Raw genomic sequence first — 144,179 nt, 5'->3', positions numbered from 1 at the left:
CTTGAGCCAAACACTTGAAAAAATACTTACATTAGTACCTGGAATGAGTACCTGGACTTCTTTTGAGATAAGACAATTAAACAAACAAACATAAGACCCTACGAATACGTCTTTGGGTTTGAATGAGTAAATACCGCAATTTCCCACATTACAATTTGCACCCAAACAAACCGGTGGTTGTGTTTGGCGGCCACCGTCAGTGATTATTGTGGGAGAGAAAACCGTACCTGTTGCCGCCGCACAAGTGGCCTTGTGATAAGTGATTAGAATTGAAAGAGGGAGAAAGTAAAAACGAGGGCCTTGTCAGCACACCGCTCTTCACATTTGAGGTCAGTCTCGCTCCCTGATTGCGTGTTTTTGTGAGGGTGGAGGGAGGCGGGTGCAAGAGTTTACTGTCGCCTCATTGAAGCCTCCATCATCACCTGCTGAGGCTTGAGTCCCCTCAGTCTGTTTCATCATTCTCCACATCCCCGTTTCCTCCCCTCCCCTCCCCTCCCCACCCGCTCGGCCGGCCGCCTGCTCCCTCGCTCGCCCCCCGTGTTCGCAAATCACTTCTTCCCGTGTCAGCAGGTAAATTGTTTTGTCCTCCCGCTCCCCGCTTTCATTACCTTGTGTAAATTAAGCGATATGTCGTCCACCGGTGCGCGCCAGAGCACTCGCCGCGCCAACGCCAAAATCATGAGATTTGGCATAATAAATGAAGACAAACTGGCGGTCGCAGTGCTCCTCTCCATGCGGCTTCGCCTTCATTATTCGCTTAACTTGCCGGAGAAAATGACTTAACCCTGACCCGTGTATTACGTCCCATATTCACTCCAGATAAAAGCCTTTTTACAGCGCACAACAATTTATATTCCGGCAAAGAGGCTGCTTTTCTCTGTCAGTTTTCCAATCTCACCTCTTCAACACACGTCATTAAACTTGTCTTGCCTTCCTGTATTTGTCCATCAGTCCTTCTTTTTACATAAAATCTGGCAGCATTATTCTGGGATTTGATGGCACCCGCTCATTTTTTCCCCCTTGGAACGTTTGATTGGAAGAAATATAGCCCGGGCTTGGGCTATCTCCTCTCCTCTGTGGAATCATGCACTTGATGAAATAGTGTTCCCCAGCAAGAATAATAAAAACAGACTTGTGCATTACAGGGGGCTCTCAATCTGCCAGCCGGGCTGAGCCGGGCGAAAAAAACCCCCCACCTTGCCTCATGACAGATTTTTATAGTTATCCCTGCAGATAAATGGAAACGGGTGACCAGGCTGGGAAAGGCCACTCACAAGCGAGGGGAGGCTGCAGGCCTGGATAATATGGCCGGGAGGAGGTGTGCCGCTGTGACCACCTGAGACCTCCCGTCCTTTTCTATCTTTGCTATAAGAAGTCGGAAGTCGGAGCAACATCTTAACACCCGTTTCGCACAGCTGAAAGTTGTAAATTGCCAGGGCGCCGTTTGTAGAAACCAAAGCTGAACTTGCGCATGCCTTAGGGGGTGCAGCTCCGTTGAGGATGAGATAAAAGTAGGGGTGGGAATCTTTGACTGTCCCATGATTTCATTCGATTATGATTCTTGGGTCTACGATTCAATTGGGGAAAAACTTTTCACTTGTACGTATTTTGTTTTCTTTGCATCTCTTCACGCATCACACCAAATTTTAAAGTTCAATTTACCTTTGCATCAGTTCCAAGGTGCAATTTTCCAAGTGTCAGCAGAATCTCTAGTTAAATGAAAATTTAAATAGTTTCCTGAAGTGAATAGTTTTAATTTCTTTTGAACTTCTCTTTTAATTTTTCAGTTTTAACGAGCTTTTAAAACAATACATGGCAGCTGGTGATATTCTATGAAACTTCAACACCCAGAGCAGAGCCATTTGGTTTTGCTACCTAGGAGAGCTGATCAGCAGGATGGATTTGAATGTGCATCTTTAATCAAATAATAACTTCATTATGTGAATAAAGCACACCAAGGGTTGAGCTGAAGTTATCTTTAGCCGTTCCCAGTTGATTTGAGACGGGAGCTAAAATCTCTTCCGCTGATCGGCTCCCCGGTGGTCTTCATAGGTAGAAAAGCAAATGCTGTAAAAATAACCCTTAAGGAAGCATCCTGCATTTTAACTGTTTTTGATTGGATAATTTGGTCCACTTGTATTCAACCTTTTTATTTCAGACCGCATGTAAAATATTTTTACAGTCAAGTACCCGCGAACCAGCAATTACATCTAAATTTTAAGTGGTATCTTATGTCTATTTTAATTCATTATGAGTTTTCTACCAAATGCTTTCATTAATGACAATGCACATCTATGCAGAATTTCGAAACTAAAGGGAGAAAACATTTAGCAAAGGAGGCACTACATTTGGGACTAAGCTGCTTCATATTCCAATTAATATGCTCTTAATTTGAAAAGTATATGAACTGTTCCTGTCACAGCAAAGAAAGCAAATGTTTTGTCATACCTGCAGAAAAGTCTTACATATCCCCTGAAGTGCCTTGATGGATTTAGGGTAATAACGTCTTTCATTAGCAAAATGGCAAAAGCTGTTCATTTTAAGATTTCATCCTTCAAGTCAGCATAATACTTGGTCGAGGCACATGTGTCTAAGACAGTGCTGAACAGCAAAAGTTTGAGACAGAATTTAGTATAACAATTTAAACAACAGAGGTTTCAGCAAGCGTTTGACACTTTTATTTTATAGGCTTTATTCAAGCAAGCTTATACAAGAAGAGTCTAATTAGTGAAGCACAAGAGGGGAAACCAAATTACCCCTCTTGATTAATGACACACCTCATGATTGTACATGAGAAAAATCCAGAACTTCATAGAGAGAAGCAAGAAATCAGTCGGGATGAAATTGTCCGTTCTCAAATTGAGCTGTATGCCTTCTATTGTGGCTTATACAGTACAAGAAGATTTTGTGTATGATGATGATAATCAGCCACAAAAGGTGCTCATTTTGTGCTAACAGGCCCTGAATAATCAGGCAAAATGAGCAGGCTAATCAATTTACTTCGAGTGCCTTCAACGTCAGGCCTGTGGAGATGCGGTAATTTGCCCCCTCCTCCTGCTTCACTTTATTTTTCTGTCCCTTTTGAGGAATTAAAAGACGCACAACATAGTGTATAGGTTGGACATTTTGTCATTTAAATTGTAATCAGTGACACCTACGCCACACTTCCATTTTATTTATTTTTTTTATTTGACTGAAGTAAAAATCAATTTCCCTTCAAAGTTTTAACTAGGCTAAACACAATAAGCCAATTTAGTCATCTCCCCTGATAATTTTGTTAATAGCGATGTGTCACCTGAGAAAAGTTATCAGTCACCTTTGCATCTAATGTGGGACCTCAGGGTGAGTCTTTGCCTCTCATAATTACCAGGTGTTAGTGCATTTTATGATTATGATGTTTTAGTTGCTAATTATTCATGATTTGTTCTGCTAATTGAGCTAGAGGCAGACCAGTAGAACGGAAAATATTCAGGCTTTGCTTTCATATGACTACTCTTCTGACGGACTTCGTTTGTACTGCAACACAAAGTACGAGCCCCCGGCTTAACTTGATTTTGTCATCATGCTGTTTCATAATAGCAGTAATTTAGTAAACTGTATAGCAATAGACACGAAAGCAGAAGAAAATGGATACTCCACACGCAATTCAACACAACAGTCCCAATCTTTCAAGTGCATTCATATTTTTTTCTCTATAGAATACATGGACCTAATTTGCCAATACAGTGGATACAAAAAGTCTACACCTTCACAGATGGGCATTTGTTGGGGGGCCTTCAAGCACCTCTAGATTGATTACCAACACCCCTTTAATTTAAGAGATGTTTTATGCTTATGTCTCTCAAATTAGACTCACCGTAAATGTGAGAAATACATTATGTTAAAATGTATAAAATGGTTACATTTATTTTGCCTGGCCAGGAGTTCAGCACTCCTAAACCTTGGCCACAGAAATGCTCCTGTACACACCCATGTTCAAAAGGAAGGTTTTTGTGATTAACCCTTGTGCACACAAACTATGCACGGAGCATTTTTTCCTAATCTTGTAAATAGTAAATAAATAATTAATTAAATATAATATAACAATTAATGTAAATATTTAAAGTTATTTATGAATGATGGTGATGATTTTTTCTTTCAACATTCAAATTGTTCAGCGGCATAAGTTCTATTCATACATATGTAGGTTAAATTTATTAACACCCACAAATAATTGAAAAATTGTCTGGTCTGTCTTTGTAGTCTGTGACCTGGTGATGATACTTTAAGATATAGCCATTAACTGGTCTCTATCGCCACCTACTGTCTTGATGTCAAACACAAGTCAACAAATAATTTTCACTTTGCTGACATAATTTGACCGCCGCTCTATGGAATGTTGCAAAAATCCCAGGAAAATCAATGTAATAAATCCTATTCAAATGCATCTCGACAATTGCAATTAAAATGGTTTTATATGGTCCAAAATTTGGGCAATCCAGAAGGGTGGAAAAAAAAAAAAAGACGGACATTTTCACCTATGACCTGTACAACTCGATTAAAAAAAAAAAATCTAACGGACAAAAAGTAAAAACAATCAAATAATAAGATAATATATTTCCTTCAAACTACTTTAAAAACATATGCACAACTTGCTGTGTTTGTAAAAACTGCTGATTAGATCCATTTTTTTCTGTACATCAACATTCACTTCATATCTTATGCTTTTGTTGATCTTAACATTTGACGGCAGTCTTGTTCAATTACGCAAATAAACACGCAAGATTTGATATCCCTGCCAGATCACATCATTAGCATGCAAAGGGCTCCAAGATAGAAAGCTGGAGACATGCAGCATGCGCTCAACTTGAGCACCACCTCGACTTTAAAAACGACAGGGAAAGAATGATATAAACAGAAAAAAAACATCAAGAGTCCAACTCATTTTTTTCCCCCGTATGAAAGTTTCCCAAGGTCGTTTGCCGAGTGGCGTTAACACAACAGCAGCATACAAATTTGTTTCCTTGTTCTACAAGTCACGGCGCTTTGAGTCTTTAAGCGATCATTATTACCATACAAATAGACAGATCTATTTAACAAACCCCTTTTTATCTCATAACACTTATTCTTTAGTGTTGCTCCCTGAAAGGCACTGAAATGCCTCCTCCTCTTTTTGGAAAGGGAAATGGTGTGGCAGTTGATAAAGGCTCCAAGCAATAGAAGAAGCAAGGCTGACATCTTCTTAAGAGATGATAGCAGAGCCAAATCAAATAGGATGGAGCAGTCACTCTTCTCACAGATAGGTAGCTCATTTCTGCCGGCTGAGAGTTTGCATCCCAAGTGGCGCTCTGCCCAGGAAAGATAGCTCACTCTCACCACATTCATTATTTCATTCCCTGCCTCCTCTTTTCACGTCTCCGACTAGATGCTTTCGAGGTTTTAATGAGTTGCCAAATTTGCTCCAGTGTTGATGTGGATCTCGGAATTCTGATTTGGAGACAAAACGTTTAATCACAAGGGTTTTTCTGCCATTTGTTGGCGAAGAGGCAAAAATCAATTATTTCTATTAGACAATGGTGATTGCAAATGAATGGCAGCATTTTGAAACAAAGGCTCAGTGGTAGCAAAGATAAGTAACGGTCTTATCCAGACACCCCCCCACCCCCCCTTCCTCAAACATCTCCCTCCACCTCCCTCACTCCGAGGTAACGTATGTGAGGTGGCTTCATAAAATGTTCAAATAGACACCCTTTTTTAAATTGGCCGCATTCTGACATGATAGTGGTGATGATAGTCTCCCAAATCATTGCTTTTTAGGAGACAAGCCTTGTTCAACCATTGGGTCAGTTTGACACCCATTTTTAGATTATTTTCTACAAAACTGTCACAGCTGCACCCAACCAGCTCATTCTTCTTGATAAACCTATTTGACCACATTCCAGTCAATCAGCCCAATCACTACCAGGTGCAAGCTATTGCCTACCCAGCAAAAAAGCCCGTCTCTTCCTTGCAGTCCGGGCCAAATCGTATTGCTTCCCATGTCAAACCATTTTCCTCTGTTCTGGCTCTCCTGATCCTGACCCTACCTTCTCCTGCCTACCCATTCGCCTCCCGTCCTGCTTTGCCTGTCTGTGTTCGGACCTTGCCTGCCCCTGACTACGCTAATCGGTAAGAGAGCTTGCTCTGCCTGTCTGACCACGCTCCTGCCTGCTTCTCATTAGACTATTTTGTTTTTTTTTTCTGTAAAGCAACTTGGAAAGTTGGGTCAAATTGATCAAGATATTAGGTCGCTCTGTTTTTGTCCCATGATTGGATTATTTTTAACCCAACTGTTTTTAGAGGGTAGCAGTGCAGCCTGAAAGAAATAAAACCATTTTCAACGCTTCAGTATGACCACAAGTTTTTGAAAGCATATTAAATTAATCAAAATGTTATTCTTGATCTTTCAACTATTGATTAAATCAGTCCTCAAGTAATTCAAGGACCTTGATTTGAAAAAGAAATAAAATAAAAAGCTCTTGGCACTGATCCCCACTTATAAATCATGATAATCACAGCAACAATTATTAATGATCTGCATGACAGTAAAACACACGAAAAAGTGGTGAGTATGACAACTTCAAAATAAACCATACTTTACCAAATAATACATGGACATGAATGCCTCTGAATATTTTAGGTTGTTCCTGGCAGCATCTCGTGGCAACAACAATTTGCCTGACTTGTTTTTGTCATCAACCTGTCATGAACTGCTGCTGTTCCATCGCAAACAACACATTGTTTGAAATGACCTTCAATTGCCAATTAAGGGCTCTTACAGTAATTACGGAGACGTTGTATTGTTCAGGATATGTTGGCAGCTTTTACCAGTGGCACGGGCTAACCAGAGCAGTTCTATTACTTTTGAAAAGGCGGTTTAACAGACGTAAATGATGCTGACAGTCTGACACTGATGTAGTTCCTACCGATCGCTTTTTTAACAAATCAGGCTGAGTGAAACATGCTGTTTCAGTATATCCACACTTATGTGGAATTTGTCTGACAAAGAAAGAAATGTGCTACTAATCACAATTTAAATTAAAAATATTTTGATGATCAAAAAGTATAAAAGTTGTTTATTCAAGTGGAAATGTGTTATTCGGTCTGAGTTGCTTATAATTGGATTTCACCTGGCCCCCCCAAATTTTTTATTTTCATCAGAACACTTGGAAATTTGAATGTCAAAAATACTCAGCATTCTCTCGGATCATGAACTGGCTAAGTTTTTTCAAACTTTCCCAACTGCCAGGCAGAATGAGGCGAGCCTCGGACCCCACAGTACCGTCATCTGTGCACCTGAGCAGCACTTTGCAACGTCCCTCATACTCCGCGCGGGCCAATTCCAAATGCATGAATAAAAAGTAAGTTCTCTTGCCGAGGGCTCATTGAAAGGAGGAATTACACGAAAGATAAAGCACTTTGTCACCAGTGAAAGACGAGACAATGGACATTGAGGAATTGGGAAGATGGCAGAAACAATGAATATTAAGTGAGCGAGAATCTAAAGCTGCTGACTAAATTGAAACTGTATATCCTGAGGGGGAAAGCTTTCCAAATTGCTAATTAGCGCCTCTGAAAGGACTTTGCTTCTGATATGTTTGCTTGTGAAAGGCGCTGGCTTAATGAAGCAGTGGCTCAAGTTTTTTGATTTTAATACTTCCACTCTCAGGCTTTCAGGGGCTCTCTCCGGACTGCCTCCCAGGCCAGAACAATGGAGGGCCCTTGAGCCCGGCTTCCCCACAGGGCCGAGGAGAGGGGGCCCGCGACTGCGCACTGAGGGAGTAGCTCAGCCCGCTGAAATATGGCGGCGACAGATAAGGTGGCGGCAGCACATCGAGGCTCTCTCCCAGGGGCCCAAGGGGAAATTTGCAGTTATTAAGAGGAAGATGAAAGAGATTAAATGGCTTTTGTACTCATTTTCACACACTTTTCTTTTTAGATTATTTGCCTGCTCGTCGACTCAGAGATGGAAAAAGTGCTAAATTACTTTTTTCCCCCCTGTCTTCTTCCCATTCAGCAAAACTCTGGCTTTCAGAGGCAGTGAGCCATTTCCGAGGGATGTCATACATGAGTCCTGCCATTGTTTTAAAAGGTGCCGGGGTAAGAGAATTACTCTAATCTCATAATCTACAGCTAATGACACATTTTACATGGTTAGAGACTGTGTTTTACATGCATCCAGAATATTGGCCTTCTTGGTGGTGCATGAGCCACTAAAGAGTGGCAATATCCAGTCTTAATTGTGTGCCTGCTTCAGTTTTAATTTACGGTAATGTTAGGCACAACCTCATTCAGTGAAAAACTCATAAAGCTAAAAGCTCCTTATCTTCCAGAACATCTCAAATGGGTAAAATTCTGTCACGAGGCAGTCATGTACAAAAAAGAGAAAACAATCCCAGCAATAGAAGTATACAGACACATGTGGTGTGTGACATAACTTACTTTGGCGTTTGGTGCTCCGTTGAAGTCAATGATACGTTTCTTTATGAATGTTCTTTATGAATATTAGATGTATTTTCTCTTTTAAACGATGAATATGAATACTAAATGACTTGCTCGGGGCATCTGCACAAGAGGTTCTAGTGATTTGCTTGTTGCTTTTCTAAGCTAAACTAGATAAATGCAGGCTTTAGTCATTTGGTTTCAAATTTGTTTGCTCCAAAGTAAGCAAATGTATATCAGTTGTAATAACTGTTAAGTAATATGCTGTCCAACTGTTATAACAGATGATTGTGTGCCAGCCATCTTGAAAGAAGAGCGTTGCTTTATCACAATCTCATGATAGTATATATCCTCAGCACAAAAAAAAAACCTAACTGTCAAGTTGAATGTTGACATTGTTATCTTTAAGGGCAGACGTTTGCAAGCGTGCATGACAAGGACTCTACTGATTTGCTTAGCAATGCAGAATTGCATCTGGTAGTCGTGCTGAAAACACTACAAGACCAGCTGCAGTCTGATGGTGAGTACAGAAAAATATTGTCAGACATTTTACACAAACTTACCATCACATCTGTTACTGTGACTGAAAATACATTTATGAGCTTCTTAGTCAAGCAGTATGGTTGATCTGTATGCATGTTTATTCCTGAACAATTTTGTTGTGCAATATAATTCATATAGCTGCAGTCTGATGGTGAGTACAGAAAAATATTGTCAGACATTTTACACAAACTTACCATCACATCTGTTACTGTGACTGAAAATACATTTATGATCTTCTTAGTCGAGCAGTATGGTTGATCTGTATGCATGTCTATTCCTGAACAATTTTGTTGTGCAATATAATTCATATACTGCACTCTCTTTGTCGTTATTACTATTGTATTGAATAGTTACTGAAATTGCAGAAATAACTCAGTTTAGATGGGTCAACTCTCGATAGAGTCCTGCTGGTTTCAAACTTTTTCTCTTTATGGAGGAAAGTGGATACTGTGGCCATTGGGCCTTTTTTCATGTAATATGAAAGTTTTTATTTTTTTCCCCTTTTTTCTAATATCTTTTGAAAGTACTGTTTCTTAACATCATCATTTTTAATTTTATGTATCACCATTTTTAGGGGAAATCAATTTAATCCATTTTGGATTAAGGCATGTACATCACCAGGTGGTAAATTTATTCAACTATGAGCATTGAATTGTGAAAGAGAGTGAGATATTTCAACACTTTAGATTGGGTGATAATTTTTAAAAATAACGCCCATTCGTGTGGACTGATTAATGGTATAGACTTTTGAAATTATACGTATGAAATTCAGCAAAATATGGGTCTTGACTCTGATCCAAAGTCACTTATGGCTTGTCTCCTATGTGATTTCAGGATCATCATGGATGAGCTCGTGCAAGACCTGGCGTCTGCCCTGGAGCAAACCTCAGAGCAGTTCAAGGAGCTCTGGGAGGAAATGCTTCTGTGTCCACAAAACCGTAGCCGGCAGGTTCGCCAACGCAGAGGCCGCAAGCGCCGCCGTGACTCTTCACATCATCTTACCAAACCAAAACCCCGCTGGATGGAATTGTCAGAATCCAGCTTAGAAGAAGCTCCTCAAAAGTTCTATCAACACACTCGATCCACCTCGACAGTGTCGGTGGTCAACTTCAGTGACTCTGATGACAAGGCTGTCACCAATCGCTCCCTCATTCAATGCCTAAATGGAACCAGACTGCTCTCCTGGTCTGAGCCTGATTCCTTAGCTGAGAATAATCCAGGGCAGCCCCTCAAGAAGAAGAGGAAGGCCAAACACGCGTCCTCAGTCCGATCGCAGAAAAAGTTCAAGGTTCCGGGCACGGAATGGAATCGGCCATCCAGGGTGCAACGTCCGTTCGCAATGAGGAGCAATGTCATCGGGCACACTGATGGAGGCAAGCTGATGGGGAGCCGTTCCTGGAAGAAAAAGATCTTAACAGAGCCCGTGGAACACAGTGATGCTGCAGCTGAGATCGTGTCAGAAGGGTATGGTAAGATTAAAGTCTTCACATTTAAAATATCGAAGAATCATCTCCTTGTTTTGTACTTTTTCTCCTCTAAGACATACGGTTGTGTTTTAATAATGACAAAGGCGGTACCATATGTCAAAGCAGTAGTTATAGCAGTTTGATTCTACTTTATGTACTGTATTTCTAAAGCACATTTTGAAAGAAACAACCGAGTTGAACAGAGTGCTGTACAAAAACGCTCTGTTAAAAACTGTTGGGTAAAAAATAACCCGATTTGGGACAAAAATGAACTGATCCACTCTATGGGTCAACGTCAACTTTATGGATTTGGTTGGTTCAAAACAACCCATGCATTGGATTGGTCCATTTTTCACCCAAATTGTGTTATTTTCTATGTGGTTGTTTTAGATTGTTAAGTCATAGTAGCAGGTCTGTACTATTGGTCCCAAATTGGGCTATTTTTGACCCAACTGTTATTTGAGTGAAGGTTTGTTATTTGACCTACCTTTGTTGATTAAATCTATACATTAACCATAAATTTTGGGTCAGTTCTTTCTTGATCTAATTTGAGTCATTTTTGACCCAGCTGTTGTGACGATCATATTAGTAATATGATCCAGCTATCAAAGGAGATGTAAATTTGAAGCAACAGAAGTGATAAACACAAAGAGTGGGATGAAAGTTACGTAAGAGTTGAGGGGGAGAGTCCAGTCCACATTCTGGGAGCCACTATCCCTCAAAGGGTCCCCAAGCCATCAAAGGAGATGTAGAGTTGCACCAGAAATTCGTATTTTAGCTGGCCACGTCAATATTCACTCCGACCTTATCTAAACCCCTCCCGACCCCTCCGAAAAATGTATCACAATCACGCCGCTCCACTTTAAAGTATCGAGTTGACATTAAAAATGAATGATGGAGCCTCTTCATCCGCCTCTCCTATAGCTGAAATGATCACCAGGGAGGGATCCTTGATACTTGTGCCTCCCGGCATCTGCCAGCTCATTATTTCCTTTCTCCAAATATTGTCAGAAATAAATAAGTGACTTGCTAAGGTATTGATTTGTTTTGAAATGAAGGCCTTTCTCAGGCTTGATAATTAAAGGTGTGCCTGTGCCAATGTCCCAGTCTGGACTCTGTTGCGTGAATTCTATTTAGTCAAGACAAATGACCGTGGAGGTTGACATGGGATAACTTATGCGAAACATTTTCATCACACTTATTTATATTGACTGTTCACTCGAATGAGAATCTACAATCATATACATAAACATTCACTTCTGGTGAATGTGTTTTGGGTTGCTTTATTTTGCCACCTTTGTTTTCTCATAGATTATTTTTTTTCTGCATCCAACGCTGCTCTCTTTTGTTACTGTGTAGTTTTGCTAATGAAGCCTTTCTACTTTGCTCTTTCCATGTCCTGTCTTCATCTGGATCCAAATTTTGATATAAAAGGAAGCTAATCCATCCTTCCAATTTCTATAGCATTATTTCAAATAATTAGTGATTTAAATAAAACATTGACTTGCTCAAACGAGGGATGTTCTTGAATTTAGTTTGGCAAAGAGCAAACCATTCAGGTGTTACCACGGTTTGAAAAATGTGCCATTTTTTGTCTTCTGCATCCGTGGTGCAGCACCTCCTTCTCCCTCACACTTGAAAACCAGTTACTGTAATATACTCCATGTGAGATCGCAAAGCTGCGTGTGTGTCATCTCCTGTCGGCGACGACAAGTTCGTACAGTATATTTTAGTTCCATTTGGACAGACAATGACACAGGTCACTATGCATGCGTACTAAACGTCGTGTAATACTCAAGGATATTAGTTAGCCTCCAATGTGTGCCTTCTAAACCTTTCATATTCAAGTACGGGCCACAAAATATTGTCTTGTGGGCTGCAATTGGCCCACGGGCTGTGAGTCTGATACCGGTCAGACGCACTAACGTCCGATCAGGTCACTTCAGGGTGTGATTGACCTTTGTTTTCCAACCCGCAACAGTTCAAAAACAAGAGCCCTGATGCATGAAAATGGATCTGATTGGCGTACAGAAAGCAGAATGTTGAAGATCAAAATTTAGATTCACACGATTAACATGAATAATGCTTTAATTATGACCATGATTATATAATTGATTCCAGTCAATCTGTTAATCTAACACTCCTAGATAGATACAGTACTTTTATATGAAGTTTTTTTTTTTTTTTTTTTTGGTACGCAGTAATGGGACATAGCACAAGGCTTTACATCTTGCGGTTTAATTCGTTCTGACCTCCCTAGCCCCTAAACGGTACTTGTTTTCTTACTTTATGGAAAAATCAATAGCCGTCTTGACAGAAAACAGCTCCGGAGAAGAAATAAATGGGACCAGCATTGCCCGCTGTCAATCATTTCTCACTTATACAACGCCAAAGCTCTTGATTGCTGCTCAGTAGACTGCCACGCTGATGTGAGGGCCCAGCCGCCTTAATGGTTACGTCCAGGCGGAGCGGAACCGTTTGGAAGAACGCTACAAGCGATGAGGGCTTGGCAGTGGTACAACAGCAGTATTTATAATCCTACAGTGTACGCTCCATCTGATACCATTGCAAAAATGTCTTTTGAAGCGCACCGATTTCGTGGAACTCCGTTCATTCCATTAACCTTTGTTGCGCGCTCCCTTCAAACGTGCTCCTCAAGGTCACCCCTCCGACGAGCATACAGAGCAGAGCCTTCAGCCACCCAAGTGCAAGGGAAGCAGATGTCGGCAGCTCCGTTTTGGCTCCTCCGTCGGAGCGGGTGCAGCCGGCTGGGCCGCGGGGCCACCTGGCTCCCCGGCTGGCCCGCAAGTAGGCCTCACCTGTGGGTTCGGCGCCACACATGACGAGAGCTAGGGGTGACTCCCAGCTGTTTGCGTGCCTCCGTTTTGCCACGGTTCGAATTTTGGAAACTCCGCGAGGAGTTTGAGAAGCTGCGCACCGTTTGCTCAAGTTAATTTTCATAAATCTCTGAGTCTAATCCAATTACTGCAGCTCGGGGAAGGAGGGATAACCTTATAATCAGACACCCATGGAAGAGGGCATGGATTTGGGTTGCGGTGACTTGTTTGAAGAGCCCACAGATCCATTGTTATCAGCGTCGTGTTCCTTTCTGTCTGTGCTTTCACTTTTATTCCTCAGCAGAATGAGCCCAGCTCAATAAATGGCGGCTAGTCCGTAATCTCTGAGCAAACTAGTCGGCCTCTCCCAGGAGTTGAGGATTATAGCCTAATGATTAGTGCTCATCCGGATACTGTGTTTTTTGCCTTGTATCGAGACAATGGGGCCATGGGGGGTTAAGTTCAGCACCAAAACACTGAGATGCCATTTTCGTCTTTGCCCTTGCCTTTGTTGCTTTCTGGACTTAGGGCATTTCAGCTCATTAAGACTTATTTGTTTTTATGAGGCATAATCCGTTACGGAGTAATTTATAACTGATTGGCTGTCTGTGCATCCTTTTGGATATCCTCCAACTTGAGACACAGTCCAAACTGTCTTTAAATATTTGTCAGTTCCACTTTATAAGGTCAAACAGCGAAAGGAGTTTCTTTTGGTCCTTAGTAAAACGAAGAGTTCATTGCATCTGCGTTTGACTCATTGCATCCCAAAGACATATTTATATTATTTTTCAGGGTTGAAACATTCATTTTGTGGTACTTGCTGGCAGTTTTTGCCAGCATTTGGACATAGCGAACATCTATAGAAATACTCATTCAGTCCATCAAACATCGGACTAGTCTGTGAACACATTGCAGGAAGTCCATAGAATAATTTTACATTTTATTTGATCAAGTCAAATGAAAACAGCCACATGTCTGCTCAAGTCCCAGGGGTATGTGATTTTGAAGTTAACTTAATTGGCACAACACCAGAGTCTAATGAAAAGTTTGACAATGTTCAGTGTGTTGAAACATCAACCTAGAAAATATTTAGCATTAGTATTAAGGCAACCGCTGGTCCCCAGATTGACAGATGAATAAATTTGTTATAGTTTCTGGTGAATTTTCATTGGATATCTGATTGAAATTCTTGTGTTCCCATGACCATTTTTAATATGAAACCCCTATCATAAAGTACGTCTGCATGCTTTGAACCTCAGCACACCAAGCCAAAGCAAGAAAGGCTCGCTAATGGTAGCACTAATTGTGTCCTGTGTTGGTGCTGTGTGCTGGGTTCCAGCTGCCAGCCTGTGTGATGCTTCCAGAGGTGGGCTACAGATGAGCCCTGGCCTGGGGAGTCAGTCTGGAAAGGGCCAGACATGGTCCAGATTCCCTGGAGAGGCCTGCACCCGTTCACATCTGCTTCTTTTGGTGAAGATGCAGGACCATCTGTTCAGTAGGATGTGCAGACTGAACGGGCGCTTTTCCTGATCTTGTTGTTGCTGCCAGGCGTGTGCAATATGGCAATGCAATGTATCAGCACATGCAGGACCTTCAATCCTCAAGTGCTTTTCAAGGTCAGTGGTGGTGAACAACGTTTAAAATGGAATCCTGTAAAGAAGAAATCATATTGTAACTTTTAGACGTGAAAAATCATCCTGAGCTCTGGGTTGTGATATCAGTTGCTGTGGTCATGTATTTGTTACCTTTGTGATAATGGTCATGTATTTGTCACCTTTTGCCATTTTTTTTGTTTTTAGCCCTTTTGTCATAGCTCTTTTGTCACGTTATCTTCGTAGTTTCTGTCAAAGTCAAGTTTCTGAGTCTAGTTTTCGGAGTCTAGTTTTTGAGTCTAGTTTTCCTGTGGTTGCAATGGATTTTGTTTAAAGACAATCTAGTTTTCCACAAATTCTGCTCATCACTCAACAGTTACGTTAACTTTATCACTAGCTGAGCTTATTGCCCCATGACCTTGGAGTGTCTGGAGGTCACAGAGCGAGTGGTCCGAGGTGTGAGTTAAGCAGAGTCATCGGGGTTGCCCGGGGGTGCGGCGATGAGCAGTCCGGGCTACACCAAGCAGATGTTGGCCAGTTGCTGTGTGCGGAAGCAGCTTCTGCATGTGAGGGAGGGGCCGTGAATGCGTTTCACTCCGCTGTCATCCTCCACAACAGCAGCCCGATTTAGATTGGAGCTGACAGCGGAGGATATTCAATTAGATTGTGCATGTCACTCGCTGGCTCGGATCAGAGTCGCCGCTTTTGCCTTTGTGTTTGCCATCCCGGCGAGGGATCACATGGCACGCTCTGCCTTTTTGTGCCACTTCCATTTATGTCCACCTTCAGCTCCAGACTACTACTTTATTACTATTATTGATTTGCTACATGTTAAATATTGGCTTGACAGGGCACGCTCCCATTTTTTAGTTTCTATTGTTCACTTTTCAGGCGCTTTTATATTGTTTGACCCAAGAACCCGTTGGCTTTCGAAATAGAGGTTTAAAGAGAACCTCTGGCCTGTAATGTCACTGATGATAAAAAAGCAGGTCAGTGTCCCCATTCGTGCAATGTGTTTGCTCTTCTCTTTGCAGTGAAACAAGCAGTACCTGCAACAGCGACACGGACCTTTTCACCAATGATGAAGGAAGACAAGGTACTTCCTTTCATACATTTCAATCATTCCAATCAGACAAGCAATTTGAAGCGAAGCTTGCTCATTTCAAGTGCAGCAAAAGCGAGCTGTTTTGCTCCAACGGGCTGTTTGCTGGGCACCCAGGCGACTCTAATAAGACGTTGTCATGTCGTGTTAATGAGCGCTGAAGCCTTTGCTAATCTCATTAGCCGTGGTGGGGCCGGTCGGCCTCTGATTTAACAGTTGTCACTACACCTTGACTATGAGAGGCATGCTGCCTGTTCCAGCTTCTGCTGACTGACAGGTCCGAGAGGAGCCTCCTGTCTGGGGACTAAACTAGTGCCGTCTACTTATAGGAGTAATTAACTCACAAATGCACAAGGCTTTTTTGTACTTACTAACACATGGGGCCCATCTCTTTCATTGCAATCTTTTTTCCACAAGTAATGCTGGAAAAGAGATTTGAAGGAACATCTATTTTAGTAATATTGGTTTAGTAGCTCCAAAATATTGATTTGGTCCCCTGCAAAGTGTGAGGGATTCTGCAACCGGACTGGTTTTCACCAAACGTCAGCCACTCTTTCGGCTGCAATTCAAAATTTCGTTAACAGATGACCGGCGTCGCAAAATTGCATTTGCATTGGCCTATCAACATTGCCATGCAAAATCCACAGAGCTAAGCTAACAATTACTTGCAATCCTCATAAGAAAAAGTGTTATACTAATGAATGTTTTTGTATGATTGTTTAATAAACACATCATTGTTACTCTACCAATCGAAACCTTATTTTTTTAATTGAGGTGGTGTAAGAATGAAAATTAGGAAGGCTGAAACGCTGAGTGAAAAACACTAAAACGCAGGATTTTTAACAATGCAGAGTGATATGAAAAATACAAAATAAAAATATTTGATGTAAAATAATATTGACTCTTTATGAGAGTATCAGTGGGAATTATTTTTTATTTTTTTGTGTGCCGGTATGTTGAAAATAATTTCCAAAGTGAATAAGGTGAGCTTTTAGAATTCGTAATTGAGACTGAAGACTTTTTTGTGGGAACTTAATTTGGAAAAATGTAAAATTTTATTAAATCAGACTTTTTCTATTGAACATTTTGACTTTTAAATAGGGACGTCACTTTAAATAAACACAGATTTTTTGCGTATTGTAATGGTGAAAATTTTGAGTTTTTAATCACAGTTTACAAGTTGGAAATTGCTCTCTAGGTAAATTGAATGAGCTAAAAAAATTGAATTTCAATTGATAAACAATGTACATGTGTAATATTGAATATTAATTTTCAATATATATAATATGAAACTCAACCTTCTTGTGGAGAATCACATTTTTATGATTTGGACTGAAAATAATTGGAAAATATAAACATCTATGTAAGCCATTCGATGGGGTCAAATAAAACATGAATGTAGCATACTAGCAGACAAAATAAATAAATAAATAAATAAATAAATACATAAATAAGTCGCCCAATTATGCAACATCTGTCATGTTTTTCATATGTTTTTGTGCAGGTGATGATGAGCAGAGCGACTGGTACGTTGAGGGCGACTTGAAGAATTCTCGACCCAAATTTGAAGCGAGCTACCCTATCACAATACAGGAAGTGAGCACCTCTGGTGCACCATGTGAGCTTGTGCACTAATGTTTTGACTCTCTGAGAAGACTTGCTACAACCTGACTGAAAAAATCCAAAATGTAATATTGTAAAGATGGTAGAATATATACTATAGATAACTGTTTTATGTTGTTTTTAGTTTTGCATCACAACAATTTGATGTTTTTCATTTTTATTTTTGTGATTGTAGATGTAGTCCATTTTGATGACAGGTCATCTGCCCTCTGTTGAAGGCTGTCATTCATGTTCAAATTGCATCACGAATTGGGAGCAATATGAGGTTTCTCAAGTAGGATGCATTCACTCTTTCACTGCCACGCCTATGAACATCAAAGATTTATTTTTACCGTGCACATAGTGCGTATATTGTTAGATGCACTCACTCTATACGATATATTTTTGATTTAAATAATGCTTGATCTTACATCAGTTTGCAGTGCAAAAACACTTTAATTCATAGAGGAGCTGAGAAATCTTTGTCCTAATCAGAAGTGCAAACGCCACGTGTTCCCTTTCTAATTGTATCCATTTTGTTTCAGGCATGTTTATAATAGGTCTAATTCTTGATTTATGCACCTTTTCCCTAATGTATAAACATAATTGATCATTTTAAAGTCAATTAGGAGTCTTTGTCCCATTGTGCCGGGCTGCCCTATTGGCAAGTTGTCCGAAAGCTCTCCTCTTTGGCTCGTCTTGACCCTCGGCCATCCTGCACAATGTGCTGGTTGATGAGCTAGTCGAATCCTCTCTCAGCTCTATCGGAGAAGCAATTTCGTCTTTTCGAATGAGCTCGATTTATTGATGAACACAGACTTCCTTAAATGCATCCATTCCAGTAGGTGGGTCACTGTTAATTAGAGAAATCCACATTATGTTAACACCATTACTTTGTTTGTGCACTGTTTAAGTACATTTATGATCATTAACAGACACGAGGATGTTTTTACCTCTGAAGAAACAGTAGTCACATGACTTCAAGTAACCGTGACAAACAACTCTATTTTTTGGCTCTTGTGAGCGAGTGACCAAACGTAAGCTGAGAAGTGTGTGTTTCTATAACATTTTTTTCTAACTGCTTCATAATGGTACACAAATTCTTGCATGTACACACTTGCAACGCTCATGTGACCTCTATGTGAACGCCAAACGACCCAAAATGGTTCCGTTTGCGCATTGAGGACATGGTGCCGCACACAGTTGGCGTGCTTAATGTTACTCCTGCGATAAATAAGTGACCACTGTAAAACTAACACGTCCGTGTTTGTCTCTTTGTGCTTGTGAGTCACTTCTATGTTTTGTTGTAAAGTTAGCAGTTGAACTGAAGTTCAGCTGTCAAAGGAAGTAAATAGAACTGTGTTTATTTTTTAACGCTTTGTACAATTATTACCGTATTTTCCACACTATAAGGCGCACCTAAAAGCCTTCATTTTCTTAAAAAGCTGATGGTGCGCCTTATATACAGGTGCGCCTTATATGTGGATCAATATTGAGATTGGGATTCGTAGATGGGGAATGAACTGATAAAGTAAGCTTTACCTGTTTCTTTTGTGTGTTTACAGTTGAACAAGGTTGGTCATATTGACATTGAGTTATGCTATTGAGAGTTATTATTTGAGTTATTATTGTTATTACTTTGGGTATTACTATATTGTAATTGAAAATGTTTTAATGTCATTAATTGAGGGTGCGCTTTATAATCCGGTGCGCCTTATAGTGCGGAAAATACGGTAATCTCCAGCCAGTTTATATACCTTGTAAATTTTGAATTGTATTTTGACAATAATAATTCCATACATAAGTTTTTACCACCTCAGCACTGCGCTTGGAAGATGTCCAAGTTTGAGGATACATGAGTTGAATCATTACGCAATAACAGAGCTCTTTTTTCTTTATTAATGAGCGACTAATGCTAAATGACTTACAAGTTTAAGATTTTAGAACGAGACGAATTCAAAATGCCGTCACATTTCCCCATGCTTGCCTGAAGTCTCTTTGACAGTTGTCAGCAGCAGAGAAATGACTTTAATTCAAAAGTTTTCAAGGTCAGTGTACCACAATATAATACGCTACAATGCTGATATACATGGCACTCAATAGCAGTCTTCTCGGTGAAAAGAAAAAAAACGTTTCACCGAAAGGTGTTTATGAAAGCATCACTTGGCTCCCAGTCATACCCGGAACTGTTGCATGTGTATGGGGACAAGCTTGTGGCCCCTTTGGCCTCACAACTGCGGGACTACTGATTGCCTATTTATGGCGCATTCTTAATTTGGTTTCACACACGCTTATACCCCTTCTCGGGTTATTTCCCAAAGCTCCCCTTGATGAGGGGCAAATACACGAGTGCTATGAAAAGCCCCTGACTTCTTAGGGCGTTCTTCTCCAAACAGATTCTTTCTTCTCCACCTGAAAGGTTCCTTCAGATTCCAGCTTGAGCCATTGTGAATACTAATTTCTCTGTTAAAAAGCCCTCATATCCCTGCCATGCTCTCATTTGAATGGCAGACTCAGGGGAGACCTCTTAATTCCTTTATAGTGGGATTCAAGACCCTTCACTTCAAAAAGTATAAATCATACTCCCAAATGAACGAGGGAGGGGAGGGATTGGCGAGAGGGGCTTGTGATGTGTCCCGCCGGACGGCGCCGGCTAAATCGGTCTCCCCGAGCTGCTCAAATCCACTCTCCGGTGAGGTGTCTTCTTCCGTCGTCGTGACCCAGCCCGGCACACGTGGCGCCCGCCCGTTAGCTTCCGTTTGCTTTGCCCCCCAAACACAAAGCTGTAATCGTCAACGCCCGCTATAAACAAACTCTAAATGACCTCCTTTTTCAAAATTTCATTTCTTTTGAGGATCTTTCCCCCGCGCGCTTGATGGATTTGTAACCCCCCGAGGCCAGAGGGAAAAGTGTTTACCCTCTGGGCCGAGTGTTCGAATTAATCTTGTACTGCATCCGTGACGTTATATTAATAAAAGCTGTCATCTCCTGTTTGGCGCCCGCCGACCGCAACAATGGGAGATTTGATGTCGAGCGACGAAGGCAGAGATGAGCTCGCCTGCCTGCCGCTTAACCTCGCGCTAGAGCCAGACTTGGCTGAAAACGCCGCGCGGTATCGGCAGGTAACGCTTTGGCCGCCCGAAAACCCCTTCGACCTAAGCAGTTTCTCAATATTGACTTATTTTGCGCGTTGAGATAAATCATACTCCCGCGTCCCACCCTTCCCCATTTTCATTTTAATTGTGAGATCTCAGTTTCAGCAGTTAGTATATTGGTGTGAGTGGCCTATTGATTATTGATTTGGAGCTATTGATTATGCTCCCTGGAGACCCTAATCCTTTCTGATTCATTTGAATAGCTCTATTAATCTTGAGATCCTGCTCACACCTGAAGCGCTGTGTAACCTGATGAAAATAGATAGGCATTTTGTAACCGCCGCACCCCGCTCCTCTTTTGATTTATTCTTTTTAATTGTTATATTTGCTTTTGGATGTGGGCGCCAAAATTGCAATTGACCCGATGTCACCGATCTTTTAGTCAGCACCCTCGGGGACCGCTCCTCCTTTAAGAAGTGTCTCATATGACCAGAAAACAATCCATCTCATGCGCACTTTTTTTGTTTTAACTCTGTTAACTCTCCTTGTGTCTTTGATAAAAATTCAGCGGTTGTCTGACCAGCGGCGTTTTTAGAATCCCAATTTTCAGTTGCTCAATGCCAACTATCAATTTCGGGCTTCGAGGTGGCCAAGCAATTGTTTTAGACCAGTGGTCCATTTGTAGGCATGGGTCGATAACCAGTTTGACTGTTTACTGTGGTGTTAAAAAGTCAAGGTTTCAATAAATGTCTATCACCAGTAATGAGAGCTTTTCTTTTTTGCTTAATCTGTGGCTGTCAATTTGACCCAATTTGAGCCTTTGATCGTGATACATCAAAGACCAAGCATTCAAAGAAAAACACTTCAGCCTGAAGTGACATAGTTCTGATTTATTCGTCACTATCCGACCTGTATCTGATCTTTTGACGGCAGTGCGAACGACACAGATCGGATCTTTTTCAAATGCGACCCAGGCCATGTGTATGTGATGCTAGATCCGATATGTATTCAATATTCAAGAGTTTTATTGTCAGATGCATAGTAATACCACACAACGTAATTCTTATTCTGTTCACTCCCCCAAGCAGACTTCCATAATCGAGCAAATAATAAGGTAGGTGATAAAACAAAATACGATCCTTTGACATGGTGTGACGGGCATTAGGACCATGTTTCTAACCCAGCAGACACGTTTTAATGAACCTTTGATGCTTTGAACCTTGTGGCTTTGTTTATGATGATTTGGACAATGTTTTACCATTTTATGATGGCATGCGAAGAGTAAAGAAGTACACAAGAACAGCAATGGGTCATGTCAGGGTGGCAAGACGAAGACCAAAATCAAGTCATAATGCTGAGCGTGCAATTTGAATCTTACAAGGCTGCTCTCAAAATGCAACTTCAAACAGGCAAACTCAAGTGTTCATTTTTTTATAAAAAAAACAACAACACACATTTATGCTCCTGTTAGTCAAACGATATTTGAAAATATATCACACCATTATCTTAGAAGACTTTCTTCAAAGTCCAGTGTGCCTCACAGTGGAAATGTCTGAAAACGCAGCGAATAATGGATCTCGTGAGATAGTATTACTACTGCTTGCAGAGTTGACTCAAAAAGCTGTCTCTAAAAATAATGAATTAATTGCTGTTTTATTTATTTATTTTTTTTCCTTCTTGGCATGCATGGAGGATAAGAAGGAGGTCTTTGTCTTAAATAGCTCACTGGTGACGGGGCACTGTGATTTGTAAAGTACAATTAGAAAGCATGAATTAGAAAACACAATGTCAATGTATTTATTCATTCATTTGTACTAATATTAATTCCATGATACCGTGATGTGGTTAGATTTTTTTTTTCTCACGTTTATCACACCATCAGTATCTAATATCGGACGCCTAGTCATTGCTCTTTGGTATCGGTGCAATAAAGCGAGCAACGTAGAGACAGTCCTCCGCATATTAACACAAATGCGCTTAAGTATAACTTTTAATACCTTGGGCGTGCTTTGTGAAATAATGGGACATTTAAACGCGTATCGATTTACAAATTAAAAAGTTAGTTTACGGAGATTTACTGTGGGGAGTTGAACAACCGAGCTCTTTATCAGAGGTGCAAATGGCTGGTTATGTGCTGTCCGACAGAGGTACGATTGAAGGATCGATAGGCGCGTGATTTACTAACTGGAATACAGGTGATCAATAAGAATAAAAGTAAATGAAATATGCATTAGCGGGATTTTATTAGAGCGGGGTAGCAGAGAGAGAATAACGGCCAGGCCATTTATTTTTATATCTATTGATTATACAACTTAGAGACTCAAAGGGAGCACTTGCACGGCTCCCGACACCACGCGCCTGCGTAGCCGTCTTGTGATTTATGGGTCTTGAGGTCATGGAACAAGCTGCCCGTGAAAAGGCTGGTCCTATAGGGCCTTATTGTAGCCATGCATGCCTGGTGGGGAACCTGCATGACGCTCGCCTCCCACCGTACGCTGATATTGGGAAAAACATGTCTCTTGTTTACATTACTTTACAAACGAATGAAATCATATATAATTACATTCAAACAGAAATCCAAACCTTTAAACCGACCATGTAGGTTTACCGGCAGGGAATGAGGTTAGTTGAGCCACGCGACGTCGAAAAATCGCCACACTAGCACTAACTACCCTGTTGCTAAAAAAATAATTACTAATGGCTTAATTAAAGCGCTAGTTTCAAATCGTGACAATGCGTACTCAAAAATGTATTTAATTTGTGCACCAGCCAAGAACTCATTCAATCCCAGACATATTTTTACATTTTTCGTGACTCCAGACATTCAACCTCCAGGTACCGAAGTACATTTTTTCCAGGTACTAAATACCTTAATAAAGTAATCAAATACTGACTTACTAAATTACTTTTGCCAGTAGTTTGGGATTTGATTTCTTTGTTTCTGTAATACTTACTTTAATACTACCCGGGGAGGGCCCACGTAAAGGTAAAGATGTAAAAAATTCCTTTACACTTGATTGTGATTAGCTGTTGTTGCACATAAGAATGAACTAATCGCTCATTTTGTCTCGCGGCAGCACCCCACCAGCATATGCGTCCCCCTCTTCCCATACACAAACATCTTTCACAGTTGAGCCCCCACCAGTGATGGAACGGACCTTGACCTTAAGTTTACATCTCAGAAGTCAGGGCTATTAAGCTGTTGGGGGGGCTTTTCCTATTTCAGGGCTGTTGACATATGGCACAGGAAGCGTACGGCAGGTGTAATTTGTTAATGTGAGCTTTGCACGTGTCCGTGGGCATTTCCATTCGAGGAATATGTTTTCTGCGCTCCCGATAATGAAAATAAATGACAAATATTTACTTAATAGCAATAAATTGCGAAATACTAGATTGCTGTGTGCGTTGTTTGCTGAGAGATTCATTTTTGTTACGTATTTATTTCTTTGGCCTTCAGGCAGACATCACTCGGGTGCTGATATGAGTAACAGAAATGCAATGTCCGTCATATCAGGTAACTCCCACCAATATATCTGTTGTTCATTTAACTCTCACTTAAAACATTATTGGAGCTCAAAACAAGGAGTTGTAACCTTTTACGTGACTCGAAGGAAAAATTCAGACAAGATGTGTCTGGTAGTTCCACTGAAACAAGACAGTCAAGTGTCGAAGCAGCAATTGTGTTTGTGCGTGTATGTGTGTGTGTGTGAACTAGTGGACCTGCCTTTTTTCATTAGTCTGATGGCTAAGGGTTCGCGTATTTGCTGGATTGAATTCCGAATTGGTTAGGCCAGCTTTTCTTCCGCGCCGTCTCTCTGCGCTTCACTTGTAGTGTTGCTGTTTGTCATTTGAATAAAAAATGTTGGTAGTTCCTTGATTTAGTGAAGGGTGCAGGCCTCTGATGTATATTAATATACAGTAGCTGCACAACGCACTGTACTGGGCTCCATCATTCATTTGGATAAAAGAGGTGGAATTTAAAACCAGCTACTGCTTTACTTGCTTACAGATTGCATCCATTTATTGCACTGACTGATGGAATGGCCAGTGACTCTGTCCTTCACCTCCATAGTGCAGAAAGATTTGCTAGCGAAATAATAATAGAAATACATATCTCACCGCTGCGTATTAATGACTTATTGTATTTCTTCTTATTTATTTTATTCATACATTAGTTATTGGTTTAGTCAACATGTCATGAAATTAGCTCAAATATTGATCATTGCTTTACAAAATGAAATACTACATTTTGAGTCACCACAATAAAGGATGAAAGAAATCTGAGAATATTTACGATTCCTGTTATGTTATTTACAGAATGTTGCGATGATGAAATCATAAGGATTTGTATGATTTTAGGGTTTCTAAATGATGATCCTTTATGAAACTGATGATTAATTTCATGGACCTCGTAAATATGATATGATATGACATATTGTATTATCCATCCATCATCTATAGCCGTTTATCCTCATAAGGGTCGCAGGCTTGCTGGTGTCTATCCCAGATGACTTCGGGCAGTGGGCAGGGGATAACCTCAGCTGGTTTCCAGCCAATTGCAGGGCACAGAGGTGAACAACTATTCACGCACCCAATTATATGATATGATACGTTACGATACATTATGATATTATGTTATATTATATATATATTTAATTATGTTGTATATATTATATTATGTTATATTATATCACGTTATATTATTGTATTCAGGTATGTTCTACTAAGCGGTGTGGCCATTTCTGACAGCAACCTCCGAAGTAGTGTTTACAGTGGTTTGTGGATTCTTGAGTCTAGTGCCCGCCGTCCACTGTGATTTATCAAGCATCTCATGCTGTCCAATGTCAGTTTCTGCAGCTGCGACCGTTCGGTATAAATCTTCACCTTGGCAGCATGCTGCACGCCGTCGCTCCTCAGAGTCTTAGCACTGCCGGGAGATGTGCGCTGACTAAAGTTTATGTTCATATCTCAACACCAAGTTGAGTGCTGTTTTTTTTTTTTCTTCCCGTTCAACTTGTCTTCAGTTAATCAAAAGGAGCAATAGAGCTCTGTGTTATTGTTGGTGAACACATCAGCTGGCTTTTGAAGTTGTCCACAGGAAGTAGATTGTTGTTTGTGTCAGTGCTTGATTTGAGCGTCAGTAATCAGGAGTGAAAATGGTCCTCGTCCCGAGGTGTTTCCTAGGCCACCTTGGGGAATTACCTTGGTGGTACCCAGCTGTTGCTTTGTCTTGTTTCTTTACCTTTTAGCACTTCCATGGCAGCGCTAGAGAACAAAAAGACAATAGAAAAGAACATCTAAAACAGGTATCTCCTTGGATGAGATCACTCCTCCATTTGTACAACTCAAATTGGCCATTTTCTGCTTTTCTCACACCATCAATCAGCCTCCAAACTCAATTCAAAAAAGTCTTTACCGGATAAAATGGGACGAAACGTACATTATGTCAGTGCTCCCTAACATGCCTTATCCAGTAATGTTCTTATGTTAATCGGCAAAAAGTTTGTACAAGTGGTTACCGATGCGGCTAATGTTCCTGGTTAGATTTCAAACACATAGTTGTTATTTTGTAATGAAATGCAGGAAAATTATATTTTATGACCCGTAAAAACGTTTATTCCTAATTTAAAGTGTACCTGTTTTCCTTAGGGTGAAAGTTTATCGAGAAAAACATTCTCCAGTTTCGCTGGTTGTATTAAAACAAGCTTATAATAATATGAAGAAGGTTACATTCTGCAGCCCTTTTTAGTCAATATTGACAAAATTTCCTTCATTCATTCATTTCTAAGGTTCCTACTATGTGAAATATTTGATGATGATCATGAGTAAGTGTTTACAGTGAACCAAAACCCCAAATTCATGCTTTTAACTCTCACAATTTTCAAGATATAATCTTTTGACCTTCGACCTCAGATTTATTCTATTTACAGTATTTCCATTGGGTGGCATTGTTTCATTCAATTTAACAAATGTGAGATCAAATAAAATTCCATATTAGATTATCATTGACCATAGATTTTTCACCATACAGTTTCTAGAATGTTTGTTGTCGTTATGCAGTTTGTGTAGCTTTGTCGCCACATGCTTTAGTATTTTGACTCCAACCTTTCTGTCTTCATCTTCATGTCGGAATAATTGAAGGGACCCCGATTTGACGCATGTGGGACTTTTGAGTGGAGTGATTCGCTTTCACAGTTGTTATCAGCATCAATCGTAGAACGCGATCTTTGTATAAAGAGAAGGGGCACACGTGTTTACCAAAGTGGCACGCAGCCCCATCAAGTTTTTCCCCGCCGCCTCGCCTTCCTTTCATGTGTCTCCCTTGCCGAGCCAGACGGCTGCTTGACAGATCACCCGCGACGGAGGCGCGTCGTGTTCCTAGCGGGCGGTCCGGCCTCCTCTCATTAATGCCCAGGTTGGTGCGAGGGCCGCGTGGCAGCACAAGACAAATAACGCTTGCACTCAGCCATCACTTCTGCTGACAGAAATGCAGCCCACCGCACTATTTCGCCCTCGCAGGCTTCCCCCCCCAGCACCCCTGCCCGCGTCCTTCAACACCGCCTGTCTCCACACGCCTCGACAAAGTTTCGCTGCGGTTCTGCCCCCGGGACCGGTACCATACTTAGGCCCCCACGGCATACCTAGTGACGTGGCCAAAAGCGATGGAACTGACCAATTGTGTGTGTGTGACAGAGGTGGGCGGCCCATCGACACTGACGGACTGTCCGTCAGTCCATCGCCTACGGACGGCCATTTAGATGACAGATGGACGAATAACGGGAATATGAAAAAATCCCCCGACAGATTAAGAATGAGAGAAATGTATTTCCGTCATTGTAATCGTGGGAATAGACTTCTTTCAGTCCGACACGCCCCTTTTGCTCACAGAAATACAAAGTCGACCCAGCCAAACTAACAAGATACTAAAACAAGGGGATCAGAAAACAAGAATGATGAACCCAACCAACACAAACCCAGAACATAACTGTAGTATTTTTTTTCTTGCCATATCTGTGTATAATACGGAACCCCAACTTTTTGCAAAAGCATTGTCATCTACTCAAATGTATGTAAGTGCATGTTTTTGATACTGTCATCAGTCTCACTATGCACTTAAAACATTATGGATGAAAGTTGTTTTTTTAACCCCTCTTAGACCAATGTTGGTGGTTTGACCCCTGTTAAGTTTGTTTTCAAGGAACAACAATAATGTGCCTGGCTCACTTTCATCCAAAGCAATCCTTGTGATTCCCCTTTTTCCCCCCTCAGGACAGTCGCAATATTTGAAGGTATTTTGACTCTTGTTTAGCTTAATCGTCATACATTTTCAAATGGACTAAGAAAAATGTGTACAAATGCTACATTATTGGATATGTTGGTTAGGTCTGAGCGATAATATCAATATATTGCGATACGAGGTGACACAATATGCATATTGCAATACAACGTTCACGTTCCAATATATCGACTTTGAAACACATCATTTTCGTAATATTTCATTTTATATGATATTATGAATGGTATTTTACACATAAATCATTCCAAGCACTTTAAAGACACCACAAGAAGAAAACTTTATGATACGAAGATAGCATTTCCTTGTCGTGATATCTCGGGCTTCCTTCTCCACACGCGCACAGTGTTCAGGTACTACTACCGAGTAGTAGACTCTCATGTTGTGTTTAATCGAAATGGTAATTTTGATGTTTTGTTTTTGCTAAGTATTTTTCATGAAGAAAAAAAGCTGTGCAGAAGCAACCATAACACAAGGTTTCACTGTATGATAAATGATGACAATAGATTTCTTTTTGGTTTTTGTCATATTTTTTTCTGCCAATGCGAGTGACGTCACAGATCATGCGATTTTCACGTGATTTTCAGATCACAAATGTATTCTTAGTTTATTATCTTATTATGGTCCCTGCATCCTTTGTTTCCCCTTGTGTAAATGCATGGAGCTATCAGTGCGTCTCTTCCAATTTCAATTCATCATAATGTTTTCATTTTGTGGTCTAATTGTTAGAGAATGCCACCCAAACTGTGGTATATTTTTTTGGGTGAGTTTTCGTTAATTATTATTACCGTGGTCCCCATTCACTTGTGGGAACTGACCTTCTGGGAGGTCTGACCACTATAGTCTTTTGTATTTACTCTCTGGTAGAGTGCGAGAGAGAGCCACACACCAAGGCTTAATCATTAAAGAGCCTTGTTCATTTAAGTGTGGGAATCAGCAAGCCCATGACTGTCAATGTGTAATTAACTGATTAATAAACAGGGGGAAGGCGAGTGCTCCAGGAAGGCCTGTAATGATTGTTTTTTAAAGAGCATCACATGAGAGCTTATTAAGATGGTTCCATTCAACCTCCCATTATCACCCACAATAAATGCATGTACAGTAATTCTCATCCCACTTGCAAAAAAAAAAGAAAAACCCTTAATGTATTCTGTGACCTTGATGTAAAACTAGTTGAGTGTGTAGATAATATTATTATCTACATTTAAATATTTTAAGAGTCAAATTGTCATCCTCAAATGGAAATGTTTAATTAGCTGTTGAATTTGAGTCATTTTTATTAATTTCACAAAATTGACAGAATACTGCAGAGTTAAATTGCCATTCAAACTCAATGTATATATATATATATATATATATATATATATATATATATATATATATATATATATATATATATATATATATATATATAAATATTAAAAAAAATGCTTGGTATTTCTGATCAAGATACCAAATAATTGCATTTCTCAACCTGGTTACCATAATTTTTGTGCTTTAAGTTTCACCGGATTGTAAGACGCGGTCTCAATAAGACATACATAAGACACACTTTCAATTTTTCATCAAAGCATTTTAAGTGTACTTTATTGTCTGAAAAATACGGTAATACAATATGTTTTAGAGGTCGAATGTTATGCTTGTTTCTGTTTGAATATTTAACAGCTCAAAACTGAGTGAGTGGGGAAAAAAAGTGAATTCGTTTGAATGGTTTAATTTCTCTTCAAAATGGGAAAATATGATCACCTCACTGAATTTGATATATTTCATGATAAAATTATGCTCTGAAGTTACACTCCAGAAGGTTTACCATTTGATGAAACAAAAATAAACAAACTTAAATTCATCCAGTTTCAGAAAAAATATCAGCTATTTAAAGTCTTTATAACCTTCAAGGTTACTGTCAGAGAATAAAACCATCCATATGCTCATTTCAGTCCCGACATAAAAAAGCCAACAGTGCAAACCTTTGATGCTTGATTGTCAATTTTTGCTTCTTTTTGGTTCTCTGAACAATTATTGTTGACATAGCTTTCGACCTTGACCCAAAAAAATCGAAAATTGTATCTCATTTCAAATCTACTGGGTGACTAGCGCCAGTCATTCGTGTGTATTTTGAAAATATCAAAACATTTTGATCCGGGGCTTGACTACTTTACCTTGTTTAAACCAAATGTTTGGGTTGAACCTCAGCAACGGTTAGTCATCGTTCCCTCAAGTAATATTAATCAATTATCTTGCCCGCCGGATCGGTTTGGGGGAGAAGTCATCTGGAAAGAGGCACAAGCAAATATAATGGGAACGAGCACAAGCACATGCCAGTGAACGCTGTAATGCCTAATCCTTTGAGACAGCCCACCGCCACAATGTCACTTCTAGTTCGCTTGTCCTCTGCTCTCCGCCCGCCTCACAAATGCTTCGTCTGGCCCGTGCTAACTTTGTTTTTGGGTGGAACGGAGAGATCGGTAAAGATTTATCGCAGCGTTGAATGAAAGCAGGAAGGCAGGTTAAATTCTGCTGAAATTGGCTCTCTTTTGTTGACAAAAGGCTTTAAAGGTAAGCATCAAGAGAGGATGTAAAAAAAAAAAGTGTCAGGGAGATGGAATATGTGATGGATGAAGTTGAAAACACACAACTACTTATGAAGCTGAATGAGAAGACAGGGAGTTAAGCCACGGGCTGCAGTGCAGATTGGCCTTTTAATAACCGTGACCACAAGTCATACGGGGCCAAATTGGATTTGGCTCACTTGACCAAAACCTCATTAATACTTAACCTATTAGCAAAGGAGTGCTTCAAAGTATTATTTCAGCATATCTAAAGTAGGGAATGACAAAATTCAATTTTAGAAACGGAACATTCGTTCTTTGGTTGTTTTCAAATGACGACAAAGGCTTTGTTTTGTTTTTCTAGCTTGAAATGTTCCCCATAGACGAAAGGACCGAGGAGGAATGAGAGTTCAGTCCAATTGGCAGAGGAGTTCTCAGGTACAAGCCTTGGTTTGTCTTTTTGTCAGAGAACAAATGAGGAGCCCGCATTGACACTGTTATTGACAACAACCTTTGTTCATTTTATTTTTGGAGAGTACTATCAAGCGATTGAAAAATGAGATTAATTAAGGTTTTCTTTTAGACACCCTCAACCATTTTTTTTAAAGATACATTGTTTGATTGTGGCAGATCAAATTATTGATATACAACAACAAAAACATGGCTTCTGTCATTTAAGATTTTAACAAATGTTGAAGCCATTTACAATCTACTTTATATGAGACTAGTCCTACATGCTGGCTACTACCTTTAGTTTCAACTATCAGGTTTTCTTGTCAGTAACCACAAAATAGAAATTAACATTCAAATAAACCATCAACCATCCCGTCCAGAACAGACTTTCTCAAACATAGGGTGTTTTCAAGTTTAGTTTGGCAAAGAGCTTTGATATGGCTTGCTACATTAACTTATCAGTCTCAGTCGCAGCTGGATGCTTTGCATTGAAGTGATAGGCTAAACCTAAGCGGCTTCTGGGGTAAGCAAGCTCCTTCTCACAAAAAATCTAAATTCACTATTTATGCCAATTTAATATGTGATGGGAGACAATGACACCCCAAGAGTGTTGCTTGTATCCAGTCGACACCAGTGTTTTTTTTTTTTTTTTTTTTTTTTTTTGCAATCACTGCATAAACTCCTGCTCCACACAAATGAATGTTGAAAATCTCGAACATTCTTTTAAGGCTGCTGTCATTTGCAATTTTCAGATGTTGATCATTTTGGTTGACAAATAGATCGCAGATCTGCTCCCCGCTAGTTTGTTGGCCCTTTTTAACTGGAAATTAGCGTTCGAATTATTTACCCTGCTAAATCATTTCAATTAGGACTCATGGTATTGCCTGTAAAAAGATTTGTTTTTCTTTGAAGTTGTAAACTCCTCTTCTGTGGCAATTGTACACTGGGCCACTTCCCGTTCGCAAAGAAATTCAACAAATATGTCTGTTTCTTACTCATCTTGATACTTTTTGGGCAAAACGAATCGAAGAGAATCTCGTCAGTTTTCAAAATACATTAGAATGGTTTTCCAAATGACATATTGTTTAGATTCGGGTACATATAAAGGAAATAATTTGTAGTATTGGGTGCGGCTTGAGCAGCCCGGTAGGCTACCTGTTGATCCACGGATCGGTGTTTGAGGACTAGCCAGCTAGCCATAGAAAAAAGTGAGAAAAGTCAAGCAGTAGCAATGCCAGACAGAAACTTTTTGCTGCGCTAACTTTATGATAAGGAAGAGACTTTAAAGTGCATAATTACACATCCAATCAGCAGTCACTACCAGGTCTATTAAACAGGAGAGATGTAAATGCAATCAAGCCTTGTTAAGGCCTCGCCGTGTTAGGTCCTCTTCTCTGGACTGGAGAGTTTTGTGGCTCCACACGCATGGACCCCCTGCTAATACACATTCTTTTACAATCACGGCCCTTCTTGTGTCACATCTTTTGCCAGCAGGGCACTTTCCAGGTCCTCCGGTGAGGCTTGGTAGCGTTACTCTAGCCCATCAGAATGTTTTTGCAGTTTTGACACAGACAGGAGTGCCACACAATGTACAGGCTAGTTTTTTTTTTTTTTAAGCTGCTCATTATCACAACACAGAGGGAGAGTAGTTCAAGTCCTCGGAGGGCTGCCTCTGTTCTCTTCAGCCTACCTTCCATATTCAAATATGCCCAAACGTATTTGAGTTCAAGGCCGGCTGCGAATGTGTTTGAAGGGTCTGTTTTGCACCAGCGCTGGATTGTTACTTTTGGAGCTGTGCAGCCGTCAAATGAGCCCAAAGGAAAGGAGACGTTTTACAGAGGCTATCCTTTCCATGTCTCCCTCGGCATCGGATGCATTAAAAGATCAATGCGAGCGTCCGCTGAGAGGGGACGCAGTCCGAGCCTGGTAAACAAGTAACATATGCTGAAAAATGTACAACATATCTGCTCAGGAGTCCAGAGCGTATCATGGAAACCTCATTGGGATCTTATTTATGGTGAAAGCGTTTTTGCTTGTGCTAAAGCAGAAACAAACAAGGTTGGTTGCAATGGTTCACTACTAGCTTAAAACACATACAGGAAACAACACACTGCATTCCAAATCTAAGAAATCGTTTCTTAGATTGTAACTGTCCTCTTTAAGGTCACCAGGTCAGGTGAATCGAAAATGATAAATCAACAACTGACTGACTGATTATCAAATTAATTGCTTTTTGATCATCAGTTAAGACCCAGTTTAAAGTAAATTAACAGATCCTCAGCATTGCAGCCTCTCACCAGCAAATATTCTCCATTTCTGTAGTTCATGTAAGCATTTATTACATTCTTTCGAATCAAAGTTGTTCATCTGTAACATTAGCTTTCTATTTAAAAATATGTATAAATGTAAAAGGTTTTCCTTTTTTTGGTTTGTAAAAGACAAAACCAGTAACTGAATCTTAATTTGCTGCACCATCAATTTGAAATAATGTCTTCTTTTAATATGTTGAAGAAAGGAATTTAAAAATTGTTGTTTTTGCCCGATTCATCAACATATGATATTCAAATAATTGATGAATTGATTATCAAAATCATTAGTTGCGGCCCTAATGTTAACCTTGATTCACTCATATTCACTGCCACTGGCAGCTATAGATGCCAAAGATTCACTTTTACTATGCTGACATTCACCGATTAAGTCAAAAATGCATTCTTAATGTGCTGGCACATTCCGTTTGAATTTACATACACATTCTTGGAGCACATAATTTGTGGGTGGGAGCACCCAAGTGTCAACTCAAGACTTACAGTATATGTGCTTCCACCATGTTGAAATCCTTAGTACATAATCAATCAATCAAATTAAGCACTGGTTAAGAGAATGGAGCCGTTCGATTTCCGAAAACTAAGTACATTGTCTCATTATAGACAGATTCCTGCTGAATAAATCACATCACAGGGATATTGAATTATTCGACGTGATTCCGGACCAGCAATCCTCCTACAAGCTTTATTGAAAAAAAGAGTTAGCCTTTAGCTGAGTTGAATTTGACAATTAAAATGAGTTACACATCTTCATGGAAAAGCTATCTGGGATGACATTTATAAATGCTGTGTTGGCAAAGGCGTCTAAATGGATGCCTCTTGTCGTCCACCCATCACCAACGTCGCCTATGACCGTGTAGCATGTTTGTCATAAAAAAATGCTTTTGATGAAGACATTAATGGCCGCTTGTCTTTTAAGGAGAGTTTCTCAGCCTCGTCTTATCAGTCGGTCGGTGTTAGCTGCCAAGGAATCGACAAGGTAGGAAGACACATCGGGTGAGATAAAGTTCCATTAGCGGCGGGAGAGGAATAGCTCACCGCCACCACCGGGTTAATTAGCAGTCAAAATAACGACCCCTTAGCCCAACCATTTGCCCCAAAATGAATTTCCAGCGGCCGGGAAGTGGGGAAATGGCTTCCGCGCAGCCTGTCAATTGCCCTGTTACAGTTAAGGAATTCAGCAGGCCGGTACGTCTCATATTTCATCCCAGGTAAAGATTACCTGTCAGGCCCATGGGAGATGTATTGATCTGTTTTCCTTTTTCCGCCAGCAATCACCTGACAAAGGCACCTAGGAGGCGAGTGAATGAGTGATGCCTGCTCTGGCTGCTCCGCCACCGCCGAGGCTCCTCAGCGTCCACCCGTGGGTGGAAGGCTGATGAGGAAGACTAGAGATCATGCTGTCATAAACTCTGTTTGAACCTCTTCTCTTTGGCCCCCGGGGTCACAGGTCAGGTCAGTGTTTTTTTTTTTTTTTTTGGGCGCCTTTCTTGTCTGCGCTGTAGTACGCGGCGATGCTAGAAACACATGCAAACGACGCCCTCTGGTTCCTGCTGACAAATGCTTGTTGCGGGTCACCTGGTTCAACTCAATTTGGGTTTCAAAGTGTCGGGCGCCGTTCTCGCTGTGAAATACAACATAGTGCGGTCTCTGGAGTTTCCTGTGGCTGCTCCAGCACAAATCAATATACTTTACATTATCTCCTGCTTTCTTGGCAGCCACAACTATTTATATATTTGTCTTGCTCAATGCAACGTCTACATCAATATTAAGCATCGCGGTGGAGGGGCGCGCTATTAATGAAGTGATGTGTAATTGCCTGCCATTTAACTCAGGATTACAACATGAGTGTCATGATAGACAGCAGGTAAGTCTCCCTTTTTTAACGTTTTAATTTAGCAAGATTTAATGTCTCCCTGATAGCGCGGCTTCCAGGCAGTTTGATATGGAGTACAAATAGCATCTTATCTTATGGGCTCTTATCTTCATATTTAATAGTAGTGAAGGCATGCCTAATTGATTTGCAAATGATCTACAGAGGATTACCCCCCACCCCCTACCTCCACCCCCCAGGAAGCCTGCAGTTTCACTAGATTTTAAAAAAAGATACAACAGTGGTAAAATTCAATCGGCCTTGCTGTGCGCGACTTATGTAGCATGACTCGTCAAGATAATTATTGTTTGCTCCAAATATCTTGCATTCTGAGTTGAAAGCATATTTCCAATACAATACATGTACTAAATGTTGCATCACTGTCATGTAGCCTCATAGGGATCGCATTATTATGATTTGTCTCACGTGGCACTCAACCTTTATTCATTGATGTACCCCCCGTGAAATATTTTTTTCCAGCCGAGTACCCCCTAATAAGAGCAAAGCATTTTGGATTTTAAAAAATGGGCTGTTCCATCGGTGTCTGATTTTTTTTAAACTTTGGAACTTCATTTGTATCTCATTATTCCGTAACTCCAAGATAAATGGTCTGTGTACAAAATTGAACAAATTAAAGGTTTTACAGAAATGTCACTAAAATACAATTTAGTTACTTTGGGAAAAGTTACTTTGTGTTACAGTTGATTTTTGCTTTTTTCATGTCATGGTTTTAAACAACGTTATTAGATATGCTGATGCTCTCAGAAACCCTATTAAATTCTCACATACGCACATTTGAGAAGCGTTGGTTTATCTTACTGAGCTGTCCACCAAAATCCTCATAGGTCGAAACCAATACTAATGACTCTTTCACACCTCTATCATTAAATTAAATTATCAGATACAATTTGATTTTCCACCCCCGCAATTAGTTTATTGACAAAAACTAGCAAGTTATGGATATTGTGAGAGTGGGTAATGTTGTAAAATTACATCATTTAGCGCTTAACTCTAGCATATAGCATTTTCTCCCAAGTATGGTGTGCTTCTCATTTGAGATTCGCATCAAGACACCTGAAGAATTCTTCCTGCATCTAGTCCTGAAGTGGCACATTGTGGGACTCGAGAGGCTGGACCGGGACCTCAAACGTTGCAACATCACACTGGTGGAATTGTCATTATGCTAAAAATGCCCTTTCAGTATAAAATAATACTCCCAATGAAATGAGACAGCTTTTGGCAGCGGTCCCTTTGAATACAAATGAAAGCGTCTATTGTCCCTGGACCTGTGAAGATTATCAGTATATACCCCCTCTGTTCATCTCCCCACTCAATGCTCAAGACGTTTGTCTGCACTTTGCTTTGTGTCCTCACTGGTGGTCCAGTTAAAAATCACATCATCAGCTGTCTGAGCACCCAGAGCCACCTCTCCTCTTCCAGATTGATGGTAGAATGGAGGGAAAAATCAATGGTTACCTCTCATCACAAAGCGCAAGCTCTGTCATGTTGTGGAGCTTGCTGTTCCACTTGCTCTTCAATGGGAAATTGAAAGCCCGGCGCAAACTATGTGACAGATGTGAAAGCACCGGAGTCCCTCAAAATGATGGGTTCACTCTGAAGCATCGGTCTGCCAGTACTAAGGATGAGTGAAGTCGACCAAATGGGGTAAGTCTACTTGGAATGTAGATGGACTGAAAATATCTGTCTCGAAGCTTTGCCAGATCCATGTTTGTGCCCCTGTTTTCTACACAGATTTTTTTTTACATTATAAGGTCCAACTAGTACTCCTGGGTCCTGCCTTGAAACCTGTATTGAAAATCTAGCCAATGTGTTGACTTGTTCAAATGGTAAAAAAAATAGAATATTTTTTGGTTATGAAATAGTAATTACACTTCTTTGTATCATAAAAGTGATTACTCTCCTATCTTTGCAGTTTTTCAAAATTGAAAAAGTAAAGTAAAAACTGCATACATTAGAAATAAGGCATAAAAACCCCACATGCCAATACCGCCTTAGAAATGGATCTGGAAAAACAGAATTTGGGCAAATGTAGACCCCCAGTCAGGCTTACCACCACATTTTTGATACACATTGTCCTATAATAACGGTGAACAGACTGCATCCTATCTTAAGCCTTGAATGACCCAGGCCATTAAATATGAATGTAAAAAGAAAAGCTTTTTTTATTCAAGAACAAAAGATGCTGAACTTAATTATAAGTAATATGAAAATAAATTGGGTAATATCATAAGAATGAACGAGACACAACATTATCAGTCACTATTAATTGATTTGTGGGTGACCTTTCAGGAACAGCAGCGGCATCCCCCGTAGGACCACCGACTCTTCCCCTCAATTGCTCCATCTTATCAGGTCACAAAGAGAAAGGAAGGCTCCCATTCACACTTTCTGGAGTCAAATGAAGTATCACTCGGATTTTTGTTCTCATTCAGCCACATGCCTCTCACCCTCTAATGGGAAATTCAAATATCATATATCTGCTGAATGCAATATTCACTTAGTGCAAGATAACACACCGCCTGATGTGTCTCGTGTATCACGCTCGGAATAAGTGCAGTCTCTCGCCGCAGCATAACCCGATCCTGACATCAGACCTGACAGTGAAATTTGGTTTACAGGCTTACTCAGTTACGCTCTGTACTCGAATACGCTAGAGTAGACTCCAGCGCAGCTTATGCCTGCCGCTGCGCCTCCCCCGCGCCTTTGCGCAAGCACCATCTCTTTTCATTTTGGCTGGCATTCTAATCAGAGCGTTACAAGCTTCAGCGGGTGAAGTACGCGGAAAGTTGTGTTTCCTGACAGCCAATAAAAACCTTATAATCTCCTTGATTCAAGAAGCCCATTTAAAAAAAATACTAACCAGCACTATCACTCAGACTCCCCCTTCCCTTTTTTTTTTTTTCTTTAATGCCCTTTTTTTATTTAATATATAGCCCATGAAAAATGAGAGACTCCCGCTTGGACGTGTAGATATTTTGTTGCTGATGATGCGAGACGAATTTCCATCACAGCTTTGTTTCCAGCGGGTGAGCGGATAATCTTTTACAGTGCAGGGAGGGAGGCCACCTCTCCCATCAATCTCCACGGCTTATAGCTGCTGCCTGCTCGCCTGAGCTGACCAGGGGGCCCGCACTGTACCAATACCATTTCATACCAAAATTCCTCCACAAAAGTATTTGTAGTTGATGAAGGGTCAGGATTTGCAACAATTATCATTATTTCTTCAAGTTTTGACAAGAATAAGTGATCACGTGCTCACACTTGAGGCCCTATTTTTGTGCAGAGAGAAAGTCTGGCATGGAGCGTAGTGTAAATGTGCGTAGGTGTGGAGATTTCTTTCTTTTGTAAATTTCCTGGACTTTGCGCATGGTCGAATTGGGTGGGCCGGAACCGGACGAGTCTTGGCTAATACTGGTTTTATTACTCTTTTGCATTATGTAGATGTATGCATAGCTCAGGTTGATTGTCTTGTTGTCCAATGTAGAACACCTTTGACTGTGCGTAACCATCTGGGACTAAATTATTTCTTGCATCTGGCACGCGGCAAACAAATATGGACCAGTACGCCCGGGCTGGTGCAGCACGGCCCCTAACAGGTTGGACTTGGTTAGCTGGTTGGCAAAATGAGATCTTGCACGGCAAGCACACGGGTGTTAGTTTACCAAAGTGATGCCCTGGATGCCAAACAAAGCACAGCTAAGCCAAAGGATAGACAACACAAGGTATGAGACAACTTTTTATCCACAGGAGGGGCCCAAATAGTGATGTGTTGGTCGTAAGTGTTTTTTTTTAAATATTTTTAGTGAAAGGATGTCACATCATGAAATGATTCCTTCTTTTTTCAGTTATGACAAAACACCAACCAGCATCATACTGCTCCTGATTCTGCTTTAACAAACCGAATTGATTCAAATGTGCTGTTGTAGCTGAAAATTTTGAACCATTGAATAAAATTCACGGTGAGCAATTTGGAGGAGAGTGCGCTGCTAAAAACAGTTAAAAATGTTGGTCATTCAAAATTTATAATAGTTGGTCATTGCTAATGAGGTGAAGATGTGCTATTTGGTATTCTGAGCTATCAGTTATTTTCTCCAAGCAAAAGAATATAGATTTTTTTTTAAATTTTCATCCGGATACTCCATATTCAATTTCAAATTTTCTGCAGGTTATCAGAAAAAAAAAAAAAAAATACTCCATGGGAGCAGCCCCATTTATACTTGTCCCAAAGTCTGATAGGATTCCCCCCAAAATATCTATGGTGGGTTCAAGTATACAAACGACAGGTATTTACAGTGAAAAATCTTTTTTACATTCATCTGTGAAAACTGCTGAAATCTAGATGCAATACCAGTGACTGCAAGATCTGTGCAGGTACGTTTCCCGTCTGGTCCCTCAGCAGAAAACTGGTCATCCCCTACACAGCATGAGTGTTGAGTTGAATGTTTCTTAGTTCAAGTATACAGATCACAACTTGATGGGCATGAAATATTTGCACCCCCTGCTGGTTGATACTTTTAAAACGTCAGGTCATAACTACCAAAAAACATTATTATGCTCAAATGAATTTAGTTTAATGAAATTCCCCTGTGATTGACAATTTATTGTGGGTATAAATCACCACACTGACATGTAATGCCCACCTCTGGTCGCTACTTTTCGTGGCACGTTGACCAAGTGCCGCTCCCTTCGGTCCTCCTGCCTGGCACTCGCGTGCTGCACAGCATCTCCAATAGAGATGGCCCGCACTGATTGACCATAATGGGAAGTGGCAGAATCGATGGGAAACAAGAGGGTGGTGTGCGTGAAATTCTCTCGGAGCTTCCAGTCACAGACCGAAAGCTCTGACTCTGCTCACTTTTCATCCCGCCAGCGCTGGGATTAAGGCCTGTGACAGCTGGAGCAGCCTGAGAGGAAGATGCCATACTTGTCATTGGCCGCTGACAACTGGGGAAAAAGTGACTTTGGCTACATATTTGCGTCACCACGAATGGGCCTAACAGGAACAGTACTGGAAGAAACGTTTACAGTGTGAATCCATTCTCGACCCTCCAATAGATAAAAGTCCAAGATACAGACTCCATATAATTTTTTATCACGTTTGTTGCCAACTGAAGATAAATTTAGTCTTTTAACTCATCCATTGCCAGCCCAGATGAAAATGAATCATTGACATCTGTAGCCGTCAATGCTAGTGAATAAGTTGATTAAAATGATGAAAATACATCCATGAAATCAATAAAAAAATAATACATGAATAAATGTAATTATTTAACACGTATCCCTCCAACATTCCTTAAATACTTACAGTGTTAAAACACACTTTTTAAAGTCCAGTTTTCATTAGTGTCTACTGTCATAGAAGACTAGGCGAAGCGTGCTTGCTTCAATCTGTCACTCCCAATTGGAAACAAAAGCTTACTAGAAAGCTGACAAAACAAGGGATTTAACGATTGTTCAATTAAACATCACAAGGCACCCAAAATACACAAATCGAGATTACAAAAGTGCTTAGGAGCAGCTTGCAACATGCAAAAGACAGGCTAACCCTAGCATAAATGTTATGATGAGCATAAATCTACAAATAATGGAGGACAGTTTACACATACACTGCAGCAACATATCACAGGTATATCTTCTCTGTTTTCTGGGAAGAATTATACGACTGGAGTTTAGTTAGACCTTCTTTGTCTCTTCTTTTTCTTTTATAGTCTAAATTTCATCAAGTAGACCTCAGAGCTGCCTTGCACGTTATGACACAAACGACACATATCTTGACTTGCCAGTATACTCTCAAAAAAACCCCTCCAAATGCTTCAAAGTCTGTGTTATTGTTGCACCGTTAACGATTGACCACAATAAAGTGACTATTGATGAGAAAACTCCTCTTCCAAATAAAGACAAGATACCATTACCCATCACACGAACACGCGCTAAAGAATATGCTGAAAGCAGTAGATTTGAGAGAGTACTTCCAAAAAGTGTCTGATTTCTCAGACTAAAATAAAGTGTCACCTTGTGCAAGGGATGTCAGATTGGGAGTGCCATTTGTGACTGCAGCGAAGGTATGACAGCGGGGGCACTTCATTCTTTAATTGATGGGCAAAAGATGCACACAAAGAAGACGTTAGCGCAGAATGAAGTCATAACAGCGGATTGAGACATTTATTAAGTCAGACGAAAGGCCCTCCGAAACGTTGAGATTGTTTATTGATTTTTGCGTTTTGGCTGGCTGCACAGGAGTAATCGCTCGCCACGCCGCCACAGTGGCCGCACCGCTCCATTGCATGGCGGCGCTCGGGCGGAGGCGTTGACTTCCTCCGAAAGGATGCAACTTTAACTAGCTCACTTCCACTTCTTGCACCATTTATTTGTCAAAGGCTGCTGATGTTATCTGCAGGCCAATCAGCTGCAAAAGTTGTAAAATGATTTTTATGTCTTGTGGCTTTATTAGCTGCTGGTAAAGTAGGAGAATGTGTTTTTAACAGGGGCTGGCCATAAAGTTCTATGGCAAACTTTTTAGTGCGTTTATACAACCTGGCTCTCTATTCTGTCTGAGTATATGTGGCTTTACTGAATGTTTTTCAATAGATAAGCAGAAAACAAAACATAATTCAATTTTTTTTACCACTTACATTTTATATATATATATATATATATATATATATATATATATATATATATATATATATATATATATATATATATATATATATATATATATATATATATATATATATATAAAACGCTGTAGTGTTAGTTAAAAATATTAATTTGACTAATTAATTTTAAATATGATGCAAATTATGGGTAGCAATTGTATGGCCCTTGCCTTGTATAGATGAATGCTGTGTTCATTTGTAGTTCTACATAAAAATAATCAACAAAAATGACATTTGTAACTCAACTGTTATATGTGTAATGCTTACAGATGGTAACTGGAGGCGCAGCTTTTGAATGAAATGTTTTCGAGTAAACTTCTAGATACAATGTCATATTTGTGACCAAAAAAAAGCCATTTTGTCTGGTTGTCCTGAGTTAGCATCGAACCAAATCCGTCAAATATCTTTGAAAATACTTGTCGTCGACACTCTTACTTCTTCATGTTAGTGACACAAGTACACAGTAGGAATGTATGTATTATTAATTTCGCACACTACCTCAAGTTGAATTTCACGGTTCTAAAAATTATGGAGCATCCCACCTGAAACCAGAAAAACTAATGCTTGTAAAACGTTTCTTTCTACAGAATCATCAAGGGTTTTGTGACAGTGTGAATGTGAGTGTAATTGGTCTGCTTTTCTACCGTATATGCTTCCTGAAATTGACGGGCAACCAGTCCATATCGTAGTCAACCAGAAGTCATCTGGGAAAGGCTCAAGTTCACTTATGACCCTAAACAGAAAAAGCAGGATATAAACTGGATGGATGAGATTTTTTTTTATGCATTTGATAAAGTACAAACAATACTTTTTGTCTTCATTGAGGTGATAAAAAATTGCTGCTTCAGCACTGACCTACTGTACATGCACGTGCGTGTGCGGCCCGGCCAGTGTAAGCCAGAGTTCAACCATACCGGTGACATCAATCTGCCTGTTCTTTATTAGACGGAGCAGTGAGGTGTAACTGACTGCATTGTCCACAGATGGACTGGGGCCCATCGCACACGGGACCCTGCCCGGCCCCCCTGACAATACAATCAATAACCACACATTCATTACAGGATCCCTGCCTGCCTGCCCGGCCGTGGAGCTTTCTGCCCCGGCTTCTTTTGCTCGCCCCGTATTTTAACCGTCCCATCCCTTACTTCGTTTTGAGCGTGTGCCTGTAGTTATACTCTGCAATTATAGAAGAAGCCCAAACAGCAAAGGTTACCGGGACACTGACTGCACCACTTCCCCTCAGATGTCCCGACTGCCACCGGGCTGCTACTGCGGCAGCGCTCTGCTCTCGCACTGGACAGTTGCTGGATGACAGTGATCCAGCGTGGAGCCTGGGGCCTATAAATGGTAATGCCCTCCACTTGCTTTCCTCATAAAGCATAATAAAAGGAGGCTATAAATCGTACCAATTAGCTGCGTCCATCAGTCGCCTTAATTGGAGTGTCGTGACTGGCTACGGGATGACCTTGTGCATGCTCCATAGCGCTAAGACAGACGAGAGGGCCAGAGGGGACATCTCTTGGAATGTGTGCGTGACTCAGGCTCCTTTAAATCAACTCTGGGTAGCTGCCCATACTGGATCGGGTTTTCTTGGGCTGATGGTACTAGAGTCAAAATTACCATTCTTTTCTTTCTTCTTTTCATAAAATGAGTGATTTTAGTAAAGTTTTTAGAAATCAGCCCATCCATTGTGTATTACATGACAGTGCTGTGCAAATAATTTCAGCAATTTCCAGCAAATTGTGGGACACACAAAGACAAACAACCATTCCCACTCACAATCACACCTAAGAACAATTACTAACTACTAACATACCTGCTAAGTGCAAACCAACGGAAACAATGAAGCTTACTCAGAACCAAGAACATTATTCACTTTTTAGCAAAATGTAATCAATTAGCAGTCAAATATCATTTTCGGTCAATCCCAAACCGAATTTAATCCAATTTCGGATTTTTCAAAATGGGTCTCAATTGACAGCTAGCACTGTGTATATTAGGAATCAGATAAGAAACTCTACGCCATTTCACACTGGGAAATAATACATTAGGACTTTTGTCAGGCAAACGTGTGGGAAACATTGCCCCCTGGTGTTAGAATGACAAAGGGCTTGATTTGACATGTCGTGTGGCCGGCTTTTTAAATGTTAATATAGGCAAGTATCAGCTTGATTAATCGTGGCAGCTAATATCAGGATCGATGCTGAAATTCGATTAATTGTGCAGCCCTGGTGTCCACTATACCTTGGAATGTGGGAGGAGACCGGAGTTCCTGGAGAAAACCCACACAGGCAGGAAGAGAACAAACTCAACACAGCAAGGTCTGGGCACGCTGGAATTGAACCCTGGACCTCTGAAGCGTGAGGCAGATGTGCTACGTGTGCCACGGTGCTGCCGGCAGCAGATCAGAGAATATTAATAAATACGTCTTAAAATAATAGCCTAAGTTGTAACGTTCAAAGCACTGACTGTAGGTGGATGAATGTCTGGTGGCCATATTTCACACCACCGACAGGTGGTCATTGCTATCGTTGATCATTCTGGTGAACGAGGCAATATCATAATGACGGTTCTTGGACCTCATCACACCGGACAGGATGCTGCGTATTCATTTCCCTTTGATGTGTGAACATTTGTGTTCTAGTTCAAGAGGCTCAACTGCTCCCGGCAAAACTGCAGTCATGTCTCTCTCCTGTGTCCTCATGCCCCCCCCCCAATTCTCCCTCTCAACACCTCATTCGAGCATCCTCCCCGGCCACTCAAACCGGAGCACTCAGATTCCGCTCTTCCTCGGAAGGGAAAATCGGGTGACGCCGCCCACCCCATGAGGGGAAACACTGAATGTATTTGTCTGCGGTGGGGGGGCTTCATGTGCTCCGACTCTGAGTGATGAGTCTTTACACGCGGACCTCCGCGTCCCACCGCATCGGGATTAGGCGACAAAGAGTAGTTAGCCGGCCAGCTGTCGGAGAGGACTTTCCTTCCGGCTGACCCAAGGCCGACGACAGTTGTTTCCTTCTTCTCTTCTGGGCCGAAGATAATTCTGTCAACGTGCTTTGAAGTGGAGATAAGGCAGGAAGAGGACGACCCGAGGGATGAGTCCGTGGGACGGGGGCAACGCAATGGAAGGGCAGGATAGGCGGAGAGAAGCAGGTGTATGGAAACAGGAGAAACTGGAGAGGGACAAGTCAAATCAGATGATTTTCTACACAGGCTCTTAATAGCAGTGTTAATGTTTATCCCTGCTGGTGGAATCCTATTAGTGTGGGCAATCAAGGTGACATGATTCTTACATCACAAGTCACATGACCTTGACAGACTATCAAATATCAATTTGGTATTTGGAACCTCATTATTGAATGATTATTTGAAATGGGGACCGGCCGATTAATCGGCCGTCTGATAATGACTGTTAAAACATCAACCATAAATAACTACGAATGGCGATTTTGGCCGATTATTCGACCTCAGGAAAAAGGCGATGTTGTTGTCATGTGAGGTGTAACTGCAATAAAATAAGTAAAATAAGAATTTTCTTTTTTTTTTTTAAGTTTCAGGCACTTTGATGCACGTGTTTTTTTCTGTTCAAGACTAAGCTGTAACCTGTATAAACACTAAAAAATAATTAGCAGTTATATTGTGCTTTTTCTTTTGCCAGTGTAAAAACGGATACATGTTGAGATATACTCATGCAATTTTATAGATAATAATCTTATAAATTGTCAGCGTGTCAAATGGGGGGTTGCGTGAAAAGTTTTCTCAGGCTTGCCGAAAAATATTTGAGAAACCATGCTCTAACCTATAGACATAATGTTATTATTTTACTGCTGTCTTAATAATTTTAGTATCCATTTAATTAAATGAAATGTGCCACATAAATGCATTCAAAACGAAAAATTTGGTATGCAAAACTGAAAAGGAAAATTCGTTTTTGGATATACAGTATATTCATCATCAATTTAGCCTCAATTTTAAATATTTAAAATTTGTTTATTCATATTGACAGTTTTTTTTTTTTTATATATTTAAGTATAACATCAGGAATAACTCTACTCTTTACCTAGATATGAGACACATTTTCTGGTCTGTTTTCCATTGCTAATCTTGTCTTTTCCAAACGCATGTTTTTTCAACCTCTCCTTGGTTGAGCTGAATTGGATTTATGTTTTGAGGGTTTTAGCACCGCATATTGCTTTGGCATCTTCTGACATGCAGACAGATTTATTAAAGACATGGTCGGTGTGGTTGGAGATTGGACTAGGGTGCGATGACTTCTGCTGATCAGGCTCAGATATTAATCTCCTTCAAGGCATTATGAGACTTATGTTTCCCAAAGGACTTGAGAAATATCGGGAATGAATCTCTAATAAACGTCTTTACAGAGTAGCTTTTGTTTTGACTCGCCCGCATGCTTCCAGGTGTTTGGTGCAAAAAAACACATCCAGGGCCTTGTGGATCATAGTGAGGAACACACTGAAAGATGCCGGGCGTCCCATCAAAGAATCCATTGATGAACGGACACAAGTGAGACAGAGGGCCGCAGTGTGGACGTGGAAATTTGACACCTCTGACAGTAGATCCGCACAGCCCACTCAGATTGGCGATGAAAGATCTGAACTCATTCACGTCGACTGGATGATTCCTGTGCCGAGGTATTTTTTAAGCGTAATCTTCCATTCAGCAAACTGCCGCACAAACATAAATCGATGATTATGAGTCAGTTCCCGATGTCGTCCAGAATGTCTGAAAATTGGCAGACAAAAAAGTTGTCTTAAAAATGTCTTGTTTTGAAAAACAAATACAACTAGTTTGCTTTCATGAAAAACTCAAGAAATGGACCAATACTAATGAGACTTGAAAGCATGAAGCATGAAGTTTTTTTATTTTTTATTTATTTTCTTTTTTAATTTTTTACCCAAACATGCTTTGCACTTGGTAAGGGGTACTTGGCTGAAAACTTACTTCACAGGGAGTACATCACTGAAAAAAGTTTGATCGGACCAACTAGCAGACAAGCAATACACTAACTTTCCCTTTTTCCATTCACACTTAGTGGAGGAAACAAACAAAAACACAAACAAACCTGCAGTCTGTTTTTAGTTCTGTTAACGCTGTGGAATGTGTTTGTATGTACACCACAACTCCATTTAATCTAAATATGCCATGTCACTTGTTTGACAACAGTCTTAAATAGTAACCGTTGTTTATTTTGATGCTGTTTGTTCCTGAGTAAAATATCTCAAGAGCCAAGCAGAGGTATTGTCACCTCCGTCAGCCGTTCACCCTCTAGTCGATAAATCGCTGCTGAAGACGTTCACTGGAAGCGGACCCCGCAGCTGCCTTTACTTCCATTCTTGTCCAACTCTCAGATCTCTTTAATGCACATATGTTTGCACCTTTTGCACATGGCGCTGCTTTGATGAGTTGCCCCTCACCACACAAGTAGACTCCGCCCCTCCCTGCCCCGGGTCAGGCGTCTTCTTCAAGTGCCGAGCCACACCCCCAAAGCCTTGTCCCACCGGCTCTCGCATATACAAATCACCACGGCCTTGTTAGCATAGTTCAGTGAAGATGTCAGCTTTACGATGAGCCCGGGACGCTCGCCCCGTGTGTCAGGGACAGCGGGGAAGCGGTCGGACCCGCGAGGCGAGGGGGGGACCGCAAGAGTACATAAATTTAAGGCGTGGAATGGAAGACCTGCACATCCACTCTCACACAGAGGAGAGCGGGATTTCTTCACGAAACAGAAATATACTTTCTGATGTCTCAAATGATCATTTAGTCATCCGTCACTAATGCGTCTTCGTTAGCTGGCGTCGTTGTTAATCTCATTTCCTTTCTGATGATTGAAAATTGAGAGAGGCTGTGAGTTTATCAGGCAGATGAATGGACAGCCCGTTCTCAGCGGAGATCTAATCTGTCATGCGTCAAGGTTGGGCTTCACCTGCCCGCAGATAATAACCATGTCGAAGGGCACCGATGATTTAGACCGGGCCGGCCTTTTGTTTGCCTCTGCCAGCACGCCAGGCTCGCCGTCATTAACGGGCCGCCGCGATGACGCAATCGTGACCCACTTGACACCGGGTCAGCCCCTGCAAGAGGAAATGTAGGACATTAAAAAGCATGTTGGAACTCCATTACAGTTGACCTTTTCTGGGAAATGACTGATATTTGAGATTTCATTCACAGTTCAATGAAAACGTCCTTTTTTTTACACTTATTGGCCAAGCCTGATGCAAAATGGGGTCTATCGTAGCCTGCAAGTCGTTAATTATGATATTAAATTAAAATAAATTAAATTAAGAGGATGTCATTGCTTATTTTTTTATCTTCTCGTCCTATAGGTTAAAGAGAAGATTAGATACTTATCACATTTGGAATGATGGGCAGAAATATCTCGCCTTCCATAGTAATTGCAATATGTGCGGTTTTGCTTCGTGCAGTTAGTACATCCGCTTTACACAATTCAAATTCAGCTGCCTCCGACCTTTCTGTGTGGATTTTGCATGTTCTTCCTGAGCCTGCTTAGGTTCTGTCCGGACACTCCGGCTTCCTCTCACACCCTATAATCATGCATGGCAAGTATTTTGGACATATTAAATTGTCCTTAGGTGTGAATGGTTGTTTGTCTCTCTGTGCCCTGCAATTGGCTGGCAACCAGTTCAGGGTGTCCCCCGCCTACTGCCCAGTCAGTTGAGATGGTCACCAGCAAGCCTGCGGCCCTTGTAAGCGCCCATAGAAAATGACAAGCCACTTAATTTTAAAAGTTAAAAGTTAATAACTGCAAATTTCTAAACAATGTGGTACTAACATTTTTGTTGTTGATATTGTTGTTTGGCCTAGCATTTCTCATTTTTAGTTTTCCGTTTTGGCCCTAAATGTTCATTTCAATGAATCCCTAGTCTCTGCTGTTTTGTGGTTATGAATAATGCACTATAAAGTTGTTTATGCCTCTACATATGTGGCCGTCAACAAATGAAATAGAGACATAATGTTTAGTGGTCATGGTCTTGAAAAACGTGATACATTTGATCGTATTTATGAATCTATAATTGTATAAGCATAGTTTAGCAAGTGCATTATTGTCAACACATTTTTATTTCATAAATTACAACTTTATATGCATAACACTACAGGTTGTAACATTACAGTTGGTGTACTTTCATGCAGTATTCAAATCGAGGATTAACAATACCACTTTTTTTCATACCAGTACCAGTAGGCGAATCCAATCTTTGAGTAGTAACTGATATTGATACTAAATTTCATCTATTACGATGGCAAAACATTTTGAACAAAACCCTTTTCTTTGTGACAGATGAAAATTTGTCAATGCGTCAAACTGCCGCAGTTTGATATCGTCTGGTATCGGGAACCTCTACGAGTACCCAATACTAAAAATCAGGCCGCAATCAGCTCCTGTCCCTCATTAGAACCGTAACACGTTTCCTCCCAGCATTACTGTCCGTCCATGTCAAAGCTTTTAGTGTCTTTAACTTATGCCGTAATATATTTCTTTAAATAATTCAATCCAGACACTAACAGCACTCCATTCATCTCAGGCAGACCTGTTTCTTGGGTTGACTCAGGGCCAGTAAAGCTGCCTGCTCTCATTTTATATCTCCCTCCTCGACACACAAACACACACACGAGCGCACAAATGCCGCATGCATTTATTTATCTGTTGGAGTTCCTAATTCAGTTTGACGAATGAGTGACAGCTTGACACTTCATTCGGCAAGATTAATAGAACGACACAATATTTACGTGGCACAGACAGCCAATTATCCCGCCATCTATCATCCAGATTATCTTTCTGATTGAAAACTACTCGTCCATGTAATCGGAATTATTTGGAATTAGAAGGGAATTTATGGCGCCTTGTGTCACTTTTTCCGCACGGTGCTAAATTAGAAATATTAGATACATAAAGGGGGTAGGAGAAATGGCATAAATAGAGGCGCCAAGTTAATGTCATACGTTTATATATGTATTTTTTTTTTGCTCCCTCTCAGTGCCCTAGTGTGAACCCCATTTGAGTCACCATTTTATAGGTTCCTCGTGCATATTATTAATGCATAGATTACACTGCACAGTCAGGCAATACTGCGGCTTGTGCTTGCGTGTAGGAATGATTCATTTTGGGCTCCTGTGCGCAAGGGAATGTTGATATGTTTGACTTTTAATGAGAAAGCTACATTAAATGTGTTCAGGAAAGTAATGGACAGATCTTATCAACAGACAATGTGTTTTGTGTGTGCGCGCGTGCGCGTCTGTGTGTGTTTATTGATCCCATCAAGGGAAAGCTGACATTAGCAGTTTGATGAGTCTTTGTATACTGTTTTCGACTGTCAACATTTGCATGCAATTCTTTTTGTACGTCACTCATTTAGAAAGTTTACAATTGACGGCTCCTAGCGCTTGGTCAATTATTGAGCGATATGTAACGTCGTTGGCAGATAGTAAGGAATCAAAATGCTTAATCTCTAAAAGTTTGACAGCATTTTAAACAGCCTAAATAAAAATGGACTTATAATGTAATCTGTTGCGAAATTGGTCAATAGCTGAATCAGAAATAAATACAGCTGATGTTTGATTGTCATACAAGAGCTGATGGCCAGCCTTTTTTTGTGTGTGTCTGCAGTAACGGCATTTGAAAAGAGACATTTCATCCTTTTATCAAATCGGAACAGTCTAAAAGCATCACACGCTTTCATTGCTTGTTTAAGAAATGGTGAAAATTGCTACACATAACGTTGTAGGGACCTTGATTTTATTGGCTAGAGTGCGTTCTGACTTGTAAATAGGATTAGGCCATCCCAATATAGTGCCTTGTTTATTTTTATCCTCTTATTAGGACAGTTGGATCCTTAAAGGGTGCCAAAATTATCCTGCAAATTGCTGACAAGGAAAAATGAAAGGTTATTATAAGCAATCTGTCTGCATTGAAGCACAATGTGACTGCTGCGCTTGCTATACCAACGAGGTGACCTCGGTGAGACGGGTGCGGGAGGGGCAGGGGCGCGCTCAAAGTCAGAGCAGCGAACAGACGGGACCACCAGGCGTGTATACGCATACACACAATTATGGATGTGGAGGTGCAAAGTACGTCCTTTAAATATTGCGATTGTATAATTGTGGTTGAAGCATATAAAATATTTACAAAAAAAAACTTTTTGAAGGGAGGGTATAACGCCCTCAAGTACTTAAGTGCATTGTTGCTTTTTAAAACCGACCAATAACAGACCTATTAACGACCATTTCATACAGTAGCCAAGGTGGTCTATTATTATTATTATTATTATTATTATTATTATTGTTTAATATGTCAAGGGTTTACTGGTTGTAACCAAGGCAAGATAAATGCCTGCATTGTTTGTTTGGCTTCATACTTCTGCAGAGAGCTGCAACTAATGATTATTTTAGTGCTCGATCAATCTAACCGGTATTTTGCTGATAAATTGATAAACCATATTTTTAAAAACACATTTTAATTTCTATCTCTTTATTTATAAGGGGACAATTTCTCAAATTGAATTCAGAAAATAAAAATGTTTTTTTTTAACCCGTTCACTTGATGGTTGTTATCCAAATTAAAAGCAGATGTTTGTAAATATCTTCTACTTAACTCAATGCTAATCATTTTGCTAAAAGACTAAAAGAGTTTCAGAAACTTTACTGTCGAAAGGCTGAAATTATGAGGGTTTGGACAGTTCCGGTTTCTGAACAATCAATCGAACATTAAAAATAATGAAATACTTTGATTAAGTGTCAAATAATTGTTGACCCTCCATATAAATGTAAATCCGCCAACGACCAAGAAAGGAGTCAGAAATAGATTGAGGTTTTGATTTATTTTCTCTTCATTTTAAATTTTCAAATTATAATTCATCAAGAATGGAGCAACTCAAATTGTGCATATGCTGGCCTTCTTTAATGGGAATAATATACTGTCGATATTTTCTTAACATTGACTAGGCAACACAGTGAGATGGATGATTGAGAGGTGCTGGTTGGAATTTCAAAGCACACAAGAAAGTGAGAGTTGCTGCGACTTTCTCTACGTCACAGCTTTGACAACAGTGTGCCTGAAAATGGGGGCGCTTCGCCCCATTTAGCTGCCAAGTCATGGGTGCAGAAAAATGCAGAATGGCTTGCTCATAGACATACTTTTGTAATAGGCATCTAACAAAAGTTGTATTTTTTCGCGTATATTGACATTTGATGGCTGGACATGCACGTCTGAGACCTCAGTGTTTGTATATGAGCTCTTAACAAGCAGTTGTGGTCCACTAAGAATTGTTTGAAAATCAATTATAATGTAGACTTTGTTATAAAAATAGTATTTTGACGAGAATGTGGTGACATTGCATGCTATATATTTTTATTCTTGACACTGACCTGATGAAATGTTCCTGAACTGAACCTCTTTGACTTTTGAATGAATGTTAGAATTTATGAAATTGTAGCGTGCACTAATTTATTCAGCAAACTTTGCATCATCCAATTGGAATGTTGCATCGTTATATATACAGTAGGAAGGAAAGCTAATTGTTGTCCGCGTTCTTCTATCCAATGTACATGGCTGCAGGCTGCCACAGGACTAGAAATCTATGCTGGATATATCTCTTGACTTAGCCAAGTCAGATCAGTGTGTGAACTGACTTCATGAACCCCAGGGAGCAAATTAACAGTATCAATCTCTGTGCTTGGCCGTAACCTTTCCCCCATTCTGACTGACATTTGTCTTCTTCTTTGCCTTGGGCTTTGGCGTATGGTGGCCTGTGAGGGGCTGCTCACACAGCCTCTGCATATGTTAAACAACCAGCTGCATGAATTATGCCTGTTTATATTGCTGTGTGATGTGCGAACATGTGCACATATATAAGCGCATGTGTGTGTGTATGTATAAGTGCAGGTTAGCGTTCCCTTACTCTCCTGTTGAAATGCAGAGTTGGGGTCGCAACCTTGGGTCATGGTAGATTTTCGCAACTCGGCCTGGGATACGATTAGTTGCACAGGTTACATTATTATTAGAATCCATAGGTAGAGGTGGAAAGATTAGTGAACAAGTGTATTCTATAATATGACTCAAGTAAAAAGTAGTCATCAGTGCATCAGTGAGCTGACATCTTTACCTGCTGTGCCACAGTGACTAGAACAAAAGCAGCACGTTTGAAGCAGATATAATGCTTCTGTCATGTTAAATGCCAGCGGATGGATGAATCACTTAAAAAAATCATTTTATGTGACGTGATTTTGAATAAGGTTAATTGTAATTCTGAGTGAAATGTTGAATGCATTGTGGTTACTTTCTTGATTTATTAAATCACTTACTCACCTTCATGAAGTTGTTTGGAAATGATGTGGAAAAAAAAAAGGCTTTTATCACAGGCCCTCTGCAAATTTAGTTGGCGAATGTCTTTACTGCCTGCAACATAATGACTACACCAAGAGGTGTATATTTGAACAAGAAATGTGTCTTGCAGGATGGATGCTGGACGATGATGACACATTGGTAAAAGAAAAAAAATGAACCTGCAGCCATGGAAATAATAATAATGTAAAGCGATGTGGAATTTGAACCAACAACACCTTGATCATTGGGCAAGTGGCTCTACCAAATGAGCTAAACTACATTGAAGAAGTAACATAAAATAAAGCTTCTAGTATCCTCCCCCTGCTCTCCTCGTTTGAGGTTCCATTTCGACATGAGCAGGGGCTCTTTAATATAAATGAACTTGTGAGTGTTAAGGGGACACATAGGATTTCCGTCCCCACACCCAGGTGAAGTGGCGTGGGAGAAAAGGGGTGGGAATGAGGCGGCGCATATGAACCTTCCAGTAGAGCTGTCATGGTGCTAATGGAGGTAGTGGAGCAGAGGGTCAGGAGTCCTGAGCACCTGCACTGAAGATTAATGACCACAGTGCCAAGGGAGGAAAAGACAGGCCCGAAACGTTTGGCTACGTCTCAAATGACCTGACAAAAACATTTGGAGATGTTTGCCCTGCTATATATATATATATATATATATATATATATATATACCAGTAGATGCAGCCATGACAGAAGAAACAACCTTAATGATTACTTCAGCAGCATGTAATGCCAGAAAAGCAAAGAGATATCATCATTATCTCGCCACAAAGGCGGTCCCTCGCATTGTTAAAACAATTTGCTGCTTGTTAATGGAGGCTGTCAGAAGGTCTGCTTCCAAGAGTTAAGTTGTAGGCTTTTTTTTCTGCCTGGGGAATCACGACGGGTACAAAGCTCATTTCCTCATCAAACAGAAGAAGAGTGATTTGGAATATTTATGAGGCTCCCAATTTAAGTTAAACATTTAACGAGGGGGGGAAAAAAAGCATCCGATTAATATGAGACAGCAGAAAGGGTTAAAGTCCCTGTGGGCAACCAAGGATAAAAATTCAACATGGATTGTTCGGGATGAATGAAAATATCAGCTCTGATACACATTTCAGCATAGATGTGACCATTACTATATGAGATGTATGGCGATACAGTACATTGAAACAAGCTTTTCATTGGCGGTGACCAGAATAATAATGAGCTATGAAGAGATCACGTTTTGATAAAGTGACTGCATGATCATTTGTGAATCATCTGCATATGTATTTGAGCGCTTCAGATAAATGAGACATCAGATTAAACATTGGAAAATAAAAGCACTTGTGAATACAGATCTCGTTAGAGGACGGAAAAATGTGGTCATTGTGTGATGCAGTTCACTGGTGAGCGTCATATCCATCAGAATATTATCGGACCGGCAGCACCAGTTGCAGCTGACTGCAGACACATTAAAACAATCTTCTGCCATTGTTGTGCAGACATCACAGTTAGTAAGCTTGCTGAGGTCAGAGGGCGCATGTAACACAACGCCATATTGACTTTATTGATAATCCATGGCTCCCTTTTATTCTTTGCAGCATCTCGTGCGGTCTCTGTTGCAGGGGATCAACGAGATGCTGAGGAGGAGGAGGGGTCGGCATCTCCAGTGTGGCTCCTTCTACTTCCTGTTCAATTAACAGGCCCTTATGAGATATATATGTGTGACAGTTGTAAAATAATTTAAAAAAAAAGAGCGCAAGTGCAATTCAAATATTGAGCATTCTAGTGCATAGATGTCAAATATGATACAGTATGTCACAGAGATGTGGTGTTCCTGTTCCAGGAGAGGTTCTTTCACATGAGTACCCCCAGGAATTTAGTGGCGGCCACCCAATGGACAGCAGGTCCGCCAATGGGTTAGGGTTAGGGTTAGCAAGCAGGCCGGATCTCCATACATGCCATACATGTACACTCTCCAAAAAACTTGAATGCCCCTTTTCAATTCTGTGAACCATGTAAATAAACTAAAATAAAATAAATAGGGTAAAATATTTGAATTATTTCTAAATCCTCAAGTCAACTATAACAAGTTGCACTATTTTTTATTTTATTTTATTTACATACCAGTCGATCTGTTGAACCACCTCCTTACTGTTGGAAATGAGGCCCACCACCATCATGTTGTCTGTAAACTTTACAATGTTGAACAAAGATATGAGCCAGCTGTGGGCTAAGCATAGACCCTTGTGGAACCCCTGCGCTCAGCATGCTAGTCCTGAACAATCTGCTACCAAATTATCTACTTTAAGGTCTTGTCAACAAGAATTCTGGCGCCCAGTTAAAGAGAGGTGTTTTGAGTTGTAAGTGATTGAGTTTTGTACGAGCGGCTGGGGACTGATTGTGTCAATAACACACTCATATTCATTCGGCATTTTTTTTCTTCCCCATTTTATAGTTAGGCCCATGCAAAGTATCCAATTTGAGAGTGTTTTCACCGGCAGCCTTGAGGGAACTGATTGATGCCTCAACCAAAGAGACTCTGCCTCAGGCCATCATATGTTGCCCTCCGAGTTTCCTCTCTGGAATTGGCATTGTCTGTTTGTTTGTGTGGATGGCCTGTGTGTGGCAAATTAAAAATGTGGTATTACAACCAACACTTGGACATGACTTGTAACAATGTCACACATTTCGGAATGTAATATTCCTCGTTGCAAATGGTGGTAGATGCCATCTTTTCCTTTCACGGATAACAGTCAGTTAAGTGAATCCTCCATCTGTCTCAATTATTACAATGACCATTTTGTCCATGCAAATGGATTTCTACCATTATCTTGTAGCCCGGAATAAAGGTTTGCTAAAGTCAGCCCCCCACTTGCAATGCTGTGATCTCATTTTCTCGGCAGATAGGAGCAACGTCAGCCTCTCTCTGATCCACTTGGCGGGAGGGGGGCTTGGATGGAGATGCGGTGGACAGCCCACTGACCCTTGCCTTGGGTAAGAGCTGGAGCTGGGTCCAGACAGTATGGTGAGTGAAGCAAGAGAATCACGATTAGCTGACCTGGTGTTTGAGTTTTGCAAGCTGTCCCATTCTGGGGGTTGCAGATGAGCAAAGAGGCAGGGCAGCCAATGTGGGACGGAATATTGATCGCGCTGCCATTATGAGAACAACACTCCCAAGCTATTTTTACGGCAGATGTCGAGGAGGAGGAAGAGGGCACTGCTGGTGAAGGCAATTCCATCTGTGACGTACTTCGGCTCCTAAAAAAGCGCTGGAATCCAGGTTGGGCGGAGTGAGGTATATGAGAGGAAGAATTTGCAAATGAGGGCGTACAGGCGCTACGCCGGCAAATTCTTCAAAGTAAATCAGCAAATTTTATGTGTATGGTCCTGCGTGATTACTTGGTATGTCTGTAAAACATGTATTTACGTATTTATAAAAAACTTGATCAAACCGTAAGTACCGTATGTTGAGTACTGAAAAAGTTCATTTTCCAAACATACTCTCTCAAAGTTCATATTGCAAATTTATCAATGAGTTTGTGTTGTTTATGATTCATAATTCACAACTCTGAATTCAACGTTCCAAAACTAAACTACCACTTGTGTTACCCTACTGGTATTTCACCATGGTTGCCACCCATTCAAGCCATACTAGTAGCCAGCTGCAATGTTCACCCCACAAGCTGAAAAAACGGAAAATCATTTTGCTTCAGTGTTATTTTTAGATTAGGAGTTTAAACAAAAAACGGAACATCTTTTTGGAACATGAACTAAACGCTAACCCTAACCCTCATACTGTCACTTGCCGGCCACTGAAATTTACATTACATTACCAAATGTCTCAATGAATGTAAATTTCGCATGATCAACCTCAGAAAATAGGTGAGCCATGACAGTTTATTCCCTTTTACATCAAAAATAACATTAAGGTATTTCGGACAAATTTGTTATTTCAGAAGTGGGTCTCAAAACTGGTAGCCATGTACACGTGATTCTGAAAAGAATAATATATACGGTTTATCAAAAAAAAAAAAAAAAAAGCAATTGCCTTCACAAAGTGTACATGTGGTGCTGAAAAAAATAATATACTGAAGAAAAATGAAATTAATCTTTATTTGCCAGCAGGCAGCAGAGATGTGACATAGCCTCATTGACACCCGGTTTGGCTGCCATTCATCTCCCATTCAATGCAAGTCATTTTCTTGTTTTGAAGCCGAGTCAGTCTCACAATTTTCATTACTGAGTCAATACTGATGGATCGAAGGACCTTTTGTCTCTATTGACTCTAAACTATTGTGAGAATGACTCATATTGAATGGTAGATTGGTCTCACCAAATAGGTTCCCCAAGCTTTTATAAGTTTGCTTTTGTACAACCAGTGAAAACAAAAACACATTTGGGAACATATAATTTTTTTCCTTCTCAGCGCCACAGGTATAGAATAATCAGTAATGAAGAAGTAAAAAAGGTTGGTGCCCACTGCTGTAGGTGAATTTAAACAGAGCCCTCTTTGCCTCCTTATAACGTTTAAATTTTACATATATGTACCTATTTGAAAATTTATGTTACATGTCAATTAAAGAAATGATGAGACATTGCTGAAAACCGTGAAGTGAGGAAGCACCCTCAGAGGCAGAGATAAAGCTCTCATTTTGTTAGGATGCTGTAAGGTGACAGTAAATATTTGCCCAAAGGTGGTGTTCCATGCAATATTTTTAAAAATGAAAACTGATGAATTCGAGAGGGAGGGGCTTAGGGCAAAGGGCAGTTTTCTGCGCACCACTGGGCAGCCTCAAGGTGGCCCAAACTGCTGATCTCAAAGCACATGATGTTAGATATCCATACAAATGTGTCATAAATGACCATTATACACCAACAACAAAAAGTAAGGCGAAACATTCCAAATACCTTGTGAAAATCCATATGGATAACACGATGGAGACCACCTGGATGTTGAACCACTGCTTGTCTCCCCTGTCTGTGCCGAAGCCACGTCAGCCCGGCGAGGAATCAGGCCGCTTGTCTAGCAGATGGCAGCGAGGTCTTTGAAAAGCCGCGGCCCCAAACGAGCCCCAGGCGGCCTCGCGGGCCCGCACGTGGCCAAAGCTCCACTTGCACTATAAGCCAGCAAGGACATTAAGGGGATAATAGTTAATAGCGAACTAGGTCATTTGCTATCATGTGCCTATTTTATGGAGCAAAACCACACCACTCCCGCGTGCTCGGGGCTTGTGCACCGCTGAGCGCAGGTTCAACTTTTCCATGCAGATGAAAGTGCTGGGCCCATTTACAAACTGTCACTTTCTTGGAAAACATTGCGCAACATTTCTACGGACTTAATTGCTAATACATTTGTGAGAATGTTTATCTTTCGGTCATCTGACTGAGCTCACAGCACTTGTCATTTTCCACTCTGCATGTTATCCATCCCCCTTTCCATTCCAAGAGCCATTGCCATGTGACGTCTCACTCCACCATAGTTAAGTATATAGATGAAGAGATAGCCTGTTTAATATCCAGGAACCCATTTCATTGCGGTTGGCAGGTAACAGCATGATGACAGCTAAACAAGCCAGCATACAGAATGGAACATAAGCCCGAATGGGCACATGGACTGAAGCCAGTCATCTCCTAATGCCCACCAAGCACTCCTAATGTATCATTATTGAAATTGAAAGCATGGATACTGTTGAGTTGCTTAATTTTAGACGTCAAATTGATGAGTCATTAAATTTAAATTGGAGCGCAAGCCGTTGCTTGCCATACTTCCGTTTTCCTTATCGTTGGATTGCTTTATTATAGGGTCGAGGCACACACAAAAAAGATTAACGATTTCAAAATACCAGAAGAAAAAAAAGAAAGCAAATATAATTGATAACCAAATTGTAATTGTAAAGTATAACGCATTTAGAAACCTAAAATTGTCCTAATGGTCAGAAATTCAGTTGCGTAATCAGAAATATTCTCCTATGGTCCTCTGTGGAAGCAGAATCATTTAGTTGAATCAAAATAAAACATTTGCAAACATCTGTTGGGAGAAAAATAAAATTCTGACGTTACAAAACAACCCAAAAACCACATGATTAAAAACAATAACTTTGAATTTTTGCATTTCCAATTCACAAAAATGTACTTTTTTTTTTTTTAAAGTTTGTAAATTCAATGAAAAAAAAAATCTGATTATTAAAATACTTGTTTAAGTTCTATGTTAGATCAGTAAAAAAAACACCCACATATTTGGACTCATCAATCATATAGATACGTGAAAAAATATGAAATTCACCAAAATATGAGTTAAAGGAATAGTGTGCAATATCTAGACTGTTTTTCACTATGGACAGCAAGAGTTGCTGCAGGTGCTGCATTTACCTGTGTCCGTCGCGATTACAAACATGGCCGATTCCGGAGAAGTGCCACCCCCCATGTAATACAATTTAATGATAACTAGACCTATGATTATATTAAAAACATACTGGTGGTCATTAAGAACAAATTCATTTGCAAGTTTTTGAAATTTACAATCATTTAATTTAACCCTTTTAATGAAAATTGGTCTAAATCTTACACACAGTCCCTTTAAGGAGATTTCAGCTGGAATTTGCGATTAGCGATTAGCTCATCGAACGATCAGCCTCATCACACTACAACATTTATTATTTTTGGGGTGGAATTCCAAATTGTTTGGCATTAAGTAAGTCTACTGCGATGGTTTCATCATACTGAGAAAATCAAAAACATTTGCAGACAGATCATTTTTAATCTCTTTGCATGGGTCGACTTTGTCGCTTGAAGTTGTCCAAACATCCATCTTCTTTTGCTTATCGTGTAACCAAGATTTGAAGAGACACATAATAGGCTTGTACCGCGCATTGTTTTTATCGAAAAAGGATATCGGGGTATATTTTTACTACACAAAAAGAAATCACGAGTTTACCATTTAACTGTGATAGTGCTCTATTCATAATTGGATTTTAGCTGAGGCTTCCTGCATCACACTATCACCATCTCTAATACAGGACTCGGAATAAAAAAGCCTCTATTCATAAGCCCTCCCTTTTTTCCTTGTCTGTTGAAATGACATGGTTTTAATCAGCCAATCCCACAAAATGTCTGACTGCACTCAAGTCATTAAAAAGGCATGCACACACAAGCGCACAGCCACACACCTATCCCGCTGACTGCATAGCTATTAGAGAGATGGAAGATGATGGACTAAATGAAGCCATTAGTTACGCAAACCTAATGATCATCTTATTTGTGTGTCTAAACCTGATCCATTTCCCTTGCCGGAGGCAAATATCTCCTCCCTCAAATGATTTTCAAGAAATTGAGCAAAAACAACAGCCGCATCAACAACAAAAACAACATCAGGATCCATAATGAAAGGAGCGCAGGCAAAGGCACTCAGGCGATTGCATCCATTACCCCTCCTCGGTACGAAACGGGCCCCTTCATAGGGATTACCCCTGCTTGCGGAGAGGTTGATTATTAGACGCTCGCAAAGGTTTCGTTTGAATCGCCCCAGTTAAACGAGAAATTGCAGGATGAGGAGAGAGGCTAATAACAGTTATTAACCCCGTGCGGGCGGCGGTGTAAAAAGAGCGCCACAATAACGAGGTGCACCACCAAGGTTTGAGGCGCAGCGCAGCTAGCACACCCCCGAGGAGAAGCTAACTTATTAAAATAATGAATTAGCCGACCAGATTACTGCAGCCTGCGGCAAAGGCAATTATCCCCCTGCAAATCCCTGGACGGGGCTCCCTAGCGCCACCATAAAACAAGTGCTCGCAAAGCAGGAGCTCTTCCCTCCACGCAAATGAATAGGCTGTTAATTAGGAGCTCTCCCGCTGCGGTTAGCCTTCCCGCTGCCATAACAGAAGCTACTTCTATGGCAGACGGAAGAGGAGGGAGGCTCCTCCGTGAGTGTGCGGCTGGGAAAGCGGACAAAAAAAATGGAAACTCTGTGATTGGATGACATCTGCAAAGAGACTTGTTGGATCAACACCGTGTGAGGCCCGGCACAGCCAGTTCCACAGTTGAAGATGTTCCTTTCTGAAGGTCGGCTATGTGAATACTGACAGATGCAAGCGTTTTAGAGAGGGAATGCAACTTTTTGTTATTCTTGCTGCGCTAATGCAGTAGTTTTTTCAGAGATGTACCCCCTGCGAAATATATCTTAAGCCAAGCAACCCTCAATCAGTGCAAAGCATTTATAGGGGCAAAAAAAGAAAGACTTAAAACATGCCATCAGTGTCGGATTTATTCATATTTAGGCCCTTTCAAACTTCATTTGTATTGGTCCACAAAAAAAAAAAAATCAACTTAAACTGTCGTCATTTGGATAATACAAGAAATCTGCTATGAGTAGAAATAACCTAATTCTCAAAAATAAATAACCTCTCTAGTAAGGGGGAAAATCTGTGTTTTTACAAGAATGAAATTGAATAACCTATTGAACATAAAATTTGTTTTTTGAACTTATATTTTCCTGTAACAATCAATTGTATAAGTATTTTCAAAGGATTTCTGCATGTTTGTTTCATTTAAAATCCCGAGTACACCCTAAAGTTCCTTCAAGTACCCCCAGGGGTACTAGTGCCCCCATTTGGGAACAACTGCTCTAATGCACAAACGATGCCCTTGCAACCTTTTAAAACTGAGAACTACTTGATTACTGGGAAGTGCCCCTCTTAGCCCTTTGAGGGCCCTAATTTGAACTATCAAATCGTGAGCCCATGAAGTGGGAGTTGCATTAACAGATCAATCAATCAATCAATCAATCAAATTTTATTTATATAGCCCTAAATCACCGAAGTCTCAAAGGGCTTCACAGAATGAAAAGAGGTCGTACAGAGACATCTTTTCAGTATAGGGTACACAACAGCATCCCCTGTCAAAGCTCCCAGAAGGGGAAGGAAAAACTCAAAAACCCCAAATTAGGGGAAAATCAGAAACCTCCAGAAGGGACCACAGGTGGGAGGAGCCCCCTTCCAGGCCCACAGGTTGAAGTGGATGCTGCATGTACCAGACACAGAAATAATAGCAATGTGCCCCTGTTTCCTTATACACAACAAATTCATGGATATCTACAGGTACTTTTGAAACCAAAAGTAAAGGATAAAAGTTTGTTCAACTATTGTTTCTACTGTCATATTTTTTGGAATAGATTTGATCAAAAATCATGAAAGCCATTGCACATGATTTGCTTTTATTGCCCGCATAAAAGGATGTGGCAGGCCAGTTGTGGCCCCAGGGTCTTGACTTGGACACTTATGGGTATTTAGCTATCAAGAGAGTTTATCCTTTTGCATACTCTTGTGGGATTAAATCATAACTACTTCTAGTACTTCTACTACTCCTAGTAAAAGTAGTACTAGTAGCACGAGTACAAGTTGTACTAGTGTACAACTACTACACTACTTGTATGAGTACATCGATAGTGCTCTTCTGTAGGGCTTCGGCACAGTGTTAAAATCACAAAACTGAGGTTACCTTACTGCTATCACCTTACCTCTTGATTTCAGTGCTTCTCATAATATTTATACATGGTTGCTGATGCTTGACTCACCTTGTTCTGCAAGCTTACAAAGAGCAGCGCATAATGGAAAGACCGCTACACGTGCTGTACTTCAGTTAACCACCATAATGAATTGACTAATAGCCCGACAGATGTGCACTACATTTTCTTCAATTTGATAGGTTGATATTTCCTTGTTATCGCAGAGAAGTGCATACAGTATTTAATACATCTTAATACAGTATACATTTAAAACTGAAAAATAAATGACTGCTAGTAATATGGAGCGAGCAAGTCACAAGCTCAAGCGGAGCGACTCGGTCCCAAGAGGATGATTATATAGTCACACAGATATGCAAGACCCGGAACAAGAACATTATGCCAGTGTACTGTATGAATATGCCTGCAAGGCTCGACATGAATGCAATTTCACGTCATTTGAATGCCTTTCATGAGGCAAGGTCTCTTTTGAACTCTCTTAAAAAGCTCATCCAGCATGCTTGCTGCCAGTGGCCCTGGGTACAGAGGAGTCATGTCGACAGGCCCAATTAATGATGGGCGTCTGAGAGCGAATGAATGAGGAGCTTTGAGAGGATTCCTCCACCTTAAATCCCCCTGTGCTGCTGCTCCCAGACTGCCTGTGAAGAACAATCAAACGGCAGCAACCCCCTCCTATTTATCACTTTAAGACATTAGCCAGACATGGGCCTGAATATTAACCAGCTCCTTTTCCAGGAGAGTTCCACACCAAAGGCTGCGTGTGGCAACATACATTTTTAATCATAGGGGAGAAGCAGGCCTCTCGATCGCTCCCATCTATTATTGTGCGTTTAACTTAATTGTCTTTCCTTTTTATCTCTGGGCCCGTGGAAATTCAAAATAAACTCAGATCACTGCTCACTTTTGCTGTGCCTCATATTACATCGAGTGTCGCTCTGATTTTATTGCCTATTAATGCAAAGCGGGATGTGCTTTTCCTTCGTTCCCTGTCCCTCTTTGTAGGACAAGTGGGCCAAGGCATTGAAGCGTGAGCCCGGGTTCTGCTGCCTAATTGGAGTCATGTTCCGTGGGGCCTGGAGCCGCTCTTCTCACTGCGTTGGGCCCTCGTGGTGCTGGGCCTGTGGTGAAGGAAGGAAAGGTAGGGCACGGGTATCAGGCATGCGGGGAAATGATATGTCCACCCATCCTCCCTCCAGGCATTCCGCAACACATGGCACCTCGGTTGCAAGGTCACATGACTTTCGTGGCACCGCACGGGTGATCTGGCCCTGTTATCAGGGGACAAGACTTTTTAAAGGATGTAATGGGGAATCTGATGTCCTATTATGCAGAAGAGGACACGGTTGTCTATGGGAACACGATTCGGTTGTGCTAAGAGAGCGACCCGGCGTCCAAGTGGCAATCCATCCCTCTCATTCATCTCGACTTCAGGGAAGTTTGTCCTTATTAGGCTTAGAGGTGAGAAAGGGGTGCAGTTATCCCTGGACTGGGAGCCTTCTTCAATTACTGCTGCTGTTATAAAGTTAGCATCGGTCCGATAAGAAGTGCACCGGAAGGGATGTGTATAGGTTTCGCAAAAACAGCACTAAAATGATGCGTACGCCCCAATAAATCAGATCAAAAGATATACCAAAAGGTACCAAAAATTAGGTTTGGGACTAAAATACATACTGTATTTCTCCGAGTACAAGTAGAGTTTTTTTTCCCTCGTTTTCAGCACCCATATTAGGGGGGTTATAAACAGACCAACTTTCTCCACATATATGCGTACGAATATCCTCAAGTGTGGCCTAATTGCCTCTTTGTTGTCAAGTACGAGGCTGCGTGGCAAATTTTTTCGTGCATCGTTATTTTCGGCAGACTTTGACACAGTATGAAAACACAACTTGTCTTGTCTCCTTGATCTGCTAACTGTAGTTATGGGTTATCTCTTGTTGGGCACATTACAACACACAGCACATCAGAGCGTGATGAGTAGCCATTAATCCCCATCAACCCCAAGCACTGCCCCTCCCCCATCCCCCTGCTTGTGTTGTCACTCACATGTTTGTCTCCACACAGCTCTCTCACTCACAGCCACAAGCAAACCGAAGAGTTGTTGACAAAAAGGCATGACTCATGTCAGAGTCTCGAGCAGTGGTTTTGTTCAAATAAAAAATGCCTTTATTTGCGGCTGAATAAAATCAAGTATTAACAGGATGTTAGACTGCTTTATACTGAAGTCGCAAAAGGTAAAGCGCAAAGTGGCGAGAGGACACTGTATATAGCCTGATGTAATGAAACAATATGATAATGATAATGGTTTTTGATGCCGAAGAACAATGCTGAAGACAAGTACTTCATCTGATTTACAAGTTAGAAAGCTTTCTCAGCATTATCTCTCGGAATTGTCTATTTTTCACTTGCAGGTTGCCATTTATTAATCATTGTTTACGGGGAAATTACAGAAATCCGTTAAATGAGGTACGCTATGCATGGGCTGTCACTGCACTGCCAGCATTTATCAATCACACTCTCTTTGTGTTGCTAAAGTGAAAACTGAGGAAAGTCATTTGCACCCGATGAAAGTTTTCCTTTGGAAATTTTGCCTTCCATTAAGAACCAAATTAACCACTAGACCAGTGCTTTTCTCCAACATGCACCCCCCAATGAGCTGCGCTTGCTAATGTGTGATTTATTACGTTCTTACCGTGGTCGTATTATGGCTTTGGCTTGGTTTGTCCGCTCCAACTGTGGGTACACAGTGTGTGCGCACATGCACTTGTATTTGGGGGGGGGCACAGAAGGCAGCCATCATTCAGTGGTGATGGTCGGCGGTCACACGTGACAGCAGGTGACCAATGTCAGACAGGAAAGGTCATATGAGGGATGCTTCCGCCTTACACATCTTTTAAGAGCCCTGCTGAGTGCCACACACACATACCAATCTCTTCATGACGTGTATTTGGGGAATATTTTTAAAATGTTTTCAGACCTAAATGAGAAATTTGAGTTTACTGTAGCTTGTTGTTAAAATTAATTGTAAAAATTCCATCCAAACACAAATCCATGTCCAACTATGAACTGGGTTTTGTGATAGATTTGCATCGGACACAAATAGGGCACATATTTTTTTAAACTAGAAAAGTGCAGAGAAGAAACAATTGTTTTTGATTGTTCATATTTGTTTGGATTGTTGGAGACAAGATATACAGCCATATTTTTAGCTTTTTTCTCAATTCCATTTCCACAAAGATTTTATGGAAGTGTGGAGGTTCCAATGTGGAATAAGCATTTGAATATATTTATAAGTACAGTATTATAAACTGACCACAATCAAGTGTTTTTGAATGTTGTTACAAGTACATTTAAATGTGTTTCAAAATATGTTCGAACATGTTTGTAAGTATGTTCAAACATGTTTGCTTTTAAAGTATATCCAAACCTACTTGTTTGGCCAAATATTTGCATACTCCATAGCATTATGGAAAGGAATTCTAAGTACCTTTGAATGGATTTGCAAGTATGTTCAAACGCGGTTGCAAGTGTTTAAACGTATGTGAAAAAATGCTCAAACGTACTGTATTTGAAAATACATGTAATTGTTCTTAAATACACTTACATTTACTTGCAAGTACGTTCGAGCAAGTTTGTCGGATAAACATTTTTAGACCGTTTGTCTGAATAATGATTGACTGTGTTATTGTCTATTTCTAGTCAGTATGAAACTCAGGAGTTAACATTCTTAAGGCGAAAGAATGGTTATTTTATTTTGTATTGTTTTGTTTGCTTTGGCAAAATTCCCCAATGTCTTGGGCAAATTTGAGATTGAATATCTCGAAAACTAATCATGATATAAAAATGGGCCTGGCACAGCCTGAAAGCATTAATCTCAGGTTCAATATAAAATGTTCTATGTGACGTGTGTTATAGTGTCATGGGTCACACAGCACACATAAAAAAAAAGAAAAAAGATACAAAACGCCTGTTATGGTTGTAAATGCCCATTGCAGGCTCTTAAAAAAATGTGAAGAAATCTAGAGCGTCACAAAAAATATATATATATTTTCAAAATAAGACCTGTTTTATCTTACTATCATTCATAGTTCAAGAGATACAGAGGAATTAAAATTTGCCCAAGACTTCTGAAACACCCTGTATTTGTTGTTTCATTAAAATTAATGTTATGCATCATAATGTTCTGGACTTCAAATTTAGATTTATCCTCATCATATCCAAATAGGTCGCGTGGTAGAGATGGTATTCTGCCGTGATTCAGCCACAGTGCAATGACTGTGATCGTCATTATCATTTTATCCATTCAAACATAAATGTAATCGTGAATGTTGCGATCCATAGAGTTTATTTATGAAACAATTGCGCTCTTTTGTAAAACCCATGGCTGATGCAGAGGGCGGCGATAAGTCTGTGCAGGTTAAACACTAAGAGCACACCTCTGATATTTGATACCACCTTTTTACCAAAATATCTATAACTGCCTCAAAGCTTCATTTTTTGTTGCGTTTTGCCATTAAAAGGGATAATATCTGTCGGATGGAGATTAGCAATGAAGTTTTACGTCGGCAACCTTTGTACTAGCCCCTCCATTGTGGAAAAAGGGCATTGATAGGAAGGCAGATAGAACAGATCAATAAGAAGTGCAGTTTTCTCCTCAGGCATTCTTTCATATCTCTCCCTTGTTTGTGCTTTCAAGGGGTCGGGGGTAGGGCCCGCTAAAGTGGTAGCGTGGGCGGGCTTTTACCCCCTTTATCAATCGGGATTTTAATTACACACGTCTGGAGCGACAGCTAGATTAGAAACCAATCGACGCTATCGGCCACAAAATCTAATTACTGTTTATTGACAGATAAGGGCAAGGCCCCCCTCACTTTTCCAAATAAGATAACCCCCCTCCTCGTGCACAATGAAGAGCCGCTCATACTGTCATGAAAGACTCTATGATAAGTAAACCACCACCAGAGAATTCCTCCATGCTATATGGAGAAACGTTGCCTCTAAGGGCGGATAACATAGGATCAGTGCCAGAGAGTAGAATGACACCTCGTCTTCTTCCTGAAAGAAACTGAGCACACGCGAGAGTGAGTTTGCGTCAAATATTACCATTCAAACTCACATATTCCGATCCCTCTTTTTTACATATTGATCAATGAGCCCTTAATGTAGACTAACGAGTGATCTTTGACCCCATAGAGCGCAAGCAGGCGAACTGCCCCACCGCAATGCTCCAGCCCGCTCCCTGTCAGATGACCTATTCCGTTCCACCTCTCGGCCCCGCCCTCTTGCCACCCCTGCCCATCTTGTCTGTTTTACAGCCTCCAACGGCCCTTCTTTGCCTTTTAAGCCGAGAATGGGCCTCAGGTAAATATGGGAGTAAATGATTGGATTATTGTTCTTTCATTTGGCTGTGTAGTAATGGCTGGATTATAAACATTGCAGGATATAGATTTCCTGTCAGATCCTATGAATCAGACATCCTTATCTCATTTCCAGACTGCCGCTCCACCCGGCGCGGCTACGCGCACACACATACACACACACGCACGCACACACGCGCACAATAACAGATACACGCAGCCTGTGATTGAAGCAGGGAGACGGGGGAGACTTTCGCCACCAAGCACAACACAGGCAGCCCGATGTCCATTTGAAGATTTCAAAAACCACTTAAGCCTCCTGTCCATATTTGTTAAGCAAGTAAATCTAAGGGCTGCGGTGCATAGAATTCAAAGAAAGAGCAGGGTTGGCAATACAGGGAGCATCAAAGATCAGGGGAAGGGGAGTAAGATGTCTCCTAAATGAATTTAAGGGTGGCCTGGATTGAGGGTGGCTGACAATATTGGAGAGCTTGAGGCGGTTCGAACATTCTGATTCAGTTGGATACTCAATCACAAATAAAAATCTTTGGGTTTGAATTATGCAGCATTTTCTTTCCCCCCAGAAAACGTGATACATGTATGGCTAAGTCAAAAATGGCACGTCATATCAGTGAGTGTGCCTGACAGGTTTCATGTCTGTCGCTCTACTGCAGCTTTTTTTCTGATTTCTTTCACTGCATTACCAAGAGTGTAACGAAGTTAAAGAGCTGAGTGGAGCAGCATCTGCTGCAATCTATCAAAAAAAAAAAAAAAAAAAGATTTTTACAGCTACACAACAGTCAATATAACAAGAAACTCCTCTATCAGAAAACGGCTAAATTTTGGACAGGTTGCAGATAAAGTGAGCAATAAGTCGGCTTCCTAACTGATGGGTCCTCGAGAGAGACACTGAGTTGTGTGTGTGTGTGTTTGTCTGCTCCTTCATCCTTTCTAATTTGAAAGTGCTTTAGCTTGACTTGTGTCAAAAAAAGTATTTTTAGAGCACTTCACTTGCTAAGCGTCGGGCCATCAGAGCAAGCGGCAGAGAGTGATAATCGCAGTTTGATTGAGGATGACTTTGAAGAAAGGCCGCGCACGCGCACACACACTCACACGCACGCGCACACACACATGCACACATGCACACACACACAAACCAGTAAGTTACGCGCAGGGGTAACAATTGGCTTCTTTCAAGAGACAATTCTCCAAACTCGTGTCATTTACTCATTATATCTGTTTATAGGCGAGTGTGCTTGTGTGTGAATTGGTCAGATCCATCCGTCCATCTTTCTTTTCCAAACCAGACCTGCAAATTTTCCAAACAGGAATTGTACAATATGGTTGAAAGGTAACTCGCTATTTCAAAACACGTATTTATTCATTTGTCAGGACCAATATAATGTATTACAGCTCGGCACCAATATCATAAATTAATACCTTTTTGAGTAAAATGAAACAGGCAGGACACCTCCATTTACAAGGCAATACATTAGGTGATGAGATGAGATCTGTGATTTTTATTTAGCTTGTTGGGTCAGAAGTGCAGTGAATTATGCGCAGAATGCACTGCCTGTCAATCTACCCCATAATAGTAAAATAACGAAACGTTGTGCGAAGCTTAGCCAAAATGGACTGTACCATAACAAGTGATGTATGACCCAAATGACCTTGGTAGCTTTTATTTTGAAGTTACTCTCGGAAGCAGGGTTTCCGACAAGCATGGCTCCTGATCATTTGAGACCATTTGAATCCAATCTGTGTTCAAACTGTTAAAACATTAGTGCAGTACTTCAATTCCTTTCATACATTTTCTATTGTCTTCAACTGAGGTCAAGGGTGAGCTGGAGCCGAATCCCAACTGACATTTGTAAGGTCCAAAATAGGACTCCTTGCCGGCTCGTACAGTCAAACAACCATTCGTAGTAAAATACATGGATCTGACACGTAAACATGGATATGAATCTGCATATGGGGTGCGGTGTCAAGATATAGACAATATACTGTATGAATTATGATTTTATTACCACTTTTACGAATGTTCTCATCTGAAAACTAAATCTAGTATTTTTTTTCTTGATTAGCTTAAGCCACTGTGTTTTTTGCAACCACCGATGTATGCATTAATTAATGCTCCAAACAGAGGGAACGGAACAGGGTCCATTTGTCGTTCCCTAGCGCTAAAGTGCTGCACCATTACATTTATAGATTTTCTCTTTGATGGGATAATTTGGTCTTTATATCTCTCTCTCAAATTAAGTGATCTTCAGTGCTCCCAGTGTACGACTCAATGTTCAGGTCCTATTTTCAAATACAGTTAATTGCATTTGAAAAGAATCGATGATACTTTCACGGGGGGCAATATCATTCTTTTAATGTCACTTAATTTCCTCCCTGAAATGATTCCATCAATAGTCTGCAGTCAATTTATATCTTTCAGCATGAATAAATCTATTAGGGATGGTAATTACATGTTTGTAAGGAGTGGCTTTTTGTGCTCACAAGTCAGAGCGGTTGAGTGTCCATTGTGTGCCTGCTTGTTGGCACTCTTCTGACTGTCATTCATCTGCCTTATGAATAACACTGTCTTTGTGAGAAAATTAATAAATAAAGTCACCTTTGCTGTGGCTTCTCTGTGGATTTGATGTGAGGGAGCCCTCCCTCTAGTGGAGATGACGGCACTACTTAGTGCTCCTCGGAGCCAAGCCCACAGAAAGGTCCCTATCAAAAGTACAAATTGTGGGATCTGTGCAGGCAAAATTTGCCCTTGTTAATTGCAATACTGTTGCAGTTATTGCTATTTCTCCAATGATATTATTTACTATAAACATGTAATGTTTTAAAAAAGTAAATACTTTTATTGGACCTTTAGAGCAGGTGTGTTCTCTTCATTATTGTAATGGATATTCCTCAATGAGCCTTTACAATTGTGTAAAGATTAAAAATAACAGTTGCTGTTTAATTCATGTTAAAAAGGGATAAGGTGAGAAAACGTTTGTAATGTCTATTGTAAATATTAAAAACAATCTATTTTTAATTTAGGTTAAAATAAAGAATGAACAAATTGACAAATATCGTTGGACACTTTTAGAGCAGGGGTTTCATACTTTCATACTATCCCCTATTTGTAAAATAGGGTAAAAGAATGTCTGAGAATAGTTGGCATTGAATGAGTTAATGGTTCTAAAATTACGCAAGCAAACAAATATATTACTTCCTAGTTGATTTGATTAACTACTACATAGCTTTCTGTTAAAAGTTCTAACACGAATAATTATATATTTCGCAAGATGACAGGGTGATCAATTGCACTGAACTGTAGGTGAATCCTATCTAAAAATTGCAACTATTATTTTATTCCTAAATAACTGTACAAACTATAAAGCAGGGGTAGGGAACTCCGGTTCCTCGAGAGCCATATCCAGCCTGTTTTTGATGTGTCTTACATTCAACACACCTGATTGAAATGATCAGGATCATTATCAGGCTTCCACGGGGCTTGCTGATGAGTTGATTATTTGAACCAGGTGTGAAAGGTGAGGGAGACATTGGAAATAGGCAGGATATGGCTCTTGAGGAACGGGAGTTTCCTACTGCTTCTCTACAGTGTATAAACCAGTTTTTTTTAAGTTTGTTTTTGTTTACTTTAATAACCCTTTGGGGCCGTGTCAAATGCCATTTTTAGGTTATGCCACGAAGGCACTGAAAAAATAATGATGGACCACAAGTGACTCCTGGACCACAGTTTGGACCACGCTGCTTTAAAAGAGCAAAAGGTCAACATTCTCCAAGTTCCTTCAAAGCTACATCTTACAGTTGGAAACATTTACACACCTTTTTGCAACATTAAAAGAAAAACCTTAGGGTTCGTTAATCACACTTTTGTGGCATGAAGAAACTTTAAAAATAATGTATTTTTTTTTAATTTATTTATTTTATCTGTGCCATTTTTTGACTTATAGAGGCAAAACAAAATCACAAAATATTTCAGTGTAATTTTATGCTAACAATTGGTGATCACTGACTAACCCGTCGTGACTGCATCTGATGATTCGCGTGGCTACCTCACCAGTGGAAGAGTTTGTTTGAAGTGATATGCGCGCGCCGGAGGCGGAGTTGCCAAGTGAGGCTACGCTGTGTGAAAGCAATCGGGGCGTCCTGGAAGCACACAGGCAACATACCACCTGCCGAAACATCCTGCGTCTCTCCACTCCTGCACCTCCAGAGGCAAAAGAGAAATCCGACAGACACATCACTCCTTTTACTTTATGCTTGTCGCCCGGGACAATGCCATGTAGAAAGGTACTTTATTCGTTGTTTAGTCGACATTTCTCTTTTCTCACTTTCAGATGCAAATATTGTCTTTCCCCACACGCTCTTTACTTGCAATTGAGTTGTTTCTTTACTTTGCCTTTTTTTTTAAACACGCCTTTCTCCTGAATATTGTGCCGGCAGAACACCTGCACAACTTTTATTACCTTAAAAGACGCATCGCTCATAATGAAGTTCTGATAATATAATTGTCATTTAGACCAAAGGGATTTTGTGATTTAGTCTGTATTTTTTCAGTTGCCGCCATAAATTCGTGAATATTGCAACATTTATACTGTATGTATACATGTTGCAGAAGTATACTTGATTGGATTACCACATTTCTATATTTGAAGTGTTAAACGTTCCAAATGAAGTTATCTTGATCAACTGCAAAGCACTCACACACAACACAAATAGGCTTGATTTCATTATGACAAAAGTCCGACTTTTAATAATTTACTAGTATATGCATAAATATATTTAACAAATTTATTTACAGTTTTTCAGTAGAGGTTAACAGGTAATACACATAAATAACGTGCTGCTACATAGATAAACCAGAAAAATTATAATATACACAATATTGGTATAATCAGCTTTTTCTTTATTTGAGGTGTTAAGATGTCACATAAATAGGTAAAGATTTTTCTCCACGCGTCGTCAATGTGTCACTCCTAATAAAGCAGGCTGCACATAAGGAATAAACACAGGTCGACTAGATTTACACTCCGACAAAAGAAACACTTATTTTCAGTTTAAGCGTGTAACGATTCCAACAGATTACATAATCTGCCGCTGTCCTACTCTTGTTACCGCTTTAACTTTTCATGCTGTGTGATCGAGTGCCGGCCTCACGTGGCACTATTCTTTATTTCTATCAGATCCTTCTCTGTCAAATCAACTGTCACATGCTGTGATTTTTCATAACAGAGCTGATAAGGAGGCGCGATAGCAGCTTTCAAGCAGGCTTTCATAGCTCACACGGCGCGACACAAGTCAGGATGTCACTTAAAAGCTTTGGCAAGCCACGTGAAAACATGCAGATATGAGATTTGTCTCATGAAGGTGAAAGGCAGCATGCAGGTTAGATACGAGGATAAAACCATTGTGCAGTGTATCATGACAGCATCGGCACTTCTGATTCCCCTTGGGCTTGTCCACGGTTGCTTGATTTACAGCCCAACAAAAAACAACAAGTCTTACTGGAAGGCATAGAATCTGCTTCTCACGTTCTGTTTTATTTCCATCCCTGTCTTTATTGTGGTGTCTCATTGAGGTCCTACAACTCTGTTTGACAGCATGTTTATTCCTATCCCAGGAATTAGGCTGACAGGTGCTGGATTTGGCACCAGTCTTAATTGGATTGAATTTATTTAGTCATTTGTTTTTGTCTAAAAAAGAGGAGCAGATGCTGTGAAATGAGTGCTACTGTGGAGACACTATTGTTGCACATCAATAGGCCTGTGATGATCAATAGGGATTGCGTGATGTTTCTGCATTGATTATAGAAACGTGAGCCGATGAATGGAACAGGATTCCTCTCCGGGGGTTAGACTGTTCCTGTTCTGGATCCAGCACAACCGCTGCATGAAGCCCTTTGCCTTCCGCTGCCACCTGTGTGGAGAGAAACTTTTACACGAGTCCGACTGGGAAGCTCTTTTTTCAGAGTTGCTGCTACTCGTTTTCCCCAAAAAGATGCCATAAGCTCCGCTCTTACGATGTGAGGATACAATAACACGGCGACACACTCTGACTGTGAAATGCTATCTGCATTCCCTGCATTCTTACTGAGCTTGATCAACACTGAAACACAGGCGCTTCTAAAGCCGGGGTTAGAGGAGCAGAGCTGGATTTTCCGCCGCTTTAGAAGATGATGGGTCTCCACGCCATGAGTTATGATCTGAGATCATCTCTCGCAGGTGTCGAAAGGTTCACAATGCTCTCTCACATGTAACAACCGCAAATGGAGCCAGCGACACAGCTCAATAAATACATTAACTGTCCTTAGTGGTTTGAAAGCTATTGCTTTTTGAAAGTGAAGTGCCGCAAATGCACTCAACTGTGTGGTGTAGCCGCCATACCTTGGCGTTGGCAGCATCGCGCTGTTATATGTGTGGTAAAGTCTCATTTAGTGACGCTTCTTAGCATGCATACAGCTGCTTTTGTTTTAATAATCAAGTTCACGCAATGCTTCATAGACTGGTTTTGTTGTGTTTACCAGGGCCTGATTTATATAGATTTTTTGAGGCGGGTTGGTACTGATTTCTTTAGGAGAAAATATGGCAGGCTATAGTCAACCAGACAATTAAATTTAAAACATATTTCATTCATCAAGTAACTTTTCTCCCTCCTTAATGAGCTTCAATGCCTGAATATATATATATATATATATATATATATATATATATATATATATATATATATATATATATATATATATATATATATATATTGGAAAAAATAGAAAATAAGGAGGAAAAAAAGGGGAGCCGTGACTTTACCTAAGTCTTGTGCAACTGTGATGTCACTTTCAGTCGACAGCAACTGGTAAAATAATCGCCCCCACTTGACCACGCACATTACTTTTCTGAGTTTGGTCCTGGGTCGTTCACAAGCTAAGCCATGATTGTTTCTTGTCTAGAACTCTGCTTCTGCAACCATGCCAAGAAAAATTGGGAAGGATGTGTAGCCTGAAATAAATTTTCTTCATAAACCATCTCCCATATACGTAAGGCCAACATCCACTATATTTTTTCATTTTACAACTTTTTACCGGTGGCGCAGCAGTTCAGCTACCCAAGTTCAAATTCACCTTCCTGTGTGAACCTTGCGTGTTCTGGCCGAGCCCACGTGGGTTCTGAAAAAACATGCATGGCAGGTGTATTGTCCTTCCTTAGGTGTGATTGGGTGCGTGAATGGTTGTTCATCTCTGTGTGCCCTGTAATATGCTGGGAACCAGTCCAGGGTGTCCCCCACCTACTGCCCAAAGCGAGCCGGGATTGGTTGTGACCCTTGTGAGGATAAGCGGCTATAGAAAATGGATGCATGGACGTGTGACGTTTGTATTCAACTCACTGTCCTTTTTATTAATAAGTCCCCAAAAAATAGCTAGTTTGTTGTCCTCCGTGATTTAGGGGAAAATAAGTGGCAATTCAAATTAGGTCTTAAATATGCCGTGGAGTGATTTGGGTATTTGCAATGCTGGCGGCAGTGTCTTGGCCCGGATGCCCAATAGTAGCATACACAGCAGAAAAAAATACTTCAAGCTAATTGCAATGACAATTATTAAGGCTTTCCATGACAGTAAAACATGCCAGAAATTTGGTGAGAAGCTGAACTTTACTCATTCAAAGCCATTGATGTATTTTCTCTTTTTTAAAGAGTCATAAAATACCAGATACTTAAGTATTAAATCGATACTTAAGTACATTAGCGACATTAACTTCCAGATATTTACATATTAAATTGATACATAAATAGCTGGGATTGAATGTCCTGACTCTTAAAAAAATTAAAAAATATGTCCTTGGCATTGAATGAGTTAAAATAAATAATTACTAATAAAAAATAAATAATTACTTGACCAAATAATATATGTGCACATGGGTTTTGTTTTTGTTTTGAAATTGTTCTCGGCAGGGTATCACAGTTTGACTGGTCTCTCTGCTGCAACTATCGCTGCTCACGTTTTTAAATCACATTTAATTGCCCATTCAGGGTGCCAACCAACAACTTAATTACCCTGACAGTGAAAGTAATATTGACATACAGCAACCTTTTGCTTTTTCTTTTTTTCTGATGGGTCGAGCTACGTTAAAGCTATATTATGTCTAGTAAACATTAGCCGCTAGCTAGAGGCGCTCGGTTGCTCCATATACGTGTTAGCAATAAAATAACTCCCCACATTTTGATGCTGACAGCCTGACATAGTTGCACATCACATTTATCAAAGCATGCTGACTCAAATATACATTTATGGGGGGAGATTTCTCCCTCTCTCTCACAAAAAAAAAAAATAAGAGAGTGTATTTAACATTTTTGGACATCCTAAATTCTCCACAGCACTGATTGGCCTAGCACTGTAATGGGGGCATCTGCGGCCAGTGTAAGCCAACTGGGGTGTGTCCTTACAAAATGAGCAAGAGTTGGGTGTCTGTTGACCTCCGCTGCGGAGACTCCGCTGGAACCCTGAGATGGACTCACTTAACATCTTTAAAATTTTAGAGAGGGAAATATTGCGCTGCTTTGCACAGTTTCAATTTACATTAAACAAATGTTGATCACCAAAAATGAATCAAAGATTTTCATTAAGGGAAAATGTGTCATTTTAGGTCTTAAAAAAATATAAACCTACATTTTGTTCAATTAGACTGTTCTGTAGGATATCAGAATACCCAAAATAACTTGCAGCCCAGGTTCAAAAGTTAGGATTTAAGTTGCCATTGTTGTTTTTGAAGGATTAATGAAATATGATAAACTTCTGGAAAAGTATGGAGAGTTGTATGCTCAGTTTACAGAATATGATATTTGAAAGGGCGATTCAATGAAGATGTACAGGTTGGTGTTTTTTGTTTTACAATGTTTAGCTTCAGTACTGATTATGATGTTTGTACTAACTCTTGCACCCAGCTAATTCCACTCGTCATTTTGCCTGTTATGTTTTTGAAGTTTTGTACAGCTTGAAATGTTAGGTGTGTTCACGTTCTGTCGAAATGTGAACACTTGTTATGTGTGTGTGTAGTGTCCGTGCAAAGTGTGGAAAGAGCGTGTGAGCATTTTGGATCCCTCCTCCCCGGCGCTGCGCCGGCCCCTCTGTCACTTTAAGTCCTCCCCCTCGGAGCCAGCCAACAGCAGCTGTTCCATATTCATCAAGCCCTTGAGTCTTAAAGAGCCCTATCCCGCCTGTGGAAAGAGTCATTCCTCTCGCTGGCGCTCTCCCGCGCTCTCCATCTCGGTCCTCATCCCGCCACTGCCTGTGCATCTCTCTCTCGCTCGCTCTCTCTCTCTCTCTCTCACCCTCGCACACACATGCACTCTCATACAATCAGACTCTCCTTGCCACACATCGAGACATAAAGACATACACAACACACATGTCCCCTTACTCACGCGCGCAGCCGCTCAGTCCATCAGAGTCCAACATACCTGTGCAGGCTGAGGGAAGCGCTGCTGGGGGGGCTTTTTGCCAGCAACGTCTCTGAGGGTGCTCTGCTGTCATTTGGGGGAAGAAGCGGCTCTCAATTGTTTCCTCTTTCTTCTTCCTCTCATTCGTGGAATGCTAAAACTGGACTGATGGACATTTCAGAACTTTGTCTCCCAGACCCTCTCAGCTATCATAACCAGTAGGTGCTTTCTTTTCTTCCTTTCCTTCACTTTTTCATTTTAACTCCTATGATCTTGCTTGCGCTCCAGTTCATGAAACGTCTTCTTTCACTTTGCCTGCACTTTTCTGTCAGTCCCACTTTTTTAGCTCATGAACTTTTCCTCTTTATATATCTTCTTGTATCAATCATGCAGGATGAAGTTTAGGTGACTTTGCATCAAGCAACAGGGCAAAAAAAAACTGTATGCGTGAGCGTGGTCGTTTAGTTTCATCGCGTGAGCACAACTTTTATGACAGCTTTGACATGTTAAACAACGATTAAGTTTTGTTTCCTAAGTAAAAGAGACATAGCTTTTTAATTATGCCGGTCGATGAGTTAGTCACCTGAAAAATCTGAAAACAAAACATTATCTTCTGGAATTAAATGTATTTAGTAGCTGAGGTGATGAATTGCACAGTAAAGGCCAGGACAAAATAAAGAAAAGAGCATTAACGGTGGCTGGCTTCTTCGCTGTCCCAGCAGCGACACGCAAAACAAGCTGCCACCTCAGCTCAACACTCTGATCCACCTCCTGTGACATTTCTGCACCCAACTTTCAATTCTTAGATGTAAATTATACAGTATACGTACAACATTTTTGTTTTTTTGATATGTTCAACACTTAAGCTAAAATTAAACATCAAATTGGAATTATATGAATCCAAATAAAAAAGTGAGGTTATTGGCAAGCCTTAAAGGTAATTATTTTTAAGAGCTGTTCATTTACTCAAAATGTACAATTTCAAAAATCCAGGCAAACATCTATACTCATTGAAATTATTAATTGAACACAATTTACATTCATTTTAGAAATCTGGGTGTCCTTTATTTAAGTGTAACAAATTTTCTGCCAATTCAAATGCTAAAACTTTGAAGACATTATCATTAATTGCTGGCAAATTTAGCATATTTTATTTAATTTATACATTTAGAAAGATTGGAAATAACATACAAAAATAAATGGGAAGGTAAACAGCTGTGGACTTGATCCTATTTGATAAAGCCTTCTTTTCTATATCTAGTTTACTAGGAACTGCAACTTCTATATCTAACGTGTACCAATATTAAAATTGTGCACAATTATCATTGTTCCTTTATTGCACGTTATTTTTGCCTCGAGTTATCCAAACTGTCAAATTATTAATAAAATTGTATGCCTGTCATACATCAGATATTGTAACTCAAGACATAAATATAACTTTCAAAGCACAATAACACTAGTATTATTTCAATATTTTTCGGGCTTTTTACTGTGCATTTATTAATCTGTGAATTTGAATCCAGTCATTGTCTTTTTAAAAATTCCGTTCCAAGACAAATTAAACATGCCATACGCTCGCTAGAACAGTAGATTTGACATGTTTTATAGATATATAAAATCAGTTTTGTAGTTTGTTTCACATATGTTCAACACTCTCCTCCCCACAGATGTTATTAAAAAACAAACGCCCAACAAGCAGTTTTTTCTGTTACATGAGCAAATTTATACTATTCAGAATGGATTTTTTTAGCACTCATTTATACTTTACAGTCTAAAGCTGAATTGTGAACACGTGTATAAAGATAGGGACATATATCCGGTAAAGTCTATGATTCACACACTCCGACGCAAAAGGAGTTTAGAGAGAAACATGATTGTACTTGTCAACCCTAAAACATCTCAATAATGTTCTCTTATATTTTTTTTAAGTTGTGATTTTTTTAAGTAAGAAGCAGGCCCCTTCTGTTCAACCGTCAGTGGCATTTAAATCACACACACTATACACTGCATGAGAGTGATGTTAGATGAGGGGATTCATCAGATGTTGAAGATAGATTTTTTGTAATTATAAAGTCACTATAGCATTAACTATAGCTTGACCTCTGAACCTTGCCAATGCTTAAGATGTCAATAAACAGCGTAAATAACACCACATGAATGTATTTAACAAGTTTAATATTCAATATATATATATTTTTTTAATACATCAGATCTTTTCTGTTTCATGAGTGAGTCAAATACAGTACTTACTTTATGCTAAAGAGTCGAACATTGCTGGTTGTGCTTTCAGCCAGTCAGCATGTGACTTCTCTGTGGTCTTAAATGTTCCATCAACACCCTGGCTTTCCCTTAGCCCAGAATCACCACTGCGTGACACGGTTCACGACGCTACCCAACCCAGCCCCTCGTGAAATTAAACCCTTTTCATGTATTTTCTTTCGAAAAACAGAATGAAGTTAGCACACACTGATGGATTAGATTTGAATTTATTTGACGTTATTCCCAGCTTGTGCTGCATTGGAGCCTGCAAACACCCATGCAGGAGTCCATCCGATAGATTGTTATTAGGTTTCAGAAAACAAGGCGAGGGAATTACATTAGTGTATCTTAAGTTAAAAGCTCTTTGCTCTTTGACCAAGTGTTTCATTGTTGTTGGGCTAATCAGATTTCTGCTGTCTTCATGGAGATGCTATCGCAGGGTTGAGGCAATGGCGGGTAACCAAAGCAGCCGCGCACAGACACTATCCAGATGGGATCGGCTTACGATAATTTGGTTTCAGAATACATTACAAGAAGAGGCTCCCGGCCACCCCGCTCGGAGACGCGAGCCTCTGTAGCTTCTGAAGCTGCCGCCCCAGCTGACCGGCCAGCCTTCTCCCATGCCGCCTGCATTTAGGGGCCATTGTGGCGTCTAGGATGTCTATAAATTCACTTTGTCACCCCGTTCTAAATACTTCTTCCTTGTACCAACAGGGCTTTGTTGTCCAATTCATTAGAGAGATTCCTGAGTCCACTGGCCACGCTGGAGCCTTCTCATTTCTGGTATCTAGTATCATTACTTTCACTGTAAATGTGTCACTCAGATTGAGTTGAAGGGGGGAGGGAGAGTGAGTCCCCAGGCCAAATGGGGATGCAGAGTATATTAACAGTCCACGGATGCTTTCTATTCTTTTTTTTTTTAAATGCCAGATCTCAACAACCAACAAAGAAATAAAACACGTTAACGCTCGTAGATTTGAATGAAAGTTTTAGACGGCTTTTATACCTCTCGGGAATTAGCTACCACGCTTTCGTACCAAAACGACCTAGCAGCATCACACTTGCCCCCGCCGGTTCCTCTTCCACGGTAACATCGGAGACCTCCGCTGCAGTGCGAGAATCTGTTTAAAAATAACCAGGTCCATTAGACTAGAAGGATAATGCTAGCCTACGTAGGCTCTTATGCCCTTGTGGCGGCCGAGTGCTATCACTGACGCAGCGCGTCAGCACTTCTTCCTGTTGCTCCAACAGTGAAGGGCTCCTCTTCATTTACTGACTCGCAAACATTGCCCCACATTGACATATATGTTCCCCAAAATAACTCAAGAAAGAACCGCCAATGTTGAAATGCGAAAAAAAAAAAAAAAAAAAAAAAACTCGTTTTGCATTGTTTCACCCGATACAAAAGCTCAGCTCGGTCCCACTTGATCGAAAAAAGTGATGTAAGGGGATAAGTATATGGGTGTTTATCAGTGAAGGCTATTGCTATTGAGCGGCCCGTTGTTTGAAGGTTATGTTTCTGAGCAGTAATTGAAATGCAAAATAACATTAGGATCGATGGTTAGCTTTGTTTATTTATGAAATCAATATTGAAACCCTCCATCACTGGAGCAGCTCCTATTCCCACTGACAGCCTCACCGAGTCTCCTCTGCGTAAGCCGGACCAGCCTCGCACCCGCTACAATTTTAACACAAGGCGTTTTTTCACGCTGCCGAAACGACGGGCTCGCGTACGTGTGTACGCGCGGACATTCATAGTATGGAACAAATTGTCGGGCAACAGATCAGGAATTTCTTTAAGCCATTAAAATGGATAAAAATCCATCGTAAAACATGAAGCAAAGTTAAATGTGACAATATAATTTAACGCTTAGACCTCAGGCTGCCTGTTTAATTTTTTTGTCTCCTTCATCGGTCTGTGGCTTCAGGCTCATTTGGCCGCCAGTCACAAAATATGCTTGTTAAAACACCTCCTTAGATTCGAACTGCGAGAGCGCTAAGTGCAATCAAATAGTAACATTGAGTGGTTGGTTGTTGAACCTTCCCCTCAGAGGCAGAGCCCCCCTCTCACCCCTCCCTTGCCGTGCGTCCGCAGACACCAGACACGGTTTCACGCTGAAATGTATGTTTAGATTGCCCCCTGAAGGAGACACATTAATTCATGAAATATCCCCAAAGTTTAATTATTTCTGAATGGTGTGGTGGCGGACCCCATCATATAAATCAGTAAGGCCCACCCGCCTTTTTATTACCAACACTATTTATGGGAAATATGTGGCAGCTGGTGGAGATGAGCTAGTAAAAAGCTAGAGGCCATCGCTATGACGATGTATGCCACAGCCGCAAACATTGTCGTGGCATCAATTAATTTACAGCCATTTGAATTTGAAGTCTGACTTGATGCTAGTGTCATTTCTGGACAGTCAGTGATGATATGCTTCCTTTAATGGCTCCATCAACCACGCCCTAAACAAATATGTACATGTCAAACTATGTTTAACACAGTAACATTGCTGGACATCTAATAATTTTGCGTGTGTAGGGTCTGTTTTTGTCCCTTTGCATTTGGCTTCCATTTCGATGAAAATTTTATTTTATGATGCAGGCAGGACAGGCTCTTTGTTTCAAGCAGGTACAGTTGACTCCTAAACAAGAACAGCCTATCAGAGGGAGATTAATGAAGCAATTTCATGCATGGCGCTATGCCTCTGTCCCCCTCTACGCACACTTGCTGTGTTTTAAACCTGTGAGCTACAGTGGACTTAAATAGCCTTAACTCTTTTATAATAATATTTCTGTTTGCGCCCGCGCAAACCATTTTTTTCTTCTGTCACAAACTATTTATTTTAAAGTGTTGCACAAGTAAATTCAAATAAAAAATAGGTCCTTCAATGTATCACAGTTCTCTGTCAGTATATCAGTAACCAAGTGACATAACACTTTGTCGGATTAGTGAAACTAAGTCAACTAACTATAGCTGAAAAATTATTTCTTTTTTTTTAGTTTAACTACTTGAATTTGCTCATTTGCCGCAAATATGAATTGTGAGTGGATGTTGAGACCGCACTTACCACAAAACGAAACAGATACGAACGGCCGCTATAAAATAGATGTGCAACAGTTTATCAAATACTGTCAACTAATCGATTATCTTACCTATTAATTGATAATTATTTTTCTTAATCGATCAATTTTTTGGATAGCTTCTCTCCAGTAAATGTTGTCAAGCTTCTGTAGATCGTCATGAAAAGATTTGCTTTTATTTTCAAAATCAATGACCAACATGTTCTAAAATGTTACAGACCAAATCAGCAAGCGATTCCTAATTTATTCATGTCAACTTGAAATAACTATGTTTTGGAGTATATATGGGAATGAAACATCATTCGTAACAAAATAGAAAGAAAGAAAGAATAATCACCAAACGTACAGGTCTAGTTATATCTCTTGTTTCCCATATTTGGACGTTAATACAGCCATCCAACAGATTTAATTCATTGTCAAAGTAATCATGAGTTGCAACCTGTCTCTAAAGCCACGTCAATACATAAAATGTTTGAGTGTTAAAATGTTTTCATGCCGCACCAGCAGTCAAAATGTAGAATGGTAATTCCTTTTTTCTATTTCATGGGCGGTTGTAATTCAATGTTGTTAAATTATGCCACGACAATGTCACAGAACAGATGTAATGGGAACTAATCTTTTCAAACAAAAAGACACAATTAGACATTTAATCCCAAATGTACTGCATTGAGGGCTAGACTTATCATGGGCTTCTTTTTTCCCATATAGCATGATGAGCTATTCAATCCTGCAGGGAAGACCCCCATTGGGTCTTGAAAGAGATTGTACTTTTTTGCTCTATAAAACCTAAAGTTTAGTCCCCCCCTGGACAATATCTCCATCACAAGTCATTTGCTTCCATCAACATCCTGAACTCAGAACTAGATCTGCCCTGTGCGGCCCAGACGGTTTACGTCAGACGAAAAGCCGAGCCTATATGCCAGCAGCATCTCCGCAACAGGAAGGAGCGGGAGTCGGGGATCAATAGATGTGATCTACAGCACTTCTTGGTCTGGGCTATCATATGGTGCCGCCGAAGCGCGGGGCTCATGTTGTCATAGTGGAGTGAGCTCATTGCTTTATAAAGATGATAGCGGCATTGCTTTGGAGCAGCTAAATATAATCCTGGGCTGGATACTGAGAGACTTAATTGTAGAGGCCGCGGAGCGCCTGGTCCTCGCAAAGGCAACCCAGCACGAGCCCCCATCCTATGGAATATTGATTGGGGCCCCTCAGTTTCTTTCGGTACCACAAACACTCTGGTCACGTATCGCTTACTTCCTTTTTCTCTCTTCTCGTGCACTTATTTCTCCTTAACGTTTTTCCTCCCCTATGTTTAACACTCACAAGCACACGATGAAGGCTTGAGAATCTGCACTGTTAGGGGCCTCATCTTTATAGATTCTGATGAGTCCCTAAGGAGACCACGTCCCTACCGGGATTCCATCTTTCATATTTTGTCTGTACCGAAACCACGCATTGAGATCAACTAGCACAAAAACACATTAAGGACTTATACCGGGAATATATTCAGCCCCAGATTCACATGTCGGTCAATAAAGTGTGACCACTTAGACAAAAAGAAGTTCACACATAAGACGATTGACTATTCGAATCCCAAGGGAATCCCCCAAGTCCTTCAGGTGGCCCTGGTGCTTTTCCTTGTCTGTGAAAAGACCCTGCCAACATAATTTGACTTTTTCTGGCTGGGAGGTTCTCAACTTTCCAATGACTGTGTGTTGAAGCGGTAAAAAGTGGTAGTGGCCCTTTAAAGAGAGGTCAGGGTACCAGAGGTCTACCAGAAGGTTTTGGCTCTGCTGGAGAGGCTGAGCAAGGCTCAGAGGAGGTATTTCAGAAGCTAATTGAGTTTGTCCTACCTGCGCCTGACTCCAGGACCAGTGGCTTATCAGACCACATCGCCTGGGGCTTTCTAAACAGATCTGCCCCTACTGGGGCATCTGATATCACCATCACCCTGCCTGCAGATGTCAACCCCCACCACCACTGCCCATCCCCACTCAGTTTGAGGTAGCAGACATGTGACACCTTGTGATGAGGTTAGTAAATGGTCTAAAATGGTGTTTTTGGCATCAGGTGGCCTAGGTGGTGGTGAAAAAATAAGATGTCATGACTTACATGAGCTGTGTCTGAAGCAATGCTTTGTGTATTTTAGGGCCCTACTGATTAAATTGAAACGTGGGCCAAAACCGATTACATCTGTCGTGTATACAAGTAACACTGATGTCATTATTTACTGCATGTAAATCTATACATTGTATATTGAGTAAATCTATATCATGATAAAGTTCCAACCAGAGCAAATCTTCATTTTTTCAGGCAATGCTGAGCTGAGCAACGCAAAAAAGTTGACCTGGATGTCACTACTTTACGCACAACCAAAAATCACAGTTTGCTTAAAAAAAATACAATACATAAACCATAAATCAAGCATAAATATGTTAACTATAGATGAATTATATAAATATATAAACCCTAGTGAGGATAAGCTGCTTTTGAAAATGGAAAGGGTTAGGGTTAGTGATATATTAGGGTTAGGATTAATGATATATTTTCCATTGAACTGAATTACAAAATAGGGTTTTATTTATTATTGAGCTGTCACTAGCGCATATTTTTTAGAGATTATATTTTCCATTGATTAATGAGATATTTTCCATTGAACTGCATTACAATTTTTTTTCCCAGTTTTGCTTTATTATTGATATTTAGTGATTAAAAAAATACTACACAATTAGGTTATAACGAAATGTTATGAATAAAGGCATGTGGATGGGATTATGGCTTCGATTTTCCTGTGTGGTGTTTGCATCTCAATGCAATCAGCTCAGGGAGTTCCTCGCCAACAGCCCTAAAACGCTGAGGTCGGCTCCAGTAGGCCCACGACCCCTCTAAAAGGGCAAGTGGTTCATTCATAAAAATAAATGAAAGTCATTTTAATACATTTCAAACTATATAAATTTAATGTTACAAATATCACTCAAATGTTTTCAGAAATGATAACTATTGAAATTATATTGATTAATCAAATAAAAAAAATTAGGGCGCATTATAAAACCATTTTTGTTGTTCACTAGTATTATTCAGTGATTAAAAAAAGAAACACTTAAGCAACATCACACAGGAGGAATTGATGTTGTACTAACCAAACTTCTCCAAATTCGGTTGATTAATTTTGACAATTCAAAATGTTAACCGGCCAATTAATTGCTAATCTGTGTTTTTTTTTTCCTCCTACCAAAACGTGACACAGGCCAAAAAAAAAAAAAATCCCCATCAGTCAGGCCCGAGTGTGTTTTATGCATGAGTCATTGGCTCCGATGACAGCACTGTCTCCCTGAAGAAAGCAAGACGGTCTTCACAGGAATTCTTACAAATTGACTCAATTAGACGAGCCATTCTCAAGGCAATCTAGTCCCGAGTTTGGCTGGCAGGGAAAGGAAGTGTTAGGACACGGAGGAATGAGTGTTCTTCGCTTTTTCCCTCAGATGTCCAGGAAGGAGTATGTGAGAAGCGTTGCCCGTCATTAGGGCTCCTGATCTTTTTTTGGTCATTGCAGTGCCAGTGGAATGATATTAGTAATTTGAAACGCTGGTAGAAGGACCAGCTGGAATTAGATTAAAACCAAACTGAGCAATGTTAGCACACATGCCTTGCATGAATTTTGACCGTCACGAAAGAAAAAGGAAGGGGGGGGGGGGTGAAAAGTAAGAAAAGGAACAGGAGAAGAAAAGCTTGACTCCATTTGGCAGACAGACGATAGTATCAGAAATTCTTGGACTTAGTGTAAGGGCGAAAATCAGACAGAATGATGGATTTAACAGCAGTATTGTGCAGCAGCACCTGTTAATTAGCTCATAGCCCTGATATTGAAATATTAATTCCGCTTATGACTGTCAAAATATTTAGTGTTCATAATTCAGAATACAACCCGATTCATTCATAGATTGAATATACTGCGGGCCCCATTGAGATGACGAATATTTATAGAATTTTTTTCCCCACGCTGTTTGATTAATACCACAGGTTCAAGTGGTTAGTATTCCCTCAGTATCATTAATCAATATATGCAGACTTATTAAAAACATACGCATAGCAGTGGTATAATGTGTCATAGCAGAATGAGTTAAGGGAATTCTAGCCAGGACATTTATAATAAATGGCCACATTGAGCTGGAGGCGAAACAGTTAAGACACTTATGCAATTATGCTAAGTGTCACCCTGAAGATGGCCTTTGAACCGGGGTTAGGCTTACTCAGAATTTGTAAAATAAAAGCTAAATGGAGCCATCTTGTGTGCCTGCGTTTTAATATATAGCCTTTAATAAAGCCGAGTGCAGGTGCCCTATTGCACAGGTGCACATATCCATCTGAAACAGAGAACATAAAGCGGATGAACAGAGCCTTGCATTAATTTACGCGGATGCAATCTGCATTCATTATCAAGTGCGGCGAGTTCTATTTTAGAAAGGCATGAAATTGATTCACCTTTCAATTTCGGTCTGCAAGGACGTTTAAGAGTACAAACAATAATAATAAGAGTACTATTATTTAATCCTTTTTTTTTATTTAACCATAGTTTAGACATTTGTATGAGGAGGGGAAAAATGAGTCAGTCGTGCATGCTGACGGGCTTATTCCTCAAGGTCAGTGGTTTTAACATGGGGCATTTTTTATTTATTTCATTTTAGCAGTTAACCTTTTGAATTTTTAGAAGTGGTTGGCACATGGAGCGCCGATGAATATACATGACAGCAGGGAGAGAAACCTGGGAATGAGATTTAATTTGACACACTGACCCCTATCTCCACGGGCCTAGGAAGGCAGGGTGAGAAAATAAGGTTGACCCAATGACCTCTGAGCCTGAACCTCTCTGTCACCCACCCTCACAATTAAATCATCTTCAGAGAGCGAGCGGCAGTTTGGCAAACTGGATGGAGACATAGAAGAGGCCTCTGATTTCAGCTAGAAACCTCAGCAAAAAACGCTCACAGAGTGATGGTTAACATTCAAGCAGGCAGCTTGAGTCCAGTGGTGTTAATGTTATTCTGGCATGTCAAATATGTAAACATTACCGCTCGCTCGCAATATGCTGATGGAGAAATGTGCTAAGGCCCAAAGTTGACTTTTTTTAGTGTGGCCTAATTTTCAAATTTGCATAGAGCATGCAACATTCAATTTAGTTAATGTAGGAAAGCGCAGATGACCTTTTACCCCTATCGTGGTACCTAATGCAAACAGGCTTTTCCGTTTTCAAAAATATGACCTTGCTATAACTTTAACATTTATTAAATCTTTACATTAAAACCAATTTATTGAGTTGATAACATTTTCCAACACAATTATATAATTTATTGGCTGAATAATAAAAGATAATTTAAAAAAAAGAGTAAACTACCATATTTTCCATCCCATATGGCGCAAATAAAAGCCTTTAACTTTCTCAAAAATTGACAGTGCACCCTACAATCTGGTGTGCACTTAGCCCCAAAATCTGTAAAAATTTCATGGCGCAACTTTGGTAAGTCCTTCGCTTGACTGACTGTCGGCCCATTTCCCGCTGACACAGGGACGTAAGGGACATTACCTATGCCAGCAGCGATAAACCAATTCGATTACATTGTGCAATATTTACAATACAAGTACACTGGCAATGATAAACCAATCAGGGAACGTTACGTGTTACATACAGTGCGTATGCTGGGAGCAATAAGCCATTTAGAGAACATTGCGTATGTTCCCTTTTATTGCCGATCCTTTGTTTGAGCATGGGCACTTTAATATGATGCACCCCATATTTGGTATGGAAACAGACCCCATAATCGAGACTCCGCCTAATAATATGTTGCGCAGTCAATATGGTAGCTCTGATTTTTTTTTTTCTTTCAGTTCACTCAAAAGCTCCGTTTACCATTACAGTATCTACTCGACAAAAAAAAAAAAAAACAATTTCCACTGAGAAAACCACCCGGCCCTACTCGCTGTTTTGGATGCCTAACGCTATGTGGTCAAAGAAAAAAAAAAAAAGCCCGGATTAGAAACATGTCATAAAACTTATGGAAGCCATTGATTGGTCGGAGACATATTCGTCATCAATGTGCAGCTGGTCATGGAAAACAGCCACCATTAAGGACTAATAACGAAAAAAGGAAAAAGAATGTCTTCCCAATAAATCCATATTTGTACTTTAGAGAAGGCGCAAACCTCTTTTTCATTATTAGCTAACAAAGATGCGCAGAGGCAGCTGGATGGGTCCACACATTCACCATTGTTTTTGTCCTTGGCAAAGGAGAGGCTCCTGGTTCGTGGCAGTGGCGGTGGAAGAGAAACGTTCTTTAGTGTAGAGCAGAAAAGCATAGAGCGGTGGAAACATGGGCCATGAGACCTGTTTTTGCTGTCAAGAAAATTTTATAGCATTGTCTGCTGTCCAGTTCCAAAATGCTGTACGTTATTCTGCACACTACATCACGGACTTCGTGTACTCCAAAACAAGTTATTAGACAGACAGTGGAGAAGTCAATATGTTGTTGTCGTGTATCTTTTTGGTTCACTGCTGGCTCAAGGAGACAATCCAAGGTCCAGCCTGCTTTCTGCTCTGTGGGCTATGTGTTTAGATCAGTGATTCTCAAACGTTGGTATCCAATGAGCTCTCTCTGGTGGTTACACAGACTTATTGTTAAATATGTTGCGAGTCTGCAGTTGAGTTGAGCAGATTGCCAAGAGCTGTAATTTCCAATTGTCTGTGAGGTCATGAAGGTAACCTTCAGATTTGCTAATGGAAACACAGAATTATAGGATAAAAATCTCCCAAAAAGTGTATAAAAAAGATTTCATGAGGTGGTTTTTGAGAAGTATCACAAACCACCTCATAAAGACTTTTTTTCTGCTCAACCAGATATCAGATATGAAGTTAAGGAAGAGGAAAGTGTACATTTTTATTTTTCCTTCCTTTGGTGCCGTTTGGACTTGTTCGATTCGGCGGTTGGACTCGCTTGGTGGCCGGTTTGGTTGGATCTTGTCTGTGCTGTGCCTCAGAAGTGACTAACACTTCAATGGAAACACCAACTCGAAATTATACTTGATCTAAACTGTAGAAATTCTGCTTTTAAATTGTGAAAAACAGCAAACGCAGCTAGTGCGTGAGTCCCGATTTGATGAGTTGAGGGCTGTCAAAGTAAGCAATGCCAGATGAAAGTAGAGATATTGGAGTGACATTCACAGGAAATGCAGTGCAAGATTAATGTTTTGTCATGTTATGGCCAACAGGACGGATTTTTTTCACATAAACAATTTGTTGATAGTTCACTGCTCCCTCATAGTATGTATTTTTGGGGGGTTGGGGTGAAAGTGTAGAAAATGACTGTATTTCCCTTTTTTTGGTAGCAAGTTTTTCAACTGATGTGTACACATATCAGTACCAATACTTTCTCTGGCTCATATATTGATTCAATCATGAAATTGGTCATTGTTGTATGGTTTGTGGCATGTGAGGACTTTTCTTGGTTTCCAGCCTTTTTTGTGCCAAGGACAGCTTTCACATAAAGACATAGTTACAGTAATAAATGATTAAACATGTAACTCTCCGTGATGCCATTCTGTTCAATGTACTTGTTGCAATTGGTGAATTGTGTCTCGTAAATGAACTAGTGTCATTGTAGGTTCTTTTTTTTTCTCTTTCCCATGGCTTGTCTTGTTGTCTTGTCGTGCTGTGTGCTTGTGCTGTAAAGCTTGTGCTTGTGGTGTTGAAGCAGATTAGGTGCCTTCAATGCCTCATTTAGAAGCCTGTAGCGGGTTTAATATGCGAGACTAACAATCAAACCAAATCTTAAGTACGGCTACCAATATTTTCTTGAAGTACTTTTTTTTATCTGAAATTAATTGTTCTTATTCTATCTCATTCATTGGCCTATTCTCTTTTTTAAGAAGTTTCCTTTTTTTTTTAATAACCTTTGCCAACTTGTGATTTTACCTTTTTCCCTAATCATGTGGTAGTAATTTTGAAAATAAGGCAGATTCAATCATCCTTTGTGGCTTTCCCACAAATTTTGCCCATAGCTTTGGACCCCTCTTTTAGAATATCCCTGGTCCTGTAATATCTTCTGACGGTCACTATATTTGTGTCATTCTGCTTTATTTCTAGAAACATGCTAATAATCTGTGTCGTCTCTCCTTCCCCCTCCTACTTCTCGCCACACCTCTTCCAGGCTGCTGAATAGAATGGCCGCCGATGACCGGCACCTACCCTCAAGCTGCGGGTCCTACATTAAAACGGAACCATCCAGTCCGTCCTCGGTCATCGACACCGTCAGCCACCATAGTCCCAGCGGCAACTCCGACGCTAGCGGCGGCTATGTCAGCACCATGAATAGCCACTCCAACGGCCTGGACTCCCCACCTATGTTCACTCCTGGCGGGCTCGGAGCCGGCACCTGCCGCAAGCGCTATGACGACTGTTCCAGCACCATCATGGAGGACTCGTCCATTAAGTGCGAATACATGTTGAACTCCCTCCCCAAGAGGCTGTGCCTGGTCTGTGGAGATATAGCTTCGGGGTATCACTATGGCGTGGCCTCTTGTGAGGCCTGCAAAGCCTTTTTTAAAAGGACGATACAAGGTATTTTCCTCCTCGTCTTCATACGACAATACCTTGAACACGCTGAATAGATTTTTTTTTCACACTAGAACATATCTCCAAAGCTCTTCCGATATGACATGACTTTAGTATATTTAATCTCAATCTCACTCTGTAAAAATACGCAAATAATCTGCATTAGAATATTGGATAGCTATTTAGAACAACATAATGGCTTTCAAATAATGGCTGCTGCATAGATAGTAATACCCGGACTCACATTTTTATTTTAACCCTTTCACTAGCATTTTTTTAAATAAAATTTATGGCATATATTACTTGTTTATAATTTTAGAATACTTGAAAAATTAGTTTCCATAGATAGGTTGCAGTCCTTGGGGAATAAGAATGTAAACATGCCAAAGAAGTTGAAATTATTACCAAACGCCTCCAATACAAAGTAGTCAGTGTAATCTAGTAACACACATATATAGTACATATAATCAGAGAAATTGTTACAACACAATCTACCTTGCTGACAGTCGGCCCAGGGCTGGCTTGTTGTGTATGGAAAACTTTCTAAATGCCACTAGGATCTGTAGATTGGTGTGTAATGAACCGCTGTGATGCCATTTTATGTTATTGCTACGATTCCTATAACCACTGCGATTTTTTTGAAAAGCTGGGGAACACATTGTCCCAACAGGACCGAAAGAGTGAAAAAAGAATATGGAATTTACATTTTTAATTAAAAGAGAACATTTGGTCCTTACTCCAGTCTATAAAGTACTGGATTTGGAGTCACTAACTAATTTTGCCACCTCAAAATTATAATAGAAGACATGAGCATAGATTATGTGTAATTCAAATTTTATCTGAGATGTATTACAAAAACGTGACATTTTAATGACTTCGATATTTATTTCAAAAACTCAGACAATTGCGGATGTTATTTTCACATATTATTTGGTAAAGTGTCTACAATGGCTAGCTCGCTTTCACGACTCAACGTTGCTGGTTGAATAAACTTGCCATTTTGGGGGTCTCCTGACTCCTGACAATGTTTTCACTTCCGATACTTTATATGTCTTGCAACCTAGGGTTCGGTAAAATACCAATATCGATCCACTGACGTACCAGCAGTAAACTGATATTCATCCGCTGCCATATCAGCAAGAATGTTATATGATTTATTTAATTTTTGTGTTAAAAGTTGAGACTTGTTTGTTTGATACAATTCAAATGAAGATCATTCCTGAGCGCCTTGTAGTCTGAAAATTTGGTAAACAATTGTCCATAAATAATGTCAATTAATTACATTTTTTAACTAGTGTCTACGAAGCTTATAACAAATATTTACTCGAGTGAAATCCTAAACTCAGAGACTGTTACAACATGCGTTGATCCTTTAATGCGTTTATGTTCCTGTGAAATACAACAAAAACATACCAAATCATGAGACACTTTTTTTAATTATATTGTTCTCATAGAAAAAAAATGGGTCTGATACCAAACCAATATCTCTATTGGATCGGGACAGCTCTAATTGTGGGTTTACAAGGAGATATAATATGATATATAATACGTTAGATGATGGCAGCCGATTCCCGGTTATGACGTCATTATCTGCCGTAGTATTGTGGGCATCGCTTTGTCGTCAAATTCGGTGTTGTATGAGCTCTGTTTGTCCAGGAGCTTCTCAGAATGCGCTTTATTATTCCTACTCTGCATGTGTGTGTTGTGTCTCTGGGGACCAGTGTATGACCAACCGGTTATCTACAAGGCGTGATGTATCACGGCGTCTCATTAGAAAGGCAATGAATACCTCTCACCCCCACTATGTGGAATTGTTTGTTTTAGATTGACAAAAACAAGTAATATAGATCCAGTTCTTAAGAAGTGAATAAAATAAGATGATTAGGCAAACTGGGAAATGAAGAATAGTCACGTTTAGGGTAAATGAATGTGACATATTCCACCTATTGCTCTCAGCAAACGTTCACCTGCATAGCATCTGATGCTTCATGAATACGCTGCCTGTCTTGATGTGAGGTGTTGATTTTAGACCTCGCATCCCTATCAGCTTTTGACAGTCTATGTACCTTTTTCAAGCAAACAAAAGCATTAGGCCAAATCCTCATGTTTACCATTGCTGCCATCTGCAATCCCGTCTATTGACAAAAGATGAACATTTTCTCCCAAGTAATATAGCTGGGCTTTTGTCCCCTCGCTTAAAGTAGCACAATGGAAGAGAGGCATCAAAGAAGGAGATGTCTTAAGTGAAGCACGGGCCTAAACAATTAAGAGGAAGGTACATGGAGAAAGAAATTGAAAGCCCCCCCCCCACGCCCAACACACACACGCACGCACACACACTTTGCATTGTCGATTCGAAATCCCTCTCTTTCCCTTCTTGGAGGGCTGCCTGTAATGGAGCTAATCTGCCGTCGTTTGTCCGAGCCACAGGAGTTTTGTCAATAACAATCAGCGTTTGGAAAGTGTAATTAAGGCCGAGGCTTTTCATTAGGAAGAAGGGAGGGGGCCGTCTCCAGGGACGGGCATGCCAATTAGAAACTCAGGCACGCGTCGCCGGGTAATTTCAGGGAAAGGAGGGGAAGAAAACCCTGGACTTCTTTAGATTGAAGAGGGACTCTGCTGCTCTTTCACATGAGAGGAGGGAAAGGCTTAATGGCATAATAATCAGACAGGGGTCCCGGGAAGAGAATGCTGGGGTTTTTGGGGGGGAAGATGAAAGCCCACCAAAATGATAATACAAACACACGCAGCTTTGGTGGAGGAACACGCAACCGGTAAATAGCAGCATTTGAGAGAACGAGGGGGGGACCTTGATGAGAAATGATTAATTAAATGAATAACGAGGCAGTCAAGGTAGGAGTGTGAGACGGTCTTTGCTAATGGGAAGAAACAAAGGCCCCGTGCTTTCTAGCCCTTTATCACAGTGTTCTACAGCTCTCGGGGCAAATAGTATGTTTAATTGGAGGAAACTGCCATCCTTACAGCTTTTTTTAATCATCATCTTGTGTTCGTTTGCAGACTTTCCATGACAAAATCTATAGAATTTATTTGGTTGACAGGATAAAAACAAATTACACACTCACTAGCCAATGCTACAGATACATCTGAAAGGAAGTTCAGTGTCAGACGGTTGCTTATTAAATGATAATATTGTATTTGCAGTTTTTTTCGTGCATATTGTTTATTATTGTAAGATTGTTTAATGGCGTCGTTATTCAAATAGTTCAAATTGAATCTCTGGCAGTGTCAATCTAACCTCATCATCTTTTCAAATTATTTCAATTCTTATGATCATTACTATTATCATTATTACTATTATTATTATTATTAGTAGTAGTAGTTGTATTAGTGGTGTCAAGAGATTAAAAAATAAAAGATGAATTCTGTATTTGATTAATCTAATTAATCTAATTTTAATCTTACCTAAAAACGCCTGAGAAAACTTCTCAGCAATTTTTAAACAGTTTTATTGTGGCAAGTAAAAAGCCAACAGTTTACTTGTTGCCTTATTTGGACTAGCCCAAAATGCCGGCTTTAGTTTCGATCATTGAATGGTGATGTTTTCTTTTGTCAAATGCCAAATAATTATAAAATAACATAAAAGTAACACATTGTCCATCCTGACTGTTGAAAATTTGCTCAAATGTGTGTTCCCGAGTTTAGTTTAGCAAATATCTTTGCTATGGCTTGTTTCATTAGCATTTTGTTGCTAATGTCAGCTGTGACAGCAGTGTGGCTAGATGCTTTAAATTTATGTGGTAAGCTAAACTTTAGCTGCTTCTGTCGTAAGTGAGCATGTAAGGAATGCTTATCGCTCTATCGTAATAGCAAACTGTGATTTGAAATAATAGATTCCAATTAATATGCTAATTTGACACCTCCAATTATTGTTATTATTTTAATTATTATAGATCTACAGTTGTCATCAATGCACATTTACACTATTCTAATCTAACCATCTAATTATTTCCCCTCCATCTAAAGTTTTTTTCAGCGTCCATCCACTGTCATTCATCCACCCAAATAAGCGCCTCAAATTCACAAATTGATAGTTACATTAGACAAGGCCAGACCCAAATTTATGTCAACCTGAATCCCCATCCATCCCAGAAGCCCCTCTGTTCTCTAACCTTTTCTAATCACACGTCCATTCCTGCACCGCACATGCCCTTCCAATCCAAAACATATATCACCTTTTGAACCATGTTTTCTTCCCATTTTGAGCCCAAGTGTAAAACTGGTTGAAAACTAACTGAACTCAGTGACCCCCTTTTATATGAAGTAATAGACCTTGACAGTAAGCCTGTAAAAGTCAGTTCAGATTTTGATGAGAAATACCTGCCATTTTACTGTAACTTACTTACAAGACCTGACTTTCCCCTCTGTGTCCTGGCATGGGTCCTGAGAAGCCATAAAATAGATTGAGAGATACTTATCAAGAGAAGGAAAAGGGATATCATTTTCTTCTCCCTTTCTGCCTGCAATGTTATGGGTTACCATACCAAATTCAAGTTATCATGTGTATCATGATCATGTGACTCATTTATTTTAACTTCAAGGAATCTATTGCGACTTGAGACAAAAAAAAACATGCATTTATCAAATTATAATTTTTGAATATTTTAACTGGATGCAGAAATATTTTTCTCAATGTTTTACTGTCACATCCCGTCTGCTATGTTTTACAATAATATTGCTAAGTTCGCATGTGTTTCACTTCAGTCATGTTGTGTTCTAATGTTTGGTGTTTGGTGGCCTTGGATAACTTTATGTTACGCTTCTTTGGAATGCAAATAAGTTGAGACTGAACAGAAGCCGCTCCACATATAGCATTCTGTTTTTTAGAGCGGTCACTATAGAATATATTATCTTATATACATGTGAAATTTAAGCAAAATTTGCCTATGGAGCTGCCTGTTCGCTACAGTGAAGTCAATGACTTCCTGTTTGCCTTCCAGCTCTGTGTAGAAAACGGTGGGACAAACACGGTTTTCCTGGTTTTTCAATGGAGCTTCAAGTTGAATACTTTTAATCGATTTATTTTTAAAAACGATTTACCCGACTTGGTCATATTTTTTCCCAGCGCCACTATTTTTACCTCAATCACTCAATCAACAATCCACTCCTTAAAATCATAGGACTAATCAAATATGTCCATTCCTAATTTCTATAGTGATGTGAAAAATGTGCAAGTTATTGATTTGCTTTCCTCTTAACATGATAAGATGGGGTCCAAAACCGCTCCCATATTTTATTTCAAATTTGATAAAAACAATTTATATAGATGTTCAAAGTTCTACAGCTACGGATGTTATAGAGCTTTAACAAAGTCATAAATTCACATTATTTATCATCATATTTAGTACAGTGTCTGTATTGACTAATGTTTCTATTGTTAAGGTGTATAAAAGTCAGGTATATACTGTGTGCAGATTCTTAGACACACCTCTACATACCATATGTATATGAGACAAGGTAATGATGGGATGAAAAATTACTTAATATTCCTCTCTCTCTCATGGATCTATGAGAAGCCCCTTTTGACATAACATCAGTTGTAGGGAACATGTGTATGCGGTGGCACAGGTGTGAGAGTACATGCTTGTTTTTGTTTCAAGAGAGTGCAATATCAAAGCACAGTAGCTCTTTAAGTAAACCACCAGGTGCAGTTTGAGCACGTGTTCCTTCACACGCTGACAAAGGAAAGGAGGGGTTGAAGAAAGAAAAAAACGGGACACTAAAATGCCCCTCGGGGATGCACAGGGTCAATTGGCTGCAGTTCAATGATGATGGCATGAAATGAATATGAAAATAGAAGCCCTTATTCACATTAGCTGCCAAATCAACACATCCATGGAATCAGCTTTCAAGGATTTACCATCCTTCTTTTTGTGTTTATTCAATGTTGTTAATTGAACACACAATACCTTTTAATTTTAAACAAAACAACCCTGGGGTTTAAAATGTTTCCGTGCTCCAGTTATGAACATTATGGAAATGACAGATTAACTGATTAATTAGCATACAAAATAATAATAATAATAATAATTGGCTACTGCACTGGGCAGCACTGATTGTGCAAAGGATGATGATGGTCTGACTCTGCTATGACAACAGAGAAAACAGAATGAGGAAAGACAATCAGAGCTCATCAGCCGTTAGCCTCACACCTTTATTTACCCCCAATCCCAAAGGGATGAGTAGAATTAGCATAATGATTTCTAACCCAGATATAAGGAGGAATTTCTAATTATTTATAACATCTTGGGACCCCCGACTTGATCTGTCCAATAATGTTAACATAATTGCATAAGTTGTCGAAGGGTGTTGGAGAGCCAGTGGAGAACGCTAGTGGAATATTATACAGCTTGCGGGTGCTCTCTATGGAAAGTGAGGGGCAGTTCTGCCAGGAATGTGTGTGTGCGTGTGTGCATAAGCTACACATTAATTGTGAAACATTCACTGAGAAAAATAATAAGGAAAATATACTGAACCAACCCTTATTTGTAAATGATAAGTGTATTGAGGTGAAAAAAAGAAACTTGTACATCTATGTTATTATGGTGGTTCTTTTGCAAAACAATAAAACTACATGGAAGAGATGTATGACCAACATCAACTGAGACCTCTGTTGAAAGGAGGGGAGTGTTTTTACACTGAAACCCTTTATTGCCAATTCTTAGATTCAGTAAAATATAGGGAATCAGCCCAAGGCAAAGGATGTCCTGCTGTCCACGTTTGAGTTGATCGCAACACTTTTTTTTTTTTTTTTTTTTAATATATATTTACTATGGCGCACTGGAACTCTCTTTCATAGCGCCATCCTGGAATCATTCGCTGAAATTGAATAATGTATAAGGCCTCTTTCTGTGTATAAATCATCAACAATGACAATTGTGGTAAGAACAGGTTTGGCCGGTCTTAGCATTATGTAAATTGGTCAGGGGCAGCATGTTTGACTTTTCTAGCCTGCTATTGAAGCAGTGGCAGTCCCCTTTGAGCACTGGGGGACATGGCCTGCACCTGGGGCTTGTAGGGGCCATGCATAGCATTAACTAGGCCAAGTTAGTGTTGGGTTGCATCCACTGTTGAGGACCACTATAGTTTTAGCTCAATGTTATGCTCGTATGAGGACTTTCTCCTTAGCGTGCAATCATGCAAAAAAAAAAAAAATTTGGACTGCACTTGTACAAGATATACATATACAGTACATATATAAATGAGTTAAACATTACTCTAACGCTTTGACATGTATACACAAGGTGCACCTAATTATAAAGGACCACTCGTAATTTTTTTTTTAGGCAATAAAAGGATTTTAGTGTGCCTTTTAGTCCGAAACTTGAAATAATCTGTAAAAGCAGAAAGTATCCCCTATTGATCAAACAGTAATGTATTACATGTTTGATTCCTAATGTACCGTCACTTGATTAATTCATCGTATGTGTTCCATTTCTTAGGCAACATTGAATACAGCTGTCCTGCCACAAATGAGTGTGAAATCACAAAACGGAGACGCAAATCATGCCAGGCTTGTCGCTTCATGAAATGCCTCAAAGTGGGGATGCTGAAAGAAGGTAAGAAGAGTAAGAGCATTTTTTTCCCTTTTGCACCCATACATATAAAATATTTCACACTGTATATTTGTTGCATCTGATAAAATGCCACACAACCGCAATACATTTTGGTGATGATGGGGACATTTTGTAGCCTATTAAAAGTAAGTGTGAAAACCTTGACGTTTTTTTTTTTTTTTTTTGCCAGCACGTACAAACGTGGTAAGATTGCGGCTTCCTTGCTCCACAAACACATTAGTAAATAATGCCAAGTCTAATTGTGGGGAAAAAAAAATATGCTGAATAGCATCATTTTACCATCTGAGTAAGAAATGTAACAGTATTCCGTCTGCAGAATGCACTCACTCGGCACAGTGTCAGCTCTCCCTGGCATATTGATCCCCTAAATGTTTTTTGAACATCCTTCCTGTCGATGCCACCTGAGAATTCCCTGACAATTAAACATGTTTTGGAAGGAATGGTCCTGCTGGGTTTTTCCCTCTCTTTAACCTCCCGGACCCCGAGAGACTCCAAATTGAAGCATTTTTTCAGCACAGCACCTACAGTATCTGTTGGCTCTTACGCCAGTGCATTAGCAAAGTGGATGTGCTCTTTCCGTATCTCGTTTTTTTATTGCTTGACTGCTCCCTAAAAACATAAAATAAGGAAACAAAACATTTGCCTTAGAGTATTTAATAGTACATCATGGGTAGATTTGGATTAAAGTACCTATGGCGTGTTGTATTTATTGACTTGTCCCATGGGAGAAATATGTGTACATGTCATTTAGGTGTTTTTTTTTTTTTTTTTTTTTTTTACTAATGAATAAATAGTTTTAGTGGTTATTTGCTAGCTTAAACAGTCTCCCAGATAGAGGCCCTAACAGACAGAATTTTGCATAAAATTGCCTACTTTTACGTTCTCTGGCAAACTCGCTCTGTATATATTCTTGCATTATTCCTCCCATTATTCACCGAAGAGAGGGATTTATAGATGCATATATATCCAGCCGCCACCTGAAGCCAGAGTCGTAACCTATATGGATCTCTGCGCAGAAACCGAATCTCCTGGACTGCACGCAGCCAGATAAAGCCTTAGTGCCAGAAAGACAGAGTAATCGCATTACTATCTGATGAAAAATTTATGCCAATAAATCATCTTGGAGAGTACGGGACTACAAAAATATGTAGTCATGGCTGTAGATGAATGACCAGTGTCAGGTCCGAGTAAAAAGAGTGTAAAACTCAAATATGCAGACTTCGGCTTAACCCGAGCTTCAACAGGAAACTTGGACGCATTCAGCGCAATCCTAGAATAAGAATGACACAGTTACATCTGTCATCCCACTGCATCGATTAGTCACGGATCGTGTTGCCCAATGGAAAAGCATTATATCATTTCCATCATAGCCATAAAGCTGTGACACAATTTTTACATCCTTAAGGCTCGCTTTAACGTAGGCCGCTGTGTGACAGAAACGAAATGGAAATAGAGACACGTGGTCAGTGAGCACTGTAAGCTCAATGAAGCCTTGAGCTCAACGCCATGCTCAGGCCGGAGTGTGGAAACGGCTACCGCACATGTGACTGTGGTTGCCACTTACTTTCATTACGGCAGAAAGGTCACATTGTGTGCCAATGGAAAATCGCCTAATTATAACTTTAGTGTTCTAACAAAGATGTAGCACTGCCCCATGACTGTTTGAGGAAGAAACACAAAATGAATAGATATTAGTGCCATCAAATAGCATTAAGATTGCCCTCGCGACTGCTAAAAAGTCCAGTTCATGCCATATCTAAGTTAGTACAGATTATATTGTGTCATACAAAAAGATGGATAGTATGAGCTACATATTATGTTACTTTGATATTTTAAAAGTAATACTTATTTGCTGCTTTTATTTGTATCAATTTAGTGATGCCTTTATTTGTTTTTGAGACAGTTCTGCTATTTCACCAATCAAAGGTGACACCTAGCAACAGTCTTATGACTGCACTTAAAGTTTCCACATCCCCACAAAAGCAGTTTCAAAGGGACTAATGGGAGGGAATGATGTGCAAGTCATGGTCAGAAGAAACACCCTTAGCCTCACACGCTACCAATGGTTACCTTACATACTACAAAAAGGCGCAACTATGATATGCATTGCCGTCTGTTTAAAAATGTCCATATTTCAGCGTACATTAACACTATTTAGAATTCGCTTTTTTTCTTCTAAAAAAGTCACATTAATTTAATGTTGCTCTCGACTCCAATTCAGGGAGCTAACAAATAACATAACGCTGACATTGACAATAATGTCTCACAGCACCATATGCCAACATTTACGTAATACTTGACTCTATCGGTATAAATGACTGCGCACTTTGATGTTGAAAGCCTGACACAGTTGCTGTTATACTGGTAACTTTTGAACAAATCATGCTGACTCAAAAGTGCTGTTTCAGCTGGGAAATTCATCTCACATACCAAAATTTATGAGAAGATTTTTGGAGGAGGAGTAGTATGATCCTAAGCACAGTGAAAATTTAAGTAAAAATTGATAAAAGTAGGTCATTTATAATTAAGTATAAATGTGTTATTTGTTTGTTTTTTGTTTTTAATCCAGATACCTGATAGCCGATTAGAAATTTCTTTAGGTTATCCAAATACCAATAAACCTCTAGAGCTAAATCTTGATCAGGAGACCGGCTCTGAGTGAGCCTGTGTTCAGTTGCACTGCTTTCACTCTCACTGTATAAAGGAGGAAGTGGTCAATAGAAGAATCAGATGTCAGATGCAACAGGTTTTTTCCTCTGATCAATGAAAACGGGTCAGAGCTTAGAGCAAGGGAGAAGACAAGATACTATTGAGAGATTACATTGACATCGCTCAGTGACAGTTGCTCTTTGCACCAACTTCCTCTCCTACTCTCTTACTCACACACAAATGCCGATACGGACTAGGCCACAGGATGTAAATTGTGTTTTCGGTCGTATGCCGGTATACAGGACCTCAACACTGATACCGTAATGACACCACGTTTTAGTGTTTTATTTACTTTATCAAAATAAGTTCAATAAAGATATAGTGTGCAATACAACACTGATATAGTCTAATAGTGCACAGTTGCAGATTGAATAGACAAAGACCTAGGGCTGTGCAGGTCGATCCAAATATAGATGTAATCCATCCTAAAGTCGATATCGGTATTGTAGTGATACAAAAAAGTTAGTATTGATCCTTGACATGTTTTTATTTTGGTTTCTGATGGGTCCCTCACACAATCTCTCTCGAGTGCATGCACATGGAACATGCTTGCCAGCTTGCCATGCTATAGCTACAATCATTTGTATTTTTGTGTTGTTTAATATGGTTTTGGAGCACATTTTATTGATTTTTATGTCCATTTAATTCCAGTTTCAGGACTCTTCAGTCCTGCTTTGATTCCGGCCTCCATGTCTTCCTCTCGCTATTCCTTGATTTGATGTTCAATGTTATTTGTGCTAATTGTAGACCTTTAACACTATTATGGCATGTTAAGAACTCAGGGAGAAAGGTAAACTTGAAAAAAGCACAAATGAATATACCATGAATATACCAGGAATATTTTATCAACCTAAATGTACTTGTTATCGGTACATGTGATACTGGCACCCGTATTTACTTGGTATGAATCAAGACCAAGTATCACACGGTTTTACACAGAACAAGCAAGAAAACTTTAAAGGTCACAAAAGGAAATGTGCAACAATACTGCTACTAAAAATCAGAAATGTCAGCACTAAATGTTATGAAATCCTAAGTGTGGACTGTGAGTCAATAAGTACATAAAGTAACATTTGGTTCCTAATTGACTGAAAGCTGACCTAGATTTAGGCGTTGAAATGTTTAATGCACTTGACATAAGCAAGTGTAATTAAGTAGTTCATTAGCTGCATAAATAAAAAAAAATATACGCGGCAGTACCTCTGCGATTTTTAGTTAACGCACTGACCTATTAATGCACAATAACTCACTTTTACGACCGTTGTATTAATGTAATGTGTACTTTAAGTACCAGTCAGTAATTTCAGCCAGCGGTAAGGGCAGGGATGTCAGCTCACCCGGGAGCGTGGAGCTAACCTGTAAATGGACTACGTGACAGGGGTGTCAGCGTGGCAGCCCCTTGGGTCCGAATATGCGGACGGGTCAGCGCGCTTCCTTCTCTCGTCACCGCCCGTGATTCGAAATGCTGCGCCGCTGCGAGGGGCATGCGACGCTGGCATCGGGGGCCCTTGGAAATAGTGCTGACGGCAGTTTAGCGGGGCGGCTTCCTTGAAAGGCGAGGTTCACCATGCCTTGCCATGTGGCCTTCTGATTTTCCCAGCTAAAATAGCGTCTGCCTAAGCCCCCCTTGGCATTGCCAACCATCCCAGACATCCTGACACTTTCCCCAGGGAGAGAGACACAGAACAGGTGAGCGACTCAAAATAAGGGCCCCTATCATGGCCGTCCACGCAAAGTGAGTGAAGACAGGCTCTTTTGTAGGAGTGTGCTTGGAAGGGGATTATTATTGTTTTTGGAGAGAAAGAGGAGCCGCAGGTCAGCTGGCCCCAGCCCCCACCCTAAGGCCTGTGCTAATCCGTGCACAAATGCCAGCCGCCTTGGCCAAAAGCCCTCTCCCCCAGCACCCCGCTTTGAAGAGATGATACCCGCGCTCAACCTCTGCTAGACTCGCCGCGCTGTGTGGCGGCCCATAAAAGAGTGAGATGACTTTAGATGAGGTGGCAGTTAAATCTCTCCGCACATTTATAACACACCTACTGTTTACTATGGAGCGAGCTCAGTAGAGTCTGACCACTTACAGCCGAGGGCCTCCGAGGGGACATATGAAGCTCACAAAGGCCCCTATAATGTCCTGTCCGTCGTGCCTGGCAGCGGCATTGAATGAGTCCGCTTTTAATGGCCCTTCTTCTTTTCCGAGCCCGTCTCTGACCCTCTCGGACGGAGAAAACGAGGCGGGATCCCGCCAAGTTTTAATTCCTGTCAGCATCCGTTAATTATGACCAGGGCTGTTCTAATTAAAAGAGGCACCCACCAAACTTCAAATGCTGGCGTTACACCGGCTGACACAGCCGCATGACTCAACTGGTCGAAAGGATCATAGGAGAACGGGAACGCGGCCACCTGGCAGCGGCCGAGTTCATCGGGTGAGCCGCAAGAAACTGTAGAAAGTGGTGACATCACATTGGACCATGAGAGGAATTTTCCATGGCCGTGGCATTGGCTGTAATAAACAGTGGCAAGTAGTTTTTTCTTTTTTTTTTTAATGATTCCAAGGACACAGTCGGAGATTAAATGCTTCAAAAAATCTTCAATGTTTCCTGACTTGAGTGACGTTAAAAGAAATCTGTCAGTGAGTGCGCATGTAAAGTGCAGGTATAGTTGCCATCAGATTACTCCCCGTGTCTTGCTGGGAAGGATGAGTCTCTGTTGGGAATTGGGGGTAATTAGGTTAGTGGGTTGTCAGTGTCAGGAAATTGAAAGACAATCCTAATCAGATTTGTGTTCCTAGGGAATCAAATAATTTATATAAGTGGAAGAAATCTCTATTTTACAGTTAGATGATAATACACTTTACGACCCTCCCGTGCGGGGTGGCAATATATAAGAGAAGTGCGGAAAATCAAGATTTTATTTTGCATAAGTCTACCCTCGAATCGCTTTTTGGTAAATGGCACTTCTGTCTGACATCATTGGGATATTCCATTTTCGTACATACGCTGTTGTGAGCGCCGTTCGCCGCGCATGGGACGCATCCAAACTCATCCTCTCCAAGAGCATTTGCTGATGGGCAAATTGTATTAGGCTCATTTGCAGCGGCCGCACAATGCCCAGTTTTGACACTGTCCTCCCTGTTATAAAGTGATGAAATCATCAAGGAAGTGCTGTGGCTCGTGGTGTTGTTCGCTCGGAGGACGTAGCGGGCTGACAAATTAACTCTTCCCCCCACCGCATGCATTTCATTGAGCCTTTTCTCATCCACCCTTTAGTATTAAATTTGTTCGGAGGTTGCTTTATGCATACGAGGTAAATTGAAGGGATTTTCCCTCTTGACAGGATTAAGATATCAGGGATGTTTAGGCTGGATGGAAGCAGTGACAGCCCGGTACAAATATGGGGATGCGGGATAAAGGTTTGCATACATTTGCATTGTATAAGTGAATACCTGCCTGGTCGTATCAAATAAATAGAACATCGTAGATTAAGTATTTTAACTATGGAGAAAATGAATAGAATAGAAAAGACATCCAAATAGAAACATTCTTATCAAATAATGAGATAATAAATAACTTATGTTATGATGAGGCCGGCTTGACATTTACAGTATCAGTGTGGAACCCGGACCCCTAGGTGTGCTTGGGGTTGATAAGGCTCTGTTGCTGCACCTCTGAAAGAGGGGTGAAATAAGGGTCTTTTATGAGGAAGCAATACCTAGTTATCTATGTGGTGTATGACAGCGGATGTTTTGTTCACTGTGTCCTGGGGGGGGGCAGTGCATCTACTCGTTTTACTGGATCTTGAGGACCACACACAGCAGAGCTCTCACTCATGCACAAACAAGTAAAGAGCCAATTAGTATGCAGTCCGCCTCACCTAAAAGCTAAATAATTAGAGGACCAGTCTGTGAGATCATTGACCCTGCGTTAAATATTCATATGTTTAGACCTGCTCTGGGCTCAGCTGTGTCACAGTAGACCAGCCAGGCATGGACCACATATGGGAAGACAGCCTTTCCTTTGACATATCCATGCATATACTGACGTGCGTGCTTACACGCACACGCACTTTTACAGCCCCGTACTGTTATTTTATGTTAATATGGACTCAATCATTCCCCCAGGGTGGCAGTTTACACCAGGGCTGCACAATATTGCAAAAAAACCAAACAAAAAAAACAGTGTGATAATGGCACACACAATCAATTTTAAATACAGTGAGCCTGCTTATTTTTTGAGAAACAACAAGTAATGTCTGTTGGTAAATAATAGTTATCCCAGTATATCAATATGTATATTTCGGGGAGGAATTTCTATTTTTGTGTGTTTGGCTAAAGGAAGGTTGAAAATAGCTGATACTAAATAGATCCTGTGCTGATGTAATTGAATACCTTTGAACTTAATTACCTAACGTTCCAATCAATCAATTATTGAAGTAATCTGTGACTATTTTAAGCCCTAGTTAAGCACTAATCACTTTAGAACTTCAGAACCTAAATTGACTCATTTTGGTGCCGTAGTAACAAAAGTAATCAATTACTAAAAACTAGAGTAACTGATTGTGTTTGTACTTAAAGGATTCAATTACTTTAGGGTTAGATTAAGGTACTCCAATTATCAATGGGGGTCATTGTCTTAAAGGAATATTTCACAGAAGGTACATCATCATTAAAAAGAAAAAATAGTAGGGAACTACTGGTTTACCAATATCATTATGTTTTCTTTTTTCTAACAACCCGACTTGTAATTTCTACCATATACAATATTTCTTATTTTTTAATCGAAATATCTGTGCTCGATACTGATCGTCTCTAATTTGTAGTATTCTCATTTTGTCCTCAGGGGTTCGCCTGGACCGAGTTCGAGGGGGCAGACAGAAGTACAAGAGGAGGTTGGACACTGAAAACAACCCATATCTGGGTTTGGCGCTCCCCCCTCCTACCAAAAAGCCTCGTGAGTACTGCCCCATCACTAGCCCATTGTCTCCCATCTCCGTCGCCCCTCCTCTGCCTGGCAAGCAATCAGGTAAAGGCGAAGCCAAATTTGAGGCAAAATACCTTTTCGCCTCTCTGTCTTATATTTGGGCAAGTTTATCGGTCAGAAATGTGGCCCGGTATTATTCAGGAGCTCAAGTTCAAACGCAGCCTCTATTTGCACACATACATACAGAGATTTTAAAGCCTTTATTTGACTTCATGCAAAATCTATCACGGGAGATTGTTCGTGATAACACATTAACATCTATTTTTTTTACTCTTTTTCTCCTCGACCCTCAGTCACAAAGATAGTATCTCACCTTTTGGTGGCAGAGCCGGAGAAGATCTACGCCATGCCTGACCCCACCATGCCAGAGAGCGACATAAAGGCTCTCACCACGCTGTGCGACCTGGCTGACCGCGAGCTGGTCGTCATCATCGGCTGGGCCAAGCACATCCCAGGTATATTTTCTTGTTTCTGTGTTTTTTCTGTCTGATTTGTCCTATTTTCCCTCCCCTCTTTTTTTATGCTTAACGGATATAACATGCGCATCCACTCACACAGATAATTAATGACAGAAGCTCACAACGCCACAGGGCGTGTGGCATGGGGGGGGGGGGGGGGGGGGGGTGAAATGGACATAGCTGCGCAAGAAACAAATCAATAGAGTGCATCTAAAATCCCGACCCTGGATGGCGAGGGGAACACACTGACCCGCTGCCAATGCACGCTGTAATCACAAGGGAGATGTCGAGTAAAGTTGGGGTCTTGCCCACTCAAACAACGCATCATATCACATGCAGACACACACATATGCACACATGGACGCACGCTCGGCACAAGCGCGCACGCTCGTTGAATTATTGATGGCGATAATCGTGTTTCCTCTTTGGCCCATAGGCGTTCTGATAGACGAGGTGGTAGGTTAGAAGAGGCTGTTGAATTAAGGACATGGCGCACCTCACGTCAGCAGAGATTTTGCTTCCTGCGAGAGTTTTGCTCTGATTTTGACAAAGAACACATTGTTTAGCCCCTCTTTTTTGCCACCGAGGCAGATTCTCCTTGATCTTGAGCCTGACCCCCATAACTCTATAACATCACAGCGGTGTTCGAAAGGGGCTAAAGGACTCAATAAATGTATGCCACTCGGCCGTTGCTACAACTTTTTTTTTTTTTTTATTATAAGCACAGCACTGGCACATACGCAGTCTGTCTATTCTTGCTGTTTTATGCATTATGTCCGCTGAGGTGACGAGATACATTTTATCATTCTATTTTCATCAAAGTCAAGTCAGCTCTGGCCACTGTGGTTTGTGCTGAAAAGGTCTTAGAGTGCTTCTCAGAAGGTAGGGCATTAATCAGGTACAGATCTGATTGTAAGAAGATTAGCAATGGATATGCTCCTGGCCTCTGGCCTCAGCCGTGGCCCGTTATGCATCTAAACTGTTTGGATAACTCTCCGTGCACCGTGCACGGTCAGCAGACTGAGAGTTTAACCAAGGAGATTACTCAGGACTGGACCTCAGGTGACCCGGTAACACACACTCTCATTGTCTAATCCCCCAAATTTGACCAAGATTTGCCTCTAAATTCAAACCTGCAACAAATGTTGGTTCCTGAAGTGTGCAAGATACACCATACACGCTCTGAAAAATGTCATGGGGAGGTTTCACTCGGCGATTCGATATGCATTTGTACAAGTTTTTGAATAATTTTACTCATTTGTTAAAAATAATTAAGGGCCGAGGAAGGAACTAGTGAACTTTAGACATCTGAGCATTGCCACTCCTGTTGTATTATATCGCTAGTGTCAGATGGATGCCTCATACCACCAAAATGAAACCAAAAGCAATGTATTCTGTCACAATTTGAGTATTTGGCTTTTTTGGTAGAGTTGCTGTTTGCCCAACCAGAAGGTTGTGAGTTTTTCTCCTACTCTTAAGCAACATTTTGTTTTTATTGACAGTAAATGTACTCAAAAACTCTCCCTATGAAATTTGATTCAAGATTTTTCAGGGGAACACTCCTTCCTTTTTTTCCATGTAAATAGTATTCCTTAATTTTTTTACAGTGTAAAAAAGTACTCCTTGTGGTATGTGATGGCACAGATTTTAACAGGGTTTCTGCAGGTTTTCGCAAACCATATTCAATGTGCCAGCAACAGAACAGTTTTCTCTTCAAATTAAGAGCAAATTAATCGGAACATGAATCAACCTAATGTCAAATTTTGTTCCAGCGTTATTTTGTTTAGTTTTTATCTGGTGTGCATTGTCATGAGTGAATGCCTTAAATACAATTTTATGGCAGACAAGCCAGAACTCAAGCAGATGATGTTACTCAATCTCCTGTCTAGTTGCTGAATATAATACGCTTAGCAATAACACAAAGAAATGAAGTTTTTATTATTATTATTATTTTATTATTTGAGGTGGTTGATGGGTACTTGACTGGAAAAAAAAAAACATCACAAGGGGTACATTTTTGATCAACGCTTGTGGTCCACAGATGTACCACTGATGATGAATATTTCACGAGATGATGCCACAATGGAGTCTTACTTTATTTTGGTTAAGAGAAAATAAAACGATCCCTGTTTAATATTATACCTCACACCTCGGTAAGCTTCATTGCTTTATTGCATGTATACTTTAGGATTTTAAGCGACAGTGTCAAAAGAGTGTTGTGTTAATCAGATTATACAAACACATATTGCACATTGCATAGATGCATAATGGTAATGGGATTTGTGTCATTCCAAATACGGCGGTAATGATCATTTAACCCAAAACCTAAGGCAGTAAGCCAGAGTGTCTTCTGCTAAACAAGGTGCAGTACCTGCAGTATTATAGACTCCTAAGTAGATTATGCTCATCTCTTTTCAAATAACTTGCTTGCTTGTTTTTTTTTGTTTTTTTTTATTTGCTATACTCCAACAGTGTCTTTCATTCTTTACACACGAGTTGGCAAAAATAAAAATGACTGGTAGCTGAGTGCTTTGTCTGCCACATTGGTGGCGTCTGTATTAGCACAGTATGTGTCCTCTGGCCATGAAATAGCAGCATAATTGAGTTGTACATGGCTGAACCTGATCAGAGACGGTTCAGTGGTTTTGCCACTCCATGCTCTAACTCTCCATGCACCAAAGCAACCCCAGGGTAGCGTACCATGCGTTTGCAGTGAACTGCAGTAGGCTGCGGGACCAAAAAAAAAAAAAGAGAGAGGGGAGCAGGGGGTGATTGCATTCTGATAGATTTCTGAGGCCTTAGGCAATGGAATTAAAAAGATTAACAGTTCATTATGAACTAGACCACATTGATTAGACCACTGATAGATGGGCCAAAAACTAAAGTCCAAATGCAACAGTTTAAAACAGGTAAAACTCGTAAAAACAGGTACTCAATCTCTCAAATGCGTGTAATATTTGTGTGTGTGTCTGTGTGTGTATATATATTTTTTTTGTTCTTTGACTGAAGCACATGTAATGAGAAGCAAAATGGAGGATAAACACTATAAACATTATCATGAGTTATATATTATCTTCAATATGATCTTTTACTAAGGCCAATCTAATGTTTTGAAGGGCCCGGCCGATCGACTGACCAGCTGATTAAATCAACCAATTATGGCTGTTCACACATCGGCTAAAAATATTTGTCCAAATCAACAATATTTTCTGATTATGTTAACTTTTTTCTCTTTTGTACTCTAACCAGCGGTGGGCCATCAGAGCCAGCAATGCCTGAAACCCAGAAAGAGAAATTGAGGTTGTGTCAACACAGACTTGGGTGAGACATTGTTTCTTTGGAAACAATGTATGGGCTTTTTTTTTTTTAATATTATTATTACTACTATATTGACTCATTTGATAGAACTACCTTGTTAGATTTTGTACTTTAATCAAATAAGTCCTCATCTCATTTGCTCTTTCTGGGTGAACACAACAAACAAGCTAACTGGAGACCAAACAGTCAATGACTGTACTTTTACTAGCTCTGATTAGCTGACCTTGTGGCACATTCGTAATGTGTGTGCCACACTGAACGCGCAGAGAGCGAGATGTTGAGAGAGGGAGGGAGGGCTATCGTGAGTGAGCAATGAGAGATTTTGAGTCAGCAAAAAAAAAAAGTCTGTGGTCAAAATCCATCGTTGCTCGCTCAAACGATTATCGTTACTCTGAGCACTGATTATAAGTTGATACCATAAAATTGTATCAGTAAAATTCTATCATCAACAATTGTTGATAATGTCAGCCTGTGGCCCTGTCATTTAAAATACTAAATGTATGCAAATGTTCATTTTACAAGTAGTTATTAGGTGAGCAATGAAAGGGATTTACATTTGGCCCCTGCTTTTCACAAGAAATAAATACCAGGCCAGTCTGCTGAAAATCGGTGTAAAATTGACACACATTCATTCATATTCAGATTCATTTGTCAGAAAACAAATGTTTTTTTGTTCATTATAAATGTTTTCATTTCTAATAAGTTTTTGTTTCTGTCAAAAATCAGCATCAGCCTTTAAAAAATACCTAATAAAACACAAGGAATAAATAAACACAAATAGAAACTGAGAACAATCGACCTGCAAACACACTACTGTGGAAATCAAGTCTTTTAGTTTTTCAATACATGGGTCAATATGCATTCAAAGAATCGCAAGTTGAAATCACCTAGCGCATCACCATTCGGTGTGCATTTGATTACCTGATAATCACTGTGGATATTTTCGTCACTTGTACGATTGCTCCAAATAGCACCTTGTAGTAGGGTCTAACACGGCTGTTGCCCAAGGGTGACAGGGTCATTAGTAACAGTGTTTGGGGGGATGCTGACAGATGGCTTCTTGTTCCTACAGGTGCTAACAACCTCTGACATACATAGTAGTTCACCATCCACATCTTGTCCCCATGCATCCCATAAAGCTGCATTTCACTTTGTGCGAGAGGTTTAATGTAGCCGGGTACTCGGTATATTGACAGTTCCAGTGTGGTAGAAGCTGTTTATTGTTTTGACATTGCTTGTCTTCTTCACGAGTGACGGTAGGCGAGTGTGACCCCTGACCCCCACCGTTCCACCCTGAATTCCTTCCCAGCCACAGTGGGAATGTCATGTGCTCATATGTAAAAGCCGCTATGCATGCAACGCGTACAGGAGGGGCCTGTCGTTTGCTGTTTGCCGACTCCCGGCCCAGCTTCCATGGCTGGAGTGTTTTCAACTGGGAATTCTCAGAAGGCTAAAGGGCCAAGCAAACATTGACACTCCGGTGCAGCCGCTGCCTTGTGCCTACACAACAACATGTATTTTCACTCTAGTGTATGACCTAGAAAATATATATAGATACATTATCTTAAAATCACTGTTTTTATATATATATATATATATATATATATATATATATATATATATATATATATATATATATATATATATATATATATATATATATATATAAATACACGACACTTATTTAATAATTTTCAGTATTTTTTATTTACAATTATTGCCTTTAAAAACACATTTTGAAACTAAAAAAAAACAACATCACGAGTGCTCAAAGGTCTGGTACTCACCAATCAAGGCTCGCCTGTTTCCCTGGTTTGGTCATGTGATACTTGCAAGTGGAGCTGTGAATGGCTGAGCTTTGAGCACGTGTTATTTTCTGTTGACAGGAAGTGCTAAAATGTTTTTCAAAAATGCTAATTTTACTTTTTTTTTTTTTAATTTAACAGGAAGAGTATACAGTACATTAATGAATATTTCTGTAAATGCACCAGAATTAACCAAGAGGCTAGGTTTTCATCTGCAGTCCAACAAAACATAAAAAATATTTAGCCATCAAATTAATTAGAGGCTAAATAAGTGTACTGATGAAAATGGTTAAATGTGTACTATTCCTTTAACTTTTTTTATTCTGTGTTTGACTGAAGGATTGTCTAAACAGGTTGGGTACTAAATGAAGTACATACTTTAGTAATCAAATACTTTATAGCTACATCAAAGTAGCCGATTACTTCAGAAGGTAATTAGTTACTGCAGTAATAAATTACTTCAGAAGGTAATTTTAGGGACTAAAGTAATCAATTAGTTTACGTACATAAATTAATCTACAACGTTACTACGTGAGTAGCTAAAGTAATCAAAGACTTTAGGACGTCTACTTTGTTCTGTAAAATCCATCGCTCTAAATGCAGTCTCTGACATATTAGTTGTTAACATGTAGACAATGGTGATGTCATGTTGTCTCGTTAGTGTGAGGTCGGCCCTCCACCATAATAAACACCAATCCTGCCCTCCTCCTTCTCAAGGTTCTTGTTTTCTCTTTGCCATTAAATTGTGAAATCTACTTACTGCGTTGCCAGCCTGATCCCTCTCAAGCTTCGTAATCTCCTTGTAATAGAGTGTGAATACTGGCCAGCAATAAATCAGCACCTCATCAGTGCACTTTATTAAATATAGACATCAACAGACAGCTTTTAGTATATTCAATTTACCCTCTGACGTAGGCTTCAACACAGGAGATAAAGATAGATTGAGCAATCAGGTGCATGCTGAGGCCTGAACAGGAAAAAAAAAAAGCTGCTGGAAGGTGGGAAATCTACGGGTAGATTGAGATGGGATGCGGCGTATCAGAGACAGGCAGACAGTCAGGAGGGTCGAGCGTCAGGATGGAGAGGTCCGCCAGGTGGGATGGGGGAGGCATTTTTTTTTTTGTTGCTGTTGCTGTGTTTTTTCTTTGGCTGCCTCCAGGCTGCAAGTGCACTCCAAATCATAATGACAGCTAAACTTGGTGTACCTTTGGAATACAAAGTCAAAACACAAAAGAAGTACTCAAATGTTTTCTCATTTTGGCAAAGCTTGTTTTGAAAATATTAAGGATAATAGTATATCACACACATCTCTATATATGCGCTATACAACCTCACAGTTGTAACTAAAAACTTATGACTGTTTTACCTCAAATAATGTTTCATGCTCTTACAGACGCTTGCCGTAATTCCATTATCCACATCAACAGATACAGTAGAGTGTATATATATATATATATATATATATATATATATATATATATATATATATATATATATATATATATATATATATATATATATATATAATGCTTAAAAAAAATTGCTCTCTTTTCAAACTCTTACAATTTGCAGGTTTTCCACAATTAAAAATTAATTGTTGGTTTTTTTGTGATTTATATGAAGAAAAAAAAGCCTTTGTGGAAAAAGTACTTCCCTTCCTGGTTAAGTCGGCCCAAAATTGTATGCTGGCCATTGGCATTATAAAAAAACTACAATAATGATAGTATAAATGTGTGTTCAATGAACTCTCTTTCTGTCCTTTTTCCGAACTACTTTAAAACAAAGCAAAATGCTTGAGAATATATTTCTGATGATACTGTCATTAATCTGCTAAGTCATTTAAATAGATCGGATCAATGATTGCAAGGGATGTCCTGATCACATTTTGCAACCGTGTCCGAGTCACCTGATTATGAGGATTTGCCAATACTGAGTCCCAATCTGACACGCCAACAACGGTGGAAGAACGATTGCAGGAGTTAAATTAGCCTTAAATAAGCGATATTAAAGACAGCTTTTTCCTTTCTGTCATGCAAAATATGCAATTACTCACATTGCAAGTCACCGTTGCTTTGTCCCTGCTTCCACATTCAAATATTCCTTACGACAGCCATCATCAATTTTTCATGACGTTAGCTTCACGTTTACTTGACGCAACATCTACCAGAATGTTCCCTCATTGCCTACCATTACTTTCGCTGTTTCTGGTTGTGTTGTGATGTTGTGTAGTACAAAGCAGATATATTTTTGTTTGTTTCTTTTTTTTTTTATATAGTCTTTGTAACCTCTGGAGTATATTGTTGCTTCGTAGCATCTAAAATATAATTCACTTGTAATAAATAATAATCGTGAAATTTTGATCGGATGAAAATTATGTGATCAGACCCTATTTCCAATCAGGGGATCAGGATTTGGATATTCCTAGTGATCACTGACCATTTTTTTTCAATCCCAAATTCTTAAAATGGAAATTATACAAAATGGCTTTATTATTTTTTTTTAAAGTGAATTGCAAATATTAAATAATCTTATGTGTATGTTTTGTAATTTTTTTCCTTTTTCCAAACGCAATAAGTGTGAAAATCTTTTTTTTTTTTTTTTGTCTTAAAAGTTCCTGTTAGCAGAACCATCAGAATTCCTGTGATGGTAGTGTGTATGCCTTTAAGAGACCATCAAGACTGCTTTATCCATCATTAGGCTGTGCCTCTGCATGGCTGCAGAGATAAATTATGCGTAATTATGGCAATGATTAAAAGGTATTTTTCTCAGGAGCCACAAAGCATATAACGTTGGGATTGGATGGTGAATCTCAGGAAGGGCTAAAAACTTCCAATTCTGGGGTCAGGAGGTCATGGGGTACAGATTAAAACGATTGGATTTAATAGCACCTATTTTGTCTCATTTACTCCCGTTGACAAATATAATTGTCAATTGGATTGTTTTTTTTTCAATTTGATTCTGCTTCATCGTAAATGTCTAACGTGGAAACAAATTTGCTGATTCACAACCTCCAGTAGATGATAACATTAGCATAGCATTTAGATATGAAGTCAATACCGTTTGAGATCCCTCTGGGAGAAACAAATGAATTTTGTAAACCTACCTTTTTTATTGCCGATTAAAGGAACGGAATAGGGTATGAAGGTCAGTCTTTGCTTTCTTTTCATAGATCTGATGTATATATTTTCATCACTGAACACAATATTAAGTGGCCATTTAAAATGTTAAAATTCACTAAAATGTCTTGCAGTGAATGTTTTAAGTGATACATGCTTTCACCGGATGAAGTGTTGCTTAGGCATCAAAAGAACACGTTCGTAAACAAGAAAAAAAACTGGTAGTAAAGATGAAAAAAAACAACGTTATAGAAGACTGAAGTTTAACCACATTGCACTGAATATGATGAGCTTGAATTTCTAGGGCACTGGTTCCCAACTTCTATTTAGTGATGAAATGTATTTTCAGCCAAGTACCCCTAAAGCGGGGCAGATCATTTTTAGATTAAAAACAAAAATAAAATACTTGTCAACGTCTGTTCTATCTAACTTTCGATCTACATTTGTAGTGTATAATGATCTGTAACATGATCTATTTTTATTTCGAAAAATGTCGATACAAATGGCAATGTGCATCCATCCGTACAACACTTAATAAAACAATTTTTGCAAATGAGTACTTATAACACAACACAGGACTATTTATTTTGCTCTTAAAATGGAAAGAAGCAGTTCCTGTCACGACATTAAAAAGGAATAAATTAGGTTTGTTGATATCTACAGAAACTGTTAAAGGAGGTGCCTTCCGGTACCCTAAATGGCACTCACACCCCCATTTGAAAACCATTGGAAAATCATTGTTGAACATTTATGCGTGAGCTTATTTCTGTCAACCGACACTTTTTTTAATCAGGTTGCTATTGATCCTGATGTTGCTAGTATTTGTTAGACATCCTTTGCTGCAGTCTGGCAGATCAAAGAGTTCTACGCGAATCAGAGACGTGTGTATTTTATTGTAAGTGTCATCTAAAATGGCACACTTTGATACAAACAAATCGTCTCACAGCATGATGCCTAAGCACGGTTTGAGGGGAAAAAAAGATGTGCAGAACCTCCGGGGCCCAGTTAGAGGCCGTTTGACTCCAACTGGAGCCCAGAGAGCACTTGGCTTGGCTGAGGTGAGATTGCTGCCGGGCACAAGTCTTCAGGGCCTGCTTGTCCTTCTGATAGCTGGCTGTGATAGATCAGCCTCCGTCCAGCCGGAATGACTCGTCTATCGCCCGTTTCCTTTTCCCCCTCTCTCTTTATCTGCCTAGCCTCTGCCCTGTATCTTCTCCTCTCTTTTATCCTCCGATTCACTCCTTTTCTCAGCTTCCTTCCCTGACTGGCTCACTCCTCCTCTCCGTTGTCTGATTGAGGGTGAGTTACGAGTGGGCTGCAGCCGGAGGGGGCCACCGTGCCTCGTAATTACATCTCTTTTTATTACCCGCGCTAATGGCCCTCGGGGAGAGGGAAACAATAATAAATTAATAGAATATGAACTCCAGCTCAACTGAAATCTCCAGCATTTCATTTTTGGACCATCCAGTCCCCTGATTAATCTCTGAGAGGTTCGAGATGGCCGTCTGCGGGTTTTGCCCGCCCCCTCCCGTTGAGGCCCGCCGGCGAGATAAAGGCAGCGATGATGGTTTTGGCTTCTGTCATTGCCGCTCTTATCCGCAGCCTTTTGAGCAAAGATGCAGTTTAACTCTGTCAGTCGCAATCCTTTTGAAACTTGATGGAAGTGAATATGTCAGTGGTAGTCATGAACATGTTTTACATCCTGTAATCTTCACAATGAAAATCCATTTGAGAGCTAAATGCCCAAGACAGAGCCGTGCTTTGTTATTACCATTCTTAGTTTGGCTGTGCGGGACTTTTAAATCCGCTCGGCAGCGGAGTGGAAAAAGGGCCTTCAAGTGTGCAGACAGACCTCTCTGATTTGGTCAATATCGTGTCATGTTTGGTCAAACCCCACCGTCGGCACTGGGCTGGAAATGAAGATGTAAATATTGATATTTCATTAGAGGAAATCACCCACTCCGGCGGCACTTAACCGGGCCACCTTCAGAGCGCGGCGGCCGAAGCGCTTTGTGACCTGCGGAGTCGGGAAGTCACTTCATTACTCGATTAAATTGAGTGGAAAAAGCCGAGGCAACGACACGAGATCCCATTTGGAGCGATAATTTAGGCCCTGACGAGAACGAATGGAGCCGCGGGAAAACACCACCTCTCCATCTCACAACAGCGGATTAAATTTAAGGACTTTTAACGTCAAAGGTAATTGTAGCCTGCTGGGCTTGTGTGCATATGTGCCGAGGGCTGCGCACCGCAGCAAAGCAACTCGAAAGCCTCTTCAGCCAGACCCGGACGAGGCCTTCACACGAGCTGTCACATTGGGAGCGCCGCTTTAGTTCCGCTTCGGCCCACTTGGCCATTAAAAGGCTCCACGGAGCTTTGCCTGTGATTGCGATGCCAACCTGATGCGGCAATCAAGAGGGCGCTTGTGCTCGGATGACAGTTTCTCTTCGGCCAGTCCGCATTCTGTCCGACTTAATGGACACGTATGCAGACAAGGAAATAACACGACAAAGCACCCCAAATTCGTTTAATGGCTTCGGCTTTTACAAACTATGCTTTATTGCTTCCACAGATAATAGCAAAGTGCTTAGAGTGCTTTCAGCAGTTGTTTGTGTGGTCTAAATTTTCCAGCCCTCCGACCGGTCCTGCCGGACTGTTAGCACTCTATTCTGCCGACTATTGATTCCCCTTCAAAATGTGAGGGCCCGCACATTCCGATCCCAATCTCTTAATTAATGTATCCTCCAGCTCTCCCCCGGCAGTGGTCATCACCACGATAAGGGGAATTGAACACAGGTACCACTTTGCCGGGTTCTGGTTCTTTTTCTGCCGCTTCCCCGTCATGGCTTTTATTCCTGCGGTGTGTGTGTTTGTGTATGTGTGTGTCCGTTGTTGTGCCGGGCAAGAGCAGATAAACACGGCTGCTGGTGGCGGCCCCTAAATGTGATCATTTGTTTTTGTTTTTGTTTTTTGTTTTTTTTCCGAGAACACGCAGGGCATAAGATGTGTTGAGCGGGCCGGGTCAATACTGTAATCTATCGCCTCTTAATCACGCAGTGGCAGGTGGCATGGCAACAGCCAACTTGTAAAAGCAATCATGTTAATCATGGGTGGAGCTGGAGAGCCTAATATGCTGTCAGAATGGGCCGCCTGCAGGCAAAAGAGGTGGAGGGAGGGAGAGGGTAGCTTGTGTGGGGGTGGTGTAGCCTTGACAGTTTAGTGCTGCTAGTATCAAGGGGAAAGATGTGGAGATCTTTCTCTTTTTTGATGAGCCATTTTTGATTCTTTTGAATTTCTCACAGAGCAACTTGAGGTCCTTTCCTCCTGACTGCGTAGTTTTATGCACCTTTTATACTTTTTGGCAGGCCTGTCACGATCAGGATTGAAACAAGTCCTTGAGTAATTTCAGCACCTCCTTTTTCTTGCCCCGAATAGCTGCTTATTAGTGTATATCCCCAAGAAATAAGTCGAGCCAATTGCTGCAACAATTAGTAATGCTCCGTGAGACAGTAAAACACGCTAAAGTCAGGGTGAGATGGCCCACTTCAAAATAAAACTTAGCTTACCAAATATAATATGGACACAAACTTCTTGGCACGGTTTTACTTTGAAGTTGTTTTTGGCTGTGGGTCACAGCTTAACAGCGTGATTTGTTTTTCTATTGCAACTTTTGCTCCCGTCCCCTGATACAAATAGCACAATGTTATTCTGAAATAACATTCAATCGCCAATTCAAGGCGTTAAAAAAATTGTCAAAAATATTATCATTGGAACCTGTTGCCTGTGTTTGCCAGTGTGGCTCGAGTTCCAATACTCCTGTGTCTTGCGTAAACTTGCATCAAGCTAGCAGTGCTTGAGTGCTCCATACGGGATGGCGTGATAGACCTAAACCACTCTTCTCGCTCTCATTTCACATTTTAACAAACCATGTTTACTCAAAACTGCTGTGAACCAGCAAAACCGTTTCATAGACTAGTATTTATATATTTATTTTTATCCATATTTATGATAATCAATTCAAATTTTCTGTAGGCTAACCGAATACCAAAATTACTCAAAGTCACAATCATTACTGCATCGACCAATTTCTGGCTGCAGTTATCAAAACTTTTAGTATTCGGGTATCCCACTGAAAAGTCCGGCCAACCGATGCTGCTGGGGTTAGCTTACTTCTCCCTGACTGTGTAAACTAAATAAATGGGTACCTGAGGGAAGAAAGAAATTATTCCTCAAGCTTTTTCTGCAGAGATATTTTAATTAGGACTTGTTTTTCGACTACACATTACCAAAAGGACACAATATTTTTTTGGGGGGCTAGATAAATAGTCATTTGTATACGTGTTTGTTTACGTTCATCATCAACATTTACTTGCCCTTGAAAACGTTTCAGTTAGGTTTGCATGTTTAAAACTTATTTTATAATCAGAAGCAGCTAAAAATATCCAATTGCTAACCATCATTCATTCAGCCAAGTTAGATACTTCACATTAGAAATAGCTCATGGATGACTACCATACAAAAAAAAAAATCCTATCATCAATCTCGATAGGTTTGGAGAGTATTTATCATCCGCAAAAATATTTATTGCATGCTTCTTATTTCTCGGCTGGCATATTTGTGAAGCTTTGTGTGTACGTGCAACCTCATCACCTTCTTCCTCCTACACGGACGTGTGTGTCATGTCCTCCACCTCTGCAACGAGAACTCGTCCCAGCGCTAATCCCCCGGCTCACCAGCACAAGTATGACAGGATACAAGGGGTAACCACCTGGCTTTGTGCATCCCAGACCTTTGCACCGATTTACTGTCGTCGCCAGTCGTAAAGCCCACTCAAGCACCCTGACACCTGCTTCAAAGAGGACCTTCATTTAAATTTAAGCAATGCTCTCCAATAGTGCCTCTGTATGCACTTGTGTTCATACCTAATTTTTGAACCATGATTTCTTTGGTGTTGGTTTTTGCCTCCATCAAGAGATTTGTATTTGATTATTATATCTGTTGGCTGGCAAAATTGTGCAGCAGCCCTTTAGTTCATTTCCACAAAACTATGGATTAGATTAGGTAAAGTCGTCTGGATCAACAATTGTATACCGTTGTTATGTGTTTTGCTATTTTTTAAATAATTTCTCTGTTGTTAATGCACTATTATAAAATGTTCAATTAAATGGTCATTTCATTCTACTGTAGGGGTTGCAAACGGATTTGTCTTTTGTCCTTCCAGGATTTTCCACTTTGTCTCTGGGAGACCAAATGAGTCTGCTGCAGAGCGCCTGGATGGAGATCCTCATTTTGAGCATCGTGTTCCGCTCGCTGCCCTACGAGGACGAGCTTGTATATGCCGAAGACTACATTATGGACGAAGAGCACTCGCGGCTGACGGGCCTACTGGACCTCTATGTGTCCATCCTGCAGCTGGTCCGCAAATGCAAGAAGCTCAAAGTGGAGAAGGAGGAGTTTGTAACCCTCAAGGCCATCGCTCTTGCCAACTCAGGTGAGCTTCTGACATCACATACGTACTGTATTGGTAATCTTTTTCTCGGTCCAAATTTTATCTGTATTTTTTCATTTGTTTGTTTTAACATTTTATGCCACACTTTGATATTGCAAACACTCCACACCACAAAGCTTGGTTTGAGAAAGTACGCGCATATACACACCAAGATTTGTTTTTAAATTCCACACTCAAATGGAAGGGTTTGAAATAACCCAAACTGGTCAAAAAGGAACCCAGATAACTTTTGGGGTTATAAAGAAAACGGATGGATGGATATCTACCCTTAAGTTTCGGGTTGGATATATTTTGGGGCATATGAATAAAATGAACAAAAACACACCACAATTTGGCCATATTTTTTTGGTACGAAACAACTGATTTAGGGGTTTATCCCATTATCTCATTCAGCCAAAAAAGTTCGTTTATAATGCATAGCCCAATAACGACCCCAATGTTGGGATAATTTTCCCAATTAGGGGGCGAAAATAATCCAAAGTATTGATATTAATGGGTAATTTGGTTAACTAATTTAGGGGTTGTTTTGTACAAAACAAAACCGCCAATTTTGTCTTGTTTTTTACAAAGCAGCACAATTTTGTGTTTAGCCCACTTCCTCGTTCAGCCTCCCAAAAAAGGGTTAAAATGACTAATCTTAAATTGGTTTGTTCAAAAGAACACTACACACACACACACACGCACACGCACACATATATATCTTAAATAACCAACCCCACCCTCCCAAAACAAACAAAACAACAACAGTTATAAGTAATCCAAAAACCCAGATCGAGTAATTGTTTTCAAATAAAAGTAACAATTTCAAGTGTCGAATCAATTTGCAATCAATACATTTTGGGCATATTTTACTTTTAGTACATACCATAAACATCTTAAAACTTCCAACATATTGTAAACTTCAATATATTTTCAGGCATTCGCTGGATTTGGAACATTCTTTGTTTGTGCATTATGACCACACACTGAAACTGAGATATTGGCCAACAGTTTCCTGGATGACATTTCTCACTTTTACAGGAGTTTTAGCATGTAACCTTTAGTGTGGCGTGTGAGCTGCACAGATGGGGAGAAGATAAGGGCAGTGCACTAGAAAGAAGCATGGGAGAGAAGGAGCTTTTTAATTGAACACCTTCCGAGTTGCGGTATTTCTCCTCCGCTATCTCCATAACAGTGGCCGCAGGGCACAGCAGCCACTGGAGATAAATTTAGCATTTCATTAGGAGCACAGTGGCTGTCAATAAAATGTGTTAAGTCGAACGGAATGAGTATCAGGCCGTGATAGGGCTCGTTTGTTCCAATGCGAAGACGGCACGCTGCTATTGACAGGCTCCTTTTGAGGAGGGCGGGACTCTACCCCCGCCCCCGCACCCCTTCTCTCCTTGTCTGATCAATGCGGCAGGTCACCAGGCCGCTCCCCCTTGTTTTGTCCAAGCTGAAAAATGAAAATGCTGATGCAAGCTATTTGCTTTGAGACAGCAGAGCGTCGGTCATGGTGTGGGAGAGGAGGGGGTGTCCGCCACGTTAGAACAAGGTCTCTGGGAAATCATTCTCCTGGGATTCCCCCTGTTTGACAGCTGTGAAAATTCATAGCCATTGATTTTGTAATTAGCAGTTTATCAATCGCATCGATATGGGCTTACTGATGGATTGCAAGGAAATTGTTTCACCAAAGTTGTTGTTGTGTGTGTGTGTGTTTTTAATTCATCCTGCTTCCACACACTGCTTGTTTTTCTTCCCTTGTTAGGATCTGCCTGTAGTTTGGCTGTAGACTTTGTTCTTCTACATCATCTTACATTTTTTATTAAAGGGGTGTCAGATTAACTTATTAATTGTAATCAATTAATCAATCAGTCATTGTTGCAGCACATTTTTTTCACTGCATTGATTTAATTATTAAATTCTAACTTTAAGATATTTGTATGCTAATTATATCCTTCTTTTGCATCTGGCTTTTTCTGCTTAACTATTTGGGAATTTCTTAATAAGAGTATTGGAAAACATTGATCGATCACACCTTGAAGTGGATTGAAGGTCATTGTGTTTGGCATAACCTGATAGGCTCCTGTTGTGAGTGGCAGGCCAGGTTCAGGGGCAGATTGAAAACCTGAAAATGGAGGCGCTTGTGAAAGTTGTTGGTCAGGTGGATGGTAAATTTACCTTAAAAATAGACACCCTGACGGCACCTTTGATAAAGATATGCATTCTTTGTAAAAAGCTTTCCACAGAAGCAGCTCAAATTAGCCTACCACATAAATACGAAGCACCCAGCTGCAACTGTAGCTATAGCTATCGAGAGCAACAACGACGCTAATAGCAAGCCATAGCAAAGCTCTTTGTTATGAAAATCCTCTCGAGAACATCTTGCGTTTGAGTATAACCAGCTACAGACAGGATAGAGAATGCTGTCTTAGTTATTTTCATCATTTACTATGTGCTGATTGTCAAAGCTTTCATTTAGAAAGGAACATTTTGGATTAGTTTCAAATACAGATGGTAAATCATCACAACTGCGTCCAGTCCAGAAGATAGAAGGCTGAAGTCACTTTTTGTTGTTGCAAACCATTCTTTTGATCTGCCACAATAACACAATTTATCTAAATCAAACGCATCCCGATTATCTTTTGTAAAATGCGCTATTAAATGGAATGGAATGCACTTTAGCCATAGTGAGGGTAAAGGAAAATAGGAACATCTATTTGGTTAATCTTGTCATAAAACCTTATTAAATATGACTGAAATGTGTGCGACTTTAGTTTAATATGTGGGGGGGAAAATCGTTTTAGCAAAAATTCTCATTAGGATTCTGTTTTCTATTTTAGTGTAAATCTAGCATTAGATAATTATGTTCTCCTCTCCTCTCCCGCCCCTTGCTTTGTACTTTTCCAAACGACCTACTTCATTTCACCACTGCGGGCTTGAAAGCCGTCAGGGTGAAAAATGTCTCAAGGTTTTGGGAATACACTTGTTCCAGTCAATGAATACTGGGCCCGCTCAGAAATCTGTTTTGCCTTTTATCGTCCCACGTGGCTAAATGTGCGGCGTCAAGGTGAGACGCGCGAGGCAGCCAATGACTCGCCGCCTCTGGGGTGTCAGACGGTGGTTAGCCAGTGAGAGCCGCGCCGCCGTCGAGATTCCCTGAGAGAGGATGGCTGATAGCAACAGAGCAAAAGGCGACAATGAGAGACGAGCGTGTAACACGACGCTGCAGACACGTACTTGAACTCAAGACTTCACAGGTGGTCGACTCAGATTTGACCCGAATTGAGTCCATTAACAATCGAGTCCAAGTTTTTCTGAGTACAGTGAACCCCTGTTTATCGCAGGGGATATGTTCCAGACCCAGCCACAATAGGTGAAAATCCGCAATACAAACAACACGTGAAAAAATATTTTCAAAGGGTTTTACACAAAGCACATGCTTTAAACACATTCAAACTTATCAGAACACACTTAGCTCACTAAAAGATACTTTTGAAGTACTCCGAGCGCCATTCTCACTCAGACAGGTCTCTAAATAACAGACAGCATGATTCTTTCATGCAATTTAACAGGCATTGCTACTTGACAGTCACTATAAAACTGACGTAAAACAAAAGTGGGTCTGCAATTAATGATTATTTGAATAAGCTATTGTTCGATGGATTTTTCTTGTCGATCATTGAATCTGCCAGTTTCATTTCTACTTCTTTGTTCAAAAGACTTCATTTTAAAGTGCAACAACTTACAGTATATCAATCAAGATCCAGTGACTGTACTGGTATGGTAGTATGTCAGAAAAAAATCATTTGAGCAAGTCTGTCGGACAGCATAGACGATATTGTATTTAAGTTATTTAAGTTATTTTCTAATTATTTGCTGATTAACAAAAGAAGTATCCTTCTGAGCTCAAAAACAAAGATTCCGGCCAGCACTTGGGACTAGACTTGATATGACAGAAGTTAAATGGTTGTGAGAGCATCTGGTAAATTCAGCTAAAGAAAATAAAATACAAATCCTAATGAATTCATTTCAATTGTCTTTACACACACACATATAACAGTATTCTAGATGCACATATTTTCTCAGTGGGAACAAAGAGTTAAGATTCATTTAGGGGCTTCTCTGCCTCAGTTGCATCTCCTGGCTGCATGTTCATACTTTGAAAGCTCAAAAAGGGTTTACTCTAAAACGCGAGAAATAAATCTGTTAAAACAAGTGATTCAGTGGAGAAACACTGAAGAGAAATCTTGAAAACACTAGTCAAGCACACATTTAAATCAGCATTTTTGAATTACGTCCAATAAGTTTTTTTCTCGTAACATAAAAAGTAAGTAGGCAGGGAAATTAATTGTGTCACATTCATCACAGACTTGCTTATGGCGCCCAATTCTCTAATGGAGCCCCCTTTTTATCTACTAATAATTGTCTGTCTTTCCCAAACGGGCTTTTTAATGTGTACTATTAGCCCACGATTCATGCCATTGTTACTGGGGGATAACATTGATTTTCAGCGTGGGTGGTCAAAGGCCGTTTTAATAAGCTGCACAGCACTGCAAAGAGTTAGGAAGGAAATAAATAAAACAAAGCACATGTTGTTGTGTTTTTTTATGATCCATTCTTTGTCCTGTCGGCAGTTGAAATATACTGATAACGTGTTCCCTACCTCACCTCACTGCACTGATAGCACTTCATATCAATCATGAGGTTTAATTTTCAAAAATCCACATCCCTCCCCTTTATATCAGTGTATTTGTGTGAGGAGCACATTTCTGACTCTTCTTAAATCTTGTCGCCCTGCTAGACTCCATGCACATAGAGGACATGGAGGCGGTCCAGAAGCTGCAGGACGCTCTGCATGAGGCCCTGCAGGACTACGAGAGCAGCCAGCACCCGGAGGACCCGCGGCGGGCGGGAAAACTGCTCATGACCCTGCCCCTGCTGCGGCAGACGGCCACCAAGGCCGTGCAGCACTTTTATAGCATCAAGGTGCAGGGCAAGGTGCCCATGCACAAACTCTTCCTGGAGATGCTGGAGGCCAAGGTGTGATTCTCAGAGCTGCTTTAGTGCTGCGCAGTGAGACTTTTTGCAAGCACGATTTTGAGGGTGCTCGGGAGCGGGGGAGACCTCGGCTCACAGACTGACCTCACTCCTCCTGCAACACTTGGACGCCATGTTTAAAAAAGAAAAAAAAAGAACCGGAATCAATCTTGGTTATCAATATAAATATAAGAATGATGAAGATTAATGTAAAATATATTTACGAAGTACTATGTACAGTAATAATAATTTCTTTTGGTAATTGGTGGTGGTCATGCTCCCAGGTGTCCCTCAGCGTCATCAGAATACGCCAGTAAAAAGAAAAGCCTTTCTTTGATTTGAATTTACTCTGAAGACAGCAGGGGTGTCAACAACACTTCCACCCATGTGTTTCTGTCTGGGACATGTATATGTTTATTACCGGAAGACTGAGTGTACAGTTTAAAGTCTGTTGGTATCGGTGGCCATTTTCTCTCGTCCTCCCTACTACGCAAGGAGCGGAGGGGAAAAAAAAAAAAAAAAAGACGAACTGCTTAAATGTGAACTGTTAACAGCTCAAACGTCCTCGGACAATACCTCTCAAGAGTAGTGTGAAGTCGGAAGGCTTGTTTAACCAAACTAGCATAGACAGTTACAATAGTGGGTAGTCTTCTTCTGTAGTTCAGCAATAAATGACGGTCGAACGCCAGGCTCAACCTTCATCTTTCCCGCGCTACGTTTCAATGCTGCTCTTGCCACAAGGCCGTGCCTGCTCGCTTGCTTCCATCGCGCACGTACACGCAATGTTTCTCTCCTCTCTTGTACTTTTCCCCCGTCAGCTCCAAATGTGTCCTTTTTAAGCCAAGGGAAATTGGCCGAGCCAACGGAGGTTATAGGTGAAAGCTGATCATCAGTATCAAAGGCTTTCTTCAGAGCGGCACTAGTCCAGGAGATTCCATGTTCAAACAATCAGAGGCCCATATGTCAAAGCGCTCTATTTTGGAACCCTTTAAGCTTGTGGCAGAGTCATCCCACACACTGGGAGCAAGGTGGCCAGCATCTGCTCTCACCATCTTAGACACCTTCTGTCTTTAAATAGCAGCGTCGGCATTTATAGAGCCTGGTGCAGAGCAAGGTAAACGGCAGGTGCGGAGGCACTTCACAACGGGTTTAAATTTAACCCTGCGGGAGGTTGTCGTCTGCGTGGCGGCGGGCACGCGGCTCGCGTTATGGCCGTCGTGTTGACACGGTGGCCAGTGGCGGAGCCAGAATTTTTTTATTGGGCTGGCCAGGGTGAGAGCATGACTCACATAGAGGTGGCAGTCATTTGATACGTGCGCATGCGCATACGCACGTAACCGGAACGTTGCTCTCAACGTTGCACCATCCACATCTCACAAGTTGCCAGATCAAACTCACCACATAAGTTATTGTTAATTGCTCAGTCCGAGTTTCATGACATGAAACACAACCTGGCAAAACACACATATAATGAGAGGTGTGTCAAAAATCAATTCATGTACAAATTCTCATTTACCATGATTCAAAATCAATATGAAATGTCCCAAAATCAGTTAGATGTAAAAAAAAAAAAAAAAAATGCTTCCTCTCTGCTTCCGTGTAACTACGCTGAATTTCCACAGTCAAAGTAGAGGCTACAACATCATGTCATACGCCACATAAGGTTAGCTGTCAGCAATCACCACTGCAAAGACCAACTTCAAAATGAACACAGCAAATAGTACATGGCCATCAATGCAGCGCTAGTGCATTGATTTTGAAGTTGGCCTTCGCAACAGCGTTTGCTAGCATCTAGGATTGCTAGGACTGCTCCTTGTGACTCCGTTTTTATTGCCATCACATCTCTCCCAATATCAACACTCTGTCATTAAAAAAAAAATCATACTCAACCACTGATCAAGAATGTGAAGAAGCCTCTAGTTACTGTAATTGTACAATATGGCACAAGTCTTCAATGTTAGAGCCAACCGCTAACTATGTGGTACATTCAAATGCAGTCAGACATTTCAAATTTGAAAAAAAAGGTCTATTTGTACATTAAATATTAATAAGTGCAAATATCTAAACAATGTGGGCTTCTATCAATCTATAAAAGTGGGCATATATCAAGAAGCTTACTTTGATATTTTCCTTAACGACTAAAAATGCCCCATCAAGGTTTACAAAACCTAATGAAATAGCAAAGCGTTTGTCTTTCATTCTAGTGGTTGGTATGTCAATGAACTCAAAATAAAGAATAGAGGAGCAGTTTTTGTCAATACACTGTTTTTTGTCAGTACAAAGCACTTTTCCTCAATTAAAAAATAATAAATGTAAATAAAAAATGACACTTCTATGTCTTTATTTGTCATCGTGTATTGCATAGCCGACCGGTCAAGATCATGACAAAATTATGCACAGCTATAGATTGGAGCAAACATCATTGTCAAACAAATCAGTTTGAATTAAAAATGGATTCTGAATCGAATCCTAGACCTCAAAATCTGAATTGAAGTGTGAAAGTGTGATATTCCCACCACTAATTATAAAACAAGCTGGAATGAAATGAGGGGTAATGTTTAGCTAAATTCAACTTTTGAGATGCAACGATTAATTGATGATCCAATTAATCAATAACATGTTTTTTTTTTTTTTTTTTTAGTAATTGATTTGTTTTGACACCTAGTTGATTTAAAATGATCTAAATCCACCAAATCTTAGACTCATTAATAAATATTCCCTGATTTATATTGTCCTCCATGTAACCAGACTCATTGTGTTAAATCAACTTAACACATTTGCTTTTACTTTTAGCATGTTGTATTTACGGACCAAACAGTAACTGAACCGTAGTTTACTTGAAATTATGTACATTATGCATATTTATGAATAGAGATTTTTTTAAATGTTTTTTTTAATATGATTGATTAATTAATTGGCAAAATAATCAGCAGTTTAATCAATTATCAAATTGATCATTTGTTTCTGCTGTATAATTTACTATATAAAACCTTTTCTTTCTCATTTTTCTGCTCTTGCTTTCCATTCTCTTGCGCTGATTGACGAGCTAGCAGCTGTTGATGCCGTTCCGCATCTTGAATGGCTGATCGACGGCTCATTCATTCAAGTCATATCCAAGAATCACAAAGACAGATAAACTAACTGATAAAATACTGATAAACTTATTCTACTAGCAATCGATAAAGACTTTGTGGATAAAAATAATAAATGGCCTGGGAATTTATAAGCTGTGAAAGGCGCAAGCATGTTCATAGTGCAATTCCATTATCAAAGCCTCAACTGCAATGCAAAGGAGTCTTAGTTTTCTGCATATGGCTCAACAGTCCTACCATACATTGAACTCGGTGATCCATCTAAATTTATGATGGAACTTGTGAGATGTGGTTTTAACCAGTCAGTGCAGGCAGTTCATGTGTCCAAAAACTGAATGGCCACCACGTAACGTCACCATGGCCGCCATTGAATGACACCATCACCCAGCAGCTCGCCATGCAGGCATGTTGGCCGAGCTATGCAAGAAACAAAGTGTCAGCGTGCGCCAGAGGGTAACAGCCAGCCAACAATGTGTCACTACAAGGTGTGATCCCTGCTGGGAGAAAGATCTTAGGCTCACTTTAGCTCCATGTCCATTATGCCGTCTGCATTATGCCGTGCCACTCCCGTCCTGTCCGGCCCGCTTGCGAGGCGTGCGCATTTATACTACTGAAAGATTTCATGTAGTGTGATAAATGGCGGCGCTGTCTCAAAAATGTAATACTTTGACCAAAGTAGGGCTCACACAAGGGATGAGCAGCACCTATCCAAGTTTCACAGCACCCTGGGGTCAATGTTAGGAAAGCAAACCACCCTCTCTTTGCAGATAAACCTCCTGACATGATTGTAAGGTGACACTGTGGGCTCTATTTTCGCAAACGGATGTGGCGTATCCTGATTTTGGTGCAGGCACAGGCCTCATTAATATGGCTTGTTGTTTCAGTTCCTCGAATGACAATTTGGTGGCTGAAAATCAATCTAAAGTTAAGCTCATCCAAGTACTGGTGGGATTAGTCTTATGCTATTTTAGTGACTTTTATCGCAGCACAGACAGACAGTTTCTGATATCCGACATATTCACGATGTCAGATGATACCCTCTGAATCGTAGAAATGTATTGAATGCTATATTTTTGTTTTGTTTTTTTAATTACTATCATTATTCAAGTCAGTAAAGTAAAAAAACTATTGAGGCATTTTGGGACAATGAGAGGAACAGCTTTCAATTGCCTTTGAAAGATGTTGAGCGTGCCCGTCACACCCACAATAGTGCAAACAATCCGTTTTTTTTGTTGTTTTTTGTTATGTTTTTAAATACCGGTATGTCGGTTTGCTTACCTGTGAAATTAGCAACATCTGATCTAACATGCATCACTCTAAAAACAATGATGAGTTGAAAAATAACCCAACTATGAGTCAAAGACAACAGGTTAAGTCGATTTGACTTTTTTCCGTTTTTTTTTTTTTTTGTTTTTGTATTTTTTCGACACAAAACAACTCCGATTTTTTAGGTTGTCTTGTACAAAACGATATAATATTGGGTTGTTGTTGTTTTGTTTTTGCACAAAACAACCAAAGTTGGGTCAAACTGACGCAAAAATTGGGTTGGTCATTTTTTGAAACACATTTTTTTGTTGTTTTTTTAATCCAACTGTTTTTTGAGTGATGCATATTTTTGCTATTTGAAAACTGAGCCAGATGCTGTTGTGCAATACAACAGGGACCACATCTGATTGAAACCATGCACCAAGCATGCATTGGCATTGGGAAATTTCTATTGCTGATAAGTAAGATCCAGAAATCCTTGCAATCAATCACATGTAACCTGTATATCAGATTAAGAATTATATTTACTTTGCTGGCAACATTTGTGCTTATTTAAATGAAACCGCAGTATACTGGAAATCTTTTTCCCCAAAAAATACTTTTGTAGTGGATGATGTTTAGCCAGTAAAAAAAAGTTCCCTTTTTGTTCCCTGTCCACTTTGTAATGCGGCACTGTTTAACGTCAAAATGTCTTACAGTCCAAGCAAGTATGTAAATATATCAGCCTTCAGTGCAGTAGGTTGCCGAAATACCATTGAAAATAAAGTATGCAGCGCCCTGCTGACTACTACCTCATTATCATATTGTCAATATTTCTCTGATTCAGCACCCTTTCATCATCTTTACATGTCTGCTCCCTAACCTGAGCCATTCATGTTTTTTGTTTTTTTTATCCTCCCTCAGCGCTGCTGCCAAATATATTTGGAACTGTAATTACTAACTGTCCCATTCATTGTTCACCAATCTGTTTGTAAAGGTAACGCATGCTTCACATTGATCACGTGACTTTGACATCACTGGATGAGATCCCTACTAGCCCCGCCCCCAGCCATGATGGTCACTAAGCGGGTATGTGTGTTCCTTTTGTTCCTATTTTGAACGGTGTGTCATGATTGGTCTCTCACTGATGGACTGCAGATCGAAGCAGGTGACCGACTCCCTGACTGAGTATTTACCGTGTGAAATATATCATTTGCAATGGTGTACATTTGTTATCTCATTCAATCGCCAGTGTGTCCATTCTGATTTTCAATAAGGTGAGGGATCAATGGATTAAATATTCTCTGAAATCTGTCATTCGTTTGTATTTTAAATCGATGTTTTACAGACATCTTACACTGAGTTACACATAGCAAATACAACAGTTGTCTACAAAACACTCTTTGTAGGATTGAGTATGAAAAGTAATAAACTGTAACCCCCTACAGTATATACTACTGGGAAAATTCTATATCAAAGCATGAGACAGAGGTTTATGGATTGTGTTCATGCTCACATAAAAACATCACCTGAATCCTAAATTAGTTTCCATAAAAGCAAGTTTCGGTTGTGCCGCTCGTTTTTTATTTTTTGTTTGTTTGTTTTTTTAACTTGTGAAAATAAAAAAATAATGCCAGAAAAAAAGTCATAATCTTGTTGTAACGGGAAGAAAAAAAAAGTCACCAGTGTAAATTTAAAACTTGAGTTGTTAGTATTTTACCAAACAAACGTCATAATGGACTTACAAAGGTAAACAACAAAGAAGACAGGCTGCTGTTAACTTCTCTGGCGGATTCACATATCAGTACAATTGTTCGCAATTCATGCCAGCGGTTTTTAAATGGGGTTATGAGTACCCCTGGGGGTACATGAAGGCACTTCAGGAGGTACATATTTATTATTCTTATTCTTATTTGTATTATTATTATTATTACTATTATTATTGTTCTGTAATTAATTCTTATATATTATAACAGAGCAGACATTTAATTTAATGGATTTGTTTTTGATGCTATTTCAGAAATGTTACAGTTTTCAAATTAAAAGCCAATTAATTGGAACATGTAGGTTTTGTACAGATTTGTATTGTTGTTATTGATACAGTTTTCCGGCAGACGACCCAGAAATAAAATAGATTATGTTATATGATTAATCTTTTGTTGCCAAATTATATTATGATGAACAATACCACTATTTCAAAGCTTAACAAATCAGATACTGATGTGGCACAGCACTTTTCTTTTTTTAGGCTTTGGCTACATCATCGAAAATATAAACTAATAATAAACTATTTAAAAAAGGCAGATTACATACATACATAGATACATAGATATTTCACAGAAAATTGCATTACCAAAATATTTTGTAAAAAAAAAAATTGTTCCCCAAATGAAATGAAATAACTTTTCTCCGGACACTTATGACAAACTAAATATGAAAATAAACGTTTTCAAATTTTCAATTTTTTCATCCCTGAGCAAATCGGGACTCAGGTGCTTTATCAGCCACAATTTTAACATATTATTTAGTACAGTATTGACAGTAGTTCATTTCATTCATTCATTTACATGTATGTGAGCAATATGTGTGTGTGAATTAATTTGGAGTTTGCATACATTGTTTTGTACTTTATCTTGTTTTGTTTCATGTTATTTTGCAAACATGCTGAAGTTTTGTGATGTTTTCTGGCCATTTCTTTTCTGTCCGAGATAGAGAAAATCCACTTTTAAAGGTCACACAATCAGCAGATCCGTGTCGGTCAAACTCCATTCCACCCACGGAGTGAAACATTGCATTGAGGCTTTTGTGCATTTTGCAAAATGTGACAAGATTGCTTTCAATCAAGACAGGGCAGTTGAATTTTCTCGATTCTCAATTTGTTTTTATTCGTCATGAAACTCACTGCTTGACTTTCCAGAACAGGTTACGTGATGACATTGCACAACACATCTCCAATGTAGTACGAAAGCGGACTGCAAAAAAAAAATTAAAAAATGAAATACGGAATTGGACGGGAACCCTGTTGATTTCTTGCAATTTTTAAATAGTGGTGTTTTAAATCTATTTAGTCATAGTAAATGAGAATCACGATTCTTATGTGAATCAATTTTTTGGCACACCCTTCGTAGCTTCATTTTGTTACACAATACAACATAATATTGCGTTGTATGAATATTATTTATAGTATCTGTACATTCTGACATGATATTGGTGGTATTAAGAGGTGGCCTGAAACAGGTAAGTCTCCACTTAGGGTGCAGTCACCAAAAATGCTGTCCACCACTAAATACAATGTATACACATATCGCATCTATGATCCAAAGGATGGACGCTCAGCCTGCGTAGCCTTTCTTCCCTGGTGTGTTAATCGAGCAAAGAAAGAGAAGAAAAGACAGCTGAGAGCACATCCCCCGCAGACCAGACATGGGTGGCAGTAAGTGGCACAAGTGGCTTTTATTGCCACCAGCCAGTGCGGCAGAGGCATTGCAAATGCATCCGTCACAGGAAACAGCCACACAGACATGTTAGCCGTGATGATGGCGGGGAGGGAAATGCGGGGCCTGTATTATTCCAGCACGCTGATATTCTAGGGAGTTTAAGTATTCCCTTCTCAATATAATTACATGAGCCAATTTCCCTTTTTGAAATAGTCTAGCTAGCCAATTAATTGCAATAATCCTCAACATGAAACATCAGGGTATGGCTAAAGGATGATGGCAAAGACAATGGAGGCCCAAACACTGTTCTTTTCTTTCATTTGTACATCTAAGTGAGATAGATTGCCAATTTGTGAGGTGAGAAGCTGTCATATAAAAAAAAAAGAACAATTAGTTCTGAAGTTTTCCTTAGTAACTCTTCCCACTCTCATGCAGTCAAGAAGTTGAAAGCAATCGCAAAGCATGCTTGCATCAAGAGTAGTGTGAACAGATTAGTATCTTCTTCTGCACGATTCCCAAGTAACTGCTTAAAAATCGGGAGTTTATGGTATATTGCTTCTATTTTAATTCTGAATGTAGAGATGAGATTCTGCTGCATGGACTGACATTTTCTGGTGGCCTATGGAGTCTATGACAACACAAAAACCTTGTAAAATTGTCCAATATGTCGTATAGATAGATATTGTGTTTATTAGAGTGGTTGGCATCTCACAGTACACAAATCGTCGTTTCAATTCCGGTTCCGGCCTTCCTGTGTGGAGTTTGCATGTTCTCCCCTTACCTGCGGGAGGCCAACAGCAAAATAGCGACAAAGCTTCATACACTCACTGACCCTCTTTTACTGTAATAACAGAATTCACATAAAAATGGGGCAGAGTGCAGATGCAACCGATGAACCGCAATATAGCAGGGCTTCACTGTAAAAATACATTGGTCACAGACACAGTTGTAGCGAGGCAATTGTTCACCTTCCATCGAAGTGTTCAAATACTTCTGGTTGGACTCACGAGAGGCCCCTCATCGAAATGTGACGCCGTTCGCTAAGGAATGGATGCCACGTCGCCTTAAGTGTGTTTCATTATTCCTGAAGCAACACTGATGATGTCGAGGGAAAGGATTACACGTCAGGGTGAGTGATTGGCTTTGAACGGAGCTGCTGCACACACTTTGTATCAAGACCACGCTCAAATTACACTTAGCTTGAAAACGGAGTGCGCCGAGGCCCAGGAGAGCTGCTGGCACATCAACCGACGGCGGGACACCTCCGCTCTTTTTTTTCCTTTCACACACACGCAAACACGTTTTCCTTTGTGGGAGTTTCATGTGACCCCTCCCAATGATGTCCTCCTTGTTTTTTGAGGCGCAGACTCCCCTTTATATTCTGTATTTATTGTTCCATTTGTGAAATTGAAGCCCGAGGGCTGACAAACCGGTTACTTTTCAATAACAGCATGATCTGTGCTGTCAGACATTACGTCACCATAACTGGGAAATAACATTATATCTCTGTTATTTGTGTGTTGTTGGAAAGGCACACCCCCACAAAAAAGCAACACAAACAGTCAAAGCCTGTTTAGGGAAATAAAGAGCCTTTTTCCAATGGAGCTTAACAATTATTCGGTAGTGTGACGGGTAACATCATTTAACACGGGTTAATTCTACATTCTGCCATCTAGTGGAAGAGAATTTAATTGTTCTGCCACGGAAGCTCAAGAATGGCCAAGAAAGACCTGTGCACACAAGTGAGCTAATGAAGTGGGTGTGGCCCAGACACTACAAATAACTATTTTTGCCTTTTCTTGTGATGCGATTTTTGTCCGAAGACCTCACATCAGTTATTTTGTATCTCCTCTGACAAAAATGTGCCCCGCCTGGTTATAAATGTGTTTACTCTTCTTAATATACTGTAATCAACTTTTTTAATGAGTTTGGTCACGTGACATTTGCAAGCTGTGCGGTGATTGGTCGCTGCCTGAGCCTTGCGCAACTGTGATGTCATTTTCAATCGAAAGCAATTGGCAAAATGGCCGCCCAATCAGATGGATATAAATAAAACAAACAAAATAAGATTTTTCCAGCTTGACTCTCATTCCAGACACAAAATATGAATCAGAATTTTGTGTTTGGATAACTTCCCTTTGAAGTAAATATGACAATGTATGACTTCATAATTTCAGAAATAATTTGCAGGCACCCTGTAAAATGAGTTCCGCGATATTGCGCCAGTCATTACCTGTTCCACCGTAACTGAACGTGAGCCATTCATCCCACACGGCTGGCCCCGCCCACCGCTGCCTCCAGTCGATCAATAGGCTGTCAAAGTGCATGGCAGGCGCGGCGACTGCAGGCCGTCTGAGATTTCGCCCTCTCATTGTCCATCTTCGCTGTTTTAAGTGCATTTATCAGGTTACACGTCGGCTTTCCTCGGCGCTAATGCACAGCTGAGCAGCTGTCCTGAAAAACCTAATGAGCGGACCTTTGTCCATCTCTGCTCAGGAACTTTCACCGGGCTCTTATGTAACCCACAGATAGAGTGAATGGTGAGACAATGAAGTAGCACTTCAATTCCCATGTAATGGTACATGGGATAGTTGGAAAAAAGACATTAATAAAATAAAACAGTTGTGCGAAGGCCAAAGCGTGCCAGCAACCTCATTTTAGCTAAAACGCATGAGAACAATTATGACCTCAGAGAGACAAATGCACTAGCAGAGGCAGCAAAGACTTTCCAACCTTGTTGAGAAATGACTGCATTTAGGCCAAAAGTGTGTTTGTGCACGCCTGGGTAATAAACAATAACACACGCACCGACAACGGTAAAGCGCACGTGAAGGGTTTTGTTCTTTGCTTTGAGATTTATTTGCCGCTCTGTATCTTTATCGGTAGGATGAAGCTGTGAGGGAGCAGAAATATTTCTAACTATCTCCAGAATGTATCTACCTCTAACGCTGTTTGTGGGCGGTGTGCATAGTTGTGTGTTTTGAGGAGGGGTCTTCTCTCACTGTTTTATTGCCTCTGCCATGTATTTACACGTTCTTATGGGCTTTTCCAATTTAAACACTGCTTTGGAAATAATGAAGGGAGATAAGGAACACTGATAAGCTTGGATACGTCCATCAAATGGAGAAAAAGCCACACAGGCTCATTGCAGTGTTATTACCGAGGACTCAGACGGTACTTTGAACTCCATTATTAGGCTATTGCTTCAACTGGGCGTGCGGCTATCTGATGTTTGAGGACATTTGATGCTTGGAGTTTATATTACTGTCTCATGTGCGGTTGAAGTCACAAGTACTACATCAGATGAGACACTGAAGTGATGGCGTTTTTTGCGCCCTTCAACTGAATTTTTGCAACGTGCAAAAACTAGACATTTGTTCAATTTGAGTTGAGGGAATCTTTACTGGTTGGTATTTAATTTTCTGAGTAGGAATCACATCGATCAATTATTGGTCAAAATTTGGGGGAGAATGAGCATTTTTTAAACTACAATACCAGTCAAACATTTGGAAATGTTTCATATTCAAATGGTCTCAAACATTAAAATATATTTACCCTTTAAATACCACTGTAACTGTGTGACGCACTAACTTTAGAATGTTTTAAATTTGCTTGGTAGTGAACTTCAAGTCGTCACTTCTCCAAGGCTTAGTGTACATATGTTTATGTTGGGCTCACTGTATTCTTTGTTTTTAATCATGAGGTTAGTTTTTCCAAATATTAGAATGTTGTTTTTTTGTCATTGTTTTAATGTGGACTACTGAATATCTGGAAACTTGAAAAATAAAAATAAGCGATATATTTTCAAGGTGTTTATAAATTTCAACATTTATGTATTTATTTTTAATGGGATTTTTTTTGTTATGTGTGTTCCTAATAACCAGAAAATGGAAGGGCCTTTTCAATGAGAATTTCTTAATCCGACCATAATGGGTTTTGGGGTCATAAAAAAAGCTACAAGCTAAAAGCTTTTAAACTATAGTACGTTAATGTATAGCTGTGAAATAAAAGGAAATAAAGTTTAATAAAAGGCATTCCAGATCATAAAGCATAATCCGGAAAATACCAATGTCCAAAGCTGTTATCATGGAAAAAATGTCCACTTTGAACATTTTAATCTAATACATTTTTTAGTCTGAATAAAATTTTTAACCTAAGTAAATTATTCCTTTCCCATTGGTCTGTATCCTTTCAAAAATAATTAACAACAAAGTGGAAAAATAATAGATTTTGAAGGTGTTTGACTGGTACTTTTCTGATGAATAATACTGATAATTATTTTGCTTGAAAAGCAGTAATTATACTTGTTTGAAAAAAAAATAGACATTTTTAAGTGAATTTTCAGTTGTACTACTGCATTTGTTTGCATTCAAATTTATGAGAATCCTCAGAAATTTCTAAACTAATTGGCCATGAAATATAATCTTCAGTTAACTTGAAAAATATCAGAGGTGGTCACCACCAAATTTTGCAGCTCCGTCATTCATTATTCTTCAGCTCCCTGGAGCATCATTGTTAGTTTGTCGGGTTTTTTTTCAACCCGAACCAAACAGTAATCAATTCATCGGTTCATCGTTTTATTTTACCCATGCTTCTGTTGTCATTTGCCGCTAAAGGTGGGCATTTTAGGCATTTTTGCTAATCTGTCGTTTCTTTGGCAAAACGGGCGTTCATCATCTATGGAGCGACTTCTGCCTGTGAGTGACAAACACAATGTTGGATAAAAAAAAAACCCTCTGTCACTTTTTACTTGGTCATTTTTGATGGACGGTATGTCAGAGGTGGATTATCGACCCACGGGGGTGACGGAACATCCGTCAGGTGGACTGCCCTCCTATGTACAGTCGACTTGCTTATACAAATACCCCACAGTCACGTTTATGTATTCATGTTTTTATTGGACTCATGTGACATATAATTATTCAGTGTGAGGAGTAAAAACTGTTTAATTTGAGGACAAATCAGTTTATAAATCCCCCTATGATGGTTTATATATATATATATATATATATATATATATATATATATATATATATATATATATATATATATATATATATATATATATATATATATATATATATATATATATATATATATATATATATATATATATATATATATATATATATATATATATATATATATATACTGTATATATATATATATATATATATATATATTCCACAAGTGGAGCTTGGTTTATTTCCAGAAGTTTTGAAAACTTTTTATTATATATCTTTATTGCGCATGAGACCTTAGAGGGACTCCGTAGCGCAGCACGACGGAGCAGAGACACATGCAGTGGGCCGGGTGTGCGGTCGTAACAATTACTTCACCATTTGCTGCGCAAATAAATAAACATTTAATGTACCTTCGAACATTTGATTATGCATTATTTGTTTCAAAATAATGTTAAATATTACTTTGACAATAAATCAGAGGATATGAAAAACAGGCAATCTTTATTATAAGTATTTTAAATGACCTAAAATAGAAACCTAGAGAAAAATAAGTGCTCTTTAAGGCAAACATTTGTGAGTGGCCATTGTCCAAATGTCTTGCAGACTTATGACTAGGATGCCTTCATGCCAGGATTTTATCGAGGCCCAAAGGTGCTGGGAGGAAATGGTCCGGCTCAACTCCGGAGGGAAGCCGCAGATGGGCTTGACCTTTCGCAGCGTGTCAAGCAAAGGTTAGAAATCTCCACTGGCCTTAAAACAAATGCACTTGTTCGCCATAATGGAGGAGGCCCCTGCCTCTCACAGTTAAGACCAGCCGTTTCGGCCCCCAGAGATTTCCCTCTCATGGAATTCTCCCTGCGTACGCACACACATACACATATACACACGTAAGGTTTGATGCAAAATTAGGTTAGGTGTTGATTGTTTTTCAAAGCTTTTGTATTGATCACCTAGCATGAAAAACTGTTGACTTTTACATGAATAAGAATTCTACTGTATTGATGTATACAGTACATGGCTATAATTTCAGTATCCGAAGTATCTTCAGTATCAGGTACCAAAGACTGCACGAGCGACATCATATCTACCTTATCCTTTTTCCAGATATACTGCGCAACTCTCATAAATATTTTCAAGACGATCTGTCTGTCGGGGGGGCCTATAGTACAGAAATATTGTGCATCATATAACACATACGCCCCCACTCATAATTTACACATTTCTATTCATATACACCTGATTTTGTATTTAAAATATGACTCGTAAATCGTGATTTATGGAAATGGACGGATCACATGCGATTCCTGAATGAAATTTCCTATAGATCAAATGCTTTAGTGTCCCTTCACTCTCCTGTGCAAGGGGAGAGCCTTGACCATGCAGGTAATTTACAGTGTTATGAGATGAGTGCAAAACATGCTGTAAATAAATAAGAGTCTACCCATTTCATTTTAGGACAGGGGGAGGTTAGACACTCCCACAGCACCCCTGCCCCCCACCCCACACAGTCATGCACACACACACACACACACACACACATACACTCCAGCTCCCCTGCACATCGCTGCCCTTTTGAAAGTGCGGCATCCCTTGGCTGGGCGCATGTGTATATCATCCAGAGGAGGCCAGCACAAATGGGGCAGCAAGCGACACTATGCAGTCCATTTGCTAATTTCAATATGGTGTCCGTCTGTGTGGCTTTGGCCTTGGGCACAGGCGCAGCCCCACGCCAAGCCCCCCTCCCGCCTCATTCAACGCTCCCCCATTGGCAAGCCTGCGTGGTGTCCCTTTGACCTTGCTCTCAATCACAAACACACATGCACTCCTATTGACTGCATAAGAAAGAATATGCAATTCTTTCTGCCCGCACTTTTAGTTTATGTAAAATTCCATCCATCACTCCAACGTATTCCCAACTTGCAACGTTTATTAGAACAGGCATTGTGAAATTCTTTTTGTTTCTACCTGAGCTCACGCTGAGCCAGATGAACAGCATCCGCGAGGATTCGCAGAATACATTCCGTGTATGTGTTTTTGTATAGAGTGTGTTTACTGCGCTCAGGAAACAAAATACATTGCAAATGTCACTTTGAATTGCTGTGATTTGCTCAATAACACCGCACGCTGATGTGGTAACGATCATTCCCCAGCTGCATGGTGCGATTGTAATTTAAGTGTATTTTCTCGCTAATATTGTTCCTTTGTCACACATAGACCATCACGTTATGCTTCATGAATACAACTGAATCACAGGACATGCTACTTCATTGCTGTAGGGAAGAGTCAGAATCATAACACTGTCAGACGGATTGACCTATATTTCTAACTTAAACTCTAATTAGGGCTATCGAAGTTAGTGTTAAATCTGGAGACTAATTAAAATTTTATAAATCATTCATAAAAAAAAAAAAAATCTCAGTTCTTCTTGACGCCCTGTGACAGGTAATTTTTATTTTATTTTATTTTGCTAACTGCAACCAAGCAGACGATAGTTACCAGCACAGAAACAGAAAGAAATGGAGTTTTAGGTAATTTTACTCTAAAGTAATGGAAGTGATGGAAAAAAAATCACAGTTCTCATACCATTTTAAGTTGCAAATGCTGCTGCAGTGAGGTGTTGATGGGCAGAACTAAACTGACAAGTCAGAAGTTTTGGAAATTAAAAAGAGAGAGAAAAAAAAAACACCTTTATTAGTGAGTCCGATTTAGTAGTTTTGTTTAGGAAAAGACTCATCAAAATATCAAACAAGTTTTTTCCAACGGTCTATACAAAGGAATGGTCACTTTTCATTTGATTTTAACTTAATTCCAAGAATTTGCTCAAGAGCTAAACATTTATTGTAAGTGTCATGGAGAATAGTTGTTGCAAAACGTGATTGATTGCAATTACTTATGGGATCATCCCATGCCAAATCACCCAAGAAAATCTAAAAATTTACATTGAATTTACATTAAATTTACAGATTTTGATGAATTGTGATCTGATGACTTTTGAAATGTTCTGTCAAATAGGGAGGGGTATGAGGGTTAGGGTTAGCTGAGCTGTGTTTGGTCATTAACTGAGCCATGATGTACATATGACATTTTCAGTCAATCGCAAGTGGAAAATGCTTTTAATAGGTATTGTTTGTACTTGAAAAATGTAGTTATAAAATTGAGTATAGACAAAATATTCACTTTTTTACTGGTTACAGTGGTTTAATAAGTTTAACCTTTTCACAAAACCAAATTTGTTTGCATTTTTCATCCTCTTATTTGATAGGTCAATGCAAAGTTTGACTCGCAAAGAAGTCATGTAATACATCGATACATTTAATAATCATCTCTACTAAGTTATTTGTTGCATATTATGGAACAGGTCCAGCTACTCGACCAGGGTCCACTGAAGGCCCAGGAACAAAAGCTCGGCCGCCATTCTTATAACCTGGCGAGGCAGATCACAGACGGGCTTGACATTTCTTTTTTTTTTTTTTTTTTAATTTACTGTCCCATGAATTGTCATTAAAACATCACTCATGAAATGTTTTACAGGTGTTGCACATTGTGCCTCTTTCCATGCCCCTTTCCCTCTGCCCCATTCCCCTGTGTATGTGTTGTAGAGATGTTGTAGCAGAAGCGGAAGGAATAGCTCACAATCCTCTGTGCAATATTGAAATTAGATTTCCCAGGATAGCACAATTAAGTCATCCTGCTCCGGGGACCTGCCAGTTGGTGGTTCTCTCCGGGGGTAAGCTCTGTTAAGTAAAGACGGAAAACAAAAACGGACACTCATATTGAAGACGTTTGAGGCAATGATTCTTTCAAGGCGGGATATTGGTTTATTTGATTCTGTTTTTTCACATTTTAGAAAGCTGAGATAAAACCTTCAAGGCAGGTGTTGAAAAAAGAAGCCTGTAAATTATAGTATATTCTAATGAGAGGAGCTCCTCCTATGGACCACCTGTCAAACTGCAACCACACATAAAACCAGCTCACACAAGTCAGAGTGAAGATAGCCTCCGCAGCCTGATTGAGGAGGGGGTCGGCGCCTTGTTCAAGGGCACCACGACAATAGTCATTTTTGTTGTTTTGTAGTTGCTGTTTTTGTTTTATGAAATCCACAGTGTAACTTGAGCCTTCTATTCCAAAACCCAAATACAAACAGATGTACTACTGTCCTTAACTTGCGTTTCTAGTTCTAGGGTTGTGATCACACATTTCTTCTGTCAATGCCATTTTCAACACTTTAGGGCAATTGATGAAAACTACATACACATGCGAGGACTAACCCAAAGTGTAAAAAAAAAAAAAAATGGTGATGAAAAATGCTTAATTTAATCTGTGATTCATTCATTGTCATTTGTTGCACACTGTATTTAGCTGAGTGTGTGGTAAATGATTTAGAAAAGGTATAAAAAGATAAAGAACACATAGAAAAAGATATCTCAAAGTACTGGTCTGTGTGCAAATATTTTGCCATTTAGGAGTAAGATGGAGTTTCTTTATTCCACTGCATTCTTATTATGGATTGACAGAGATTGCGCCAAGGCACCTACTTGTAATTCTTGTGCATGTTCTTGTGCAATTCTCTTCCAAAAATGCAAATTGTCAGATTTTGATAGATACAAACCCCCAATTTCACTATTTTTTTTTTTTTTATTTCCAAACGAGTTATTCATCAATTTATTGTGTATACTGAATGTGATATGTGTTATGAATGTGTAGGTTTATCATTCTTTGAAGAGAAATTGCAAGAGAAATGAGCTTATTTGGCATCTTATTCAAAAAGTAGAGATAAAAAAAATAATCAAAACCCAGATTAGACTCACACTCTTTTCAAAGCTGATTTGAATTCCATATTTTGCTGGACTGTGCAGGCCTTTTTGATCCCAGACGTGTTCTGCCTTTATGTCCTCTATTTCTGTTGGCATTATATCAGTCTGACGGACACTGAGCATTACCTAAGAGGCTGAAGCTGAGGGTCCGTCCTGAGCATTGTGTGATTATTTATTTGTTTGAACGGCAAGCAGCGTGAATATGTTTGGAGGAATTGCACGTCATGTGTGGTGACAAAAGGAGATTCAGCACTTTTGATGATATGTGGTTACATTACTGTTCTCAAGGCTGGCGCTGAGTTGAAATGCGCCAGTAACATTTCCTTTTATTTATATCCAGAGACCTTGGCTGAAATAAATGAGTTGAGACAAGTGCGAGGGCCCCATGTTACGAACAATTTCTTCCCGACGTCGGGAAACGACATTCAACTCTTTCACTGCCAGCGGCTGACAGGCCGACGCGGCTGCGCGGCGGAAGGCCTCTTAAAAAAGATTCAATGTCGGCATCAATGTGAAAGTCATTGTGTCATTATCTTAAATCTTAACAATGCAGCCGGGACGAGAGCGCGAGAGCCGAGCATATCTGTCAGGGTGGTGCAGGTGATGTTTTATTCTCTGTGTACAGTGAGCCTGAGATTAGCGGTCCCAA

General features: G+C 40.0%; 2 protein-coding genes across 22 annotated transcripts; both read left to right on the top strand.

Annotated features, from left to right (window-relative positions):
• The first annotated feature begins 7,840 nt into the window (after window positions 1-7,840).
• LOC148412892 (G patch domain-containing protein 2-like) lies at window positions 7,841-18,227 on the top strand. 4 transcript variants are annotated; one of them, XM_088432525.1, is made up of 5 exons: window positions 7,841-8,118; window positions 8,875-8,980; window positions 9,838-10,467; window positions 15,933-15,994; window positions 17,505-18,227. In XM_088432525.1, the coding sequence occupies exons 3-5, from the start codon at window positions 9,845-9,847 to the stop codon at window positions 17,633-17,635; spliced, it is 816 nt and encodes a 271-aa protein (XP_088288651.1). In that variant the 5' UTR covers window positions 7,841-8,118; window positions 8,875-8,980; window positions 9,838-9,844; the 3' UTR covers window positions 17,636-18,227. The 4 variants fall into 4 exon arrangements, with proteins under 4 accessions (XP_088288651.1, XP_088288649.1, XP_088288653.1 ...); XM_088432523.1 differs by having other exon boundaries at window positions 8,870-8,980; XM_088432527.1 differs by having other exon boundaries at window positions 8,870-8,980; window positions 9,838-10,472; window positions 17,505-17,582.
• A 12,701-nt stretch (window positions 18,228-30,928) lies between these two features.
• On the top strand, window positions 30,929-131,630 carry esrrb (estrogen-related receptor beta). Of its 18 annotated transcripts, XM_088432512.1 has the most exons (13): window positions 30,929-30,978; window positions 34,237-34,296; window positions 34,589-34,767; window positions 56,120-56,241; window positions 56,319-56,511; window positions 63,736-63,871; window positions 67,924-68,091; window positions 91,070-91,479; window positions 98,934-99,059; window positions 106,613-106,723; window positions 107,047-107,208; window positions 120,672-120,941; window positions 125,743-131,630. In XM_088432512.1, exons 7-13 carry the CDS (start codon window positions 68,081-68,083, stop codon window positions 125,985-125,987), a joined length of 1,335 nt encoding a protein of 444 aa, XP_088288638.1. In that variant the 5' UTR covers window positions 30,929-30,978; window positions 34,237-34,296; window positions 34,589-34,767; window positions 56,120-56,241; window positions 56,319-56,511; window positions 63,736-63,871; window positions 67,924-68,080; the 3' UTR covers window positions 125,988-131,630. The 18 variants fall into 18 exon arrangements, with proteins under 18 accessions (XP_088288638.1, XP_088288632.1, XP_088288637.1 ...); XM_088432506.1 differs by lacking the exon at window positions 30,929-30,978 and adding an exon at window positions 32,147-32,377 and having other exon boundaries at window positions 32,500-34,767; XM_088432511.1 differs by lacking the exon at window positions 30,929-30,978 and having other exon boundaries at window positions 32,147-34,505.
• Window positions 131,631-144,179: the final 12,549 nt, after the last annotated feature.

This window comes from Hippichthys cyanospilos, chromosome 14 (genome assembly GCF_059441005.1).
Source record: "Hippichthys cyanospilos isolate Australia breed blue-spotted pipefish chromosome 14, RoL_Hcya_1.0, whole genome shotgun sequence".
In the NCBI taxonomy this organism is placed as follows: domain Eukaryota; kingdom Metazoa; phylum Chordata; class Actinopteri; order Syngnathiformes; family Syngnathidae; genus Hippichthys; species Hippichthys cyanospilos.
This window is presented reverse-complemented; position numbering and strand designations above follow the sequence as displayed.

What these genes read in the sequence shown, in the direction of transcription:
- LOC148412892 (XM_088432525.1), top strand. Translation starts at nt 9,845, where the DNA reads ATGGATGAGCTCGTGCAAGACCTGGCGTCTGCCCTGGAGCAAACCTCA. An exon ending in GCTGAGATCGTGTCAGAAGG is followed by an intron (nt 10,468 to 15,932) that starts GTATGGTAAGAT and finishes TTCTCTTTGCAG; the next exon opens with TGAAACAAGCAGTACCTGCA. An exon ending in CAATGATGAAGGAAGACAAG is followed by an intron (nt 15,995 to 17,504) that starts GTACTTCCTTTC and finishes GTTTTTGTGCAG; the next exon opens with GTGATGATGAGCAGAGCGAC.
- esrrb (XM_088432502.1), top strand. Translation starts at nt 77,694, where the DNA reads ATGGACATTTCAGAACTTTGTCTCCCAGACCCTCTCAGCTATCATAAC. An exon ending in GCTGAAAGAAGGTAAGAAGA is followed by an intron (nt 99,060 to 106,612) that starts GTAAGAGCATTT and finishes TTTTGTCCTCAG; the next exon opens with GGGTTCGCCTGGACCGAGTT. An exon ending in CATCGCTCTTGCCAACTCAG is followed by an intron (nt 120,942 to 125,742) that starts GTGAGCTTCTGA and finishes TCGCCCTGCTAG; the next exon opens with ACTCCATGCACATAGAGGAC.